General features: G+C 30.9%; 2 protein-coding genes across 10 annotated transcripts; one reads left to right on the plus strand and one right to left on the minus strand.

Annotated features, from left to right (window-relative positions):
• Nucleotides 1-1,817: 1,817 nt before the first annotated feature.
• Nucleotides 1,818-51,769, minus strand: Pabp2 (poly(A) binding protein nuclear 1). 9 transcript variants are annotated; one of them, XR_010881517.1, is made up of 10 exons: nucleotides 51,650-51,769; nucleotides 51,434-51,579; nucleotides 31,015-31,120; nucleotides 21,529-21,596; nucleotides 17,128-17,234; nucleotides 13,377-13,464; nucleotides 3,063-3,196; nucleotides 2,850-2,899; nucleotides 2,659-2,740; nucleotides 1,818-1,944 (listed from the first exon to the last, which is right to left on the minus strand). XR_010881517.1 is itself a non-coding variant. In XM_067276314.1 (9 exons), the coding sequence occupies exons 2-8, from the start codon at nucleotides 51,563-51,565 to the stop codon at nucleotides 2,863-2,865; spliced, it is 669 nt and encodes a 222-aa protein (XP_067132415.1). In that variant the 5' UTR covers nucleotides 51,566-51,579; nucleotides 51,650-51,769; the 3' UTR covers nucleotides 1,818-2,740; nucleotides 2,850-2,862. The 9 variants fall into 9 exon arrangements, 5 of the variants coding, with proteins under 5 accessions (XP_067132415.1, XP_067132414.1, XP_067132417.1 ...); XR_010881516.1 differs by having other exon boundaries at nucleotides 1,818-2,099; nucleotides 2,627-2,740; XR_010881519.1 differs by lacking the exon at nucleotides 2,850-2,899.
• A 5,098-nt stretch (nucleotides 51,770-56,867) lies between these two features.
• LOC136980213 (protein SSXT-like) lies at nucleotides 56,868-120,905 on the plus strand. Its single transcript, XM_067276293.1, has 6 exons — nucleotides 56,868-57,095; nucleotides 76,839-76,915; nucleotides 90,504-90,585; nucleotides 90,999-91,128; nucleotides 102,402-102,677; nucleotides 119,938-120,905. The coding sequence occupies exons 1-6, from the start codon at nucleotides 57,030-57,032 to the stop codon at nucleotides 120,810-120,812; spliced, it is 1,506 nt and encodes a 501-aa protein (XP_067132394.1). The 5' UTR covers nucleotides 56,868-57,029; the 3' UTR covers nucleotides 120,813-120,905.
• The last annotated feature ends 6,739 nt before the right edge of the window (nucleotides 120,906-127,644 follow it).

The following is a 127,644-nucleotide window of genomic DNA, read 5'->3' on the forward strand; positions in this document are numbered from 1 at the left end:
AGTGTACCATGACGAAAAAAGGTTGAGAAGCACTGCCATAGATAGTAGCAGTTCAAATTCGGGGCGCCTGGCACATTTTAATTATGATTAAATCCCTAATTAGAATCTATTCGATTCTATGGTTACAATGGGAAAAACTAAAGCCACTCACAATGAACCATTTGTTATAATTGAAATCGAGATTACCAGTGGTGGAATGGATAACACCACTGAACACTGGTAGTTGGTCGTGGGTTTACGCCTCGCCAACGGTCTGAGCAAGTAGTTTTCATGTTTTCTTCGTTAGTATAACTCTTAATAAGGGGCCACTTTCCCATAAAATATCTCATGGGAGGCACCCCCCTTGGCAGATCGCCCAAATAACGCGTTGCCATGTACGAATAAAACCAAAACAGATTACGGATCAAAAAGTATAACATTATTCTTTTAACGTAAATTACTCAACCGGTAACCCATAAAATTATGAACGTCTTTAAAATCATTATAAAACCCAACAAATCTATTCTAATGTGGGCGAGAACAGTTTTTTTCTCAACCTGTTTATATCACGGCACACTTAACCCTATAATTAAATTTCTGCGGCACACTTAAATTACAATGATCAAAAAAAGATTGTATTGTCAATAATTAATTTATGAAAAATACAACTTATTATAGTTGAACATTTAATGAGATATCCGATCTAAGAAAAATCAATTAACATTAAGTCTATTTTCATTTAAAAGTGGTATGGTAATTATCTCTAGAGACTCGTCCCGCTATTTCTAAGTTAACGTATACATAATGAAAAAAAATCGTATAATCAATTTAAAGAAGTTTTGATTTTGAGCGTACACTTATTGTTCTTTGGGCTTCTTTCGAAAATTATTTATTTAATGACCTTCAAAAATTTTCGCGGCACACACCGATTGAAATTCGCTGGCCTAGAAGCTCATAGCGAACCAACCCGAGTTTTTCTCTTATGTGGCGCGCCATTTGAGCGTTAATATTAAACTGAAAAAAAGCAAAAATTAGAAATGACAGATTAGTTTAATTGATAGTATACTTTAAAAATATGACAATGGTTTATAACAAAAAATTCACACACTGCTTATAAAAATTACGAACTCTACGCTGCGCGCACGGAATGTTTTCCTATGCCAATCGAGGATCCAACTAATCTTTTTCAGTTTTCACTTTTCATCTTGTGGGTCCTAATAAGACTTATAAAATCATTGGCTACAAACGTACGACAATCCAGAACATATTGATAAATTTGCAGGCAGTTAAATTGCGATATTCTTTCAAATATAAAGATTTAAGTTTAAAAAACACTTGACTTGTTAGCAAAAAGTTAAAATTTCATCACAGACGGCGCCAAACACTAGTTTAATAAATTTTATTCTAATAGAGGCAAAAGGCTTAATTTTGAGACTAGTTTTATTTATAATTGTTAACACCACTAGCGAGTAAAATTTACATTAAGTAAGTCTGATCCCATTGGAGATGCGGCACCGCTCAATTGATCTTTAACCGCCCCAATGCCCTAAAATAACCCTGCCAAGCTTAAAATTTTTTGGTTTATCCATTCCCGAGATGTAATGCAAAATACACATCTACACCATATATATTAAAAGGTTATAGATGTATAGTTTGCATTACGTCTCAGGAATGGTTAAACCAAAAATTCTTAAGCTTGACGGTTTTATTTAGGGCATTGGGCTGTTAAATTTTAGCGGTTAATCTCATGCTTAGGCTCTAAGCATTTCGAAGACAATAGTTTAAAGAAAAATAAAATCCAAAATTTTATAATTTTAAATTAAAAATAGACAAAAACATTTCCACATATTTCATATTTTTATTCGACAATTTTTTACATCTTTTTTTATTTTCATTTTTTACATTTATGAAAAAGTAAGGAAGATGGAAAAGCTGCTGGAGAGTTAAGTTCTGCAGCGTGGAGGCCTGGAAAAGAAGATTCTGAAAACCATGAGTAAACACGACTGCAGAGTGGAAAGCAGTTATCACGAAACGAAAAATTTGCCCAGATGTATATTAAGTGTAGACTATACAATGAAATTGAAATTATTGATGTAATGAAAGATGGGCTACTTTACACTCTGCAGACAAAACAAAAATTATATGCTAATTAGATATACATTTTTAAAATTAAACATTTTAAAACGTAAAAAAAAAACAAAACAATAAAAAAAATGCAAATATTTTCTTGTCTAACCAACTTCTGGACAAATTCTTACATTTTTTTTTTTTTAAAATCATCTCGAAATTGAGCAATTATTACTAAACTGACTACACTAATATATATCCAAGCATTACAGCATATTGACGTGCTATCGATCAATTCCCTATTCAATATTACCAGTGTTTGATAATATTAAATTAAGTAAAAATTAAACGAGTACGAATTTAAGAATGAAAAAGATCTTATTAAATTGTTGCAAGTTATTGCAACATGATACCACGCACTCAAACTTATAAAAAAAAATCATTTTCCCCATTTTGCAATAACATGCACACAACCTGGGAAACTGACCCATAACATGCTGATCATATTTCATACTACTACTAAAACGAGTGTAATTCTATGGCATGATATACATTGCCAATAAGATCAAAAAGTTTTTACATGTCAGAAGGATTCCAGGTCTACAAACTCACAATGGAGAAGTTTGAGTTGTCGAAGTTCCTGAATTTATATTTAACCCATTCTCAATAAGGATGATACCATGCTCTCCGACTTCTGCAAAGAGAAAAATACATCTGGTTGCCTTTGATTGAAAATAAATTATGCACATTTATATAAAGCTAAGCTAGAGAAAGAATTATTGGTAGTAATTTTAATTACATACCAGATTAAAGGGATTAAACTTTAAAGAATGCTTGTCCAGAAGTGCTCCTTCTTGGGTACATGTAGCAAATAGATATAAGTTTATAGCAACAAAGTGCAACTCTTTTTTAATATGTACATACCCAGTTGTTTAGTTTTACACTCAAATTTAAGAGGAGATTGAAAGAATAAACTTAAGGATTTAAAAGTTTTAATGAGCAGAAATGATAATTACCTGTATGGCCTTCTGGTTGGACGATATCCAAAATAAGCCCCTCGAGTATATGGTCTCCCACCTCCTCGATAACGTCCTCTTGGTGGTCTATTTGTGGTACTAATTCCCGGTCGATTCGTTCTTTTTGGCATTACCTAATAACATTGTTAAAATATTCTCTGAGCATGCAAGATTTAGAAACTTGTATAAATATTCATAAGTTTTATATACTGAAAGAAATTAAGACAAAGCATTCTGAAAAGTTTCTTTGATTCACATATCAGTCAAAATTGTGAACTGACAACTGGAAAAAAATTAAATCACAATTAAAATGGCAAATCCAATTTATAACTATCAAATGAATTTAGTAGGAAAACAAATGCAACAGTGACCCAGCTTATTTTTTTTTTTAAACTCTTAATTATGCAGTGTTTTTAATTTTCTTAAAACTATAAATACTGGCATTTCTCTCCTATTCTCAGGAGTACTCCTTCTAAATTATTTTTCTATATGAATTACACATGAACTAAAATATTAGAAATTTGCAAGTATTTCTACCTAAGCTTAAATGTCTATTCCTTGAACTAAATAAAAAATGAATATACTAGTACAACAGTGGCGTGCCATCCATGGAAGTTGTGGAAACACCATTTCCCTTGTATTTTCTAAAATATAAATACATATTGTGTGATTATTTTCATGTTTTAACGTACTTTGAATTAATTAAAATTGATATTTTATTATAACTGCATTATGTATCTTATTACATATTTCTATACTACAGGTGAAAAAAAAATGATAAGATGGCTATTGTATATTCGAATATAAATTCGTATATGCATGTTCCCAATGGAAGCGCTGTATTGTCGAATATGAGACAGCTTCCATGGCGAAAATATTTGAATTGTGTAAAGCAGCCAGATTACAGGTATTTGTGCATGCCCTTCACAAGAGCACCAACCTCACGTGGTTTAGCTCGTGGATGCTACACACCAAAATATCCGTATAATGCTTCCAATGATTCTATCCAGGGCTGGCACAGCTTCCCTATCATCAAATGTCACTGCATGCCACTGTAGTACAAATAAAAATATTACAATTATCTTAATAAATATTTATCCCTGACACTGTGAACAAATCTATAACTTGATTAATTAATACAAAAACAACTTTACAGGCTTTTATATTAATTAAAACTTATAACACTATAATATAGAAATAGCCTGTATTTTAATTAAATCAATAAACAATTAATTTAAATGCTTTAATTATTATTTTACCATTATAACCTTATTTTACAAAGTAAAAGTTTGATGATGATCAGGCATATGAACTCTGACTACTGTCATAGCACTTCCATGCATACCTTGAGTTGTCACCCATTAGTTACACATTGAAACTGTTCTTTACTGATTGAACATATGTAGAAAACCAGCAAAGTGATTAACAATTTTATTTTATTGCCTCTTGTAACTTCTATAATTATATTTTGATACATTCAGTACAATTTACTATTTGTTCATCTTAACAAAGTTCCACCTTTACCTCATGAGAAACAATCTAGCAATTTATGTCAATTTTACGATAACCTTCAATCAAATGAGATGATTGCCCCAAGACTTATGAATAAATAACAAACTTATTTTATTGTTTGATGATTCAAATAACATAAAGCATCAAACACCTTTAAATAAGCACTTATCAAACATTTAATGCACAACTAACATTTTCAGTTACTTTTAATAGCCTTCATCAAGTTGTTCCATTTATAGAACATGAATTAAAACTGATAATACTGACAATGATTTTGAATGCAGGATCTTAACAATGATTGGTTGCAAAATTATGATTCTGTGTATGCATTAAATAGTTGATAATTGCTGATTTAAAGTATTTTGATGCTTTGATCATAAAACTTATTGACAAACAAATTACATAGTTGTGTTAGTAAGTTCTTATTGAACAACATAGAGGCATATAAATTAATAGGATGTATTGCACTGGTGTTTTGGCTTTAGCAATCGAGGAAAAACTTATTCAGAGAAAACAAAAAATCTTTATTGATCACCTTGTGTTATACCTGCAAAATATATAACAAATGGTTATTGATCATTTAGTATTCATATCTTTCATCCCTGTATAGACTATATTACTTCTGTTAATTAATAAATTTAAGGATCATGTTGCTTATTTGTCAGAGAATTATGAAAAGTTAATGGACAGGTGTCTTAACATGAGGAGATTGGAGATTTTCAGAATTGTAACTATTATGAGAATTATTTGCTAATCAGACATCAGCATACACTGTATCTAATGATAAGCAGATGAACTCTCAGGGAGTAATTTTCTGGAAACAAATTGGCATTTTGCTTTAAATGGAACTTTTCACCCACACAAACTACTTATATTTCTACAATACATAAATCTGTCAAGGATCAAAATAAGTTAAAAGAGTTCTGTTATGTGTTACTTCTAACCAAATGTTTTTTAACCCCATCTTTTAGGCTTGCCATTTCTTTCAGATCCTTTTTCTATCAGTTTATTCAGAATATGGGCTTTGTGGAACAACTTACAATAAAGAATAAAACTTCTTTTGTAGACAATACATACAATGTGTGTCTTTGCAATCAGTCCTTTCAAACGCAGTTGAGGGATAAGACAATTCCATGGCGAGGTCGACCTTTTATTTGAGGCTACTCGTCCGCTGCTAAATGTAAAACAGTCAAACATTTTTTGTGGAACAACCTTTACGTGAAGATTTCTTACATTTTAAACACATTTGTAAATAGTTACTTTATAATTTATAAATTTTTCTTGTTTGTTAATTATATTTTTATCATCTCTGTTGATTTTTTTGTTGTTTATATTTTAATCCTTTATTATGGGGGTTATTTTCAGGGAGGATATTAATTGCCTTGTGACATTTCCTTTTGTATGTGAAATAAATAAATAATTAATTAATGTCTCATGTGGATCATTGTGTAAGTTTTAAAATATTGGGACCTTGAATAAGTTCTCGCTGTTTTTTCGTAAAAATTAATGCTTTATTTAAAAAAAGTCATAAAAAACATGTCACTGAAAGTATTGTCCATCACTAGCCACTACTTTCTCCCATCGTTCTGGCAGCATTTGAATTCCACGTCGGAAAAATGATACATCTTTTGAGGCTATCCAAGAATCAACCCAATTTTTGGCATCTTCATAAGAATGGAAGTGCTGCTCAGCCAGGCCATGTGCCATTGATCGGAACAAGTGATAATCGGAAGGGGCAATGTCTGGTGAATACGGCGGGTGGGGTAGGACTTCCCATTTAAGTGTTTCCAAGAAGGTTTTCACCGCTTGTGCAACATGTGGCCGAGCATTGTCATGTTGCAAAATCACTTTGTCATGTCTCTGCTCGTACAGTGGCCGTTTTTCTTTTAATGCTTGGCTCAAACACATCAATTGTAGTTGATAGCGATCTCCTGTGATGGTTTCATTCGGTTTGAGCAGCTCATAATAAACTACACCTAGCTGATCCCACCAAATGCAGAGCAGAAGCTTTGAGCCATGGATATTCGGCTTTGCCGATGATGTTGATGCATGGCCAGGCTTACCCCACGATTTTCTACGCTTAGGATTATCGTAGTGAATCCACTTTTCATCCCCAGTCACGATACAATGCAGAAAACCTTTCCTTTTCTGCCGTTGAAGCAGCTGTTCACACGTGAAAAGACGCCGTTCGACGTCTCTCGGCTTCAACTCGTACGGCACCCAATGTCCTTGCTTTTGAATCATTCCTAATCCTTTCAAATGTTTTGATACTGTTGTGTGATCAACTCCTAATGATTCTGCAAGTTCAGCTAGCATCTGACATGAGTCTTCATGAAGTAATGCCTCCAATTCCTCGTCTTCAAACTTTTTCGGTGCGCCAGAACGTTTTTTATCTTCAATGTCAAAATCATTATTTTTGAAGCGTCTAAACCAATCTCTGCATGTTGTTTCCGACAGAGCATGGTCACCGTAAGTCTCAACAAGAATTCTGTATGCTTCAGCTGCAGATTTTTTTTTGAAAAAAATAGTGCAATAAAATTCCCCGCAAATACTCTTTTTTTGGCACAAAATGCAACATTTTTAACACCACGAAAAAAAAGTTGTTTACACTTCGGCGAAATGACATACTGATTTTCAAGGTTGCTTATTGTACTTCCTTACAGATGCGTCACAATCTAAAAATACACGCACACAGTTCTAGTAACGCCACCTGCTGTAAAACAGCGAGAACTTATTCAAGGTCCCAATAACTGATGACTTTTTGCAGATTGTTCTCCTGTAAAAATTAAATTTGATATTAACAAGAACAATGCTATCAAGAATATTGAATATGCCCAGAGGAGGCCATCCATTTTGGCATCCTCTACACTTCAATGCTTTCACAAATAAAATAAAAACTTATAGTTTGTTTAAAGCAAGATGATTTGCAGATTTCAAATTACCAATGCTGAAGAATGTTTAGACTGAAACTGAATGTTTACAATGAGAAATAGCAGTTTTTCAGAAAGATACTGACAATAAAATACTACAAAGTAAAAGTGATTTTGGCAATAAATAAAACATCAAATTTTTTTTAATCAAACCTTTTAAATCTAATTTGTTTTTTGATTTTTTTTTATAAATAATACAAAACAAAGCATAATACAATTTTATGAAAGTTCATGTCTGGTGTGAGTAATGACGTTTCTTACTTTGGAGTATCTGGCTAAAATTTGAAATGTAGTTGATGCAACTGATTCTCAGTAAGCTGAGGCAGCAGACAACTATGAATTGAGATCTCTAAATTTATTCTTTATGAAGTTCATCTTTGAGAATGCCATTTCATATAAATATATTAAGCTCAAAAATGTAATAGTTAATGGTTAATGTTTTAAATTCTATATAAATACCTAATATTTACTATCTCTCAAACACATTTAATCCAGAATTGTTCATATCAAAGATTATTTAAAATTTCAGTACATTTGTCCTTTAAAATAAAGTCTTCCTAAAACTCAATCATTTCCATTTTCAGGGTAACTTTATTACATTTGAAAGCATCTGCCACTTTGATACTACTCTGTACACAGTTAGGTTAAAGAGGAAAAACTGTTCATCAAAATCTGCAAAAAGTTCAACTATTTTTCTTAAATCAGCAAATCTTGCTTTAAATTCAGATTTAAGTTTCATCACAGAATTGGTGAACCAAAACTTCACTATCATCACTGCTGATTGTCCTTTGATACTTCAAGGTCTACATAAAATGTGTTTGCAGAGCATGATTCATCATTTGGTGACCTTGGATTTAGAATTTAAACATCCAATCTTAAAGTTTTATCAAAATGTTAAACTTTTTTCAGAATTAATTCCTAAAAATTAAAATTCTTACTTTACTTGATGATATATATGAGAGGTGATCAGTCAGATCCTCATAACTATAGACAAATAGAGCTTATCAATTTAGAGGAAAATTGTTTGTTGATACCTATTAAAGAATTGGTTAATAGTTTAGAATGTTGAAACAATCTCTCTAGTCTGTACCAGCTTTATCAAAGAATAAGAGAACTTTAAATGCTATATTTGTTCTCTCAAGCTTAATTCAACATCCTCTATCTGTAACATAACTTTTTTTTGACCTATCCAAAGCATTTAATTCAGTAAATTTAAATAAATTAATATTTCTGTTAATGTATGGCAGCTAAAGTAGACTTCCAAAGCATCTATTTGCTAAATTTGATACAGTAATCCTTCAACAAATTTCACATTCTAATACTTTTTAAATTGCAGGGATCTTCAAAAGTCCATATTTATTCAATTTATATGTCTGATTTTTCACAAATATTTTTATAACCTGGAAGATAAAATTACCAATCAATAAATCAAAAGAGAGAAATTAATTGTTTATGCAGATGACAGTTTTTGCTTTCAAAGATGAAGAGTGAACTACAGAGGAAAACTGATAAGCTTCTTGAATATTGCAAATAAAAACCTTAAATATAAATAATGTTATTAATATTTCAATGTAGAGGATATCTGCAAAAATAAGAAATATGGCACTTGAAAGGATCTTTGATAGAGACAGTGATAAATTTAAATACTTACACATGGTTTATGATTCTCAAGTTACTTTTCATTCACATTTTAAATACCGTACATCTTGGCAGATAAAATGACCTTCAGATAAAATGAGGTATAAATTTTCATTGAAGTTTTATAGTTTTAGCTTATATCTGTCCTATAAGACAACCCCCAAACTATCAATGGCCTATGAATTTAGTTTAAATCAGCGATCATCATCTGAATAATAATACTGTATAGCGTATACAGAATTATGTCCTATTTGTAATTTTTCAAATGAACAAATTTATTTTCTTGCATCTGGCAACACTGCCTTGCGATTGTTGCAAGCATTCACACTGATTTGGCATTCGGGTAATGACCTTGACTATTCACAAAAACGTCGTATGGGCTATTCTATTTTATGCACCTACCCTACTCTCCCTAGTAAATAATTACGGTTTGTCCATTTTTTAATAATGGTTTTAATTTATATAAATTTCAATCTAATTTTTTGTATCTGTCCTATAAGATGACCCCAGATTTTGGAGGCCTTTTTTTATGATTCAACTATCGTCTTATCTGCTGAGATATATGGTATATTACATTGTAGGCTATTCAGATAAACAAGGATTTGATTAATTTGTGTGTTAACATGAATGTCAGCTCAATAAAAGTAGCATATTGTTTGTTTTGCTCAATATGTTTGAGCAAATGTCTGTATGCAGCACCAATATATCAACAACTCAAAACCCAATTTAATTGATTATATACATATACAGGTATACTTCGAGTTATGTTGTTCTCGATTTTATGTTGTTTGTGAAAAAAGTATATGGAAAAATAAAAATCAAGTTTAAGTCATTTTATTTGACTTTACATCCGTCTGCCACAAATATTGAAGTCGTAATATCACTAGAAAAGCATTAAAAGCACATAAAATCATATTAAAATATGTACATTTATAGAAATGTTAATATAATCATCATAAATCCTAGAGAACGAAACATGAAAACATCTGTGTTTCTGTGTTGTTGTCTTATTTAGCGGTCTTTAAGTTGTCATTATTGGCATTTTCCACCATAGTTCGACTTACATCGTAACTACACAAGTAAATTTGACTTACATCGCCTCGCCTGGAACCAATTACCGATGTAAGGTGAGGTATACCTGTACTATGTTGAGGTAAAGCATTAGCTGACTGAGTGACAAGGAAATAAAGCCGTGGACACTTAAGGCAGCTCCATCAACCATATGGTTATACCTAAAATTAATTAATAGTTCTGGAAGTGAAGATCAGACAGAGATCCATGATCTGTATGGTAAGTAAAAAGTTGCAGGTTCAAGTCATGCAGTGGGCAAATTCTTTTTCTTTTTCTTCTGGAATATTCTAAATTAAAACTTAATTTATTGCCCTCACTACCATAAAAATTAGAGAGAGACACCAAGAAAGAGTTGTCATATTGCTGTGAAACTAGGCATGCAGATAAGTCTCAGGAGGATATGGAAATGATTACAGTTATAGTGAGATGACTCATTGTGTAATGCCAGCAGACAACATTAAAGTGTGTCTCCCTTAACTTATTAAAAAACGTGTGCAAAAGCATCCTAACTGCAGTTTACCTGTTCAGAGGGATGCTGTATCAGTAGAGATGCCTTTGTCACAATCAAAGACCATATGAACAACTAACCAAGTTTGAGGGGAGAAGGATCATCAGGGTTGAGAGAAGCCAAATGGTCATCTTGCCAAACAGCCCGCCACCTAGGCCATTCTGACAACACTGTGAAGTGGTGTTGGGACCAGTGAACAAGAGAGAGCCTGCACACAGGTGACCAGGTTCAGGATGCCCTCAGCAGACCACTAGCTTAGAGGATTGCCTGGTCATCAGACAAGCAAGCACATAGCCGACCATATTGTTGTCCATCATGTGGTGTCATCATTACAGGTCTGTATCTGTCCATACCATTTTGAGGCACCTGGTAAGGAGCATTTGATATTGAGACAGCCATTACATGTGCTGCCAATGACACCACCCACTGCCTCTGCTTGGAGTGTTGTTGTTCCAGTGAGAATTGGACTGCAACAGCATTGAACTGGTTGTACACAGCATTAAATCCAGATTCAGTTTGGGCACTGATGACACCATGTTTATGCCTGGAGGCCTCTTCATAAATACCTCAATCCTGGCTGCACTTTGGAACAGCTCCCCACCTCCATAGATGATATGACTGTCTAGGTGCCATCACACACAACAGCCAGTCATGTCTAGTAGTGATCCAAGGTACTATGACAGTCCAACAATACATTAGTGACATCCTGAAGCCACATGTGTTACCTCTCATGGCAGGGCTCCCAAGAGCCATTTTCCAACAGGACCATGACTGACCACACAGCAAGGACTGTGTCCACTACATTGCCACACTTCCCTGGCCTGCCCAGTCTCAATTTGTCACTGATTGAATATGTTTGGGATCACCTGGGATGCCAAGTTGGACAGCCTAGGAGTTTGGCTGAACTAGATGACCAGTTCCAGCAATTGTAAATTGAGATGCTGGAGGATACCATACAACACACGTATGCCTCCAAGCCCTCTTGTATCACATTTGTGTTTTCATGCAACCTCCTTTCATTTATATTTTTCCTGCAGTAAATGATCCCTTTGCTTTCATTTTATAATCACTTACTTATATCACCATTACTCTCACACATGCACAGTGTACAATTTCATTTGATTTCAACAACTCCTTAGTGTTCTAATTTTTATGGCAATGAGTGTATAATTATTAAAATCAATATGAGATGACAGCATATCCACCTTCCTCTAGTCAAATTAATTGGTAACTAATTATTAACATAGCTTGATAATTTGGCAGATTGTTTGGCTTTAATCAATTAAATAGGGTTTTGAGTTGATATTATATTACATTGTTTATTCTGCAGAGAAAAAGATTCTATTGGGTCAGTGCAAATATAATGGCTATTTTTTAAAATTTAAACTTTTCTGGCCTTGTAGTTCAACTTTTTCCATGTGAACAGTGCTGTATGTTTGCAATTGGAAGTGCACACACATAATATGTGAATTTAAAAATGCAATCTCATTTACTAGTAGCCTGAGATGCCCCTAGTGGGCATTCTAGCAGCATTACAAATTCCTATGAGGCATGTTTGATGCACTTAAGATATGAAAGTTTTATGCACTTAATTTTTAAAAGTTTGATGCACAATATATATAAATGTATACAATTCTTCATCTTAAAAACTAAACTTTATATTGTTAATTTAAATGTTTGAAATACGACACACGATACAGGCACCTCTATTGTCCGTTTTTGGCATAACGTTACACGGACGGACAGACGGACATGCGTTCAATGGGTTATACATATAGATATTGTGAGTTCCACATGTTTAAGAGTAGTTTTTCTGATGGCATAGAAAAAAGAAAATTATTCAATTTTCTTTTTTGAGTATAAGCAGGGACATAATGAAGCCAAAGCAACCCAAAATACCAATAAAACTTTTGGTGAAGGTTCTGTAAATGAGCAGGCCACCAGGCATTAGTTCAAAAAATTCCATTCATGGAATACAAATCTCAAAGATCAGAATTGAAGATCGTCATCAAATCAGAACATCACTGAACTATCTGGGAAATCACAAAAAGGTTGAACACACTGGACATTATTCAACCATTTCTCAACATCTAAATATGTTAGGGAAAGTCAAGAAGCTTGACAAATAGGTACCACACAAACTCAGTGAGAGATAAGGTGCATCGTTTGAAGGTCTGTATTTCTTTAATTATTTGTCACAAAAATCAAAGTATTCAAATAAAATTCCTCCCCATCAACCTTATTCTCCAGACTTTTTGTCAACAGACTCACTTTTTTTTTTTTAATATACATTTGGAAAGTCTTTGTCAAGGAAAGTCTTCAAGGAAGAGGATGCAATCAAAAGTATCTTTAATGATTTTGGCTTCTCATTCTCATGCTTTCTATCAAATTGGGATTAATGCATTTCAATTGCATTGAGAAAAGTGTATTAATGTTGGTGGAGACAATTTTGATTGAATAGGTAAGTTTTAAATTAAATTAATAAACATTCAAAGTCAGAAGTAAACATTGGCTATTTCACTTGCAACAACTTAATATAAATCATTTTTTATATTGTTCAATGTTCAAAGAACAAAGAAAGGAACTATGATGATAAAAATATACATATATACTTTACTGTATTTAAATTCATACTAATAGATAACTTTTACAAACCTTTATTTGTCTTCCTCTAAAAAGTGATTCATCTAACGCCATAGCAGTCTGAATAGAATCTTTGTCTGCAAATTCAACATAAGCAAACCTGAAAGTTAAGTTAAATTAGAATATCTTTAAAAAAATAATCTAAACTATATGATAAATGAATGCAATTAAAGTTCAAATATAACTAAAAAACAAAAAAAACTGAAATTTTAATATAAATTGCTAAGTACAATAAATACTTTCTTATTATCCACTGTGGCATATATTCCACAGAAAATTGCTGAATAGAAAATGTAGTTTAATCTCAAGAATGGAGTTACATAGTTGAAAGATGCAACCAGATATGGAAACTTAAGGACAGGAGGTCCTGATTAACTATATAAAAACTTCTGATTAAAACAAAGGCATGTTATTTCAATTCAAAAATTTTCCTGAAAGGTGTTAGATAGATGACTGACATGATTCTATTGTTAAAGAAAAAGTATCATGCACAGGGGCAAATCACTACTAATTTGAAGATGGAAAGCGTATACAGTAGACCCCCCCTATAACACAGCGAAAAAATTGTGACCATGTTCATGTAACACGCTAAAAGAGACTCACATAACATGGTAAAACGTCATTGCTGACTCGTGTCGCGACAGGATTGGTCAAATCTGGACCAATAGTGGACACTGCACAAACTGTTGAGTTTAAACGAGCACTGAACCTACTAAAAAACATTTATTATTCAACGGCCATAAAAATTATATTTTTATTAATGATCCAAAGTTCAGCAAATTTTTTGCAGAAAAATAACTTATCAGGAAACACACGCCCGCCGTTCGATGAGCTGCTCTGCGACGAAAGCAAGCTTAAGCAATGGCATCGTCAAATGGTGCACACTTGGTAAGTAATCCTACAAAAATTTTTTGTTTATAGCATAGTTTATATGGATTATTCCCAAAAAATTATATGTGTTTTCAAAATGTTGAGTCAAATTAGTCTAAAATTCATTAATTTTTTGGAAAGGTTTTCACCTTTCAAACAGCCATAGCTGCTAAACTGCACACATGCCAGGCTGTGATTGGCTCATGTATTTAAGTGACTCGTACAACATGGAATTCATATAACACAGAACGTATCTACCGTGTTATAGGGGGGGTCTACTGTATTTTAAATTAAATAAATTAAAAATATGATTAAAAATTACAGCCTGGCGTTGTGAAGATGCCACAATAAATAACTGCTCATTATTACTGAAAACAAATCTTTTGAAAAATTTATAATTTAATTTTCAATGTCTGGTAATTTAAATTACTTAAGACAGTATGTTTTCAATATTCAGATATGTTAATCATTTGGAGTCATTAGTGAAACTTTGTGAAGCAAATATATTTTTAAAAATTGGTTTAATTAAAATCATAAAAATATTTAAACCACAGATACTGGTAGAAGTAGGAAACAATCAATACATTTTCTAAACACATTGTTCTGTTTCCTGTAATCTACTCTACACATATACTGAAAGAAAGATAACATTATCATCATTATTCTTGTTGATGACAAATATATGCTTTGACTACTATAATTAAAAAACTCAGAAGTAAAATAATTAACATATAAAAATAAATTAAATATGGAAATAAACCTAATAATGGAAATTAAGTTATTCTTTTGAGAATGTTTTCCTATGGTTGAAATCAGAAATATATATATATACTAGCTATCTTTTTTCATAAAACTAAATTTTTAACTATCAAGTATTTGAAAACATTCTAAGCATGTTAATTTTCTTGATGCCAAAACATCTTATAATACAGTAAAATCTTGCTAAGTTGAACTGTGTTACTCTAAGCCACTGGTTCTCAAACTTATTTCGACCACCGCCCACTTTGAGATTAAAAAAATCCTAGTGCCCCCATATTTTTTAACTTGCCTTTTTACAATACCATCTGTTGCGTATCTTAAAAACAGTTGCAAATATAATGTTTAAACATGCATTATTATATGGATAGGATAGATAGGGTGTGATCTATATCCTATTTCTGAGATCAAAGAATGTTTCAATGAGAGGAAATAAAACTCATACTTAATCATATTTAAAAGTATTTTTATTAACATAAAAGAAGGCTTTGAATTTAAAACTTATCTAATGTGAAGAATGAATCTGATGTATTTCGACCAGTTTGTTAATATCAGGGTCAAATTCACTTAAAATCAGCTGCAAGTCGTTGCGTTCAGTAACTTGCAGCCGATTTCTGTTTTTAGTTAGCAACATTGCTACAGCACTAAACCCATGTTCACACAAATACGACGATGGAAATGCTATCAGAAATCGCTGAACAACTGACCATAACTCAGGGTACAGTTGAGAGATTTGCTTCTGCAGCCAAAATTCTTGGTAGCCATTCTTGAACTTTCATTTTTAGCATATTTATGCAATAATGTTACTATAATAAGTTCATTCATACCATAATATAAGTCAACGTGTTAGAAATATTCAGGTTGTGATCTTCAATAAAAATTAAAAAATATATAGATTGTCAGCATTTTATATATATTATAGTCAGATTTTTATAGATAGAATTTGTCTGCCATTGCCCCTCTAGATTTCCTTAATGCCCCCTAATTTCCTTTGAGCCTTCTACTGCCCCCCCTGAAAGCCTCCAGTACCCACAACGGGGCGTTATCGCCCACTTTGAGAAACGCTGCTCTAAGCTGTCTACAAGTTCTAGTGTACCAAGCAGTACAAGCACAGCATATAGGGTTTTCATATAATACAGATAATTAAGTTGAAATTGTTGGTACTTTTAACTAACCTATTTTTCCCCATGTACACTCCATTCTTTGAGAGGTCCTTTATCTTCGTTTTCTGTTACATTCGATGTGAATACAGACAATTAAGATAAATAAACACTGCAATTCCATGCCATTACTATCTCATATCAACATTCTTTTACTGATTCAGTATATTACCAGCATTTGACTGGGACACTATAGGGCATCTTGACAACATACTCAAAAGCACCACAAATTGTATTCAACTTTGTAATCAATCATTCTGTGAACAGATTCTCTTGAAAAACAGCTTAATAATGGGAAATATTTGGCCAAAAAACATTTGAGTGTTAAATTCATTAACTTAAAGTTTAATGCTCAACAAACAAACAATACTGTATTTACTTGCATATAATACAACCTTGCATATAGAACGAGGTGTGACTTTAAAGATCAAAATTTAAAAAATTAGATTTATTAATAAAATTTTAATTTTATTTCATCTAATCACAAGTAAAATATCAAATGAACATAAATGCACATGTTGCCCTGCAAAAATTACTGGCATCTGGCATTTTAAACTTTAAGGAAACATCTTATAGCATTGACAGCATAACTGGTTTATGTAAAGCTGGACCATCGGTAACCTTTTTATTATTTAATATTTACATATGAATTTAAGTATTAAATAATACTTTTAAAATTATGTTTATATTTATTTTCCCCCCATTTTTATTATGAATTTGGTCTGTTGTTTGAATACTAGTTAATTTCTGAAAAAGTATATTATTTTTAAATAATTATTATAAACACCAGAAAACAATATCAAAGGTATAAAATCAACAGTATAAAATTTTTTTATTTAAAATTATTTACAACTGGCATTTACTTATCATGAAGTTTTAATTATCTTCATTTTAACAATATATCATCATTTCATTTTAAATAATTAAATAAAAATTTTTTCATTAACCAGAAAATAAATTTAAAAGTAAACATTTACCCTTTAGGATGACCTGAGTACTTGTCACATAAAATTGTCACACGATTTATAGAACCACAGCCATGAAAATGTTGTTCCAATTCTTCAGCAGTTGCTCCATAATCAACCTCAACAAGGACAGAATATTAGAGTATAACTTCAGAATATTCAAAAAAATTTTTAACTTTTACAATTAGGTTAATCCTATAAACTGTCACTATGCTTTCGTATTAAATCTGTAGTTTTGAGGGGGGAATGCGTTCAAACTTAATCGTGTATATGATAAAGTATTGACACACAACAAATTTGAAACGAAATATTGATAAAATTGTTCATTACAGTGAAATGCAAATTTAATGCTCTCTCTCTTCATATAATGATATATATCATTATTTTTCAAAAAACAAATTTTATTTTATAAAACACTCTTTCCATAATATAACAAACAACTATTATTATTAACATTTATTTCCATTGTACATTAATTTATAATTTAGGAAGAAAGTTTCTAAAGCTAAAAATGAAAAATGTTTACTTTTACTATAAAAAGAAGTTTAATTCATGCTGCTGCCTCATTTAATAAAAATTGTCTAGTTCATAAATGGAGAAAATAAAATACAAATATAAATTATTCAGCTTCAATATTCGTACTTTCAAATTTACAATTTTTAAGTCCAACAGATTTTTTATTTATGAAAAGCATTTAAAAACTTTAAATTGTCAATTTTGTTACAATTAATATTATGTAAAATTCAGTTAAGATAAAAAATCAAAATTTACTTCTTGTTAATATATTTTTTTTTCTGGTGTAGTGAGAATTTTCTATTGCATATCTAATTTTTGAATGTGAATAAACAAAGAGAAAGAAATAAATGGTTACATAATACAAAAAATAATTCGTTAATTGTATTATCATTTCACATTAAGTTATCTTTTGGTGTCAATTAAGATACATGTATACCTTATAATTTCTTTATTTAATAAACTTGAATTGTACTTCCAGTAATTACTGTTTCTAATAATTTGATGTTTGTGTTGTTTATTTATTAATAGTTTCGTACTATTTTTGTGTACCCCTGATGATAGAATTTCCTTAAACAGAATTATTATTTGTTACTAACTATTAATATTGACAACTGTATTGAAAAAATATTAATTTACCTATAATGTTAAAGATACCAAGTACCACAAAAACTGAATAATTGAAAAAGTTGAAATTGATTCAGTCCAAATATTTTTTATAAAAAGTAAATAAAAACAAACTGTGTGAAGTTTGTTTGCTAATAAAACAAAAAGTAACTAACTAGATCACCCAGAAATGCTTACAGGTTTAGCCCTGTCAACCTACATTATTTATACATGAAATGTAAAATTAAAAAAATTGATTAAAACACATGTTTGTTGGATTCTCTGACAAAAAAATATCTGCACTTCTATTAATGAAAGGAAAAAAACTAATAACTATATTGGATTTATTACAAGTGAACTCTCAATCTCAAATCTTTGCTGAATATAATAAACTAAAGAATGTATTATTTACCAGAAAAACATTTGTTAAATAATTGTCAAATAAAACCACAAACATTTATTTTGTATTCAGAACTGCACTTATCTACCATTTAGTTTTCTTGTTAACTGATTAGCCTATTATATATCTATATAATAAATAACAGATTCAAATCAAATTAAATTATAAGTAACAAAATAACTTTAAATTTCAAAAATATATTTTTCTTGTATTAAATTAAATACATAATTCCTCAACTATTAACATTATTCAGCAAAATGCAAACTTTAAAAAACTGAAATCAACTTATTAAAAATTATGCATAAATCTAAAACTGGAATAATACATATACTGGATCAATTTGCAATGATAATTGCTTGATAAAATTGACATTATAATAAAAAAAATCTATATACCAGTACTTTTAATATTAAAAAAATCATTACTGTCTAATTTCTATGATATGAAGTCTTCAATAATGTTATTGCATCTCTTCACTTTTACCTATGATAGTTATTTGTTATAGATCTTCAAGTGGATATTTGCTGATTTACAAGGTGTAAATGTATTCTTGTTTATTGTCACTTCTAGTTTAAAACAAACCTATACAATAACAACGAAAAGTGTCAAATCTAAGAAGTGAATTAAGTATCAATTACAAAAAATATCAGTTGATCATAAAAAATAACTAGTGCCAATTTAAAATTTGACAATGGTACAAGTCGATACATTGATCATTACACAACTTTATATAAAAGTTATATAACAGATGGCCCAAAAACCTACCCACAAGTTTAAAATGCTTTGAGACAAACAGAGTAAGATATATAAATCTTATTGAAATACATTCAAATCAAGTTTTGAAGCCATTTATATTACAATGTACTCAATTTACTTGACTACAATGATCTTTACATCATGGAAAACATCACAGGGGGAAAAAAATTCACTGACTTGCAACTTAATAGATATAAATCTTTGAGACTTTTTTTTATGAAAATATCTTGAGGACAATATATGTAGGTAGATTAAAAAAAAAAAAAAAAAAAAGTTAAAAAAAGGTTACAAGTAGCAGCATTTGAAAAGTAATTAATGTGGAGGGAATATTTTTTCCCCAGAGTGGAGACAGATGGTACTAGTTGTCTTACAGTGGTTGTGCGGGTAGTTAGTGTAAGTTTGCTGACACATCAGAGTAATTGAAATGGCAAGACATTTAGAAAAGTGGTCTCACTTGGAGGTGCGAGCTGTGATTCGTTTCTTATGGGCATCTGACACAAACGCCTTGGCATGTTGAGTGATGGTGTCATCCTCCTGCATGACAATGCCAGGCCCCATACTGCTTGCAAAACTCAACAATTGCTGCAAAAGTTCAAGTGGGAAGTCTGGAGCCACCTCCCCATACAGCCCAGATTTGGCACCCAGTGACTATTTCCTTTTTCCGAAAATGAAGGAACACTTATCTGGAACAAGGTTCTCTTCAGTGATGTGAAAACAGCTGCCGAGAACTGACTCAATGCACAGGGACATGATTTCTACCAAGCCGGGTTATACAAGTTGGTCCTGCGTTCAGATAAATACCTAAACAGATTTGGTGATTATGTAGAAAAGTGATTGGCAAGTATGCCTCTTAATTCCCTTTTGTATTTTCTGTCTATTATTAATAAATAATTTTTTTTATTACCCTTGTAATTCTTTGATCCACCCTTTACTAATCAATCCAAAGACAAAAAAATTGAGTTATCTGTTGAGTATAAAATATGCTGTTATGATACTTTTTCAAAATGTCAAATTTTGGGATAAGACTGAAGATGATTGGGGCTGAAGGAAGGCAAACATAAGTAATGCATAATAGTAATAATAATAATAATTTCAAATGCCAATATGAATGATATTTAAATAAGATTTGTATATCTTGTTTAGTTATACTAAAAAGCATTAACTTAGATAATTTTTGACCAGACTGGATAATCATTATTATAATCATCATATAGTATAAATACTATAAATCTCTTACTAAATACTCATACTATAAAGAGAAAAGCAATTTCAAATGACTTAAAAAATTGTGAGAGAAGCAATTAAAACTTAAGAAGTTTTATTGTTTAATATAATTTACTGCATATAACCTGTACAAATTGCAACAACAAATATTTGCCTACATCTTCTTTCAAACTGACTTTAAAAATGTAACCCTTTGGTTATATAATAGGAAATCATAGTTACTTTATATATTATGAAAAGTTCATTAAGTTAAAAAAAACATGTTATTTCTATTCAGATTAAAGATATTTTTATGTAACTATTGTTCGTTACTGAATACATTTTTCATTTTGTTTTCATATTTAAGAAAATAAAAATAGTTTCTTGGCCACAATGATTAAAACAATAATTTTATTTAAAAAGGATATATATATAAATATTGAAATTCAGAAATCCATATGTAAATGAGTTCTACACGAATTTTGCAGAATAACTCCGGATATAAAGAACGGCATTATATTTGGTTTCCACTGTATTTAAACAAACTTTTATCTAATTTAACAGTTATAGTAAAAAGCATTTCACTTGTGTATATAAACTTCAGTTTCATTTTATGAAATGTGAAACAAATTTTCAAATTCTATTAATTTTAGATTTATTTAATAAGTTTAAATAAAAAGGTTTAATACCAAGATCAGATATTATAACTAACATTTTAAATCCAAAAAATTATTAAATGTTTTATATAAAAATATATTCATGTAAAACAAGAAAAAAAAAAATTCTATTAGACTACTGATATATATATATATGCACTTGATCAGAATCTGATTGTAATCAGGTAATCATTAGTCTAACATGTACTTTTAATAAACATCATTTCAAGTGCAAAAATTAATTAATTTGTTCTTCAAATTTCAATATCAAACACTTACATTGCCCACATAAACAGATCTTCCATCAACTTCCATTTTTTCTTCAAGTGATAAACCAAGTAACGCACCTAAGGAAGAAAATAAAAATTTATATACTTCAATTTATTTATTGTAAACTTATTGCTTCATACTATATGTAAAAATGCTATTGGATTAATAAGAGTATTTATTTAAGCAGTGGCTGCATTTCTGTTTCCTGCTTAAGAAAAAAATACTACAAAAGCATATGAATAAATCAGCCACTTTGTTTTTTTAAAAACTAAGTATATTAATCTGATTTGAATTCTTTTTTTTATGGCCATTCACTTATTTAGGAATTTTTATTAATTTTTAATGAATGAAAAATATTTTCACATGTTTATGTGAATATACAGTATATCAAGTTTTAAAAAATACAAACAAAATGTTATGATTTTTTGTTAAAAAACACTTGCCTATTTTATTTAAGGCTTCACAATTCAACAAAATTCAGAAATCGGTAAAACTTTGAGAAACATTTGAGAAATTTATAAAAAGTTACATTCCAAAAGAAAAATTATACATTATGTCAGGATTCCACATATTTACGGTAAGTACGTTTTTAAAAACAAACTTCATTTTTGTTTTTAAAATCAAACTTCATTAAGATATTTACCAGTTTACTTCTTATGAAGTTTATCAGAGATATGTTAAAATAATTTTAGATATATTCATGTAGTGATGTCAGTTGATCTGTTTAAAAGAATACATATTTATATAACTTTTGAATGTGTTCTGGTAAACATACGTTAAAAACTGGGATCAAATTACACTAGAGAAATAAGAAAAAGTCACACTTTTTGTATGGTTTGCAGACTGGAATGAACCTTCCAAAATGTCATTTGGGAAAACCACTCTAATCTGCTGGAAAAGCAAGTAAGAGTGTCTATTCTGTTTGCATTACTAGTTCCAGTTTGGATCCTGCAGTTACTACATATCTTTTGTAAACACATACATACAAACACTTCTCGAAATTTATCAGACAGAAGACAGGAAAATAATCTGGATGAAATGTCTGGGGAGAACAGTGTGCCCTTTTGCAATCTATCGTAGGTGTACCTAAGAAGAAAAAGTTTTATGCTGGAAGGAAACAGAACTTTGAGACTGGACTGTTTCAGCAACTGTACAGGTTTGATGAGGAAACATAGTTTGGATGAGTTCTCTCTTCTTTGATCCCAAGAATTCACACACATAAATACTTTAGAAACCCAAAAAATTCTTTATTAAACATGAAAAAAATATATAAAATGATGATTAAGAAATCACTCCATACCATGCCGCTTGGCAAATGATGCAATAATTGAACAGGATAAAACTTTTAAGTAGAAGAGATAATGTCTTGGAAACAAGCTATTTATTTCATTTTCTTATTACTTATTATTACTAAACAGTTGGTAGTATTTGTTTCTTTACTGCATTTTTATTTAGTATTGCTGTACTGAATAAAATGGTATTGTATTTAGTTAAAATATACAATGCAGCAAAGATGTTGGATATTTCTTTTTCTTAAGGTAAACTCCGGGTTATATGCTGAAAAAAAGTTGGTATGCAATGTGTGGCACATATACCAAAGGTTACCCACATGATATAAACCTTAATGTCACATTTTGCTTCAGGTAATAAATAAGAGGGACCAGTGAATTAAAGTTTCCAAAAATGTCTGAGAAGCAGAGAATTCCTTTAAAATTAGGTTCTACAGTATCTAACTTTGTGTACATTGGGGCCATTTCTAAAATACTTACAAACAGGTTAGCCAAGCATCAAGACAATCTCTCTCATAGTAGATGTACTACAGAACTAGCTAGAAGAGTATTGAAACATGGTTTTGTGGGCAGAAACCAGCTTAATCCAATGTTTTATGGATTGTAACATCTTATTTATTTGGGAGCCAATACACATCCAATTTAATAATACCTGTAACCAGCCCACACTTGAGTTGCCTGACCTATGGTTAACTCTTTTTAAAACAGTAAAGAAAAACTTACAGTAGCAAATGTGGCTGATGCAACAAGCTGCCTACCGAGTTATACTTCACACTTCTCACAAATTGAAAAAATAAAAAATATTTTTATTTAATTAGTTTATGCTCTACATTTTAGTCAAACTTTTTGCATGTTATTTTTTGAAAATTGCCATGTTCCATTTCCACATTACTGTAAAGAAAACACTAAAGACTACGTTCTTCTAATGCAGGGGCTGCTAAACTACAGCCCGCGAGGTCAGCTTGTCCAGCCTGCTGACACACTGTGCTAAAAACGAGCTAAAATATAATTATTTATATGGAAATATCAAACTTACTATGAAGAAAAAATTAAAATAAGTGTAAGTAAAAATGCCAAAATTAGTTCAATCTAATTTTTGAATCTGACAATAATATAATTTTTAGGAAAACCAGGGAAATAAAAAATTCGGTGACTTTTTGCAACTTTGGATATCAAAGCGCTTTTTGTGTAAGTAGTTGCGATGAAGTTTCTAAGAAAAGTGATTACGAGCTCGCTGCAGCAATCATGTTCGTGTATTAGTAAATAAATATGTCGACTGTCTTTATTTTTTGTGTATTCAGTGTACTGTATTGAACAAAATTGTTATGCAGCCCATGCTCGTCATTCTCTCAATGATCCAGCCTGCTGTGAAAAAAGTTTGGTGACCCCTGTTATACAGAAATTTGCTTTCATTAGAACTTGAGGTATTTAACAATAACTTTCCTCAAGTTTGTTTAAATTCAGAAATAGCATGTGGTAAATTGTATTAAACAGCATTTTAAAATTAATTTTAAAGTTTAATTTATTATGTTTATATTTAAATCACTTTATTACTGCTTTTATTTTAATTTAAATATAAATTTAAATAATCAAAAAAGTATATTTACAAGATCAACAAAAAACACATGTTCAATTTGTATATTTATAAATTGATGTTGGCCTAAGATAGGCTAAAAACATATTTCTTGTATACTATAAAAAGCCTTTGGCTTCAAGGAAAAAGGAAATTTTATTTCTAATAGTTGAGTCTAATGCCAGGATTGACTGAATTTAAAGATATTTTTATAATAATTTTAATTGATATGAATGGATTTTTATGCTGTACAGTTAAAAAAAAATGAAGTAAATAAATCAAAATAATAATGACTTCATTCATCTTTTGTTTCAAGTTTGTTAGCAAAATGCCTGAAAATAATGCTGGTGTATGTAAACAAAAAAAAACATTACTTGGTCAAGCTAAAGATATTTTCAAACAATGTATAATTATTTTAGTTGTCAAAACTGACTTTATGATGATAAAAAGCACTAGAGTTACAACCTATTAGTGTTATACTTATGGAATCACATTGTAACTGTCAATGAGACTGACTAACCACATGAAAAAAGCTGGCGATGTTGTTGCTGGACTTTCCTGGCTTTCTTAGTTTTCAACCCTAATAATTGCTACCATTACCTTTTAAGTCTTCAAATTGGTTCAGGAGATATTAAGGGGGTGAGGGTCTTATCTTCTAAACCAATGGTCAATCCTGAAAGTTTCTAGAAACTTTTTCCCCTAATACATAAACCACCCTGCAAGATTTCAGACATTTTTGACAAACAGGTACAAGAGTTATTAAGCTTCAAAGTGGGTAACAAAATCATGTCCCCACCACACACACAGAAAAAACCCCCAACTTTTTTTGCATTTCGATGTTTCAAAGTCCTCTAAGTCTAAAAATGTAGTAAATATTTTGGAAAGTCATTTATTTTTACTGATAAATAGTATTTCAAAGCCCATGCCAAATTAGATATAATGCTAGATGTTTATACTGTCAGATGGCATTAAAACATTTTTTTATAGAGCAAGTATTTTCGATGATACACAATTATTATTGTCAGGCTGACGGATGTAGCATGGAATATCACTATGTGCAGTAGGCTTCTAGTAACTGACCATTAAAACATGAGTTTTTGCAAATATGTACAACTTGGCAAAGCCAATGTCATGAACCCAGCATTTTAAAATTCCAACTGTGGGCTGAGATGTTCAAAGTCAAATTTCTCCGTGTAAACACTATGAGTGAATTGCTGGTTGTAAGCTCATGATGCACTACATGTTCAATTGAGTTTATGATTATTATCAATTTACATTGATCTCTATGATAACTTTCTATTTTGATCTTTACAATGAACATTTAATATGTACAATGGTTTGACAAAATTAACTTCTCTAAACTTGCACGTGTCCAGAGGCCACACGTATGTATTTTAACTGGTTGCTGAAATTGGTAGGCTTGCACATTTCTTGATGTTTTTGTCAGCTATGACAAGAAACATGCATGTCCCTCTTGCAGGTGTAACATTCCATCTACATACCCTTTAAACAGAACATTAAAAGCATATCATCACATTTGTGTTTTTGAGTCAAGCTGAAACAGAAAAATCTACATCATGTAGCTCAGTTTCCCTTTTCTAGAAAATACCTAGTAGGCCTATATAGATATACAAACAAACTTTCCTTACCACTTTTTTTTACAACTTTAAGTTGGCTGAGTGCAATAGTGGACTGTCAGCACAAAGACATTTCCAGTTGGCTTATATGGTCTGAATTAAAAGGTTTGAAAACCAAAATCAGATGGAAGTCAGAGTACATAATTGATAACATTTATATGATATGAAGTTGTGAATCTGAGCCCTATTCTGAGTTTATCTTTTTCATAGGAAATTTAATTATTTTCACAGAAAATATTGACAAAAACTTCTAAACTGTACCTTATCTAATTACAAGAAATTTTTTTCACTTAGAAAATAAAAACAGTACTGAATAAGATATGATAATAGACTGAAAAGTTATGCGACTTGTTGCTGGATTTTTTTAACAAGTGATTATCTAAAAATGGATATAAAAACTACAATGATGATCAATATACAGTAGAGAGTCGTTAATCGGAATCAATTGGGGACTGGGGTTGTTCAGATTAATGATTTGTTCCAATTACCGATTATGTACAAAAAAATGCATTAACCTGTCCGATGTTCAAATTTTTCTTCGTTGCGTGTCGCTTCGTGTTGAATTTTCGTCGATTTTAAGCCTAATGAAAATTTTTATAATAATAATCGAGGCTATTGTATCGTTAAAAATTATTTCTTCATTTTGTACAAACAAAATAAATATATTGAAGAATATAAAAACATGAAAATTATACTTTAGAAGTAAATTTAGTATCAAAAATGTTCAATTCAGCACGACACAGTCCGACTAAAAATCGTTCCGATTACTGGCGATTCCGATTACCGGGGTTCCGATTAACGACTCTCTACTGTAGTTTACATTGTATCCAGAAATTCTCAGGATATAATTCATGGAACATTTCTTGTTCTTGAGTACTGGATACCATAATATAATTAAAGAAAAATGCTTATTTCAGATTTCCTGAATGTGTACTGATATTATGATATTCAGTACACATTTTTATTTTACTTATTCATGGATACGTTTTCAAAATAGTCACAGACTAACTGACTCACAAAGTCCTTAAAACATCGATTGTACATTTCTGAAGTTATGGTCTTTATTTGGCACACCACTCCTTTTTGAATGGATGGAATACCATAAAAAAAATTGCCATTTCAAAGTCCTTTTGATTTTAGGTTTAAGATTTTGATGAAATTTTTGTTTTAAAAGAAATGTAAATAGATTAAACCATTACAGTAAAATTTATCAAAAATTCTATGAAAGACGCATCTAAACAAAAAAGAAGAAAGCTCTTGCACAACGCCTGGCCTCAAAAAAGAGGTTAAAATGGACCAAGAAAGAAGTCCAGAAATTTTCAATGATACAACATAATAATATTTAAATAATAAAAACTTAATAGTAATTTTATCAAACTATAAAAAATTTCTCTATTTTCAAAAAAGAATGAGTTAAAATTAAAAAGTTGTGACTGATACCATCTGTTAGAAATTTTAATAAAAAATAATGTGTATATTATTATTATTATTATTCATCATCATCAAAAGACAAAAAGTCATATTTTAGGGGTAGAGGTGAATTTAACCTTCTGGGAGTTGTGCAGCATTTGTGAAATGCCGTAACACACATTTTTCATTTCTTATATTTAAAATTTTGTATAAAAATGACTACCTTCCTAATTTTTCAAATCAGAGGACATGCACTGTACACATTTTTTAGTGCAAATACTTTGAGAAAAAAATGTTGGCATCTATGAGAAGCTACACAACTCTTTGCATATAGTAAAAGTTGCAGTAAAATTATATGGATGTAACTCTTCCAAGTATTACTTGGAATGGGTGGAATCTGACACAATAGCAAGTTAAAATAAATTTATCCTTACAAAAATATCATTCCTTATATTCTCTGTTCTTTCTCCATAATTACACAAGCAAAACCAGTTTCAATTCATTTTAAGTGAAGTGTTGCATTTGTGTATAACAATGCCACTTTTTACATATTGCACTCTGCATACTACATATGTAACTCTGCATGGCAAAAATGTAAAAAGTAATTTTGACAATGCGATTGTTCAAATTGTAAAATTTTTGTTCATTTTTGAAGGTTATTCGAGAATTTGAAGCAAACAAGAATATTTTTAGGCTCAGGGTTACAATGTGAGAAATGCAAAACACTGGAGGAGTGGAATCAAAATTTTATTGATGATCATTATTTTCCCTAAAACAGCCAGAAAAATGATAAATCTTAGAAGAGAATGACTTCAATCTGTAAAATACTATTTATTATATAAGCAAGAAACCAAAGACTTTTTGACTACCAAGACATAACAACTTGAGTAAAGCAGAATTTTTTGAAATAACAGCTAAATTTTAAAATCATAATTAATGATATAATGTGTAGTCTATCATTTTCGACTCTTTCTATTCTTTGGATACTAAGAGAGCTTTTTTAAAATCATACGTGTCATGGGCTTGGCTATGTACGGTACATAATAAGCCAGCCAGATGAAGAGAAACAGAACCAATATATTCAAGACAACAACCCACAAAAAATTTGAGGATCTTGACCCAAACTCAAACCTCAAAGCAGCAAGCTTATATCATTGAGACCAACCTATGGTCCATTGATGGTGTGGCACTGTTAAGTTCATTATGGACTTTTTTTTAAATGAGTGATTATCTAAAAAGAATATAAAAACTACAGTAATTATATGATCAATATACATTTTATCTGGAAATTCTCAGAATAAAATTCATGGAACATCATCATCTGTCAATCATCAGCTATTTTTTTTTTCTTAAATTAATTACTAGTTAAATAAAATAGTTGCTTTATTGTTTGGCACTAAAAAAATTAACCTTATTCAGATCCACTTTGGATCCAATCTAATTATAGCCACTGAATTATAATAACTACCCTTACTACCTCAGCCATCCAGCTGTCTATGGACTTTACAATCACTTTGTCATCAAAAAGTTATCAGTCTATATTTTTTTCTTTGTTAAAGTTGTGACAAAGTAACATTTCCAGTTTGCTTAGAGGCAAAAGTAGTGTGCCATTAAAAATATGCATTATTATGCACTATTTTTAAGGGAAGAGAAACCATGTGTTAAATAGTTATTAAAAAGAGAATTAATTTGATTTTTGTAAAAATTAAAATTAAGTTATCAAACAATTTCTGAATGAAAGATGTTTTGATGTTTAAAGTCAAAACATCTTTCATTCTTCATATTAACTAGACAAGCGTTTCTCAACCTGGGGGTCGCAGTGATATTAAAAGAGGGTCGCAAGACCATAATGAAATCATTTTATGAGAAAAATCATCTATTATAAACATTTTACTTACAATAAGTACACATATAAAGAAAACAAATTAATGTGATGGTTGCATTTGTTTTTCATTTAAAGTTTTCTCCATATGTGGATCAAATTACAAAGAGCACGTACACATCAAGTTGAAACTTGTAAATTGCCCTGTATGCACAGGTCATACATGCTTGTTCGTACCCATCGCTATAAACGCAGAGACATAAAATAATAGGAATAGTTGTATTACATTTTTTATACTGTTGGTATTTTCTTAATGTATAAAATTAGTGCAATGTGATTATATATTTAAAAAAATTTACATTTATAATTACAGTCAAAATTCAATTAGTAATAGTAAGGATTACTGTTATTATTCCTTTGGGTGGGGGTCGCGAAATATTAGTTTTATTTATATTTACTATTTAGGGGGTTGCGGAACTAAGAAGGTTGAGAATCGCTGAACTAGACAAAAGAAGCAACTAACACAATCTGGCAAGTCTTAAAAATAAAGTCAAAATTCAGTATTCTATTATTATGGAGAACAAGAATTAATTTCTCATAGCAAATTATTTTTATAGACAACATGAGAGTAATTTTTTAATTAAAATTACAAAGTTCTATGAGAGAGTAAGTTGACAATATATTGCAAACATTCCACAGAGTTCTGCATACATTTTGTGATTTTACAGGAAAGCAATCTTTATTGTTTTGTTTAAATTAAGATTTGTATGATTTATATTTTAATTGTTTTTAAGTAGACTAAACTAAATCAATCTATTCCGAAAATATTTATAATAAACAACATTCCCATATTTCAGAACTGAAAAAGTTAGCATCATTTCTAAGATATTAAATATATACTTGGAACCATATAATATATATTTTTAAATAATACATGAATTATATTGCCTTTTAGTTTTTAATTAAATGAGAAAAACAAAGTATAATAATGAACAAAAATCAATAGGTAATTGAAAACAAAACATATCTATATATTAATCATCTTAGAAGAAAAATGTTTGCTTCTTCAGACTGTACTTTATAGTATTCATTTAATAATGCTTTCATGTATTCATCTTCAATATTCATCCATTTACATGAAAATTCAATCTGCTTTAACTTTTTTTCTGCCACAAGATTGTAAACACTGAAAATAATATTGTAAACCTTGTAACTTTTAATATAATCTGCCAGTTTCCTTAGAAATACATCGAATAGGTGTTAATGGTGCCATATGTTGGTCTATAGAAATTTGTTTAACACTGATGGAAAATTGTTTTTCTTTCACTACATGGGATGGCTAAAATACCTCATTTTTGACTAGTGTACTTGGAACTCTGTACAATTCATGCAATGAATAGTTAATAAATGAAAATGCTGACTAGCAAGCAGCATATCTTTGTAATATCTGTGAAATTTTTTAAGCACTATTCTAATTCTTTCAGATTTTTCCTCTCTGTTCTCCATACACACATTTTGATAGTTCTGACTAATTTTTTAAACAAGCATTTTGGAAGGTAATATACATATCTAAATATGTGTATTATCTTCCAAACTACTGCAACCTGAGTTTTAACATTTTTTCAACTTTTCTTTTGCATTATAAAAATAACCTCCATAAAACAAACTTGTCAAAACAGAAAATTCTGGCTGGTACCATTGTGTCTAGTTTTGTACAGGTTTTACTGTATTAATAAATAAGATGAAAAAACATCAATTACAAACCTGGGGGACTCATACTCATTTGTTTCTCAACTTCACTCTGCATTTGTTTTAACTTTTCAGCTTCTTCTTCCATTTCCCTTACTCTGGCTTTTATAGCTTCGAGTTCCTAAAAAATAAAAAGTTCAAATATTCAAAATTATAGTAATTATTTTTAAAGTTTTCAAAAATTAAAGTAGCAATAAAGTAAACTGTGCATGCAACTTTCTGATTTATTATAATCAAACTGTACATTCAAGGATGACGCCAGCCAATGGACCAGGGGGCAAGGTGATGTAAATTGATAGAGGATATGAATTGTATGTAGGTAAAATAAAAACGATTCATAAAGTTTTAATCATTTACTATGTACCGGAAAAGAAATATCTTAATTAAAACATTTTTTTTAATTTACAAGAAGCCTAAGAAGATTATTTTAATTAAAACTTAGCATTTAAATAATTTTTTTGAATTTCTAGGGGAGGGCAGCTTCCCCTCCTGCCCCTCGGCAATGCCCTTGTATACATTCTTCATCTAGAAAGATTTCCAAGACTGTAAAGTCAATTTTACACAATACTATGTTCAAATATCTGATTTGGTCCCTGGTGATGCAAGAGATTCAGTTAATCACATTTTCTTATGCACACTCAGCCAGCTTACATTATTTACAATAACTTCAGCATCAATGAAGTTCAACCACTTAATTTTATTTTAAAAATATAATACAGGATGTTTCACAATGTTTTGATGATTTCAAAGTTGAATAACTCACAAACTAATCGCTAAAAAAGTTGAAAATTTTACACAAGGTACAAAATTTATTCAATTTTACTTATGAAATACTACATCGGACAAATGACGACCATTTGCGGCTACACAAGACTCGAGGACGCTTTCACCCAGCTTTTGAAAACATTTTTCGTAACTGCTGGAGGAATTCTGGAAATTTCATCTTGAATTCAATCTCTTAATTGTTCCAAGCTTCTTGGCCAGTCAGAGTACACTCTCGCCTTCAAATAACCCCATAGGTAAAAGTCACACAGGGTTAAATCAGGTGAGTGAGATGGCCATTTGAAATGAGCATTTGGAAATTATGCAGTTGCCAAAGGCTTAATGGAGAACTTCAAAGGTCTTGTTGGTTGTGTGGCATGTTGCGCAATCTTGTTGGAACCAAGTTGACCGGAGACGTCTACGATGTCAAAGGGTAGGGATTAGGAACATATTCAACATCTCTGTATACCAGGGAGTGTTTATAGTTCCTTCGAAAAAATACAGGCTGACAATGCCCCACCTCCCCATATGGTTACTCACTCATCATATAACAGCTTCTCTTCGATGGCCTTGAAATTATCACATGTAGAAGCCCAGTAGCAATAATTTTGTTTATTCACTGCACCAGTTAAATGGAAGTGCACTTTGTCAGTCATCAAAATTTTATCAGGATCAATTTCTTCATTCTTGATTTTATCGAGCATCTCCTCAGCAAATCTTTTTTTTTTTTTTTTTGGATAATCTCCAGGGTCTAACTTTTGTGTCATGGCTAATTTGTAAGGATGATAATGCAGATCGTACCGTAATATGCGACAAGTGGATGCCGGCAGAATTTTCAGCACTTGGGCACATTTTCTTAAAGAACGATGAGGGCTTTTCTATAAACTGCTATGCACACATTCGATGTTCTCTGGAGTTCATACAGTCTTCCTATGGCTGGTCGACTTTCAATTCGATGCACTGGCAGTTTCACAGAAGTTTTTTTACCCAATTCAATATTGTTCTACAAGCAGGAATTGGATATTGCAGCTGAATGTTTACAAAATTCACGTTGCATGCACACGACAGATTCGCCGATGTAAAAATAGCACTCTACCACGAATGTGCAATGTTGCTTCAACCAGTACGCCATGATACTATGTAGTAACCTATATGAGATGAAAGTTGACAATCTGCATTACTAATAGAGGGTGCCACCATCACTGCATCTCGGTTTTAACGTGAGTTATTCAACTTTGAAATCGTCAAAACATTGTGAAACACCCTGTACAAATGAAGATGCAGACAAACAATTAACAGAAACAAACACAGTTGACGCACTAAAGGAAAAGTGTTTTACTAAGATTTTTGCAAACTGATGCAGAAAATAAATACCAGAAAATTACCAGAAATCCCTAATTTGCATTTCCAACACATTTCATTAGACCAATTACATATTTCATGCATATAAAACTACATCTAAATATGTAAATTTGCACAAAGTTTGCACATTGCCAATTTTCCAGTGTATAAAACAAAACCAGAACATGAAATATAACTCTGCTGCACAAGTGCCAAGAGAAAAGACAATTAGTAAAGATATATAAAAATGTGTACCTCAGAAATTTTAAAGGGGCATCAGAGAGCACTTATTATTGCCAACCTGCATTTTATCCAAGTACACAGCTAATGACATTAACAAGCATTTCAAGAAAACTGGAATTAAGCTTCCAGGCAAATAAATTCTTACTGCATGCAAAATGTGTCAGTTACATTCACTGCTAGGAAACAGTTGTTTAAAAGTTATTTTAGGGAAAGGTTCAAAAAAGATTAATCTTTTCATATTGTGCTTTCTGATGTAAGTTTAGAATTTATAAAGCCAAAAGAAAGCAGTACCTAAACTTCATCAGTAAGCACCACCATTAGGGATTGCAATCCAGCAGTGTTTTCAATCCAGCTGGATTTTTGCTGTACCAACATCATTCCAGCTGGATCCAGCACGAATGTATTTTTGGCACAATAAAGTGTTATCTATCTACCAGCAATTTATGTTTTTTTTTTAAAAGAAATAAAACATTTTTTTAAAAAAATACTTAAGAAACTTTTATTATTTAGACTGGTCACTATAAATCAGTAAAACATCTTACACATTTAGGTAGTAAACTTAACTTTGGTTCAGTTTAACACTTGAGATAGAGATAATTAACTTTAAATATTTAATTTGTAATTTCTTTGTCCAATGGTTCTTTTTTATTTTTTAATTTCTGAAGACAAATTTGCCATTCAGAAATTAAAAAATTGTCGTCATTCGGAAAAGTATCGTCTAGAACGCAAAAGTAATAAATGGTGATCCCTATTTGGGCGAATTTGTCTTCAGAAATTAAAAAATGTAAATGTTTAGTTAGATTATAATTATAATGTAATATTTAAATTAAATAATAGCAAAGGCAATACTACTAATTAATTTATATAAATATATTATAATAATGTAAGGACAGATAATCTGTGGCTAAGTGGCTATCAGTCTTACCAGTTTTCTTATATAGACTCTACATATCAGTCTGTAGTTATAAGTAATTTAATTATTAGTGTTAGTAAAGTAGTAAGTAATTAGTAGTAGTCTAGTAGTTAGTTATTATTAACACAATCATGAATCACATACATTCATATCATCATATATCTAAGATACTGATACTCATTAATTTAATGAACTACTTAACTAACTAGGTAGTCTGTTTCTCACTAATTTTCACAATAAAGTTGCCTTGCCTAGCCTACTAACCACTTATAGAATAAAAGTTAAAAACTCTTACTTAATAGAATTAGAGTAGAAGTTATAAAATATTAGTCTTGTCTTGAATAAAGTATTTTAAAGGATTAAATAAAATTAAATCAATCACTTTGTTATTTTTTTGACTTTTCTGGAAGTAAGATCTCAAGAAACAAATGGTATTGATGGTATTGTCTCCCAACCTACTTCTTAATGAATTGCATATATATCCTGCTGCAGAGAAAGCCCTTTCTGCCTTTATGCTAGTTGGTTTAAGGGTCATCAAATAATCATAAATCATTCCAACACGTGATTCATTGACATCAAAACAGACTGTAAATTAGAATTATGCACCAGGACTAGGAGAGGAGTTACTTATTTTATTTAGTGAGAGCAGAAAGTCAACTGGCAATTAGATCAGCAGAGGTAAAAGGGCAGGCGTGCAGTATAGAGAGGGGGTGTAGCACGTGCCACACTGAATGGCAATGTCACTCTCGCCGCCAAGCAATAGCGCACATAGCAAAGCAGCAATGCCGACAATGTAGACTTTTGCACCATCATTTAGAAAGTTAACTAAATATTTGGAAATCCACAGTGCTGAATCCAGCAGGCCGAAGAATGCGCTGGATCCAGCTGAATTGCAATCCCTAATCACCATGTAAGCCAGAGCCTACTTGAAGTGGACAGCAGAAAAATGGAATCATGAGGTGAAACGAATTATTTTAAAAACGAACGTGCAGAATGTTCTAAGGAGAACAGAATTTTTGAATTCAAAAACAGGCATCCGGTAATTCCGTTACGAACGCGCAAAAAAGATGTTGGCATGTTCGAAAATCATAAATCTACGGTGCGGGCGGCGCATGCGTGGAACTGACACCGCGATGGCGATACGATGTTAGGCGCGTTTCGTTGTTTAAGCGCCGATATAATGCTACCCACACTCCGGGTAGATCTAGAGTGGGGATATTACATGCTTCCGTAGTGGCTGTGAGAAGCGCTTCCCAGATGAGTACAAGCTTTCGATTGCTGCAACACTATTATTTGCAGTTAAAACTTGGCGTGAGTTACCAAATTTAATTTATTTTACAAAATGGAATCATATTTTATATTCAAATGATTCAATGTTTCACATTAAATACAAAAGTAAGTACGAAAAGTCATCCAGATAAAGGGAGTACAGACCTTTCAATGAAAAAATCTTTGGATATACCACAAACATTTTCAGCAAGATAACGCAAAGTCCCATTCAGTAATTATCTACAAAAAAATATCTGACATATCTAAAAAGAGGAGAGCGCTACAATGCAGACCTCAAACCTTCAAAACGATTTAAAGCTTTTAGCTAAAAATAGGGAAATATTCTGATAGCAACTATAGAAAAGTTGTCAGACTATTTTGCCACTACTTTCTTGGAAGAAAGACTGTTTTGAAGAATTTAATGCAGAAACTAAGCTTCCTGGATGAGATACTTTTGTTACTGAAAAATTTGAAGTCATATTTCCAAAGTTTTTATATTATTTGCATTTTATAGAATTGTTCTTATTGTGGATATATGAAACTACATTGATTTGATGTTTTCCAACTGACATAATATAGGGTGTCCCAAATGTTTCTATACATACAAAGGTGAAATGTAACTTTATTCACAAAACATTAAAATGTCAGCATTAAGATTTGTGTCAGTGGACTGACAAAGTAAAGCAATGGAACACATGGGGATCTGCCAGTGGGGTTTCCACATAGGAAGTCATGCTAGCAGGAGTTCCTATATGAAAACTGAATTCTGTTTAGGTGTTAGATGCATGAAGAAAACCCAGAACACTGCATGGATGCTAGCTCATTGGTTAGGCACAAACCAATGACCAACTACCAGTGTTCAATAGTTTTTATTTATTCAGCCACTGGTGGGCTTGATTTGTGTCAATGTATGGAGACTTTTGGGACACCCTGTATTACAATTTCATATCCAGAGAAATGCATTCTTTGCATTTTCTAGCCATCAGTTGTACCCTTTCTTCCTGTCATAATGAATCAAACACACTAAATTATATGACAAATATATATATATAAATACAAAGCCAAACAATCGCCTTAAACAAGTCAAAGTATATAAGACAATCATTTGTATCTATAACTTAAAATTATAACTGATTGTGATGATCTATGAGATACTGAGAGTTAAATTTTTTCTATAACAGAATATAAAATGAATTTTACAAGATTTCAAATTTGTTTGTTAAGTGACTGTCTATTCAATTGTATCATTTTATTTTGATATTTAAAAATAAAGTTTGGCATAAAATATTTGAGTTTAATGTAACAGTGAATCAACAAGACATTGTAGCTTTGATCATAAATATATATACAGTAGAGAGTCGTTAATCCGAATCAATTGGGGACAGGGGTTGTTTCAGATTAGTGATTTGTTCGGATAACCAATTATGTACGAAAAAATATATTAACCTGTCCGATGTTCAAATTTTTCTCCATTGCTGTCACTTCATGTTGAATTTTCGTCGATTTTAAGCCTAACGAAAATTTTTATAATAATAATCGAGGCTATTGTATCGTTAAAAATTATTTCTTTATTTTGTACAAACAAAATAAATATATTGAAAAATATAAAAACATAAAAATTATACTTTAGAAGTAAATCTAGTGTCAAAAATGTTCGATTCGGCATGACACAGTCCAACTGAAAATCGTTCGGATAACTGGTGATTCAGATTAACGACTCTCTACTGTAAAACATAAACACAAAAAGTGAAGGAGGAAAATAAAACAAAATTTAGCAGAATATAACACTAATGATGACTGCTACGTCTTGGTTGTTATTCATTGAAACTATACTTATTCATTATAAAAAGATATTGATAAGTTTTATTTATTTTCCATTCTTTCAATCCTGTAGGCATTAACTTCATACCTATCGTGAGTTTGACCAGGCCCAGAATGGGAACAGCCAGATAGTGAGGGACAGACTATCGATGAAAATTCCTACATCTGCTTGCCCAAATTCAATCCTAGTGTTCTCAAAAAGGGTGGTAGACTAACACCTTAACTGCTCAGTCATCTGAGTGTCTGACAAGTTTTATTAAAATGATTGAAATCATTTCCAAAAGAACAGATATGATGTAAAAAGACATTTCTTTCCAAGAGTATAGTGAAGATATCTTATAGGCTTTATAACAATGGTTCTTAAACATCTTAAAGAAACCACTTTTTTTTTTATTAAAAAATTCTTTCTTCCTATACTTTTTGTAAAAGCATATTAATCTACAGTTTTCTTAGTTTTATTAGAATAAAATATATCTTCAAATTTTTTAAGTTTTTGATAATATGCAATTATACTTCAAACAAATGTATCTAAGATGGAACAATACAAATTGTACCTTATATCCTCCTATTGTCTAGATATCACCTCATCCATAGTGTGTATTGCCAATGTGTTAGAAGAATTTCTTTCTTTCTAGATGGTCTAATGATGTACTCATGCTTTTGATTTTTATTGTCTTTATGTACGATATATATCTGTCTTATATACTCCTGATATTCTTAGGATCTACCTGATCCTTGTTATTGCTGAAGATTTTGTAGATGTTGACATTCATCTGTAAAATAAGCTTGTGCCTATAGTATGGACAATTTCCTTGTAGATTATGTAATTAGAAGCATTGTAATGATCTTGTAACTTACGTCATACTTGAAGTCAATGTTTGCTTTCACTGTCCTACTCCAGTATTTTGTTTACATAACTGTTTTACTATGCTGGAGTTGTAGCCAAAATTCTTGCTCGGGATATTTTAATCTACTAATTTACAAGGTTATTGTGTGTACGTTTAGTATTAATCAGTTTAGATGATGATTCATTCAATGTTTATGATAGCAATGTAGTGTATGATAACACTGATGAATAAGAAGACAGTGGGGATTGAAACAGATAATTTTGATGCTTCTAATATACTATTTTCAATTCCATCTGTTTCTTCTGATATCCACACTCCCAATTTACCATCCCTATCAGGGTTTCTTCCCCATCCACATCTATGGGGCTAGGATGCAATGCTGATCCTCATCCAGCAATCCAGCTGGATCCAGCGCATTCTTCGGCCTGCTGGATCCAGCACTAGTGCTGGATCCAGCGCTGCGGATCCGCAAATACTCAAATGCTGATCTTGCAAATACTCAAATACTTTCTAAATAATGCCGCAAAAGTCTACGTCGTCGCGTTGCCGCTTTGCTAACTACTAGACTGCTACTAATTAGCTTACTCACTACTTTACTAACACTAATAATTAAATTACTTATAAATAAACTATACCTTAATCAATCCAGCAAAATTTAATAAAATAATAACGTATTCAATCGCTTTTAACGATCTTCCTCAGTTACAAAAAAATACAACATTAACTATAGAACATAAAATGTGTTTGGAATAAATATAAAAAGAATAGTGCTTAATTACATCCCATTTTTTTTAAACAAGATACATAGATGTACTGCCAGGTCTGATAATTTTCGTATTGTATACCGACGTAATCCCACTGTTTTCAAACTTTTAAGAAACGATAAAAAGAAAGAGGATCGGAATTCAACAACGGGTATATATTCGGTGCCTTTACAGAACCAACGTTTCAATTCCAAGCTTGTTTATGTGGGTGCAACGATGCGCAGTTTAAAACAAAGGCTCAAGAGCACAAATATACAATCAGTAAGAACCTTGACAACACTGCGCTGGCATCATACGAAAGACAGAAGGATGTTAACGTCCAATGGGATCAAGCGGCAATTATAAAAACGACGACGAATAGGCAAACGGTCAAACATCTTGAGAGATTGGAAATCTGCAAGGCGCACATGACAACTGGTTGTATAAACCATAGAGATGCGGACTCATTGTCTACCATGTGGAGATCCTTTTACATTAATTAATGTTATTAACGGACAATGCTGGTTTCGTTGGATCTTATATACAGGGTGTTTTTTTTTATAAACTGACGGTACTCAGAGACATCTGTAGAGCAATCTAACAGCCGGACTGTCGCCAAATTTGGGAGGGTGACTAAGGACGACATGGGAAAGAGATTCCGCGAAGAAAAAAGTAGTGCCCAAATTTGCCGGTAGGGGTGGATTTGGCGCTGTTGTAGCAAAACAGCTAAGAATCTGCATAAAATCCAGCTGCAATTAACAAACACACGAATAAATAATCAGACAGCGGTTTCAGTGTAATAACGAAAGTTTAATTAATCAGCAAATAACCTTCTCCCTTCTTCAATGTGATCACCGTCCTGCTGGACAACTCATTGCATCCTGAACACCGTGTTCTCTATGGCCGAACGTAACATGTCCGCAGGAATGTTCATCACAGTTTGAGAAATGTTGTCCTTCAAAGTCATCAAGTTTGGGACACTACCAAGATAGACCTTGGACTTTAAGTAACCCCACAGGAAATAGTAACATGGGGTTAGATCCGGGGAGCGAGGCGGCCATGTAAGTGGAAAAAAGCGACTGATGACCCTTTCTTCAGTGAAGTGCTGGTAGCTTTTTCGCTACAACAGCGCCAAATCCTCGCGGAAGATTCCGCGAAGAAAAAAAGTAGTACCTAAATTCTACCTCTTTTCCATGTCATCCTTAGTCACTCTACCAAATTTGGCGACAGTCCGGCTGTTAGATTGCTCTACAGATGTTTCTGAGTACCGTCAGTTTAAAAAAAACACACTGTATATATTTTTTTCTGCTATTTATTTTGTTTATTTATCTATATTTTGTCCGTTTGGGCGTTTTCCGTTAATTTTTATATTTATTCCGAACACATTTTATGTTCTACTGGTATATTTAATGTTCTATTTTTTTTGTAACCGAGGAAGATCGTTAAAAACAATTGGAAACGTTATTATTTTATTAAATTTTGCTGGATTGATAAAGGTGTAGTTTATTTAACTTATTCTACTTCCAGTTCATAGTTTTATATACTTATAAATAACTACAGACTAATATGTAGAGCCTATATATGAAAACTGGTAAGACTGATAGCCACTTAGCCACTGATTATCCGTCCTTACATTATTATAATATATTAATATAAATTAATCAGTAGAATTACCTTTGCTATTATTTAACTTAAAGATTACATTATAATTATAATCTAACTAAACATTTGAAGTTAATTATCTCTATCTCAAGTATTAAACCGAACCAAAGTTAAGTTTACTACCTAAATGTGTAAGTTTTACTGATTTACAGTGACCAGTCTAAATAATAAAAGTTTCTTAAGTATTTTTTTTTAAATGTTTTATTTATTTCATTAAAAAAACATAAATTGCAGGATAGATAGATAGACAGATAACACTTTATTGTACCAAAAATACATCCATGCTGGATCCGCGCTGGATCCAGCTGGATTCAAAACACTGCTGGATTGCAATCCCTAATTGGGGCATCAAGAAAGTATTTTTGGTTTTAACTGTCAACTCTAGAACATCATAACTTCACTATAAAGCAATGTATTTAATCAAAATAAGAAATATTGTGTTCACAGATTTGCCAATATGATACACATGCTTTTATATACTGGATACATAAAAATCTGGTGTTTTATAAACCAAGAAACTCACAGAAAGCATTTTTGACATCCTCTTGTCTGAAAATTTCTCCTTCAGGATACAAAGAAAAAAAGTGACAGTCTGTAGGGGAAAGATTTAGCAAATACAGGGACAAGACAAAACTTCAATGTTCAACTTTTGCAATTTCCGCACTGTTCTCCTTGTGATATGTGATTTGGCATTGTTGTGCAGAAGCATGCCTTTCCTGTTAGCCACTGCCAGCAGCTGACTTCATTCTCACATGAACAATGCCCAGTTCATTGCTGTATGAGTCTGCTGTGATTGTTTCACCTAGTCTAAAAAAGTGGATAATGCAAGCTGATGCTGATGATAACATACTGTAAACATAGTATACTTGGGGTGGGATTAACAATTCTGGGAACCACTGAGAACAAAGAGATGAACGAAGCTCTGATGCTGGTGAAAGAGGAGAAAGGACATTCTTTCCCCAGACCTTGAGATGGACAGACACGAGTTGTGGTGTTCCAGGTCATGTTTGGCAACAACTGGAAAGTGCAAGAGACTTTGATGAAAGGATTGGGTTTTATCGTGGTTACGACGAAACAGTATGGCAATTAAGTGTATATGTTAGGGGGGGCATAAGAATTTTAGAAAGACTTAGGTGAGGCATAGCACGAAAAAGGTTGGGAAACACTGCTATAGAGTGTACTACAGAAATTTGGGCAACTATTTCAATAATAGGAATGATGGAAATTAATAATTTGCTTGCCATACACATGTATTGATTTTCCCATTTAGCATTTGAAAATATAATGATCAAAAGAATTATGTCCACAGATCATTTTTATACAATTTGACAATATATGCATCTCTTACACAGATTATGATCATGATCTTGAGTTCTATTGGGACCTTGAATAAGTTCTTGCTGTTTTACAGCAGGGGGCGTTACTAGAACTGTGTGCGTGTATTTTTAGATGGTGATGCATCTGTAAGGAAGTACAATAAGCGACCTTGAAAATCAGTATATGTCATTTCGCCGAAGTGTTAACAACTTTTTTTCTCGTGGTGTTAAAAATGTCGCATTTTGTGCCAAAAAAAGAGTATTTGCGGGGAATTTTATTGCACTATTTTATTCAAAAAAAATCTGCAGCTGAAGCATACAGAATTCTTGTTGAGACTTATGGTGACCATGCTCTGTCGGAAACAACATGCAGAGATTGGTTTAGACGCTTCAAAAATAATGATTTTGACATTGAAGATAAAAAACGTTCTGGCGCACCGAAAAAGTTTGAAGACGAGGAATTGGAGGCATTACTTCATGAAGACTCATGTCAGACGCTAGCTGAACTTGCAGAATCATTAGGAGTTGATCATACAACAGTTTCAAAACGTTTGAAAGGATTAGGAATGATTCAAAAGCAAGGACATTGGGTGCCGTACGAGTTGAAGCCGAGAGACGTCGAACGGCGTCTTTTCACATGTGAACAGCTGCTTCAACGGCAGAAAAGGAAAGGTTTTCTGCATCGTATCGTGACTGGGGATGAAAAGTGGATTCACTACGATAATCCTAAGCGTAGAAAATCGTGGGGTAAGCCTGGCCATGCATCAACATCATCGGCAAAGCCGAATATCCATGGCTCAAAGCTTCTGCTCTGCATTTGGTGGGATCAGCTAGGTGTAGTTTATTATGAGCTGCTCAAACCGAATGAAACCATCACAGGAGATCGCTATCGACTACAATTGATGTGTTTGAGCCAAGCATTAAAAGAAAAACGGCCATTGTACGAGCAGAGACATGACAAAGTGATTTTGCAACATGACAATGCTCGGCCACATGTTGCACAACCGGTGAAAACCTACTTGGAAACACTTAAATGGGAAGTCCTACCCCACCCGCCGTATTCACCAGACATTGCCCCTTCCGATTATCACTTGTTCCGATCGATGACACATGGCCTGGCTGAGCAGCACTTCCATTCTTATGAAGATGCCAAAAATTGGGTTGATTCTTGGATAGCCTCAAAAGACGTATCATTTTTCCGACGTGGAATTCAAATGCTGCCAGAACGATGGGAGAAAGTAGTGGCTAGTGATGGACAATACTTTCAGTAACATGTTTTGTATGACTTTTTTTAAATAAAGCATTAATTTTTACGAAAAAACAGCGAGAACTTATTCAAGGTCCCAATAATTACATAAAGAAGAAGCTTTCATGAACATATTCAAATTAAATTGTAACAAATGCCTTTCTCTGTACTGCAACTTTTTTTTATCAACGAAACTAACAAAATATAAAGGACTTTTAGCTGTTTTCAATAGCATATATTGCACAATTTCTAAATGGCACATCATTCATAATTTCTAAAATTATGAATGATGTGCCATTCAAATAAGTCTTGCCCAAAACTTTGAAATTTATTGCAAAAAAACATGATAAAGTAGTTCAAAGTGATAAAGGACTTGGTTATGATGTCATAATGCATTTAATGAAATTTTACAAGGACATTACTATCATCTCTGCTTTGATAATTTTTTTACAAGTATACCACTTTGTTGAATCTGTTAGAGAAAAAAAATTTTAGCCATGTAGCACTTTAATGAATAATCACAAATATCTGCCATTGTTTAAAAAATTTTGAATTCAATAAAAACAATATAATTTTTCAACAATGCATAGAACATCTGATTTTATTATCACTTCCACAAATGAAACTGATGTTAACATGTTTCGGTTAAAGTTTACCTAGGGAACCCCAATGGCCGCGCTTCCGGTAATCTCGACGGCAGGTGATGTTAGAAATTCGGTGTAGGTGGCGCAATTTTTAAATAATGCTATCGTATGCAAATTTTTTGTTTTTCGTGACGGCTCGAACTGCTGCGAGTGGTTTTTTTCACCAGTTAAACATTTTTGAAGAAAAAATGCTACTTTCTGCTATTTTTAATAGTAAATAGGTAAGTTTTTATTCCGTCTACTTTTCGTGATGCAACATGCCGGAATCGAGCCGAAATGGAAAGAACTGGAGTCCGTTCCAGCTGCTCCACAAAGCGACGAGTGTAAGAAGGGAAAAAAAGTAAGGCACATTCGTGTGGCGAAACTAAAAAACGTGTAAAAATATCAAGTGAAAAGAGAAACATCAGCGATAGGGATCGCAAATCAAGGAAAAGCGAGAAAAACGGAAAGGAAATGTATGACAGAGCGCCAAACACGTAAGTAACAGTTTATTTTGCAAGTTCAGCTAGCTATGAAATATAAAACAATCTTAAAACATTTATTTTTTACTAATGTAATTATTATTTTTTCAAAAATTATACATACTAACTAATTTGCATAATTTTTTGAACGTAGTACGCGTGCGTAGTACAGCAAACAAAATGGCGACTGGAAGCGCGGCCATTGGGGTTCCCTAGGTAAACTTTAACCCATGTTTCAAAGATAGCATGGTAAATACAAGTGTCCTACTAAATTTGCAATGCACAATAAAAACACAGGCAACACAGATTTAGCCAATCAATATCAAAAATATTATTTCATATCCAGAAAATCTTGCAAACTGTAGTTTCATCTCTTGGTTACTTTTAGATACAGAAACAGATAATGCATGTTCTATATGCACTTACAAAAATGCAAAGAAACAAACTACAGGAGTCACTGTTTCAGTTTAGCCTAATTTGTAGTTCTCTGTAAAAACTTTAGCTATAGGAAAAGGAAAGACAGGATTCTACTTGCTCCAATAAATAAAATGTTTCTTTACAAAAATAAAAATGGGGGAAGGAAAAGGACCAGTGTACAGCATCACAACCATAATGACAAAAAAATAGCTATTGCTATTTTATGATTATGGTGGTGATACTGTCCATAGGCACATAGAAAGCACATGGGAATGTACATTTTGTAATATTTACTTTTGTGGGAGTTGCTTCAGTTCATCCCATGAAGAAACTATGAACCTGGATTTTAAAAATTAATAATGATATAATCCATTGACTCTTGTAAACATGCTATATAGACCAGAATGTTTATGCTTCCTATCAAATAAACATTTAGGCCTTTATTGTTATTTCATTTAAGTATTTAAAATATTTAAATGAAAAATTAATTACAAGAGTTCAAACTGATATAACAAGACAACATTTTCTTTATGGCAGCAAAATATTGATAAATAAAACAAACATTTTTGAGCAGACCGACTGCCTTGCTTCAGATCAATCTCAACTTACAAATATGTTCCATTTGGAATGTTTGTTCTATAACATTCGAACAAAATTTAAATTCTAATTCTAATTTACAATATATAATAATAATAATAATATTATATATATATATATATATATATATATATATATTATTATTATTATTATTATTATTATTATATTATTATGAAAATGTCAATGTTAAATTTAATGTGGTGAATTAAACTAATTATTTCCTGAGCACATATCTGCTTTATGTTAAATTTAAATTAAGTCATTATAATGACCTTTCTTCCAGGGGGTTACCATAATATCAATATAATTTCCATGCCAATGATATATATTCAGAATCACATACATTGATACAATCATTTGTTGTTGCTGCTTTATAGATATTAAAATTTTGTTTCTTTGCTATGGAAGTATATATGGATAGTGCTGTGGACTGCTTTTTCTTCTCAATATCATACTTAAGCTCTAATTCTGTTGAAAAGCAATCTGTTCATGGCTCCTATGTAAACCAAATCATTTTCAACACTATCATCCCTTAATCTCAGTCTTAAATCCAGCATGCACCAAGTGGCATGCTGGCCAACCAGAAGCTGTATTCTGGTCATCACCTCTCATATCTGAGAGACAGTATCTGTCACAAGCCAGTCGGCAAGTGTCTAATCATTTGTTTGCGTCTTAAGAGATCATAGTGTCTCTCCAAACACGATTCTGGACAACCTTTTCTCTTGAAGATTCTCTCGTCTCTCAAAGATAAGCGAATAGTTGTCTTTCATCATTTGCCTCAATTTCATTACATTTAATATGGACGACTGGATGCTACTTGTGCTATACAATTGTATTAGAGAACATTCTCTATCTTGGAAAAAAATATTTTGAGAGAAAATGCTTCTGATTTTTTCTGAGTGCCTACACTGATTATCCTACATAAATTACTAAACTATTAAATATGATGTTAATCTTATCCATCCCTCTAAGTATTTTTCAAAATATAACTATCTAATTTCTCCTTAACTAAGTATGCACACTTTTCTAACTTAGGTTATTAAAATTTTTATTCCTTAAGAGACAATTTGACATTACAATCTGTACTAATGTTATAAAACAAAAAGCATAACTTCGTCAAAATTATGTGCTTTATTTGAACTCGTGCTTTCCTTACCATGTGATCTACAATTACATATTCTGCATTTTCGAAAATTTAACAATTCTATACTGTGTTGCATATGCAGATAAACTAATAAACATGTATAATCAACCTAATAGAATCGTGACGTAAACAACAAAGACAAGATTGCTATGACAACCAGAATCACCTCTGTCAATGAGAGACGAATCTCGTCTCTCGTTTTGACGTCATTTGTCTCTGAAAGTAGGAATGAGAGATAAGTGATCAGACTATGGTATTGGTAAGCATTCCTCCAGCAGATGAAATACATGCCCTGCAAAATGCATTCTACACTCTAACAATGTCCCAGAGTTTGTGTAGGAAACTTCTGAGAATTTCCTCATTTGTGATACGGTCATGATATATATATGTAATTCTAAGTATCCTTCGAACAGAGTTTTGGTGGAATGAGTTGAGTTAGAGTAATTTTCTTTGTCTTTCCATTTTTCATAGATTGCAGTTGGAATGACAATGTTGTTTAGAGTCATACCTTAATCACTGTAATGATTGCTCACATGGACCATATTGAGCATAGTCTCTGAAAGACAGCTGATGCTTTAACACCTCTGTCTGGTGATAAGATACTACAAAAGTAGCAGAACTCTTCCACTTGATTCATTGTTTGATTCCTGATTGTGGTTTTTATTTTTGCTTGCCCATTTATGGACATTATTTGCTTTATCACTGATCTATAATCCCATCTTTCAGCCTCATGTCATACTCTGCATCATTGGATGCATTTCTGATATCAATGCAATATCATCAGCAAAGTCCAGGTCTGTAAGTTGCATTTGTCTTCTCCATGGAATTCCTGCACCAGGGATGGCCATTGCTCACCTCATTATAAAATCTATGACCAAGAGGAACAGTAATGGTGAGAGAGTGCAACCTTGTCTAATACGAGTTTCAATTCTGAAGAAATTAGTGTATCCATCATCTGTCTTTATACAACAGGTAAACTTCAAATACAAGTTTTTAAATATATCACTGCTGTATGCCGTAAGATCTAACAATATTCCACAGCAATTTACAATAGACATTGTCAAAGGCTTTTAAAGTCAACAAAGTTAATTATCAATGGTTTATGGAACTCCAGACATTGCTCTATGACATTCCTCTCACTTTTCAGCATTCTATATCAAACTTCTACAGCAGGTCTACTATAGACAAATATAGAATCTCCTTAACCTAACACAGCCACTGCATTTAGCTGAAAACATACAGTGGCCTGTGTTAGGAAAGTGAAAGGAAGGTGTAACTTTTAGTATTTTAAAAAAATCATAGCACACCAAAATCACATTTTTGTGATATATATATGTTATGGACAAAGTGAATAATATGGGCATTATTCATAATGCTCGGTCATTATGAATAATGACCAACACGAAATCGGGCATTGTAATAAATTTCAATAATTTATCAAATTGACCAGTCATTACAAATACTGCTATCATATAGTCAGGCAAAGTGGTAATAATATGTTGAGGAGTGATCATCCAAAATAGGCTAGACAATCAGCACTCGTATCTGAGTTGCATGTACGTATTGCATTTAGTACCGAATTTGGCGGTGGTCACAACTGTTTGTGCTCCCGACGGATTCCTCCCAGAGGGGAGCCACCAGCAGGCCGCCAATTGTTTAATGTCACTAGTTATTTATTCACGATAGTTCTTGAATACAGGTATCAATAACTAGGATGTATCAATATCTAGTGACGTTAAACAATTGGTGGCCTGCCTGCAGCTCCGTTCTGGGAGGAATCCATCGGGAGCACAAATAGTTGTGACCACTGCCATGATGGCGCATATAGATAAAATTTTACCATTTAATTAATATAGTTAATAGTACTTAGTTTTAAAAGATTACATGTTCTTTTTAAAATACTTTGAAATAATTCACAAAAAATAAATATTTCTAAATGAAATAAGCGGAGTCTTTTTAATCAAATTAAAATTCGGAACTAAACCCAATATGCACTCAACGCGATACAATCGGCAACTCAGAGTGCTGATTGGCTAGCGTATGTTGGATGATCATTCCTCAACATATTTTTATCACTTTGTCCGACTAGGTGATAGCAGTATTCATAATGACCGGTCAATTTGATAAATTAATCAATATTTATCACACTGCGCACCCTTTTTGGTCATTATGAATAATGCCTGATTAATCACTTTGTCCATAACATATACAGTAGAGCGTCGTTAATTGGAACATCGGTAATTGAAATGGCCGGAAATTGGAACGATTTTCAGTCGGACTGTGTCATGCTGAATCGAACGTTTTTGATACTAAATTTAAAGTATAATTTTCATGTTTTTATATTCTTCAATATATTTATTTTGTTTGTACAAAATGCAGAAATAATTTTTAACGATACGATAGCCTCGATTATTATTATAAAAATTTTCGTTAGGCTTAAAATCGACGAAAATTCAACACGAAGTGACACACAACGGAGAAAAATTCAACAGGAAGCAATACGCAACGGAGAAAAATTTGAACATCGAACAGGTTAATATATTTTTTTGTACAAAGTCGGAAATTGGAACAACCCCAGTCCCCAATTGACGCCAATTTTCGACACTCTACTGTATGTATGTATATATATATATACACACACACACAATTTTTCTCTCTGACTGTTCTTTCAAAAACACACAAAAATAATTAAATAAAAATTGATTTACTTCTTTTCAATGTCTTTATTAAAATATATAAGATATAAGAACACACTTAGGCCTTTTATTTTTTAGAAGTTTTTAAAGTTATACTTATTATACTTTTTAGATATTTAATAAATAAATAAATATATATATCTTCTTATATATTTATTTAAAAGTATTCACTCTTCTATTTTGTTATCACCTTAATTTATTCATTTCAAAATAAAATAAATAATGTAAAAACTATTTTTTGATTGGTCTCTTCTGGAAAAACACCTAAGTCTGCAATATGTTTTGGACTGATATAACAACAGCTGCAAACTGTCTTGTGTTTTTTGAAGTGATAAATGATAGGGGAGAGAACTGTTTATAAACATTTTAATATGGATTTTCAAATAAAAAAAACCAGAAAGATTATACTAATACTAACTTAACCTGCAAATAAACAATTACAGAACTGTTGTTTTGCTAGAGATCTAATGCATGATCAAAAAAAAACTTCCAAATCAGTGTCATCACACACAGTTCATTAAGGAATTTCAATATTTCTGCATTTTGAAAGCAAAAGTTTAATGAAGTATTTCATTCAAAATTATTATTTCCAATCATCTATAAAAGGAGGAATAAAAAAAATTGGAATTGAGCCATCCTAAGATTTTATTCTCTTTGATTAATGTTACCTACGGTTCCAAAATGGTGGTTCGTCTCTGATTCCAGCAAATAGAAGAAAGGAAACAGTGGGGACGCACGTTCTAACCTAACCTATTCTAATAATTTTGTTGGTAATAATTATGGTAATTTATTAGAATAGGTTAGAATGTGCATCCCCACTGTTTCCTTTCTTCTATTTGCTGGAATCAGACGAGCCGCCATTTTGGAACCATAGGTAACATTAACCTTTTCTTCTATATCAGCAACATATGATAACTGGATCTTTCCAGTCCAATACTGTTTTCGTATGCTTATTAATAAACAATTTAAATTCATCAATTCTTAAACTTTCTGGTCACAAATCTATGGCTTGGAAGAATAAGGGCCAATGTCATAGACCAATACACTTGACATTGGCACTTATTCTTCCAAGCCACAGAAATATGAAAAAAACATTTATTTAGTTTGTGTAACAAATAATAAAACCAAATAAATACTTATTGCATCATTGCTGAATCTTAAAAAGAAAAAAACTTAAAAAACACACGCAAGTCCTCACTTTACATTGTTTCATTATAACATTGTCGAGGAAAGATGCAAACGATTATAAATGTACTTGTATTTATTGAATTGTTAAATTTTCTTTAAAAATAGTAACTAAAAAAACTGATTCTATGAGGTGGAAAAATAAGTGCTAGAAGTTGCAAACATGGTCCAATTAAAATGAACAAAATATAATTTGTTAATATTATATCAATTAGTCTATAGTAAAATTGGTTTCATCATACGTTATTTTGCTTACTTAACAGTTTCCAAGTACCTATCAATAAAGTGAGGACTTGCTGTATTCTATTTAAAATGGTTTATAAATAGTGTAGAACAGTTCAATTAAAGCAAAATATTAAAGACAAATGATACTACAGGAAACAAAATACCAACATTTTTTTCGGCTTTTCATCAATCAAATACGATATAGTACATTAGATAACGCAACGTTAGATATATTATTTTACACCTAAAAATACAAAATTAACTAATTTTTTCCTCCGTGTCCAATACAAAGAATACGGCTACATTAATCTGATCAGAATTTGATTACTTTAAAACAGAACAGATCAATGAACTACTTGTGAAGAAAAGTCTTCATGTACTATAAAAAAAGTGTTAAAACAAGACATTACGGTTATCGTGTTGATTAGCATTTCTAATAAGTATAACATATATCTCTTAGGGTGCGACTATTAAGACACTAGCAAGCAAGGAGACGCAATAAACGCCAAACCCCGCCGGAAACGTGCACGAACCAGAAATCCACTCACACTGGCGAGATTTCTGCCATCTCGCCCGTGCAAGTCTTTCTTTGAGAGAACTACATCGCTCGCTACTAAATTCGCATCCACACAGTCGCACCCTTAATTATCATAATTCTAAAACTGGATGAGACTTTCTGCAAAAAAAATGTCATTTTTGAAATAATTTTAAATAAATCAAATTCAGTAGTAATACAATAAACTAAAATATATATATGAAATTAACCAATTATAAAGACTTATAATTGATTTTAAAAAAAATTTGGAGCACGTTCTATTTGACTCAATGAATCGTTACGAGGTCATTCGGGTTTGTTTTTATTCGATATTTTCTTGGAAAAGAAACGTTAATATTAACTTACGGGATCTTCGATATTCTGTTCTTCGCCCGTATCGTCAACGGCACCTTCTGGTAATTCCTCGTTATGTTCACCATTCTCTCTTGTTTCAATTTCTTCGCCTAAAGGATCGCCTTCACCATTTATGTCCGCCATTTTGATAAAATATTCTAAAAGAAATCGATTATTTAGAAAATTTCGTATAGTTTTATCCATAAATATCATTTTAAATTTTCTTACAATTTTAAAAAATGTATTTAAAATTGAATAAAAATATTCAACTTTCGGACCTCTTTGTTCTCTTCCCCAACTTGTGGCCGCCGGAACGAAATGCCAGATTCCCGTTTTACTTAAAATGTCCACGACTGAAGAAATGATATAATTTTCCTTAAATCTTAAAATAATTTTAATTAATTATATTCGTAATTAATTTTATCTGTATAATTATAATTATATTATTATTATTGAAAATAGTTTGATTATTTATCTAACGACAAGATTGGCGATTAATATCAGATATTTTTAAACGTTATCGGTTTCATTTGCATTTAGCGATCAACAAATTAATCCTGCAATTTTTCCGATTAATTATTGCAAGTTATTTTTGAATTGTTGCAGTTTATGAAAAGCGGAAAATTAAATTCTATTGAATTCTGTTATTACATCTTTATACTTTTTTTAAAAACTTTTTTCGCCCTGTGGGCACTAAGAGGGCCTCTTTAAGGGGCTCGGCCAGACCAACAATGGGGCGGCCGGGTAGTAAGTGACGGGACCCGACATATCCGACTACTCCCGAAAAATTCCTGGGAATTTTCGTTCCTATCGGATTTCATCCCGAGTCCCCTAGAGCGGTAGGCTGCCACCTTAACAGCTCGGCCATCCGGCCTCTTAACTCTTATACTTGAAGGCCGTTGTTCTAATTGCATATGTTTGATTTAATATTTAAAGAATATGCTAGTTTTTATAGCCTTATCATCTTTCAGTATATAAAAGTATTGTAGGATAGTAACAATTTTTATATAACTTTGAGAAGCCATTTTTTTGAAAAACTTAACGAAAACATCGCAAGGCGATATTTTGATTTAAAAGTCGGGTTTTTTTTCATATTTTACTCTTTCTGCCTTGTAAGTACTAAGAGGGCTTTCTTTTCGAGACCATCAGGAGTTCTGTCAAACCCACAATGAAACGGGCGGGTAGTAAGAAAAGGAAACTCGACGTATCCGATAAATTTCTATAGTTGCTCACCCGGATTCGATCTTGGATTCCCACAATAGTAAACTGAGGCCTTAACCCTCTCAGTTATCAGGCTAACAATTAAGTTGCTATTAGTTAATGATTGCTTTTCTGTATCCGAATTCCTCCGAAAAGTGATGTTACTACTTTTTCCTTATATTTCTAGACGATCAAATTGATCAAAAAAGAGAGATACGGGATGAATGTGAAACAATTGAAAATAAGGTATATCACGACTACAGTAATAAGCGAAACAACATGTTTCAAATTTAAAATGCCATTATTTGAGAAACAACTCATCTCTTTGTTTTACAAGATAATTTACATTTTTCTTTTAGCAACATTAAGTTTTTAAGTAGTTAATTAATCGACGGCCACTGACAACGAGTTGAAAAGTAATTATCATCATATAGGATGTTGTGGATGTGCACAGAATTGCTAAACCCTATTACAACGGATATATGTTAACTGTACCAAAAACATTTGAATATTATATTTTAATTGCAAAATAAGTTAAATACCAAAATAAATATTTATGGTCACCTACAATAGCTCAATATAAATAAAAAATTTAGACAACACACGCAATTTGTTTGTCCTTTATTCTAATTGATCTAAATAAATTCTCTGTAATATATTCAAGAAAACGAACATTACAATCCGATTGCGTGTAGATTGAGAAAATAAATATTGACATTTTAATAGAAGTCGCTTTTGAATTACTAAACAACATAGAGAATTAAAGATGAGAACACACGTGAAAAATCCGTACAGATGAAGCATTAAGTTACATCGAAGTTAGACGTTAAAAATGTTACCTCGTTAACACGAACTGTTTGCGAGTTCGTATGGTATGCCTAACTGTAGAAGATAATGTTCGAAGACATTTCATGTATCTGTTTAGATCTAATTACTTTTTAATTTTTATTTCCAAGTAAAACTTTCATTCTGATTTTTGTAGAGCGAGGTGAGTTTTAAAAATGAAAAGTTAATAGAATAATCTTTCGAATTGTCGATAAAGTACTTTCTTTCTTATACGGTAAATATTTATCAAATTATTCGTAAAAAATGTTATGGCAGATTGTACGGAATTTTATCCTAATGATATTTGTATGTCAGGTCAATTAAATCCTTTTTTCTCTGTATGTGAGATTTTCGGATTGAAGCTTGTAGAACCTTGCGAATGTCGAAAGAATAAGATATATCCCTCTCTTTTTTCAACTTACGAAAGAATAGTTGAAATTTTGCTATGGCTTGCTGTAATATTCATTACAATAATTTTTGTAGTCGATATCCCATGCGCTAGAATATTTCTTGTGTTTGAGGAGTATGCTTTCTACTCTAAACTCTTGCCGTTAACTTCTTCTTTGTATGTTGCATTTCAATTCAGCATTGTGAGAAGGAAAAAGTTCAATTTCCATTATTCCACGCTCAAAAGTAGGTCTGAAAATGAAGAAGAATATATTGAGAAGAAAGTTCAACCATATGCACTGTTTTTCTTTTCGTATATAGTCCTTTTCCTCGCATCGATTGCCATTTTATTACCATTGATTGGTCATTCATATGTTGATACCGGAGAGAAGCACAGAATCAGAGCCGTTGCATGTTTGGTCAGTATTCATATTTGGTTTACGATTATGTTTACTCATATGTCCTCTGTGTTTGTCATAAGCACGGCCGGTTCATTACTCTTATCGAAAAGATTATCTAAAATATCTTTAGAATTACAGACCATAAACAAAGCGACAAAATATTACCTCCAAGATCTATTCGAGAAATTTTTAGAACTATGGGAAATTTTTCAAGAATTGAACGAAAAATGGGAGATTCTTTTACCTCTCATTTACATTCATTTTGTATACCAAACCTGCTTTGTTTTATACGGAGCCATTTTTGTCAATGTGACTCTTGCCATCCGTGTATGTATGGCTATACTTGCGTTACAATTATTAATTGTTAGTTTATTAGTCTGCTGGGGAGTATCAACCTTAGCATCAACCGTAAGTAAAAGTTAACGAAAATCGTTTCGTTTATTTTATTTAAATAAAAATCTATTGGTATTGTTTCAGGTATACGACAATTTCATCTCCGTGGAAAAATATTTCTCTTCTCTTCTGACGTTGACATTTAAGTTAAAGGTAAAATAATATTATAGTTCTAAATTTTAGTTTATTTTCCTCGATAATTCAATCAAAAATATTGTTGATATTAGGTCATTTGCTTCATGAAGATATTCGGAGGACTCCCCATAGGAATATCCATTGGGGGATTTTTCTTCGTGAAAAAGAACTTCTTGATGCGAGTAAGATCCCAGTTGTCTAGGCTTATGTATCAAGCTTTTGCTTGTTACATAAATTATAAAATATCGTAAAGAAATGTTATCAGAACTTAAATAATTATAGAAAATTTACAGTAAAATATTTTTATACTGTTTACAGGCAGCCAGTGGTTTTCATTCGGTCTTCTCAACTTTAATCGAATTAACTGGAGTGCTTACGAGAATAAATGCACTTCGAAACTGTATCCAACTATCCGTAGTAATGACACAATCATTTAGAGATATTTAGACCTATTTCATGGACACTACATCAAATACATACAGGGTGGGCCAGCGAAAACGAAACAGCAGAGTGTTCGTGTTCGTCCAAGCAAAGCGCTCGGACAGGTCGATCTTTTGCTCGAGGGGACATCTTGTGCAATAAAGTTTTTGCGATTCTGAATACAAAAGACAACAAAAAATTTTAAAAACTCATTTATTTTGTATTAACTAAACAAACATTTATTTCGAAAAAAATGTTTGTTTAGTTAATATTCAGAATCGCAAAAACTTTATTGCAAAAGATGTCCCCTCGAGAGTAAAATCGACCTGTCCGAGCGCTTTGCTTGGACGAACACGAACACTCTGCCGTTTCGTTTTCGCTGGCCCACCCTGTATATTCGTATGTCGCGTAAACGCACCAAATTCTCTTATTCATACACACGCTGTTTCAATATGAACAGTCCTTTATGTTGTTTCTTAATTCCTCAAAGTTGGTAATCTTGACATGTAAACTTCAATCAAATGTCACATCGTGGAACAATTAGATCTAGATAAGATCTAGCCACGCGGCCACATAGAGCGCAAAAATGTAAAATGACCTGCAAGTTAATAATGCATTTAGATTATAACCTTTATTACTTATGTTTCACACGAGCAAAAGTAATTGTTATGCATAAACTCTGTATAAAGATAGAAAAAACTTTATTATACTTGATAAACAGTACATAAATTTATAATTCAATGATGTAATAAGCAATACATTTAAATACTTGTTCATAATTTTAAAATTCGACCGAAACAATATTAGAATTAATCTATTACATTTTATCAAAATAACTCAATCAGTTTTTCAAGGGTGTAGAAAAACACTGTAGAATTATTAATTCTAATTAATTGTAGAATTTCGATTACATAAAATAAATCTTAAAAATTCGTTAAATTGTGCAATTGTGTAATTTTCCACAAATTAGAAATTGAAATAAATACTGTATAAACAATTTTAAAGCTTATTGTTCAATATTTACTTAACGATATTACATTTATTAAATAAATATTTTGAAAACAATACAATAGTATTTATACAAGATTTATTCATTATAAATGCGTTTGTGCATTACATAAATATTAGAAAAATAAATATTTAATAGTATATAAAGTATATTTTTGGAGAATATTTAATTATACTTTCTATTTGCAAAATTTCCTCAACCTTAACACAAAATAAGAAAAAAGTGAACTTTTAAGAAATTTGCGGGATATTTCCCGGTTTAAAAAACAACCGGGATCTCGTTTGAGAAACCTTAGCTATGGGGGACCTAGGAACGAATTCGGGTGAGGCTGTGAAACATTCCCGAGGAATATTCTAGGGGTCTGTCCGATGTCTCGACCGTTCCATCGCCATCCAGCAATTTACATTGTGGGCTGGCCCACTGGCCCACGAATGTGTATATAAAAAGACCCTCTTATTGCTCCCAGAGCAAAAGAAGAGGGAAAAAACCCTAAAATGTGCTTAACTGTCAAACTAATTTCTAAAAAGACGGAATTATTATTATAAATTAAAATACTTAAGAGAGCTATTAAAAATATAAACAATAATATTATTTTATTAAATATCTGTCAAATTTTACAGAAATATTTGAAAAAAAAAATGTGTTAAATTAACTAAAAGCAGGTTGAATCTGGCGCTGCAATCGTTTTTCTAGATTAACTTGGAGGCGAAAACGATTTTCTGTTCCATTTACTGTTTACCATTGTTTTTCGTTACAGCGATTGACTCGTATTATATTCGTATTAACGGCAAGAGTAGCATAAAAGGCATCCAGTTCAAGGTCAAGCATAGATAATAATATGTCTGTCGCATTTGTGCCACATCAGAAAGGTCGTCCACCGCCGAGTCCAGCTCAAATACAAAAGGCGAGTTTTCTTGTCTTCGGCATGTTTAATGCCTCTTCATATATTAAGTTTAAATCATAATAATAAAACAATAAAACCTTTTTGAAATGTTTGTTCATTTAAATTGATGAGATTTATCACTATTTACATCATTATTTATATTATATATATGAATTAAAGGAAATAAATATATAAAAATAATTTCTATGACAAAAACACATCAGTTTTTTTCATGTCTTTTGTTAACATTTATCTTTACAGCTGATTTCTGTTTTTTTACCAGTGAATTGGAAATGTAGTAAAAGGAGTTTACGATGATAACGTTTGAATTTTTATTATAACTAAACATTATTTTTCAATAAAATTAATTAATTAAAATAATAAAATTAATTATATGTAATTAATTTTATTATATGATACAATAAGAAAAATTATACTCTGAGCTCTCTCTACAAATTAGCGAGGGTGCGGCTCTAAAATTGTCTCTGAAATGTGAACATCCAATGTCGAGTGCTGCTTACGAGATAGCGGCACTCGACGTTCACATTTTAGAGATGAAAACTTCGGCCAAAACCTCACTAATATCTTGAATAAGTACATTAATTAATACAACTTGTAAAAAAGTGTGAAATATATTGCTCTTTTGTATATCTATACATTGTAGATTTTTGTCTGTAAAACATATCAGAAATGGGCATTTGAATTATTATAATATTACATAAATGTTTTTCTATTTTTAATTTTATTATCAAAATAAAAAATTTTTAGCTGAATCTCTTCAATTTTTAATTACACAATAGATATGATATTTAAGACTGTTATATTGAATAAAATTCTGAGATTTGCCATTTTTTTTCTTTATAATAATGTTTAAATACTATTTTGTAAAATTGAAGATATAATATTAAAACAGAATTTATTAAATCGTTTTTGCTTTCTCTAGCATTCGAAGATTAGTCTGTTAACAGGATGCGGTTCAATTTTATTGGTGAAGTCTTCAATATTAGGGAAAACTAATTAATAATAATTAAATACCGTTATTCCAAAAAGTATTTAAATATTATTGATTAGTTTTGGCAAGGATTAAAGAATTTATTTCTTTCATAATTTGATGTATCACACTAACCTATGTGATTTGATCTAATTTCTGTTATTTATAAAGCTACCCATATTGTTAAGCTTCTATATATAAGTGCTTTATGCAATTATGATCAAAATGCTTTTCTTTATCAATTTTTACAGTTCCATAGTTAATCCTAGATTAAAGTGACCAGATATGTTAGGTTGAAATGCCGGATGCTTCTGTGTCGTGGAGCTAAAAATGGGGTGGACCTCCGACATACATATATATAATAATAATAACTAATTCATTAATAAATAATTTAGTAGAAAAATATATAAATACATAAATAAACTTAAAAATAACTCTTTATAGAAAAAAAAATTGTTTTTTTTTCACAACTTGATGGCGCTGTTTGTATATCTGTCATGGTATGCCTAGAACGGCCACTAGAGGCACCCCTAGATATTATTTAAATTAATAATAAATTCAGTATATTATTATTGCAATAGGAATTTATTTTTGAATTATTGATACAAATTTATTATTTATACCACGGAATGACACCATTGCTGCTAGAATGCCCACTACGGGGTGTCCCGGGCTACTAGTAGTAAAAGAAAACAACAACTTTGTGCTCTTGACAACTTGCAAACATGTTGAAAATGTTACATGACCAAATGCGGGACACTTTCTGGGATGGTGTTTAATGAGGGATTAACAACACAAATCCGGGACGTCTGGTCACCTTATCCTAGATGTAATATATAAACAGAAAAAATGTAAATTATTGTATCACCTCTAAGCCTTTAAATTTTTGGTACCATTCGAATATAATAGTTGAACAAACGTTTTCAATTCTTTCTCCAGAATCTGCTTCAGGTTCACAATTGTTCCAAATGTGGAATTCAAGAATTTCAAACATTTTTGAATGAAAATTGCTTGAACCAGTAATGAATTAATAATAAAGATTTGAATGAATATACCCTAAGACTGTATTTTAATGCTGTGAGGGAATAAAATATACTTAATGAGGCATATGGTCTTCACAGGCTCTGGAACCTATGGTCCCAGAGAAATTTAGTATACATTGGTTTGACCAAGGGGTCTATACAAAAAAAGGATTAAGGAACATAAATATGACATAGCCAAAAAAGATACCCCATCACCCTGGCAACATATGCCACCAACCCTGATGTAATGACTGACTTGGACGACAACAGCATCATAAAGAAATCCTTCCAGACACACCACATCAGGGCCTTAGAAACACTTGAAATTTACAAGGCAAGCAAATTGGGGAATTGTGTAACTGCAAGGAAAGTAATGCGATATCGTATGCATGGAGATATGCCTGTGAAGACCATAACGTTCATTCAACTATTATATTCAAACTGTACCAAAAATCTAAAGGCTTGGAGGTGATACTTATTTGTACCGGTATTTTCTCTAGAAAGTGATGTAAATTATTGAATTACTTTATGTATTAATATAAATTTAACTAGAACTTAAAAAAATTGGAAAATCTAAATGTAATAACTTTTTGTGTGATTAAAGATATAGTTATCTTTTGTGAATATGGATGTTAAAATCAGTTTATTAAGAGATAAATTAAATTAAAATACAAGTCAGTAAAAACTGTGTAAACTGAAGTAATTTATTTTACTTTGTTTCATTTCATTCATTAAGTAATTTTTTTATTGAATCCTTTTAAACCTTTAATTAGTTATCTTTTATATAAATATAGACTTAGAATAGTTCAGAATGTAAATTTTTCAATGCATGATTATGAAACAGTTAATATATGGAAATTTAGGATAGACATTATGCTGAAAAAAATGTTAAAATGTGTTGTCTTTTTGAATTTTAGTATTTTCAATTCATATGTATTGGGTTGTTCAGAAAGTAATTTCAAGACAAACTATACTACTATTTTTTTACCACCAGAGGGATTACAGTAGAGCATTGATTATCCGACTCAATTGGGGATGGGTTGGTTGGATAACTGAAAAAACGGATAATTGAAAAATATGAAAAAATACATTATTAGTATAGTATAGTAGTATATCCCATGTAATTAGTATATTAGTATATTGCTATTAACCTACTTCGCGTTGAATTTTCATCAATGTTAAGCCTAACAAAATTTTTTTTAAAATAATAATCATCGTTAAATTATTTCTTTATTTTGCACAAAATAAATACAGTACTGTACTGTATATTGAAAAATGTATTTGGGTTACATATTTTACATAAAGTAGACCTATACATTAGAAAAAAGAAGTCCAAAATTTTCTTTTTCTTCACAGCTGAAACTCTTTTTTGCCGCTAAATCTCGCACACGTTTTAAAAACAGCAATTGGATAGCGTCGTTAAATAAAATTAAGCCTTGTTTAAATACTGGCCTCCCTTTTGTGGTCGAGCCAGTGTTGCCAGCTAAAACACGTAAAAATTTAACAAAAATAATATTAAAGTAGCCAAGACATAGCCAAATATTGTAGTGCCACATCACTAGTGGACATTTGAATTTGCCGACTAGGACACGGTCAGTTAACTGATGTGACGGTTGATCGGAGGTCGGATAATTGATGCTCTACTGTAGTTGTATTTTTACCTGCCAGTTTCATTCTAAATTGTATTGCCATTATATATTTTGATAGCTGACATTTCAAGGCTTATTTGTAAAAAATTTTGTTTAATTCTTTGCAATTGTTTTCTTTTTCTTTTTTTGGTGTGCCATCAAATATGGAAAATCAAAAGCCACATTTTTGCCATATTTTGCTTTTTTATTAACAAAAAGGTAAGAATGCTGTTTAAGCAAAAAAAAGATTGTGTGACAAGTACAGAGATGTGTTGACAGAATGATAATGCCAAAACTGGTTCGCAAAAGTTTGTTCCAGCAATTTTGATATTGAAGATGCACCATGTTCTGTTGAAGCTGATGAAGACATAATAAAGGTATTGATTGGAGCAAAGTGCCAAATAGCAACACGAGAAATCTCTGAGAGATCAAATTTGTTGAATTCAACTATTTATGATCACTTGAAACAACTGTTTCATTTCAAAGCTTGATATATGGGTTTCACATGTTCTTAAAGAAAGAGATTTGCTCTGTTGCATTGACATCTGTGATTTGCTTCTCAAATGTCAAAAAAAATGACCCATTTTTGAAGCAAATCATAACTGGCGATGAAAAATAAGTTGTTTATAACAATGTCAAATTGGTTTTTATGAGCTTCTATCAGACAATTCCACAATTGATTTGGAAGTGTACTGTCGTCAACTGGACAAATTGAGTGATATCATCAAACAGAAAAGATCAGAATTGATCAATGGAAAAGGTGTAGTGTTTCTAGTGGCGTAGCAAACATAACTGGAGCCCGAGGCACTTTATTGGTGCCCCCTCTCCCCTCCAGAAACGCATATGGTTTGTCTTGGAGACCGTTTGGGTGCCACTCGCAGAGGGGTGCCTGGGGCATGATACACCCCCTTGCCCCCCTTCGCTATGCCACTGAGTGTTTCACCATGATAATGCTAGACCTCACACAAGTTTGGTAACTTGTCAGAAGCTGTTACAGCTTGGATGGGGTGAGCTACCACATCCACCATATTTGTCAGATCTGGCACCCTCAGATTATTACTTGTTCCGGCCTTTACAAAATTTTTTAAATGGTAAAACATTTACTTCAAATGAGGATGTCAATTTGAGGAATTAGGCCTTTACAAAATTTTTTAAATGGTAAAACATTTACTTCAAATGAGGATGTTGGATCATTTTTTGTAAGCAAAGATCAGAACTTTTACAAGCATGGAATCATGCTACTACCAGAAAGATGGCGAAAGGTATTGGACCAAAATGGTCAATATATAATTCAATAAAATATTTATATATTATAATAAATTTTTTTTTTTCATGGAAAAAATGAAATTACTTTCCAAACAACCAAATAATAAAATTCATTATTGTTTATTTTATTATTATTATTTTGTACTACATAAGAGTGAAGGTTTTAAGGAAGTCATTGTGTCATGAAAGATTTTGCAGTTTTGCTGTACTCACAATTGAAAAGGAACACTGTATAAATATTCAGCTTCTAATGAATAAAATTGCTCAAAAATGGTGAACTTGCATTAACTTGTCATGTCAGTAATTTACAGATAAACTGTGCAAATTAGCTGTATTTAGACTGATCCATATGTAATGATGGGATTCCAGAACATCCCATTGTTACACGTAGACTGAATCTGAAGATGGCTAGTTAAATTAGCCAAAAACATGTTTCTCAGAATATTACATCCTGGATTGTAAAGCTTTTTGGTTTTTTCTGGTTATATTGTCAAATTCAATATTGCATTTATTTTTTAAACAAAAAAAAGGCAGTTAAGAGGCTGAATGGAATTACTGAAATGCCAAAATTTAAAAAAAGAAAAAGAAAACATACATATATATAATAATAACACTATAGTGAGAAGTATTCTATTATATGGATCTATAATGTGGAGATTATCAAAAGCACGTAAAAGGATAAATACACTTGAAATTGATGCACTGATATCGTGGAGAATATCACATAAGAACAAAATAAAAAATGAAAAAATTAAAGAAATGATAAACATAAAGGAATTGATTATTGATGAAATAAAAAGAGAGCAATTAATTTACTGTACATGTTATGAACATGTGAGAAGAATTACAGAATAAAAATTGCCATATATAACTGTGGAATAGTAACTACAAATAAAGTTAAAGAAAAGAAAATAGGCCTGAGAAAAAAGTATTAAAAAAATTTGGAGGCGACACACACACACACACACACACACACAAGATTATAATTATTATGTATGAGCAAAAATTCCAAAAGTAAACATCAATCCACAAGTTAGCCTTTGCAAGACACTATCTCTGAAGTTTTCATTTCATTCTTGGTTAGAATTCAAATACACCTAAAAAGAATATCTGAACTTATGATTCTTTTGTTGTTTTGTTCTTACAGACTTGATTTAGAGTCTCAACAAATTGGTGTTACTTTTATTTATTACTGTATTTGTATTAAGTATATATTAACTACTAACTTTGATCTGATGATATTGTGGGGATTCATGGCGAGGTGTAATGGGTTCTGCGAACAGACCAAACACAAAATAAACGAATCAGGTTACTTTTAACAAAAAGTATGATTTTATTCTCGCGAGAAATCACAGAGAAAGATTCTTTATGGATCCCAACTTTACAAAGTTAATCCTTTGTACAGGGCGTTCTGTCTTTAAGTACAAAAAAAAGGGACACATACAAAACAGAACCCAACAATCAGACGTGTGTAGGCCTTAAAACTAAAACTTATTTTACTTATAACTAGAAGGAAAAAACAAAGGTAGATATATAGAAGTAGAAATAGAGGAAGAGTGAAATACTCGGGATTTCCTTTTTGTGTAGATACTTGGGTGGGACACCACTCTTGAGTCCTTCTTGATTTTTTAAACTTCTTGTCTTCTTGGTGAATCTCTCGTTCTCCAGTTCTTTCTTTAGCTCTCTATGTTAGCCTAGAAGATTTCCCTTCTCTCTCTGATCTGATTTTAGGCTCGTAGTATCTTTTTCTTCGCTTCTACTGCTAACCTATGCACCCTGTTTGGGAGTGATTCTTTCTCACATCTTCTCTCTCTGCTGTCCAGTCACAAAGTGAATCTCTTTCTCCATTCAAGACCTCCAGGGTCTTAATCTTCTTTTGTTCTCATTGTTTATTTCTTCGAATCGGTAATCCACTCCTTGTACCCTTTGGAGTGGAAGGGAAAGTTTTAGAGGATAGATAAGACACAGAAACAAAGGAATTGCTAAAATTAACTTATATTACATATGAAAAAATATATAAATATGCAGATAATATGACTGACAGCCACATATGCCCACCCCCCAAAGACTTAACTACCGTAAGTTGCACTACAGAGTTTTACTTTATTTCTTCTTAAATTATATCGGTGTTGAGGTTCCGCATCTCTTACATTAGTGGGACTTTTTTTGTATCATTTCTCTCCTCATTTTTTGGTTGGGGTGAAGTTTGGTTTGGCCCTATATTCCTTTGGGGAATCCAAGTTCTTATGTATTCCTCCGGTTCTCTGTTCTCTAAGTCATCGACTTTTTTCAGCACTTCCTCATCCTTGTGATGGCGCGAGGATATTTTTCTGCTCTCCCTATATATCGGGGAGTAGCATGACTTAATCTGATCAGTGTGCACCACCCATTTCCCTTTCTGCCGGTTGCTCCCCAGTTCCACAGTGATGGGTCCTAAGACACATGAGATCCTATACGGTCCCAGGTATTTGGGGGAAAACTTCCCCAAGCCTTCCCTTTTTTCCTTTGTGCATTAACCACACTCTTTGACCCTCCTTCCACATGTTTTGTCTTCTACCTTCGTTTATTTGCCCTCTATTTCTTGAGTTTCACTTTCTTCCCAGATCATATGCCGTTTCTCTTATTGCATTTAACTTATCTACAAACCCCGGGTCACGCTCTTGGCCCTGTTGATTTCTTCAGGAAAAGCACTTGGAAACTGAGGATCAAAACCATATAATAAGTATGCAGGAGACTTATCAGTAGCAGAATGGGTTGAATTATTATATGCAAATAGGCCCGTATTTATGAATCTGTCCCAATCACGGTTATCATCTCCCGATATTTTCGCAATTATACCACAGATGGTTTTATTAAACTGCTCGCACACCGAATTGGAACACAGTCTATATGCAGTTGTTAAGTTTAATCGTGAGCTCATCGCATGCCTTTTGGAATATACTGGAAGTGAAATTCACTCCCCTGTCAGAGACAATCACCTTGGGGCATCCATACCTACATACAATGTTATTAAAGTTTGCCTCAGCAACAACTTGGGCTGATTGGTTGGGGACAGGCATTGCTTCTCCGTAACATGTATATAAATCGACGATTGTGAGGATATACTTATTTCCCCCATAAGATGTTTGGAGTGGACCAATTATGTCAGTAACTATTTTCTGGAAGGGAAACTTGGCAGTTTTCTGAAACGGCGCACAATCCCCATCTAGATTGTACCTTTGACAAGTCTTGCACCTTTTTATTTTGCACTTAACATGGCTTTTCAGGTCTTTGATGTAGTAATACCTGTCAATTAGATCACACGTTTTTTTAACACTTAGGTGTCCAGACAGTGGTGAACTATGGAATAACCCTATCACCTGGTCAGTCATGTCCTTCCCTACACATATGCGTGTCCACCCGAACCCCATTTTCCCAAACTTTATGTGTACGACCACATCACCTTCTAACTGTAATTCAGGCCTAACCCTTCCGCTTGCCCCCCATTTGCCTTTCTTTTGACTTTGTGGTCTTCCCGTATTTTTTTCAAGAATTTATCTTTCCCTTGAGACTCGACTACCTTCTGCCAAAGTTCTTGATTTTCTACGACACTGTTACATGTGTGAAGTTTAGGGCGACAAGTACAAGGCCCAGCGAGCGGGATAGTACAAATAAATAACTAGATTTTATTCTCATAACAAAGTAATTTATTTTTGCTCTAAACAGGTTCTTTGGATCCCAACAACTACAAGCGATTTCTATACACACACACATTACAATCTATCCTAACAAACAAAAGATCAATGAGTGCGACAACTATACGCAGGCTGAAACTTACAAACTAATTCTTATGCTAATTATAACTAAGGAAAGAAGGGAAGATGGAAAATAGAAGAAGAAAAAAGGTAGAAATACCCGGGACTTTCCTGTTTTTTTAAAGACTTGGGTGAGATACTAGTTTGATGCTTTTCTTGGGATGTTGCTCCTCGTGTTATCTGTCGGCACTCCTTTCAATTTCTTTCACTAGCTTCCTTGGGGTGAACGTAGCCTTCAATCGTCTAAAATTCGATCGGGTGGCTACCCTAATTCCGCCCTTATTCTTCGGAATTCGAGTCCAAGTCTCTTTTTCGAAACCTAGTGGTCTCCGATTGTCGTACTAGCTATCTGGTGCCTTCCTTCTCTCCGTCCGTCCTCGTTGAAAGTTCCGACCAAAAGTGTCTCTTCCCTTTGTTCATCGGCCCCAGGGCCTTGCCTCACCTTTTGTTAACGTACACCTTTCTTGGAATTGGTAATCCCACCCAAGGGATAATGAACCAGAAAGACAAAGCAAGAAAGTTCTAGAAGGAGATGAGACAAAGAATAGAAAAAAAAAGGATACTAAACTAAACTTAAATTTATATTTACAACAAAAATATATAGCGTAGAGCTACACATGCTTCATTCACCTCCCTCGTCCCTGAAGTTGGCCGCAACAAAGCATTGGCTATCCCATTTTGCTTTTCTTTTATGTGATTTATCTTTACGTCGTAATCTGCCAGTTCCATTGACTATCTCATTAGTCTTCTATTATGATTTCTCATATTGCTCATAAACATAAGTGGTTTATTATCAGTGTGTATTTCAATCAGATATCCTAATACAACAGGTTTAAAGTGGCATAGGGACAAGATCATTGCCAGACATTCCTTCTCAATCGTAGAGTACTTTTCTTCGGTATCACTGAACTTCCGGCTAAAGTATCCCACTGGTAGAAATTACTGCCTTCCATTTGCCCCAGTACCGCACCAATGCATTTATCCGATGCATCACTATACAGGTGAAATGGGGAGTTAAAGTTGGGATGTCTTAAGAGAGGAGGTTTTGATAGTATGGTTTTGAATTTATCAAAACTTTTTTGAAAGCTCTCATCCCATAAAAATGTTCTATTCTTTTTAGTCAGATTCATTAAAGGTAATGCCAAATCGGAGAATTTCGGTATGAAGCACCTAAAGAAACTGACCATACCTAGGAAACTCCGGACACTTTTATTCCTTGTGTATATGTACAGTACTTGAACCATTTTGTTAGATATATTTTCAAGTTTTAAAGTTTTTTTATAGGAGTAATTATTCTGAAGTTAACAATAAGTTCTACACATAAAAAACAGGCATAAGCATGGGATCAGTCATAGGCCCGAAACTAGCAGAACTTGTTATGGTAGATATAGATCAAACAATCAATGAAATTACAGGCATAAAGTTTCATAAACGATATGTGGATGACATCTGGAATCTGTAAAGATTATGGATTAAATAGATGAATTTGCCAAGTGTGTATAAATTCACCAAGTCGTGACACCAAACAAAACAAGAAAAAGAAGACATGGTTTTGACAATACAAATAAACAAAATAAACTGTTAGTGTTAAAATTCTCAACTGAATAACAAGGTATACTTTTATTTTTCAAGATTTTATTGCAAGTGCTTTTGATAATTAACACATTATAATCATCCCTACATTATCTAAAATATAATTTTTTACACCAAGTATTAGATTAGTTTTATTTTTAATAACTTAGCAATTTAAGATAATTTTTTTTTTCAAATTTATGATATAGATCAGCGGTTCCCAACCTTTTTTGGCCAGGGACCACTTTGATTTCATTGTTGTTAGCATGGACCACAAGGTTCAAGAAAAATAAACTGTGTCAATCTAAAAATAAACTTTAATCAAAACTTTTAACATAAGTAATCGTTAAACTCAAGAGTAACATGCTTTAACAGTACTATTATAATAGAAAACATAACATTTTTAGTAAAAATTAAATTCAGTTTGTATCAATGTGGGAATAATAATTTAAAATGAATAAAAGTTTTAAATCTTTCGCGGACCATATTTTAGCTCTTGTGGACCACTGGTTGAGAACCACTGATATAGATAGATACTCTTATGGGTATGCATTGTCATTGATACCTGATGTTGAGTGGACTTTGGTAATTCTAAAGCTGGAACTATCTTCAAAATACTAAAATTCACATTTTCCTCTCACTTTCCAGCATTCACTGATTAAAAATGAATGTTTTTGGCTACATTCAGTGGACATCCTGCATCAGGTTATCTCCTTAACTGAATGTAGCCGAAAACGTTCATTTTTAATTCACCGAACATTTTTTAAACGTTCGGTGAATGCTGGAAAATTAGAGAAAGGTGTAAATTTTAGTATTTTGAATGGACTTTGTTTATAAAGTTAGTTTAATTTACTTATTAGAATTTATGTTCTATTAATGTTGAATTTTATTGTATTTTGTAATTGATTTTATATACTTATGAATAATTTTTCTTGAATGAAAGGAATGTGAAGAAGAAGAATTAAACTAAAATTCCCAATGCCCATGTATATTCTCTTATAATGAAGTTTTCTAAATTGTAAGAGAGATGAAGAAGCACATCTGTCAATGAAAGCAATGTTTTCATAGAAAGAATTATCAAATCACATCTAAAAAATCCATAACTATTTGAATTTTCCCTCCTGACCACTCGTGTCAAAAATGATAGAATATGAAAATGTCTAAATTTTGATTTACAGAACTCTGGAAGAATTCTGATCAGATAAAGGTCATTCATTCTAATATTCTGCTTACAACAAATATCATTCAAATGTTCTCTGATTTCGATGATTCTTGTATGTATTATAGAATGTAGAGAACAAAATCCGGCACTTGTGCCCAAAATCTAAGATAGATGCATTTTTTCTATTGGCAGAAAACATTTTTTGGGCATGAAATCATCCTTTAGAGCTGGTTTATAGATCAAACCAGTCAATACAGTCAAACCACTGTAATGTGTAAGATACGCACATGGCGAGTGATTCAACAAGAGAATATAACACATATATGTTCTCGTCACCCGTGTTTATTTTCTTTACAGGATTCTTTTATAATTCTGACACTCCTCGTTCTTCCCGTTAACTTTTTTTTACATATAATTCCTGCAGATACTCGGGTCAAATTGCTAAGCAACCTCTCGACAAAAAAATATCTGCTGCAGTACAAAAATAAGGAACTACGACTAAATACTTAAAACTACTTATACAAATAAAAAAGAGAGAAGAAAAGATAGACAATAGGATAGTTGGATATATGATATTGTATTTTACAGACTATAAGATGCTATGGACTATAAGATGCACCTTAATTTTTAAACAATTTTTAAAAAAAATACCTATAAGATGCTACGGACTATAAGACGCACCTGAATTTTGGAGGCAATTTTTCGAAGACAAAAGTCCGTCTTATAGTTTGTAAAATACAGTAATAGAAAAGAATGGGTACCCAAAGTGTCAACAATCTTGGGGTGATTAGTGGTGCTTGCTAGATTATTAACTTTCCAAATTGTAGAAATTGTTGATTGTAGACATCTGTCCGATTCTCTGAATAAGCTTCTTGAGGTCCCTATATCAGGATATATTTCGGATTCCTCTCGAATGCTAGCTTAAGCTTGTCGTCTCCTTTGTTCTCCAGTTGATGCCAGAACAACCTGGAGGTCTTCACAACATGTCCTATCTCTCCAACGTCCAAGCCAAAAAGTGATGTCTTGTCCTACACTTAGCTCTCAGGCTACCCCTTTTTCTTTGTCTTGTAATTAGGTCACCACCATTTGAACACAGAAGGGTTAGGGAAGAAGTTTCCAGGAAGTGGAAGTAGAAGTTGATAGACAAAAGAACTAACAAAGAGGAAGAAATGGAATAAATACTAAGATAATGTATACAATAATATACAAAATAAGGCATACAACCACAAATGTAGGAACACAAACAATTTGAATGAAACCAAAGCAAAATTACTTCATATAAGGTGTAATCAAAAATACATTTTCAATGACATTTAGAAACATTTTTACAAGTGTGAAACATTCCTGTGAATATAACAAAATACAGAAACTGGAGAAAATGACAGAAAATAAATTCATTTCTTAGTAATCAATTCCAGAAAAAGTTTAATTCAACAAAAATGTTTTCAACCTAAGGCGATAGCTAGTGATTACAATACCAGTATACCGGGATACCGAATACCAGGATTTTGAGTCATTTGCACAGTTTTGTAATACCGGTATTCACAAGTTTAAATACCGTTTTTTGGTATTTACTAGAAATTTTTTAAATTGTCTCCGCTATATGTTTAGGGGTCGCCAATATAGCAAAATAATATACATTTTTGTTTTCATGTCTCCATAACGGGTGAAATGAATTAGACTGTGAACACAAAGTTGCATCGTACAGTCTAGAGAAGTGATCAATATGTAAATCACCCAAGGAGGTGGGCCAAAACTGTCCTATTACAGCTCAGAGCGATACTTCACATGCGCAGGATTCGTAGTCTGATATTCATATCTGTGAAAACAAGGTTGTAATTGTGAAGAAAGTGCATACTACAGTCAAACCTGTTTTTATGCGGTGGATAGGGACCGCATAAAAAAAAAAGTATAAAAAAAATCGCACGAAACTTCACGAGTGGTTATAAAAAATAGTTTTCGCAACACAATTAAAAATTATTTTTTTTTATGCGGTCAATAGGGACCGCATAAAAAAAAGTCTCACATAGAAAATAACTCAAAACCGTATGAAATAGAATATATTGACAACAGATCTCAGCACTTGACTGCATCGTCTCGTCTATCGTCTGTTTTACATATTTTTGTCCAGGTGGTGTTTTGTTGACTTAAAAAATAAATTATTTCATTTTTTGCATATTCATGCAATAATATGATAGCATTTATGCTATAATAAGTTTATTTAGCTATAATAAGTCAACATGAGACATGACAAATCGCATGAGACTAGTTGCCAACTATACCGCACAAAAAAAAATCGCACAAAAAAGACCGCATAAAAACAGGTTTGACTGTATTTCGAAAAATTTCGATATTTTTTTTAAATTGGTGAGTTTGTTATTCACATTGTATTTGCATATCATACTTTAGGGTTCAAAATATTTTTCAGATTTATTATATACTCATAATTAATAAATTCATATTAAATAATGAATAAGAATAACGGGGATACTATAGATTCAACAATACCTTACTTTTGGACTGGAGACGAAAAATAAGAAAGTTATCATAGGTTTTAAGTTATCATACTTTTTAATGCTTTCATGTAGATGGCACCGTAGTTGCTAGTGCTGCCATCTTGCGGTAAAGTCTGCAAACAAATTGAAAAAAAACACTGAAAAACAAGAAATTGCACGAACAGTCGAATGCCACTTCCTTTTTTTTTCTTTTGTTCAAGAATTACCGTGAATCAATAACTAGTGACATTAAACAATCGGCAGCCTGCTGGCAGCTCCCCTCCTGGGTGGAGTCCGTCGGGAGCACGAACAGTCGAACGCCATTTCCTTTTATTTCTTTTGTTCAAGCATTGCGACTTCTGATCGCGATAGCGCGGTCGGCTCGTAGTACTACCCGACCGCAAGCGATAGCAAGACTAAGGGGCCGTAGCCCCCGAGGTCAACAAGTGCGAGGGTGTGCGAAAAGAACTTAACTCGAACTGCAGATGATCAGTGTGCTCGTAGATCAACATCTGCCTCTGTTGAAGGTATATATGGCCGACTTGCCGGACTGCCTGTTAAACACACGATAGGCTCAGCAGAGAGAGCGATGCAACTCCCGATCATCGCGCGATTGCTGAAAGAAGTATGATAACTTTCTTAATTTTTGCCTCCGGCCCAAAAGTAGGGTACTGTTGAACTTGTCTCTGTCCCCTGAGTTCAAATATATACTCAGAGTCCCGAAATTCCATAGGTGGTAATCTATAGTACACCCAGAATAACTTTAAAGAACATAAAAAATCTGTTGATAATACTTCAGTTTGGTTTCATTATTTGTATGATGAAAAGAATATAGTGGCACAATGTAAAAAATATTCAAGAGTTATTAAAGTGAATGGAGGAAGTACAAGAGGACTCCGTACACATTTAAAAACGAAACATGACACAAATTTGTTAAAGAGGAAAGAATCTAATTGCGATGAAGATACAAATTTAAGCACAGTTTCTAAGCCCAAGCCATCAGGGATTTTAGATTATTTTGAAAAAAAAAAAAAGATAATTTGGATGAAATTATAAGTAAAATGACAGCATTAGATGGTTTGCCATTTCAAGTGTTTTGCACTTCTACTGAATTAAGAAAATCACTATCCGCCAGAGGTTTTAAAAATCTACCAACGTTGATTAATACTATAAGAAGAACTGTTATAAACTACAGTAATGGTGTTCGCAATTCTCTGAAACATGAGTTAATGCAATTAAAAGTAAATGGTGAAAAATTCAGTCTTACATTTGATGAATGGACAAGTGTAAGAAATAGACACTATTTAAATATAAATATTCATTCTGAAAAAAAAATTTGGAATATAGGACTTACACCTGTCTCGGGAAGTATGCCAGCCGAAAAATGCGTGGAAGTGCTTAAATCTAAATTAGGGAAGCATGGATTATCCCTGAAAGAAGATATTGTATTCATAACGACTGATGGAGCAACGGTTATGAAAAAAGTTGGAAAGTTGATTGGTGCAAATCAGCAATTGTGCTATGCTCATGGAATTCAATTAGGAGTAATAGAATAGTAATAGGTGTATTATACCAAAAAAATAAAGAACAGAAGAACCCAAATACTGTGGATATAGTAACTTCTGATTCTGACTTTGAAGAGAGTGGGGGTGATACTGACAATGAAGATAATGACAATGTAATTGTTGAAGAAGATATTGCTAATGAGTATGAAATATTAATTCATCAAGAATTGTTACCTATCATTAATAAAGTTCAAAAAATTGTTAAGATATTTAAACGTTCCCTTACAAAAAATGCCTTATTACAAAAATATATACTAACTGAAAATAAAACAGAACATATATTAATATCAGATTCTAAAACACGTTGGAACAGTTTACTCCTAATGATGGAACGATTTTTGAAACTGAAAAATCCAATCCAAAAAGCAATAATCAACTTAAACCTGCAAATTAATTTTTCCAATAGTGAATTCGACTTAATATCCAGAACTGTATCAGCTCCACTTCCAATAAAACTGGCTGTGGAGGCATTATGTCGGAGAAATTCTAATTTATTAACAGCTAACGCAACAATAAATTTCATGTTGCAGTCACTGAAAGAACAGCACACATCACTATATGAAGAAATATATATTACATTGAAAAATCGCACAGAAGAAAGACATACTGAAATAGAAAATGTCTTACGGTATTTACATAATTATAATTATTTTAAAAATGAAAATAAAAAAGAAGAAAAGAGACTAACCAATTCAAATTTGATCAAGTTTATAGTAAATTTTCTTAAAATTTTTTACCTACAAACCTATCCACATTCAGAAGAATTCGGTAGAGTTATCGAAGATGATGATGATGACACTAATGTCGATAGTGAAAAGGAATTGTCTCTTGAACAAAAATTAGAATTAGCGATAACTAAAAAAATTTCAACAAACCAAAATACAATACAGAAATCAGTTATATCCAAAACCATCCGACGAGAAATCGATTTATTTGAAGATGAGGGATTTAGAGGTAAATACTTGGAAAAAGTATATCGCGCATTGCTAACAGTACCACCAACTAGCTGAAAGGGCGTTTTCGACAGCTGGTAATTTTTGCACAAAATTACATTCCAGGCTTAATGACAGTACAATTGATGCATTATGTTTTTTAAGATCACATTTCAAAAATTTGTAATAATACCACAGACTGAATAGTGATATTTACACTTTTTTGTGATTTAAGTAAATAAGATGTTCCTTGTTCTTTTACTTTTTGTGATTCTTTATATACTGTTATAATTTATAAGTTACAAATGATTTTTTGTGATATTTACTCTCTCTAATAAAACTGGCAAATAAAACAAACACCTGTGTTTTCCTTCTTTTTTTTAAAATTCCTACTACCGGTATTAAAACCGATATTCCGGTATTAAGATCTAAAAAATACTGAATACCGGTATTGAACTTTTGGTCCGATATTGCAATCTCTAGCGATAGCTCTACATCAATTGAACATTCCAAAATAGAACAAATGGAATGTTCAATTGATGAAGAGCTATCATCTTAGGTTGAAAACATTTTTGTTTCATTAAACTTTTTTCTGGAATTGATTTCTAAAGTGTGAATTTATATTCACACCTTAGAAATCAATTCCAGAAAAAAGTTTGAACCCCTATGAATTTTTCAAAATTCCATAAAAAGTCTGTAGTGAGAGTGAAGTTTTTGAAGAAAAAAAAAAAACAAACATTACAGAGAAAGTTAAAATTAAGTGTGTCTTTGCATTTTAGTCAAATTTTCCCTTAAAGGAACTAAAATTCTTTAGGGGCAGTCCATAAATTACGTAAGGGCGATTTTGGCCATTCTAGACCCCCATCCACTCCTGTGTAAGAAACCGTAATATTTTCTTTGATCTCCCTCCCCTTCCCTATCTTACGTAATATTTAGGCATAATTTTATAGAAAGATTTTAACAAAAATAAATTTTTTAATGAAACCCTAAAAACTTTAGGTCCAAAATATATAATTATTAATTAGTTAATTAATATGTACTATTATTTATAAAAGGCTATGTTAACAAATTTAAAAATATAAAAATTTAATGAATTCGAATGAACAATTTATTTTAAGAACTTTATTTTTTAATTATTAACAATCTTTTTATTATTATCATTAATCAACATCATAATATTCATTTTTATATTAATTTTAATTTTCACAAAAGGATGCAAAAAGCTTCGACAGATCGACCAGCTAGTGTATGTGTAAACAGAAACTTCATACAAAATAAAACAAGAGAGAATAGAAACCACATTCTCTTGCCATATTGGTTACATCTTGGCTAAGGCCAAGAAAATAAACTACATGTTGCTAAAATGTGCTAGGTGCACTGGGGAACTAAATCATAAAGCTTATAAAACTGTATATAATGGGCCAATACAACCAATGCTACTTTATGTGGCCTCTAGCTGGGATCATGTAACTAGTAAAAATTCAGTAGCAAGTAAATTACTCTCTCTTCAAAGACGGTTTGCCATCAGAATTTCAGTGTTGCAGAACTGTTTCTACTAATGCCTCTCTGATTCTAGCAGAGCTCCTTCCTTTGCCACTATGTGTTGTAGAAAAGGTTCTGAAATACTACATCAGAACTACAAACATCAAAGCTCAACAACAGTCTCTACTCCCATCTACGGCTGTTCAAATGTTACCATGTTGCAAGTACCCTATCTCTGATCATCACCCTGTAAACAAGGTTATTTGGTGTCATCTGCTTCCTCCATGGATAACCATGCAGACATTAATATCTACACAGATGGTCCAAAAGCCCCCTTAATGTCAGCTCATGTATGTGTATCTTCCTCCAAACTGACATATTTTGCTCAAAATACGTTAGAAGGTACAGTACAGATACCCCCACATATCAAGCTAAAGATGCTGTCTACCAAGCTGTTCAGTGGGCCACTTCACTACCAAACAAACCTCTGTCTATCAACATTTACAGTGATTCTCAGTCTGTCTTAAAAGCCCTATTAAATCCCAGTTACAATAGCAATAAAATCACATATTAAAAGTCTTGTAAATAAGATAACTTTTATATTTGTTCCTGGTCATAGTGGCATACTAGGAAATGAAAAAGCCGACTTTGAGGCTAAGTCAGCTGCAAAGGACACTGACTTAGACTACACTCACATCCCTCTCTCATGTAGCAGCCTTAAAAATTATATTTATGACAATGCTATGCAAAAGTGGAATCAACAATAGTTGAGAAGTAAAACTGATAGAATAACAAGACTTTATTTTCCTAGTGTTGAATGCAGGTTCTCATCACCAGTTAGAGATTTAACGTTTGCTACTGCTCTACTACTTACTGAGCATGTATAACCGGACAGAAACTGCCTCTTGCTTTTGCTCTACAGAAAACCTAGACACCGTCGACCATATGATCTATCATTGTCCAATTTACAATCAAGATAGACTTATTCTGAAATTAGAAATCTTAGTTTCAGGTGGCCATATCCACTCGATAAGCTTGTTCAGAAGCCACTGTTTGATGCTTTTACAATTATGTTAAAAAAATATGGAAGATAAGATTATTTATAATTTTTAATTTCTAGTTTTACATTTTAGTTTTCACTAAAAACCAAATACTAATTTATGTTTACTTTGTATCATGTATTTTGGTTTATGTATTCTTAGTGTTATACACCCATAGGAGTGGTGCACTTATTCAAAAAAAAGAAACAGTGAGAAACCCTACACGGCCTTTATCCCATGATAAAAAATGTGTAGAGAGTGAGTCTGCTAGCATTATTATTCTATCACATCACATCTGATGGCGACAGTACAACGAGCATTCTTAATAGAAACCGCCAAATTAAAGCCAAATTCAAAACTCCACCGCTCAACGAGATCAAAAAATAAAAACAATATATTACGTAAGACGAAATCTATTACCCCCTACCCCTGAGTAAGAAATCGTAAGAAATCCTTGACCCCCACCCACCCCAAAATACCTTACGTAATTTATGGACAGCCCCTTATGAAACTATTTGGCATGCAGCCATATTGAAGTGATGATTAGTGACAAACATCACTTCAAATTCCGTACCCTTTCTAGAGTGGTGAACTATCTCTTTGTTTATGACATTTTTTATGGAAGAGTAATATATGTACAGTACTTATACATGTAATAATAGTAAATTTATAATAATGATATGCATATGCTATAAATTTAACAAAATAAATATTAGATTTATATACAATATACATATTCATTCATATTTTAAATATATACATTCTATTTTTGTATCAATAATTTTTAATAATTTATGATGTTTTTTCCCATTTAGATGCTGGATGAAAATAGTCAGTTAATCCAAGCTATTGTGGATTATCAAAATAAAGGCAAAGCATCTGAATGCTTACAGTAAGCCAGTTATTATTATTATTTATTTATTTATGTATTTATTTATTAAAACATAAGATCTTAATTAATGATTCAGTTAAGGATGTTTAGTTACTAATTAAGATTTTACTGTTTCAACAAAGATCTAATATAATTGTTTGTTTTCTCTTTTAATTGTTTGGATTATTTGCTTGCTGAATTGTTTTTTTTTTAATGTTTATGATCACAAAATGCTCATCAGATCTACTTAAAATAACAAACATGTATTGATTACATAATATATGTCTGCAGAAAATTCATCCTTATCTATCTATGTTATAAGAGGAAAAAAAAAAGAATTTTATTATGCCAGATACTTTTTTTTTATTGAATTTATTAAATATATATAATTATCATTTCATGAAAAGTATTTAAAACTTGCATGATGCATAAGTTCATTAATAACACATTGAACAATACAATTTTTTTATATACATTATAATTTGGAAAAATTATTCATAAGAGTTGATTGATAAATATGAAAAGGCATTCTTTATTATGCAGGTACAAGCTATGATTAGGGACAAGTGAAATGTTAATATGTGAAAAAATTTGATAAAGTCTGTGGGCCAATTATCCAATCTGGAAAACTCTGTGTGAGATAAGCAGGGGGCCAGGGGTTAATTCTTTCTATCCACTTAATTTGCACAGGTTGGTAAAACCCAATCTCTGCGTCTGTTGGATGGCTTAGGAGGGCAAAATCGAGTGGGGAGCGCATCAGCACACGGACAGGAGTCTTTCCAGAAAAAGAGATCAACAGGTTGACAGGTTAACAAATACAGGGTTCCTACGCACCTGGAAAGTCAGGGAAAATCAGGGAAAGTCAGGGATTTTCATTAGTTTTGGAAAAAGTCATGTAAAGTCAGGGAATTTGTCGAAAATTGTCAAAAAGTCAGGGAATTTGTCGAAAACCGTCAAAAAGTCAGGGAATTTGTCTCCTTAACTGCCTTGTTGATTTCGTTTGCTGAATATGGCTGACTAAGCGTAGCCATCTGCAGGCGGAAGAAGTAATGCTGCAATCTTTAATAAGAAAATATACTAGAATCCGTTTTGAATCTGAAATGGCTCTTTTCACTGTTCTAAAGCCATATAATTTTACAGTTGTGGATTAATAACAGGATAAACTACTATTATGTAATAGTGTTTAATTTTTAATTTTAATAATTCAACGATTATAAAAAGATGAATTTGTTAATTAGAATAAAAAATAACTAATTAAAAATTAGTTTACAAACTTTTAAAACTTGAAATCGTAATTTATTAGATTGTTCACTTCAAAATAGCTAAACAGATCAGTAAAAATCCGTGATTTAGTTGTTTTTCACGTTTAAAACATTACTATACAACATAAAAAATTATAAATAGCTACCCGACATTTACAGTAAAATGCTGGTGCCGACTAGTAGTTTTTTACATGTGTTGTTATAACTTTCCTCGAAAAGAACTGTACTGCAATCGTATTTTTCCCCCTCTCCCGTTAATTTCCGCAACTTCGATACACAGTTTAATAATTAGTTTAACAGAAATAATGTTGGGTAACAAATATCCACTGATTTTGGCAAATTTAGGCATCATACTTGTAATAGATATATTGTAGTTATCGTTTTGAAAATCATCTAGGTAATCCAATAGTTTAACCAATGTTAACTTGCTTATAATTAATTATAAATTTAAAAAGCTGGTAAATTTTTAAAAAATTAATTAAATTACTAAAAAATTAAAATAAATTTGATTATCTTTTGTGCGAAACAACAACAAAACAATTTTTATAGTTATGTTGCAAAAGAAAAAAATTTGTAGTTACGATTCTATGCGCTGAACTTCTATATTTTATTAACATATAATTGTAATTTCGTTTGATGTTTATTTCTGTACACTCAAACCTGTTTTTGTGCGGTATGTGAAAATTTCAATCAAATTGGAACATAATTGACTTCTGTAAAATTTTTTAACACTCTATTGGATGTTTTCTATGACATAAAGTTTTTTCATTTTTTATTAAGTAAAATTTTTTTCTCTTACCTTTTTTTCGGTCCCCCCTCGTATTTTAATAGCATAAAAATCAGAAGTATTGTGTTAAATGTAGACTGCAGGTGTGAAATTTCACGCCTTGTTAAATGAAAGAATAACACTTCCTGCAGCTATATTTATCAAATTAAAGTAATCATTAAAAAATACTTTTAACTTTTTATATAGTTTTTCTGTAAAACCACTTTTTGCAGGAATTATTTTCCGGCAAATTTTTTTAATGTTAGATTCGTATTTAAGTGGAAATAATTAATATAAGAAATAAACTTCTTAAAGGAATTTTTCCCCCATTAGAGATTGCAGAAAAAGGCCCAAGGAGTTAAAGAAGCAATTCCTAGTTATTTCGTATGATTTGAGTTATTTTTCACGTGAGACTTTTTTTTTATGCGATCCCTATTCACCGCATAAAAAAAAAATACTTTTTGTGTTGCGAAAACTATTTTTTATAGCTACTCGTGCGTTTTTTTAATGCGTTTTCTTTTATGTGGTCCTTATCCATCACACAAAAACAGGTTTGAGTGCATTTATTTTATTTTATTTTATTTAAATTCTATACATTTTAAGAATCCTAATTTTCGTAATACTATGACGTCATAGAAATACAAGTCTCACTAAAATAGAAAAACGTAAAAAAATTAAATTATTAGATGAAAAAAAAGGAATGAGTAAAAATTTTTTTATAGAAACTTGAGAAATAGTCAAGACAGTGCAGCTCTCAAGATTGATCATTTGGATTGGAGTTGGATTTTCCATTGTTTGAAAAGACAATGTATACTTCTGTGAACTCGGATTCTTCGATTGACGTAAGTAAATCGGAGAATCCATTAGATCCCCATCATAAAGTGTGGGTGATGGTCCAAAACCAATCCAGAAAACAATTGAGGGCTACCTTTTCCTTCCACAAATTAACAGTTGCCTTTCAAAAGGAGGACTTTTCTAACTCAGGAAAAACACAAGTGATATATGTTAGTGCTAGACATCAAACAGAAATCAAATGAACTTTCCTTTCCGGATCGTTCACTGAACATTGCTCTGGATTCCACTACTGCCACTATGAACTTAAGACGAGAAACGAAGACAACTTTAGCTATATTGTAAGCATATTTTTACAATAAACGGGTTAAATGGTAAAGAGGTGTCTTCGTCCGTCTGTACCATGTTTCCCACAACTTATTAGTCTCTCGACTTTCCTGACGTTGCGAGAATTAACTTTATCCCTTTTATTTTCCCAAAGGAAAAGAGTCATCATATCTCACAAGTGAAATGTGAAGTTTCAAATCTTATGTTCTAATTGACGTTTGAAATTATGTTAAACCTGAAGAAGGCTATTTAAGATTGCTGGAAACATTAGTTCATTTATTAAAATTTGCTATAAAAGTGAGAAAGATGGTTTGTGATATGCTTTGCAATAATTAGCCTATAAGATTTGTAATTAAGGGCTAAAATAGATAAATTTTGTCTGCATTCTTAAGAAAATTTTATGCGAAGACAAAATTTAATGCGAAATTAAATAATAAATAAAAATTATTTTTAATAATTATTAAAACTCTGGCCTTTACACCAAAACCAAAATCAAAATGGCGGCAACAAAACATTTTTTTCTTTTAATGAGTTGCCAATTCAGCTAATTTTTTGCTAGATTTAGTGGATTTATTAGAGAAGCTATAGTAAAAACTTACACCTATCCCTCTTTATATACAATCTATTTTTACACCATTTTGAAATAATGTGGTTGACAAAAGAAAACTATTTCTTTTTTTACATAATCGAATTTTTTTATGAGGGAACAAATGCTTTATTTGAAAATTTTTAAATTTACTTTTTGTTAAAATTATGTTGCTGTTTAAAAAAAGTTACTCTTTTTGTTGAAAGATTTTAAAATTATGTGTTTCTAAGTCAAAGTTCATTTTAAGTACAGTACAGTACTATTTGTATATCAAAGCATAAAATCAACAAACAGTATTCTATCTTGTATTTACTAGATTTACATACAAATAATATTGATAAATAATGATAAAATAAAAAGCTCATGTTTTATTTGTAAATTGCTTATTTTTTCATTACATTGAAGTTGTGGATTCTATCATACATTTTTCTACAGGATGTATGCATACTGTATTTTTTTAATGTAGCAGTCTTTGAAACATACAACTAGGCAAAAAGAGGGATAGATATACTCAATGTTCGCAGTACATAAAATGCTGTTTTATTATGTCGATATTCCATATCGTAAGAAATGTGAGGGTCAGGGAATTTGGACAAAGTTGGTCAGGGAAAGTCAGGGAATTCAAAACAAAAATTTGAGTAGGAACCCTGTAAATAAAACATTTATTGGTTAGCTAAGGTTATCATACAAGATTGTTACAAGTCTACTCGATTAAATGTGGTTAAATGCAAGTTAAATGCAAATTATACAAAAGGAAGCTTTTAACTCTGTCTAATCTCGCTTCTGGGGAGAGAGAGTTCACAGAGTGCTAACAAACAATACCTCTATGCGAGAATAGACATTATACTCCAAAGTATGGTGGACACCGACGGTATGGAAGAGTCTGCAGCTGTTGAATGTCTTCTCCGACGGGATCCAAATCCTCTGCATGGAGATCGACTGGCACAAGTACAGAAATAACTTCCATGTGCGGACGTGCCCTGAGCTTCTGGTAGCTCACGCTTTTATAGCATTAGTGTGGGAAAGCGATCCACTGTTGACAATGACTTGCAATTCTTGACAACTAACAAGTGTCAACTTTCCCACCTGACTGTTGATAGTTGGGGAGACCTCTGCTCCCATACTCCGCGAGGAGTTTTTCTAAGGGGGGTGTTTACAACAATTTCAAACAACGAAAAAAAAGGAAAGTTTCCTTTCATTTAAAAATTCCCATCTAAAATCCATGGCCTCATAAAATATTAAATTCTACCATTTCTGGTAAAACAGATTTATTTCACTCACATCAATCTTTATTAACATAATACAGTGGTACCTTACATTTTGAATGTTTCAGAATTTAAACTTTAAATTTGACATAGAAATTTGCTTCAAAGTTCCAACTGTGCCAAAAGTAGAAAAATGCACTCAAAGCGTAAACACAATCTGTTGTGCATCAAAGTCCTCATTTGCTCTTACTCAAGCATTATGCTTTTATGTTTTTAGTGCTCTTTTTTAGTTTATTTTTGATACGTTTGGTTATATATACTGTATTCTGTGTTAATTGATTTTAACAAGTTTTTCCTGCAATTTTTCTTTTTTGACTGCTCTTGGGTGCCCCATACATTTTGTATCCTTTCAAAATTTCCAGAAAAACTTTTTAAACCACATTAAAATGTTTAAAGTTTACAAGCATCTTTCCCAGACACATTACATTTTTTTTTTTACTGTTTATACAATGTTACATCTTTCTCAAAACTCATAAAGCATAATATGCCCGATATGCTTTTTATCTGACGACATTACAACTTGATTTTATTTAAACAAAATATGAAGTTTCTAAACAAAAAATAAAATCTCACATTATCTATGATATGTTAAATTTCACAACTGTTATAATTAAATCACACATCTATGAAGATGATGATGTCCATGGTATGTGACCAATAATGATTTTTGTTTTATTATACAATATTTACATATTTTATTTATTGCTTTTGTGTTTTAATTTAATTTCATTATTATTGGAGCATTTAAATGTGTTATTTTTACCTTAAATTATTTTCCTTTTTGAGTTTTTCAAAATGGGTATTGTTCAGGGTCTGAAAATGGATTAATTAGTTTTCCATTATTTATAATGGGAAAAATTGATCAAACTTTGAACAACCTCCTGGAATGAATTAAATTTGAAGTACTTTACTTTGTTTATTTTGGCAATTAACAGAATTTTAATATTTTCTTCTGTTAGTGTCCTTCTTCACTTGGAAAGTAAATTTTTTTATAAGCTGAAGTTCCAGCAGTTTAATTGACTGGGTACAAAGTCAAGGTCCTAAGGTTTAAATAAACTTAATTTTTCTTTGCTAGCCACCATTCTAAAAGATTAAAATCTTTAAGATCTGCAATCTTTGTTCTATAAAGCTCTCACATGCATTCACTAGGAATAGAAATTTGATTTTGGTTTATGTAGTTGCATTCATGTTTTACAGCAGGATACGGCTGAGGGTCAGATGCCCTGAATGTTTTGAAGAAAATCACATTGGAAGTTTCATAATTCCAAGTGTTGCCAAACTGTTTTCTGAAAGACCGAAATAAAATATTTTCAAATGCAAAATAAATTTTCTCAAACTAAAGCAAAATGATCTTTTCTTACTTTAATTGTTTACATGCTTTCATTATTTAATGAACTTTCAAGGTATTCATAATAATCAATAAGCTGAGAGAAGCAATTAAAGAAAATGGTCCTTTGGGCTCTGTTTCAGCTTGGAAAACATCAAGCAGTGTCTACTCTATGTAATAAACTTTCTATCATCTTTAATAATAGTGGAATATGCATTGTCTTTTAACAATTTGTGCAGTTGAATGTAAGAAGAAACACTCCTGGATGATTCAACAAAGTTGTTTGTAAATTCACATAGCATGTTCAGATACTCATGAGGATATCCTACAGCATAAACCCAGGAGATCCATCTAGTACACGCTGTTTTTGACAAATTGGAATTTCCAAGAGATCAACGTGTGTGTTACTTGGTTTGGATTGCATAAATTGGCAACTTGGCAGGTATTTATTTTTTTACTTCTAAGAATTCCTTAAAAGCATGAAAACATTGTGTAGCTTGGGAAAATATTTTCTTTACAAGTGCATCAGTAGAATTAAGTTTTTCAAATGATGGTGGAAATATTTCACAAATATTATGTAGCAGATGTGCATAACATGATACATGGTGCATGTTGGAAAACACAGGTGAAAGTACTGATGAAAAGCTTTTATTATGTAAGAGGCTTACATGGAAAACACACAAATGTATCTAAACCAGTAAAAGGAATAAAATCATTTAATGATACAAATGTTTTTGTTCGTTTCTAATGAACATTGTCAGGTATATCATAAATATTGAACAGAACAATGTTATGCAATTGAATGCATTAAAATATATTTTATTTATTTCCAGTTAAATAATTGTGTTTGTTTTCCAGAGTGAATGAGAGGATTATGTTTTGTCTGTGAAGAATACATGCACCTGATTTAAAATCCACTTTTGTGTATCTAGGATTTTTAATTATTGCTTGAGAACTGGTTGAAAAAGTAACTGCTTCCAAAAACTTTACCCCAACCAAGAAAGGTTTCTGAAAACTACACAATACAATAAATTCAAATTAACAACAAAACAAATTCCTATTAGCTTAGTTTTTCTGAATTGACTTGCATTGGACAACTGCCCAGAATTCCAATCAAGATCAATAACATGCTTTGCCTGTATGCATTCATGGACTCATGCAATTCTACATAAAAAATATTTGTTTGTAAATGGATGACAGTCGATGGTTGATGGACCATAGACTCTCGTCTGTTTACAAGCAAATAGCTAAATATTTGAAAGTTAAACTTTCCTTCCATAAAAACCCCATGGTCTTCAAGTTACTACATAACAGTAAAGATGATATAGATTATAACAATGCACTGGACATCTACTCTATCCCAATTACAAATGAAAGACTTAAATGCCAACTTATGTATATAAGTTCCACAAATAGATTGTTACAATAATCATTCACCACACCACAGTAATTTAAAAAATTATGCACTCGGAACCAATACATGATATGATAACGTTGAAAAATTTTGTAAAACATCAAAAAAACAAATGTTTTCGAACCGCTTCTGGGCTCTGCTTCAGGTTCTTAATGGTTTTTTAGATGGAAATTTGATAAACGAATGCCATTAACTAAGAGTTTGGTCTTGAGTTCGAATGATTTACAAAAATTAGGTCACGCATGCATGATGTGTTGGCCTGCCTGTATACAATGAGTAGCTAGAGCATGCTGTGAATCAACTCCTGCCAGGCCAATGACAAAACCATCTCTTTAAAATTTATGCACGTGCTTGTGATGGAGGATTTAAAGATGTGCATAGCCTCTAACCATTTGAGGTGTTCATTGGGAGGTGCAGCGAGGAGGAGATTGGCCCAGGTAAAATTTTTTTGATGTTCTCACTCCAAATATTGGTTCTGAGTGTGTAATTTTTTAAGATTGTTACAATGTAGGCTCAAGGAACACAAGTATGATATTGATAATGATAATCCAACAACTACTTTGATACATTATGCAACAGAGTCTGAGGTATCTGCATGACTAAATGAAGCTAAGATTATAAAACCAGTCTTTTATGAACATCATTTAAGAACACTTGAAACACTGGAAATCCACAAAGCAATATTTCCAATGTATTATATTTTCATACACTAACCCACAATAGTTTATAACCCAAAAGTTTAAAAAATTGCTAGAACTTAAAATAAAATTTTTGCATAATCCAATCCACATCTGAGAAGTGTTGAAAATAGTGCACTTACTAGTATGCACTTTAGATGGTACTGTCTCAAACATTTTTCTGTTTCTTTTGTTTTACTTTTATTATCAGTTGATAGTAGAAATAATCACATAATAAATAAAATTGAAACAAAACAGGTTATGGAAATTTTTAATAGGAAAAAAATTTTAAAGTCAGTACTATAATAATCAATAATATCAGTTTGAGAATTGATTTTTCCACTCCTTTTTTCCATTTCCATAGCACAAAGAGTCTAGAATATCAAGTTAAGAAATATTTAATTTTTCAGCTGTATACAAAAACAGTGAATGGATCATCACTGAAGACACAAATCGTATGAAATGTTGATTGATGACAACAATGTGTAAGCATACCACTGTATTAGAAGGCTTTTAGGTATATTTTGATATTTAACTTTTGAAAAAGTGCAGAGATAAGATGGAAATGGATATGAAATATTATACAGTACGAAATCTGCTATCTTCATACAATCTTCTGTCTTAGAATTTTGATGTCATTCTACTGACACCAGTAATAGACTTTATTTAAAAATTTGTTTTCAGAAAAGGGACATTCTTCACTTTCAGAAAATGGAATTAATGTGTAAGCAGAATTCCTTTGTTTTTGTTGTTTTTCCATTGCAATTATTTTGCAAATGGAAACTATGGCTTTGATTATTTTGAAAAAAGTGATTTCAGATGTATATGCTTGTGTGAGATAAGCAGAGGGTCAGGGGTTTATCCTCGCTGACCACTTACACTGCACGGGTTGGCAAAACCCGATCTCGTTGTCGTTTCGGATGGCTAGGAGGGCAAGAAAAAAAATGAGTGGGGAGGTGCGTCAGTAAGTCGACAGGCATCTGGGATTGACAGGAGACAGGTTAACAAATAAAACATTTATTGAATAACTAGAATAACATACAAGGCGATTACAAAGTATTCTACGATAGACTGAGATTAAATGCAGTTAACATACGCTTGAATGCAACTACAGTATATGCAAGTTTACAGATTCTAACTAAGACGGCTATGCATTAAGCCTATTGCCATTGCGGGAGAGAGAGTTTACAAAGGTCCTAACAAAATACCTCTTGGGGTGAGATTGGACGATATCTCGAAGTGTGGTGGTCGCTGAAGATATGGAAGAGTCGCTGAAGGTCTTCTCCGATGGGATTCCGGTCTTAGACATGGAGAATGATAGACACAAATATAGAAACAACTTCCTATGCAAGCGCGCAAAGTTCTGGTTGTGCGAGCTTTTAAAGAGTTAGTGTGGGAAGCTGTCGGTTGTTGACGATGACTTGCGAATTCTTGACAGCCAAGTGTCAACTTTCCCACCTAACTGTTGATAGTTACCGGAGACCTCTGCTCTGTTTCTCTTGGGGATTGTTTACACTAATTTGTGAGAAAAAAAATGAAAGTTTTCTTTCATTTACACAAATTTTCCCGCTAAAATCCACGGTCTCACACTTGCACCATGCAAAGCATTATCCACATTTTGAAAGGTACTTTAGTGATTTTTGATTAAGGAAGAACTATTTAATTGCTCCATACTAAATTGTAAGTTGCAAAATTGGAAGATAACTTACTTCATCATATAATGGAAATCTGCTTTTAAATTGATTTTTTTTTTTTTTTTTTTGTTTTATGAATAACCCACAGGTTATCTGCATGAAAGTATGATGTTATTATAATTCTTGTATTGTATTGTGCTATTGTTATATATTATCTAATGTTATCAGAATCAGCATGTATCAAAACATATAAATTAAATAACATTATAAAACTTTTGTTTATTGTAATCAGAAATTCGTTTTTAATTGGGCTGCAAGTTGTAAAAATTGTAAACCTATAAATTCACTCTGTTTTCCGTCTGTCCATCTGTCTGTCTTTCCTTAATCTTGAGAACAGTGTTAGATAAATGAAATTCAAGACCAGATGTGGAAAGCTTAGGACCTAATTAACTGTATATGAACTTCCAATGCAAAGCAGAAATCACATTATTTCAATTCAAAAATTTTTCTCTGAAAAGGAGTTAGACCAGCACAACCAGAACAAAAAAGTATGATGTACAGGGGCAAGACACTACAATACTGATTTGAAGTGGAGAGCATATATTTTAAAATAAATAAATTAAAAATATGATTAAAAATTGCAGCCTAGCATCATGACGATGTCACAATAAATAACACAATAAATGTGTCATTTACCAGAAGCCACAATAAATGTTTGTTGTCATTATATTACTAATGATAAGATTGAATTTATTTAGATTGTTGGCTAATAACAGTCAATTGATAAAACAGATAATAATGCTTACAAGTTGTGTTGTTCTAATAAAAATGTTAACACAATCAATTTAAATTAAATCATTCAGACACACACACACATATATATATATATATATACAGGGTGTTTTGAAACTCATGGGCAAAAATTTAAGGGATGATAGAAAACATCTAATTGCTTGTTTTAGAAAAAAAAATAGAAAAAATTGCTTGTTTAGATGTTTTCTATCACCCCTTAAATTTTTGTTCATGAGTTTCAAAACACCTTGTATATATGCTTGTAATATGCAAAATGTTCATTTTAATTCTGTACTCACTTGTTGGTACTCTATGAAATACTGTAGTTTAAACTCTGATTTCTGGCTTTTGTTACTTCATGTAAAGGCTAGCTGTTTACTGTTGTTGAAGGCTGTTATATTCATTACTGTTTAGTTAAAGTACAGTACTATAAGTAGCTACTAACATAATGGAAAAGCAAGCAAGAAATACCAAAGATTTGTCCGTTAAAGATAAAGTTGAATTGCTATGGTAAGTTGCCAAAAACGAATCAGTGCAATCCTGCTACACATTAAAAAATTTTCACAGTTAATTTTGTGCAAGGTTTTGAAAAACAGAATTAATATTGAAATGTAGGGACTAAGAATATGATTTTCAAGAGAAATCAAACTGAAAAAGTAGTGAAGTTGAGTTTGCTTTAGAGCTTTGGTTTTGTAAATTAATGTTTGTGAAAAAATGCATCTGTTAATGGGCCATTAATGCATCATAAAGCAGAAGTAGCTGAAAATGTGGGAAAGAAAAGATTTTATTCTAACCAACTAGTAGAGAAAACAGAACATTGTGTACAGATGCACATGTGATGGGGAAAAGTTGTGGTGTGTGTCAGCTGAATTCTGGATAAAGACAGAATAGTAAAAAGTTATTGCTGAATATCTACAGTGCAAATGAAACAGCACTTTATTTTTATGCAATGCCTAATCTTGCATAAATATGTTTAAAGAAAATGTTAAAAGATTTAAATCACTGAAGATTCCTTCAATGATTTGAATCAGTACAGTTTTATAGTTCTTTGCTGTGCTAATATGCAAGTCTAGAAACAAAGACTTCTGATGATTGAATAAAGTACTAGATATTTTAAAGGTGTGATACACTGTTCAAATTCAATTGCCTGGATGACAATTGACATTTTTAACAATTGTTTGGTTAAATGAGTTATAAAGTTGAAACAAGATTGTTCTGTTAATACATAGATGTATAGCATATGCATGTTTTAAGTAAATGTGTCATTTAAAAAATATTAAAATGATATACTTTTTTGCAGATGCATTATCTCTGATTCAGTCATGTGATCAAGAAATAGTGTGGTAACTGGCTTTTTATCTGCCCTATGTAAGGCTTTATTTTTGGCCCCTTAGGTTTTTGGGGAAATAGTAATAATAATAAAACAAAAATGATACAACAATTGTTTATAAATAATTTTTCAATGAAAATTTTATTTATTACAGTATATTTGACAGCATTTTGTCAGTTTCATTTTGTTGCCACCCTTCATTGCAGGCCTTGTGTCTGTGAACTTCTATAGTTACATCACTGCCAAAGAATTGTATTTTACTTTATGCAATAATTTCAGAAGAACTAAATCACAGTCAAAAAACTAACTGATATGACTTCTATTGCCAAAAGCTCAATGCACTACATCTTTTGACAATGGCTTGGAATCAAGTATCTAAGAAGACCAATGCTAATTGTTTTTGAAAGGAATTTTAAAATATGCATAAAGATATCTGAAAATGAAGTTGTCTGTGGAAGAGACCATTAATAACACTCCAGATGTTATGTCAAAACAAAAATATAAAAACTGGTTGGCAATTGACAAGGAAATTTCAGTGTATGCTATGATGACTTTATAAGAAATATAACAAATTGTTACTGACGAAGGCTTTGGAATATTATCTGACAAAATTAAAGTAAGTAAACATGGAAGATTATCTATATTCTCCAAAAAATGCTCAGGTGCAGAAGTGCTGCAAGTACTCCATTGTAATATATAGTAAAGATGTATTGAATTTTGAAAACATTATGAATATGAGTGTTTTATTAGTGATATATTGTCAAAATGTAGCTGGAAAATAATTTGGATGAACTACTCAAGTAGTAGTTATTATAATTAATAAATTTTTAAGTTAATTATTAACTTTATTGTTAAACATTTTAATTATTTTAACATGTTAAACTATCTGATTCAGTACAACTAGAATTTCCACTAACTATTGTCTAATTTCCACCAAATAATGCTATTACTTGTTTGTTGCTATCAGTATAAGTTAGTCCCAATATTATTATAGTAGGTGCTACTTAATTAATATTATAAGTAGGTGCTACTTATTAGAAATTGGTAAAAAACTAATATTCTGATAAAATATGGGATATGGAGTAATAAATAATAGAAGTATAATATATTTTTCAGCTGAAACAAAAGTTTTATTCCTCAGTTTTATATATTTTGATAAGCATTTAACTTTTTTAAAAATTTAATTTTGAATATTTATTATAATAAATCATTAAAGTTTTTGAATTTTTGAATTTAAAATATTTTAAAGCTGTTATTTAACTTAGCTAATTTAATAAGCAATAAATTTTCATTTCCCATAAATTTTATTTGCAAAAATTTGAAATATTTTAATAATATTGAAGTAATAGTCTGATTATCATGTGAATTGAACTGTTTAAATTATAAAGAAAATTTGTAGGAAAAATTATAACTATTATATATATTTATTAAATCTAGGTATCAACAAATACTTCATAGGAATTTAGTATATCTAGCTTCTGTAGCTGATGCTGGACCTAATATTCAAGTACATTTACCAGTAAGTTGAAAATTTATTTTACATAAAATGAATTTCAATATGTATGTATTTGACATTTTTTTATATTGAGAATTAATTAAATTAAATTAATTTGATTTATAAAAATTATCAGTATTGAATTGGTTTTAATATTTTGAAATTTGAGTCATGTTATTTCAAAATATTTTACATTCATTTAGTCATTCTTATAAATAAAATGTAGCTAAAGACAAAATATATAACTTAGAATTTTCTATTTTATTTCTATAGACTTTGTGATATTATTGTTACTTTATATTGTTATTGATATTAAATTACATAACTGATTTTTACAAATAAAAAATTGTTATTATCATTATTATCTTTGGGTATATTACAATACAATAAAAACAATTTTTAAGATAAAAAATTAGATTTATTTATTTAATTTGTAGCCTCCACAAAGCTTTGCTCAAGGTCCTTCTCCTCAAAGTCATATTGTGCCATCGGGTCAACAAGGTCCTCCATCTCAAGGAGAAATGACCCAAATGTCACAGAATCCTTCATCAAATACTGTTGGTCAAGGTAACAGATTATTTAGTAATTATATATATCAGTTTGTTTATTATACATTTTTTAAATATATTAGTTTGAGACTTCTCTGAATTATATAAATGGGCATTTGAATAGACAACATTGAATAATAGGTTATAAATTATATTTTGAATGAACATATTGTAACATAAAATGTGATAAGATATTAATAAAAATTAATATATAATAAAATTCTAGATAAATGAAAGAATTGTCAATAACATTTTTTTATTTTTCAAAACTTTGAATTTTGAATGAAAATATTATATGAAAACATTTTCTAAAGCTACATTATAATACAGGGTTATTCAAAAAAGATAGTACAAAAGTAAAGCTGATATATTCATACCTGAAATAACATATGTGTAATGACAGTAACAGTAATGGCATGAAAAGATTGAAAAACTCACCAAGTTTCACATACACATCCAAGTGTTTGATGTGGGTGAGTCCTGTTGGTGACATGGAAAATGTCAAAGACATTTATACTTTATACTTAATAAAAACTTACATAGAGACTAATGCCAGAACTGTTCTGTACAAATGCATCCCAGTATATATCCTCTGAAATCAGTTCCATTGTTCTAGAGATGCGTTGTTTCAGGTTATCCAGGTGCTGTGGCATTAGGAGCAGACACTGTATCACCACTAATGGATGATCTGGAGACACAGGATATATGGTGTAGTGAATTATGCAAAGGTTTTATTTTATTGTAGTAATTTTCTGAGGGTATATACCACAGAAGATTATCCTCATAAAATTATAGTACTTAGTTAAAGTTTATTGTTCACAGAGAAATAATTTGTAAGATTTTAACAAAGTTCTTGCTGCAGTACAACAAGTAACTTTATTCCAAAATAGTGGTTAATACATTTTAGCAAACTGCAAGATTGCAGAACATCCTCTACATGAAAATATTAAAGAAATACTAAATCATTACTCTTATTTTTCCTAATTTATGCATTGATACTGTAGATTGTTTCTTGTTATACAGAAGACATTAAACTGATTTAAAAAAAAAAAGAATTGGTTATAGTGAATTTAGATGAACTTAACTACTGGAAATATTTTTCAAATAATTGCAAAAGAATGTAACTTTTAAAAAATAGTATATTGAACAATATTAAGTTTTTTTAGTTTAAACCTTTAGTTTCTTTTAAATTCACATACTCTATTTGGAAAAAATTTCCAATAATACAGTAGTCGTTAATCGGAATCGCTGGTAATCGGAACGATTTTCAATCGGACTGTGTCGTGCTGAATCAAACGTTTTTGATACTAGATTTACTTCTAAAGTATAATTTTTATGTTTTTATATTCTTCAATATATTTATTTTGTTTGTACAAAATGAAGAAATAATTTTTAACGATATGATAGCCTCGATTATTATTATAAAAATTTTCTTTAGGCTTAAAATCGACGAAAATTCAACACGAAGCGACACGCAATGGAGAAAAATTTGGACATTGGACAGGTTAATATATTTTTTTGTACATAATCGGTAATCTGAACAAATCACTAATCTGAACAACCCCAGTCCCCAATTGATTCCGATTAACGACTCTCTACTGTATGTTACTTAATTTGTAGTTCTCAACTAATTTTATGGTTAATAAGAATGACATTAAAATTTTATGAGTATCATTTTGAATACTTAAAATGATTTTCAATTATTAAATGAATATAGTGTTATCAATACAATCAAACAAAACTGGCACCAGCTAGAATATACACTAAAACTGTTCAGGGAGCCAAATATTTTATTGGAAGTAGTGCTTTCATTTTCATTGCAAAACATCATCAACTTACAAAACTACATTAAAAGAAAGATAAAAAGTTATATAAAATAAAATAAAGTAAAATGTAAATTATTACTTCTAACAAGACAATGGCAAGATTCAACTTATTTATAGGAGGTGTAAATCTTAACTCACATGTAGTAACAACACTATGCATGCTTGAAAGGTAATTTATCAACATTTGAATGCGAAGTGTATGACTTAATGATTGAATTTCAATGAAATCAACGATTTCATGATTTCATTGATCACTATTTAGTTTGCCAAAAGGAGCAATGCTATATACAAGGTAATTGAAATTTGTATACAAAAGAACAATAACCCATACTATTTGGTATGGTCAAAACACTCAAACCTGGATGTCCCTTTAGGCTAGTTTCAAAAAAATCTTCTGTCCTTACATCTTCCAGGGCCACGTGGATAAAACCACTGAATACTGATAGTTCACTGATGATTGTGGGTTTATACCTCACTGTTGGATTGGCTATGTGGAGTTTTTCAAGTTTTCTTCACATGTATAACATTTAAATAGGGGCCAGTTTTCTAAAGAAAGTCTTTCTGGGAGGCATCTTCTCCTTGGCAAGTTGTCCTTGTGTTATGTTACTGTGTTTCATCAAACCTAAATCTTTTGTCCAGCAATCACTTTGGAATGCACTTTACATAAATTCCTTTACAATAAGAAAATTTTAAGCATCATAAACAGTCAGTAATTCCATTGAGGTTATTAAAGCTCTCTCATGAATTACTTTACTGATACAGATGTGCTAACAGTTCTGGACTATGTTAGTTTCTTTTGGTCTATAAAAGCAAACAAGATTGGAGTCCCAATGTGCTCTCCTGCATGGAATCCAATGGGCTCCTGTTGATATAGTTAAAATTGTTACTATTTGGGTTGAGAAACCAATTGTAAATAAATATAGGCACACGATTAAACTTATTTGCCACTATATGGATGACACATTCTTAATATGGAAGAGCAAAGACTTGATATTATTGACAAAGTCATGTATTAACAATTCCATGGGTATTTGACTCAATATAGATCAAATAGACTTTAGAGAGGTGAACTTCTTAGACATTATCATTGCATATTAGGTATTTAACAAAAGTCTATTGGAAGTTTGATAATGTTAATTCTTACATATATTGGCAATCATTTGATCCCATGTCCCATAAATTGGGCCTTCCACATGCTCATAAAAAGGGGCTTTTAGCACACTTTCTTGCAGAAGCATAGTTCACATGAGTTCACATACATCACCCAGATAGCAATTGTGCATGGATTTTCTCCAGTCATAAAAGGTCTTATTAAAGCTGGTCTTGTGGATTTTGTGAGGGGCTAGCCATGGGTAGATAGTCCTGATTAAATTCTCTATCACTTAATAGGCAGCACAGTCAGGTAGACTGGCCTGCTGAGTCGTAGGATGGCTTCCTAAGATGTTGATAGAAGAGCAGAAGTTTGTAAGAACTCCTGCAAGTTTGTTTTTCCTGACACCAGCCTAGTTATAGCATTAGGCACGCTTGTAACCTTGAGAAGAATCTCAATTTACTCAAGTGGGAAGGATGCAAGTAAGTGGATTGGATATAGGCTAAGATTTGAGACAAGGATGAGACCATGTTAAAAACATTAACAAGAACTTAATGAGAACAAAATTGAACTAAATACAAAACAAATTTACCCTATACCTATCTCGCGAGAGAGAGAGAGAGTTTACAATTAGACCAATCATTATATACTACCTCATCCTTTACTGTTATAGATATGTGTCTTCTTAATGATATTGTGGATACAGGTAGATTGAGAATGGTGGATATAACTACAATGTTGGGAGACAACTTGAATTCTTTTCTAAGGCCGTGACTCCACTAGCCGTAAAAGGGTCGTAAAACCCCTCGTCGTAAAAGCTTTTAATCACGTGACCATGATATTTTACACCTGAGCAGGTCGTAAAACCAACGTAAAAGTGAGTTGAGCAGTGTTCAACTTTTGAAGTGAATACGACCGTAAACCGCTACCATCCACCAATCAGAAGTCAGTTAAATCTAGGTCATCGTGACAAAGTGCAAAAATGGCGGAAAACGAGCTTTTGTGTACGTTCTCTCGTGGCTACTCTAGAAGATCTGGAAAGATTTATCGAAAACATTCGAAAGTATTCATGTATCTACGACAAGAGGTATCCTGATTATAATAATGGATGCCTAAAACACGCAATATGAATGGCCAAAGGAAAATCCTTCAATTTAGAGGAGTATTTAATAAAAAAGCTAAGCTTATAAATGCTGTATATTATCTTGATAATATAATAATAAAAGTCAATATATGAAAGTAAAGATATTACTTTTACTATATTTGTAATTATAGTATAGAGAAAACTCATAGAATATAATTATTGTCTTTATATCAATGTATCACATATACACTGTAATAGTACTGTCGCCTTAAAAAGCTTCGCTAGCCAGACCTCCACCGCGATCCGAGCGCAAATGCAAATAGGTCACGTGGTTAAAAGCTTTTACGGCGAGGGGTTTTACGGCTAGTGGAGTCGCGGCCTAACAGTGGACGGAGGATCTCTTAGGCTTGGGAGTGTGGTGAAGAAGGCTTTGGACGGTCGCTGGCTCTCTGGAGTATGGCAATGGAGTTGATCTTAATTCTTTGACGATCCCAGTCAAACTTTTCTTGCGTTGATAGAATACCTACTTCTCCCTTTGGAGGTTTGTGTCTAACTCCTTGATCACAGGATATGGTTCACCATATTCAGAAGAACCCATCCAATCAAAAAGATAGATTTTCTACACATCAACGGGATGTAGGGGGATGTTCGAAAGGGGGTGAACATCCATATGGATGCCTGAGTTTGGCAGTAAGGGGTATGGGAAAAGAAATTCAACTTCCCTTTTTGTTAGAAAAATGACTAATGTTTCCCTTTTCGTAAACAAGTGAGAGGCCTTTGTTACTGGCATTAATTAATTTATTACAATATTTAAAGAAAATTGTAAATTATATATTTTTAAAGAAAATTATAAATTCAAATAACATGGTAACATGGTAACATTCCGTTTTAATCTCATGTAGAAATCAAATTTGCAAGTAATAAAATTTTAATCTCCAGGGCAGATCTCACAATTTCAACTCCCTATCAAAATGATCATAATATAAAGAGAAAACTTGATGATTGTAATGACAGATTCATAGTCACTGGCACATCTATATTATCTATGATAACTCCATAATATAGAATAAATAGCATCTGACTATGTGTCAAATACTTACCAACTTTTACATAAATTCTGAGAACAGATAAAGATAGAGTGAACAAGAGACAAATTAGGAATATATCTGGTCAAGCTCACTAGATGATAAAATGATTTTTATTATGTTGGTTTGACATGCAGGTTGTTGTACCATTGAATGAACATTTTAGTTCTATGTATAAAAACTAGTCTACTAGCACACAGCTTTAATGAAGTGAGCATTGGAATGTGATGTTACAGAGCACTGGAAAAATTATTAAAGATTTAAGACATCTCCTCTTAGATTGTTGGAGTGATGTTCTATTATACACCTTTTGGCAAACTACATACTTGTGATTAACTCCCATGATCCATAACATTGGATAAGGCATGAACTTCACTTATTCATTTCTTCAATATTCATTTACACATTGATAAATTACTTTTCAAATGTGTATAGTGTTGTTAAGATTTACACCAAATGACTGCTGAATTAAATAGGTCTACTTCTCCACTAGTATTGATGACACTATGTCTTGTTTCTAAAATCGCACTGTTGTCAACGGCTACACATCTTACAGGTATGAAGGAGTACATGTCGGGAGTTAAAATTTGGCACTGAGTATTTGGTGCCCAAATTGTGTGCATATAAAATAAACCAGACTTGTAGCTAGTCAGGGGACTGAGAACTGGGTCAAAATAAAATATAAAATGCTGAGACTGTTTCTGCAAACAGGTGCGAGTGTGAGATTTGTGCATGCGTTGCTCATGCTCTCCGAGATAGTCTCATCCCAAGAATGGCTTTGTCGTTTTACTTGTTTTTAATTAATTTCTACATTATTTGTCATTAGAAGCAGGCATTAGGCACGATTTGTGTTTGTGAATCATAGTTTGTTGCTTGGAATTTGTTGATTTATTTTTCACACTGGTTACAGGCTCGAGTGAGAGTTTTATTTATCTGTTAATCATAGAAATTAAGAAAACACGGTTTCAGAAGATTGATAACAAATTATAATTAAATTAATATTAATAAATAATTTAGAATATTCAAAAAATGAACAATATAGATTTTTTAAGTAAAATTACTTTGTTTGTTTGTTTATTTTTTAAATATTAGATTAAATGATTATTCCTCAAAGGGGGGGCGTGTTTGAACATTGACACTGCGAGTGACTTTTCTGTGAACCTTTCATTTGTGCAGCGAAGTGGTGAATTACTGTTTATTTGATTAACTTATTATTAAACAAGTTTAAACTAACACTAACTAAGTGAAGGTAAAGGAAAAAGCAATAATACAAAAAAATAATAATATGCAAAGATCTCCAGTCAGGCGTGGAAGACCTCCACTGACCAGAACGAGGACAGAGAACAAACAAGCTCAACCAAGCACTTCAAGCTTCAAACTCATTACGGATTACGGAACACAACCGAAAAGTGATTCACAAGAAGGAACAAAAGAATTCTCGAATCAAAATATGGAACCTGGTCAGCAGAATTCATTAGGCTCAACAGGTGAGTCACCTAATATTAATTCAAGTCTTCTGACTAATTCGGCAAGTCAACTTGACACCACAACTGCACTTCTATGGACTAAAATATCAGATTTAATAAATGCTTCAAATGATAAATTGTTAGAACAAATGGCCTATATAAAAGGAGACGTAGAACAAATACGTCAAGATATATGTGAGACTAAGGAAAGACAGATATATATGGAGGAAGAAATTAAAAATTTAAAACAACAACTAGAAAATCATAAAAGTGAAAATGAACTAACGCAATTTAAAATAGACTCTTTAATTAATGATTATAATTATAAAAAAATAATTGTATACAAATATCCAAGCTCGAAATCCATATCTACGTTAGAGGTATATAACTTTATGACTAATGTACTCAATATTCATGATATAGCCCAAACTGAGATAACAGAAACAAACTTAATAACAAAGAAACCTAATACAACAGTAAGAATAACATTCAGCAATAAGCAACTTTGTGATAAATTTTTCTATACCTTTATTCAAAAGAAACAACAAAAAAAACACATTAGAAGAATGGGAAGACATGCAAATATCCCCAGATTTGACTAAAAACTCAAGGATAAGAAGGAAAAATTTACTCCCAATACTTCATGAATAGCGAAAACAAAAAGACCAAGTGAAACTCCGTAATGATATATTAACGATAAACCAAGAAGAAATAACATATAGCCTAAAATTGAGCAAATTGGTTTATGTAAATAATTTTCGTCCTTATAGTAATCAAATAAATACAGACAGTTGATATCATGTTAAGCAAAAATATACGCAACATAACAAAGTCATAAAGAATAATCAAATGGTTTCCATTGCTAACTGGAATGGCCAAGAAATAAAAAATAAAACGTCACTAATAAATAACTTTTGCGTTAAATACGAACCGGATATTTTAGCAATTACTGAAACTTGGATTACTTCGAATTTGTATTATAAAACAAAATTTTTCAATAACTTTATAGTGGAATCGATCCAAGCACAAAAACCTACAGGTCCAGGCCGTCCAAGCGGAGGTATATGTATCCTTATAAAAAAGAACCTTGGTAAAATAATTGACATAAAAAAATTCAACAATTATATTCTACTTCTTATCTCATTACAGAAGCCTACTTTGGTAAATAAAACGAATAATTAAATAACATTATTAATTGCTTATATTCTGCCTGATGATCTAAGTACTTTAAAAAATATTTTTAAAACATTAGAAAGTTGGAGTCATATTTCTCCGCTCACTTTGGTAATGGGAGATTTTAATGCAAGGATTGGTGAGTTAATAGATTCAAAATATAAAGGTGCCAATTTTTATATATCTAATAAACGTCTTTCGAAAGATAAACAAACCAACAGATTGGGTAAAAACCTTATCGAGTTGTTAACAGAACACAGATTGTTTCTTCTTAATGGCAGAATTCAACAGGATATTCTAGCTGAACATACTTGCTTGACTAATATGGGTGCTTCGACCATAGATTTCACAATTTGCTCTGAATTATTCTTAGATTGTTGTGTAGAATTTCAGACTACAAATTTCGATATTTCAGATTATTTTCCTACAATAGCAAAATACCATTTATTTCCGTTTGAGAATTCGGATTATACATATAACAATAACTTCAAGATAAAGTACAAATTGGCCAATTATAAGTCCAAAATTGGAAATTGGTTTAAAAATATGCTAGAAGTAACTAACTATAACTGTGAAGAGGCATACAAAATAATGATAAATATCATGAATGATTATATAATATTAAACAAGGACAACAAATACGCACAAAATAAAAATAAAAAAATCTGGTTTGATTTCGATTGTTACAAAGAAAAACTTCAAAAGCAACAAGATTTAAAAATTTATAGGCAAAATCCTAATAAAGAAAATTTGATTAATTATAAAAACTCCAAATGAATTTACAATAACTTAATTAAGACAAAAAAGAAAAACTACCTTTGTAGAATTGAATCAAATTTAATAAATAATAGTAATAATAGCAAAATATTTTGGAATACTATCCGAAAATTTCGACAAAAGCTAATCTAGGAGATATCAACATTTGTATAAGATTCGAAATGTGGAAGAAATTCTATCAAAGCTTCATTATAAATAATTTAAAAATTTCAATGGAAAGAAATATTAATTATTATGATGATTATTTAAACGCTGACTTGATTATGAATGAACTCGACGAAGTAATTCTAAAAACAAAAAACAATACCACCCCTGGGGATGATAACATACCAATCAAATTCTTAAAAATGCTACCAACGGAATCTAAAATAAAATTATTGAAAATATTCAATGCTATGTACAGCACATTGTCCTATCCTGAATCTTGGAATTCCATAATCATGACGACGATCTATAAAAAGGGAGACCAAATGGCTCCAGAAAACTATAGACCTATAGCTTTTTTATCTACGCTTAGAAAATGTTTTACCTCGATACTTGCAAAGAAATTTCAACATTGGATCAAAATCAACGAGTTAGAAGCAGAATTTCAATTTGCTTATACAAAAAATAAAGGCATCGAATTTGCGATATTTACCTTGCTAATGATTATTCAAATATATCTCATAAAAAAACATAGGAAAGTGTATGCTGCTTTTATAGATATTACAAAGGCATTCGATTCAGTTTATGTTTCATTATTACAACAAAAACTTAAGGAGAGTGGTGCTAGTTCTCAATTTACAGGAACAATATCAATATTATTTCAAAATTATAAAATAAAGATTAAGCATGGTAAAAAACATTCTTCCACCATTAACGTATTCATGTGGTATTCTTCAAGGAGATCCATTATCTCCACATTTTTTAACTTTTATTTGAAAGATATAGATCATCTTTTTTCTGAAGTAAACGATGGTATAGTCATAGGCAATAAAGCATTTCATTATATTCTCTTTGCTGATGACTTGGTTGTGGTAGCACCGACAAAAATTTCTCTCCAAAGGAAAATCAATCAATTAAATTCGCATTTTAAGTCTAAATATTTAGCAGTTAATCCAAGTAAAACTAAAATAATTATTTTTTGGAACAACAGTAAAATATCTGTTAACGAAACTAAAATTTATCATGAAAATATCCGGCTACAAACTGTCAATGAGATAAATTACCTAGGAATTAACTTTGACTGGAACTTAACATTTAAATTGCACATTTTTAAACTCAACAATAAAGTCAAACAAGCAATCGATAATCTTTTGTTTTTATGCAGCAAATTGAAAACTTCTGACTTAAGAATACACACGAAACTTTACAATTCGATTATTAATCCAATGATATTTTACGCCAGTCCCATTTGGAGCTTGGATTATCTCTACAAATTAGAACTATTTCATATTTACTATCTATGCAGATTATTTCAGTTAGAACGGACAATACCCGGATATGCACTACGTCATGAAACCAATCGTATATGGTCTTTCTCGTTTATATTAAAACGAATCATTAAATTTTATTACAGACTCAAATTCAATAGTGACAACAATTTGATTGCTCTATATCATGAAAACATCAAGCAAAGTAAACTTCAAAAAAATAAACAGCTATGGCATAACAAATTAAAAACTATCTTCAACTCTTTTGGAGTATCAGAACTACTATTTCAAGATAACATTCAAGATTGGAAAACAGGCTACTCACTACTTTTAAACTCAGCTATGGCACAATCCATAAACAAAAATCAGCTCTCTCTACATAGCAGTAAATATCATTCGTGGTACTTAGATATATTTAAAATACCATCAGTTCAATCATATATGTTGTATTTGGTAAATTTGAATGTAAAACGCCTGATAGCACAACTTTGTTTAAATAAATATTCGCTGTATGTTAACAACACTTACATAAGCTTATCAACAAAATGTTTCTTATGTAACTCCGACGATTTAACACCTTATCATTTAATATTAAAATGTCCAAAATTAAACGATATTCGTGAACACTATGACATAACTCGAACTTATAAATGCAACTCGCTAATAGAATTGTTAAAAAACTTCAACAAAATGAGTAAAAAAGACTTATATAAAATTTATAACTATTTTTGTAAAATAATTGACATTTATAAAAACAAAACAAACTAACACTAATGAAGTATTAAAATATGCTATTATTAATGAAATAGAACAATAATATTGTAAGATTCAAATTAAAATTGTTTGGAATGTATTCACAGAAAAATAAGTATAAATTAATTAAAATCAAAAAGTATTGTAAAGTAAAAAACAAGTAAACAATGTAAATGTAACCCCCTTGTAATAGGGAAGAAATTCCCAATGGACAATAAATGATATTGATTGATAAAAAAAAAAATATTAGATTAAAGTACTATATAACTATTTCAAGAGGTTATACTTATTTCTGAAGTAATCATATGAATATTAGTTTTGTAGATATCAAAATATGCATGTTTATATTTGCATATTCATGTATGTGCAATCTAGTATAAGAAAATTAGAATCAGACTGTGTTAATAATAAGTCAAAAGAATTTTTTTAACAAAGATATGATATTGTTTTATTAAGTTTTCAAAGAAATCACATCCATATTCAGTTATAGGAATATTTCAAGTGATTCTTTAAGTGGAAAATTATTATTATTATTAATTATTTATTATTATAAAAGATTTATCCATGATTTATCATCTGCAAGATATTAAAAAAAATTACATTAATTTTAATTTTTTTTTTGTCAGGAGGAACAATTCAGCCAGGAATGACTGCTACTACACATCCAATGTCTACATCTCCACATCCTGGATATGGTCCTAATTCTGTATCCACTACACAGTCACAGTCTACTCAACCTCAGCAGTCTCCAAACCAGCAACCTATACAACAGCAACAGCAGACACAACAGCAGCAGCAACCACCACAACAGCAACAACAACAGTCACAAGCACAATCACAACAACCAATTGGTAATTATTCAAGATCACCAATGATGCAACAGCAATATACAATTCAGCAAAGTAAGTGTTATAATTTTTAAATTTATGAAAAGTTACATGAAAAATTTACTAAGAATTATTTTATCATATGAATTATAAGTCTTTTTAATTAGATGCAAATATAAAATGATATGAAATGTGATGATAATTAAATAGATGATTTCAGGTTTTTTTCACAATCGTTATGGTTTCTCAAATTTTCTTTGAAAATATTTTCAAGTATAAAGTTTTAGATATCTTGTTAGAATAAAAATGATAATGTAATGCATATGTATAGTTTGCAACAAAAAAAGATAAATGAAATAAATAGGAATAAAATTTTGATATTTATAATACTGAAATACTGAATAATTGCAGAATATGCAGTATAATTAACAAGGTTGTATATTCTATCTCATCTGTGTATTATTAAGGTCTGGATTTTTTGGTGCTCCACCAACCCAATAAAATTGAGTTCATAAGGAAAGAGTCACTTTTGTATGAAAATCATTGTGTTTCAAAGTAGTATATAGTGAATCTCTTCCACCACTTTCATACTGATTTTATCTTTCTCTACTCAAATACTGATATCCACCATTTCCACTAATCTATCATCATAACTGTATATTTTTTTTTACATATTTACAGTGTATTTTTGTCAAAGGCATGCTTATAGTTAAAGCATATTGTTTTAATCTGATAACATTTGAATCTGGCAATACTATCAACCAAGGTTTGTTTTTTTTCTCTACCACCTATTGCACAGCTCACATGGTGAATAAGCAATGAAATGAGCTAACTTCCAACAGAGAAACTATATTTGTTGATGAAAGGATACAAAAAAGAAAGCATAGTAAGTGATGGATATGTCATACATTGTGCTTTTTGTGACAGCAATTAAAATAGATGAAAACCATCAAACATTCTGAACAAAGGGCACATTAACAACACAAAACATGTGACAAACAAGCAACTTCACCAATCATCAATGTTTCAGCAGTCTTTCTTAGTATATTCAATGGAAAGACAAACAGAAAACAGTGCCCAAAACCAAATTTATACAGATCTGACAAGCATATTCCTGCAATCAGGAATCCCATTGAACAAACTTCATCATCCAGCAGTTAAAGAATTTTTGAGAACTATATGAAAAAATCTCTCCCAGATGAGAGTATGCTCCATAAGAATTACATCCTTCCTATACATGAATTTGGAATCTAAAATATTAGATGTAGAATTGAGACAACTATGTATGGTTTTTACTAGATTAAACAATCATTGCATTTTCCAATATGTACTAAATGTTCTAGTGCTATCACTGACTGGATGGTGAACCTGCTATGTTGAAAATTTATAACTTGGTGTCCATGAACAGTTGTAAGTTCTTATTTTCAATACTAGACTGAATGAGCACCCAAAATTACATACAGGTATACATCAACAGTTATTCAACAAAGATAGATTTCCCTTTTCCATTACAAATGATCATTAATCTAGAATAAATAAGACAAATAATAAAGTTACCTTATATTTACAGGGTGGCTAATAAGTATTTTAAATTAGTTTATATATATTTAACATGCCAATCTTGTCGTAATCTAATCATGACAATGTTATATTTGTTGGAACTTGCAATTTATCTTATAAGTAATTTACAATTCTATTAGGCAGATAGAATGAAAGAAAAGAAGGGAATGGGGATACTATTGTGAGAAAGGTACCTTAAGTTTCAATATTAAGGGTCATGATAGATGTCATTTTCATCTGTCTCACATAGGAACAGGAGTTGTACCATATTGTTGGGTGATCTTTTTTTCTCTTCCAACCTTCATCACTGGTCACTGCTATCATCCTTCCACCCTTTCACCCAAGGAAACAAGTTCTTCCTCCCATCCGTACATTATATATATATATATATACCATTTCCCTCTGGGCTTATTGCCCAGAGTATATATATAATTTTCTTCTGGGTAATGCTAGGGGCAATTTCATGTTGGGTTTATTGCTGCTCTAGGCAACATACTATAGAGGAACAAGAGAACAACATGAATGGACAGTGATGGAATATTCTAGAATCACACAAACAAAAAAGTCTAACCAAACACAATTCATACACAACATGACAAGTGATTGTCACACCATAGCATTGTCATAGTCATTTGTTGTTGCTTGTCATATCCTATGGCCAAGTGGCATAAAATGCGATAAAGTCTTGATGTTGGTAACAGATCAAGCTAGGTACAGTAAATGCTATCTGCTGTATCTTCACTAAAGCTTTTTTTTTCTTAAGCTAAAGCATGTAACTTGCTTAGTACACACTTTACGTCCTGAACACAGAACTAAACACATTAAATACAGTAAATCTAATAGGTTTTTAGCAGAAGTGAAGAAAGTTTTATTGAAAGCATTATATCATCATCAGTTTTAAAGAGAAATAACTAACATGTCACTTCCCTGTAATCTGTTGTGACCAGATAGGGAACTTGAATTACTGCTGAAAATTTTGATTTGATTAAACATTTTTTGAATACATTGGAGATACGGATGCTGAAGCCATCAAAACTGCAAAGACTCTAGTGTAAGGGTCGCAAAAACGCGTAGAAGTGGTGAATAATTATAAAGTTCCAAAGTCGGATATTTTGAGAATCAACTCGGGTCAGGAACACGTGTTGGTGATGCAGACCAGACACGAAAGAAACTTTCTTAAAACTTATTCTAAAACAAATGCGACTCGATGACGAATGATCGAGGGGATGTCAACCAAGAGAGGAGCTTTGTCCAGGTGCTCGCAAACAAGTGTCGGGAGTGAGAAACAAAGGGGGGAAATTAGCCGCCAGAACATATGGCAGATTGTTTGGAGCCATAACGGCGTAAAATACGAGCGCAAACTTCAAAGGCTCCGTCAACCCCTCTCGACCAGGATCGGTCTCGGGTTTCGGGAAAATCTTATAAAAACCCCTGGATCTCAGGGTTGAAGGGCGGTTCTCCCCTCCAGACAGAGAGTTTGCTCCTTCTTTGGCCATTCTTGGAAAAGGTGCAGCAGTTCTCCTCTGGACCAGTGTCACCTCTCAGATGCCAGGACCTACGTTCGCCACCTGACCACACCATCCAAGCCTCCCGTCCAGTGCAGCAGACCTTTCGCCATCCAAGCCCCGGGCAGGCATCTTCGAAACACGGACTGCAGCCGACCACAGACAACCCGAAACCATTGTCACCAAGTCGATCTAGATCGCATTGTGTAACAGTATTATGTAAGTTAACTTAGTTGTTAGAATAAACGGTTTTGTGTAAGACACTTGTCATCTTTGTCTCCTACCGCCACCACCCACATACGATTTCGACCCTAGGTTTTCCTGATGCATGATTAACTGTTTTCCCCTGGAAGTCGCCGACCTCACACTAGTTACTGTCAAGGACACACTATTGCAGTTATTCTCAGTACATAATTACAAATTACTTTTGAAAGGTCTAAATTAGCTGGAAGCTCAGATCTTAAAAAAGACTAGTTAAGAGCAGTGGAACAATCTGAATGGTTTTACAAAGACCGCAGTATTGTTGGTTTCTGATCTTTGGAATGTTTTAGATTCTGGAAAGTTTGAGAGTCTCATACTGTTTGTTCAAATTTAGCAATAATGTCATTAATAATGTTAATAGAAAATTTGCTACTATTTTAATAATAAATGGAAATAAATATAAATATTCATCTTTTGTTCAGTTTTATTTATGTGCAGACCAGACCTTTTTCCAGATAATTATATTAATTAAACGTTTGAAATTTTATAGAACATTGTATTTGTATAATATATTTTGTATTTTAATTAGTCAGTACTTTAATTATTATATATTTATAATTTTATGGTGATAGACTTATTTATAATGGTTCATCTTAGATCTTTTTATCCAAAATGTACAATATATTAAAATGAAACAAGTTACTGAAGAACTTTTTCCAAAATAAAATAAATCTTAATACTTATAAATTAGTATTTGACTTGTTTTTGCTTTTGAAAATGAAATAAACTAATAGGTAATTTAAACAAATAAGTAAATCTTATTATTAATTAAGTCATTTTGAAATTATACAAATCCTAAGCTCAACTATATAATATATACAGCTGCATGCATGCACACATGCACTTGTATTATATTTATTATAATAGTAAATATCATAGTAATTTTTTGCAAGTTAATTTTTGTAATTAAATGTTAAATCTCTACTTTCTATAAAAATGTTTTTACATACAAACTTTTTGTTGCTTTATATCATTTTGTATGCTGTACATACAAAAATGATATAAAGTGATTTAAGTTTTAAAATTGTCTTCTCTGTAAACACATTATCAAATCAGAAATAAAAACAGTGAATCTCGAAGAATTTGACAGAGAGCTATCATGTAATTTAATATTTTTTTCTATTACAATAAAAATAAAAATTTAAGTAACTTTGAATCAAAAATATGAATAAGCAGAATAATTATTTTTACTTGATACTATTTAATGCTATTTTATTTAATAACATTTTTAGAAATTTCTATTAAGTATGGGATGAATAATTTTGGAAAATAAAAGGTGTAAACAATATAAGAAATAAATATGTGTAATGAATAAAAGTGTTAAGAAGCAAGTACACCAAAAAATTTATTAGTTACATTTTAATAATGTTTTCATAGTTAAGTAATTTTGTGTGGTCTTTAATTATTACTTCAGTTTTATTCTTCTTTGGGAAACACTTATGTTAATCTTATAAATATAATTATACAATTCTTTATTAAATTTCTGCTGCTTTACGGAATTTCTGTTATGTGAAAAATACACATTTAAATATTTAATGTTTATTTTGATGAATTTATTCATTCTGTCTGATGGAGTCTCACATAAGAGTTTTATGCGAATTCTGCAATATAGTATAAAAAAATAAAAAATAACAGAAAGAAAACTTCGTTGTTTATTTGTAGGGCCATGTCAAGCAGTTCTGGCACCTGATGTGAATCTCATACCTAGTGCCCATGTTACAATGCTATTTACATAAAATATATAATTAAAATATCACTTATGTGACTTTTCAAACAGAGTAAACTACATAAATATTTAGAAGTAATAGCAAAAAACAGAGAAGAAAAAAGTAGTAATTTTTAATAGAAACTTTAAAATCTGGAGTGAACACTCAGAATGCATTTTTTCCAAAAAAAACAAAATCAAATATGATTTAACTGTTGTAAAGTCTACAACTTAATGGTTTACATTGTATAAAACATAAATATATTTTCATAATATACTATACAATAATACTCATGCTAAATATTGTATATTAGGATAGAGAATTCACTGATTTTGACATTATAAATGCTTTTTTATCGCAAGTACTTTCAACAAAATTTATAATCATCATTGTCTTATAATTGTTGGTGTTATAAATGCCAAAATCTGAATTCTCCGTCCTACTAGATATTTTCATTTAAAATGGATTTTCTATCATTAAAAATAGATGTACAATACGAAGGATTCAATCAAATAGTGGTTTGTCCATTCTTCAGATTTGTTCATAATATGTTTATATAATATCATGTAATATATGGTTAAGCCATTCAGAACTGCTTTATTGTAATATGCAGAGTCATATTGCATGTTGTGATTTCTATATCACATTTTACTTGCGTTGTTGTTTAAAAGTAAATATTGAGTTTAATAAGCCTTCCCTGCATTCATATTGAGTGAGATGTTAAGTGAGAGTATTCTTAGACAGAAAATGGAAGATATGGATGAAACAATTAATATAGAAAAAGGAATTGTGAGAAGTTCCAGGAGGACAGAGAAAATGGAAGAAATAGATGATTTGAGTATTACAGAAATGCCTGATAACGTAACTGAAGAGATAGCCAGATGGCCTAACAGTTAAGGTGTCAATCTACTGCTCTGGGAGACATAGGATTGAATTCAAAAAACTCCAGGATTTTTTTTGGGTTGTTTGTCAAGATGTGTTGGGTTCATTACTCATCCCTTGCCAAATCCATAATGGTTTGCTTAAAAAAAGGCTCTCTTATTATTCACAGTATGGAAAATATTTAAAAAGAAAAAAGTGATGAAAAAACCTGAAATTTATTGTGATTGTTTAGAAGAAGAAAGATACAAGTTACACATCTAAACATTTACAAAAAAATTTTCCCCCTATTTCTTTAAAATTGTTAAGAACTGGATGCTGTAATAATAAAATCACAAAAATTCATTTGAAATGTGTTTTGTTTTGACATAAAAAATCATGATGATTAATAGGGTGTTTCCCACAACAAATATTATATTATAAACTGAAGAAAAACACTGAGATTGGCATTATACCTAGTATGTTTTTTTTCCGCAAGCACTTTCGACACACTTATGGACGTCGTCATCAGGCGAAAACGAAACTTAGTGAAAAAATTGAACGGAAAATAATCCGACAAAGAACAGAACGCGTAATAATTTGAATTAAAACTTCTTTCCAAACTGTTAGGAACTCGCATCAAACCTTTAAAATGTTTGAACTAGAACAAACTGCAAGCTCCGTGACTGGCGTAGTGGCACATGCGTGGATCCAGGCTCACGCTACGTGTTTGCTAAGGGATTTTTATCGTTGTTTAATCGCTTGTACAGCATGACCCATATACTGGGTAGGTCAAGTGTGGGAGAGTTGCATGCCTCCAAGGTAAAAATCCCACAGCAAACACATAGTGTGAGCCTGGATCCACGCATGTGCCACTACGCCCATCACGGAGCTTGCAGTTTGTTCTAGTTCAAACATTTTGAATGTTTGATGCGTGTTCCTAACGGTTTGGAAAGAAGTTTTAATTCAAATTATTAAGCATTCTGTTCTTTGTCAGATTATTTTCCGTTCAATTTTTTCACTAAGTTTCGTTTTCGCCTGATGACGACATCCATAAGTGCGTCGAAAGTGCTTGTGGAAAAAGGACATACTAGGTATAACGCTGATCTCAGTGTTTTTCTTCAGTTTATAATAAAAAATCATTTTTTTTAACAGTTTTTCTACCTCAATGTTAAACACTTTTAATAATAATTCAGAAACATTGAGGTAGAAAAACTTAAAAAATGAGTTTTTATATGGGAACAAAACACATTTGAATGAATCTTGGTGTACAAATCTTTTAATAATAATAACAATGTGATTAAAAAGTTCTATTACTGACTTTTAAAGGAAACTTGTAAACAGTTTTTTTTGTATACTGATAAATTTTCAATAACTCTGATAAAACATGTTTTGAATGTTAACTCCTTATTTACATGTTTTATTTATAAAAGAATTTTTATATGTTAACGTAACAGTGTTTTGTGGAGTTTGTTGGTCTTTAAAACCCAGTTTTGAAAAACTGGTTTTTTTGAAGAAATTTGTATAATTTGAAAACTGGGTTTTCCCAAGTAAGAAAACTGGTGGTTAAGTGTAGGCTCAAAAGCCTACACTTAAAACATAAAAATTCATTAATTATTTGATTAAAAACATCAAGATTTTGACACAAAATTGTCTCTGGCATAAAATGGGAATATTGTTAAATACTAAGTTTCATAAAACTAACTACAAAACAAAAAAATCCCCTACACCTAAAAAGCGTCCAATTTGGCTCAATTCAAGCTCTGAATGAGATGGCTGAAATCTTATCAGAGCGGTAAAGCATATCCACAGGAGCAAAAAAGTCAAAGGAACCATACCTCTACAAGCGACCTTTAGCGAGTTACAGCCCCCAAAATCAGGTTGCACGAGATCGTTTACATAAATATCTTCAAGAATTTGAAAAAGTGACTTTGTCCTAAGACACTAAAGAAGAAGCTTTTAGTATTAGAGGGTACAAACAGAAGAACAAAAAATAGATTTATTATTTAATGCTTCAAAGACAATTAAACCTAGTTCAGTAGCAAGTGAGAGGGTTTTTTTCTATTTCTGGCAATTTTGTGTGCAAAATAAGGACACAGTTGAGCAATAGATCTATAGACATTCTTTGCTTTCTAAAATCATATTTTCTTAGGAAAAATAAGAAATGAAATAATATTTTGTAGGCATTCATTTTTAATCGTTTTTCTTTATAGTTTTCTATGGAGTAAATTTTATAGTTTAATGTGATATTCTAGCATTTTTTTCGTTTTGTTTTGTGTAGATGTTGGTCGATTTTATTTTGTTACATTATTGAAATGTTATAAATATTAAATAAATTCAAAAGTTTTAAAATAAACTGTAAATATTCCATATTTCCATTTTTTAGGTAAAAATTCGAAAATCGGTTGAAACCAGTTTCATAGAAAAGTTGAGATTCGAAAATTGGTTTTTTAAAAAGTCAGTTTTTGTATAAACCAATTTTGTTTTTGTAAAGCATTTTGTTTAAAGAATCCTGTGCACTTTTAATTTCACAAAGTGCTCATGGCATCTCTAATATATCTGTGGCTGCACGCCATATTAATGTATATATGTATATAGTAATTTAAGTATAGTTTTATTTCTTTCCTTTGTTTTTTGTTTCTTCCTCCTTCCGGAACTTTCTAATCCTTTATCTAACAATTTTCCCTTGGGTGAAATAACCAATTTTGAGAACATCCTGACCACCCCAACTTCCCCAGGTGTGGGGAATAAAACAATAGAAGCAAGAGGACCTCGGGGCAAATTCCTGATAAGTGAGACACTTTTTGGCAGAGACGCCTAAGAGGAAAGACGTGTGATCGGTGAGCTCCGAGTTGTGAAGGCAGCGTCGAGAACAAAAGGAGTGTGATCATTGGTACATCGGAATAACGGTAGGCCAAGAGAAAAAAGAAAAACCAAGAACGTTTGAAGAAAGTTAAGTAAGAGAAATCTTTGGTGAGAAAAAAAAGTGGGTTATTTTGTTATTTCAAAATCTCAACGTTGAGCCCTTTTGTTGTCATCGAGAACACGTGGAGAGGAGTACCCCTTTCCTAAAAACTTATTCCTTCCTAAGATCTTATTTTTTAGTCTTTTTTTCTCTGTCTTAATATTAAGTAGGTTAAGAATATAGGGCTAAGTTAGTTGTTAAGCGCAATTGAAAATTCGTGAAATCACGTGACGCGAACGTTGAATATGCGAGTTTGTGTAAAAATCGAGCGGGCTCAATTTTCGTGTAATTGTCACTGTATTTTGTTCCTGTACTCGCGATATATAGACGCAATAGAGTTGGGACCTGTGTATTTATGTCTTTTGTGTTCACTTGAAAATAAAGTCTTGTTTTTTACATTATATCGTCGTTGTTCAAGTCGTACAGCACACCACATATCCAATCAAATGGATTGGATATATCATCATACACCAACAACTGCCATAAATGATCGGGCTAAATTTTGGATAAATGATTATAGATTAGAAATAAATTTGGCACTAGAGTTAGGCGTTAGGCACCATCTCTTATTAAAATTAATAATTTTAATAATTTATAATCATTTATCCAAAATTTAGCCCGATCATTTATGGCAGTTGTTGGTATATTTGCTTATATATCGGGTTTCGTTTGATGTATGTTTGGATACATCAGATTATTTCTAAATTGATGAATGTATCCTGTGCAATATTTGTACGTCAATAATTTTTTTTTATATTAATTTCAGTTCGAAAAAAAAACTGTTCAGCTACAGCTACTAGAATTGGTAATATTAAAAGTATACAGAGACTGACTGCAACATTTAGAAATAAACAAATAATCTATTATGTATAAAATTAAGAACACTTTTGGGGCTCTTAATCTGTCATTGCTTTTAGTTTCAGTTATTTAACAATTACTTTCTGCATAATGCACAAAATCAAAAGTTGGTTTACTCCTTTTTTATGCCCCTAAGTTCTGCCTCATCTATTGGTACAGCCCTATCTGTATATTTTGAATAATGTCATTAATAAATTTGCATGCTGTGTTAAATTCTTGACTAGAGTATCTGTTTGTTTTTCTTTGCTAAAATTTAAATAGGATATCCAAAATTTTTTAAAGAACTACTACAGCTTAAAAAAATGATGGAGAGAAGATAAATGAAACAATATTTTATGGAATAAAACTTTTCTCTCTAAGGTACAAAATAATTGTTATAATTTTATTGTAAGTTTGTTTCTAGTTATTTGGGCTTTATATTAAATTTTCTGCAATATAACAATTTAGTTTTATTTATCCTAATAAAATATTTTCATCCTTATTTTGTTTATAAATAGATCATAGGAGATAAAGTTAATAAATAACATACCGTAATATCTGTTTTAAGTATAAATAAATTTCAAAAAATATTTTCTTTAAAGAAATGTTTATAAAGTAATAAACACTATTGAGATTAAAAATATTTTTTAAAGCAGAATAAACAAACAGAATTATACACAGTGTTTCTTTAAATCAGTATTTTTATTTATTTATTTATTTAACATTGTGCATAATCTTGTTTAATCTGCATTAAATAATGACATTCAGACATCCACTTAAACTGTCTTTTAAAATTTGAAAAATTTTTCCATAAAAAAAAGCGAACTTTACCAATAACTACAACTATTTTGAATCAAAAACAATTGAAGTTTATAGGATTTCAGTTATTGTAACTGAGATCTGTTAAAATAGAAACCATTATTTTAGTATGATTTTAGTTTGGCTTTTGATAAAAATGTCAATAACCAATTTTAGTACAACGTATAGAGGTAAAATGGTAGAAAATAGCCGTGTATTATATTCGTCTGAACAGTCTTAACTCTAATTCCAATTATAGTATTTGATTCAGTTTTATATTTGAAGTTTTCTGTTCATTCAACTTTGTAGAAATCATGTCTGAAATAAAATACAAAATGAGTAACAAATTGAGAAGAATTACAATAAGATATATAAAATAGAATTATAATAGTAATTTATTTAAGAAAAAACGGTTGTATTAGAAGAATTAAAATGAGAATGGATAAATCACTTTTAGATTTATTAATATATTAGTAAAAGTAAAAATAGTTAACACAGTTTTCATTCAATATTTCTTTTGTTTGTCTGGAAATAGTTGAGGAATAACAATGCAAAATTTCTCATTAGCTTTTCATCATCATTATTATCTGAAATTTATAAATATTTATTTTATGTTTAAATTTCATTAAAAAAATAATTTTCTTGGTCTGGACATCATCTTGGACATTACACAAATAATTGTTTTCAGTCATCTCATATTCTATATCCATTGATGGACTCAGGAGTAGAGGAAAATTATAGATTTAATTATGGAAGCGCATTGACAAAACAGTAGGTGGTGAGAGTCAAATTCTCACTATTGTCGTTCTTGTTCAAGCTAGTGATGTATTTGAAAATTTGTGTTCTGTATAAAGGCAGCCTTTTGGTTTGTATTGCTTCTTTATTCACAAATGCAATGAATAAATAAAATAAACAGCTAAATTACATACATATTTAAAATAAAACTATATGTATAAATAAATAAAATACAAATCTTATAACTAATTCACAGCTACCAAGTAAAGTAAAAACACTTCAACAACCTTAAAACACAGCAAAAGATTTAATAACAGTGAAGATCCTTATTATCCGTCACGAGATCTTTACGAATGTTCCGTCTCGAGTTGTTCTTTACGACTCGAGAATGTCCGTTAGATGGTTCGAGGAAAGCTACACCTCCACACTCAACAAGTAGTTATATACAGTTTATTTACACTACAAATATTTACAAAGTCTGTACAATGTTCAACAACATTACATACGCTAATGTAACAAAGCTGTGATGTCGCACGTCGGCTTGTCTGTCCGGGGAACTCAAGTCGCTTTTCCGGAGATGGCTCAACCGCGTGGCCGTCTGTCTCTACACTAACCTTTTTCCGGAGGACTTTCCAAGAGGAGAACGCTCTCTCTATACACCTCAAAGGCTTACCTAGTGTCAGAGATCACCAGGTATCCGGTCTCTCGCCCTTTCTCCTCGATTTGCTCGCCACCCTACCAATTTAAGGGATCCCGCTACTACCTCCTGCGACCAATCAGTTCCTTCCCTTTCTTAGAGCTTTCAAAGACGTCCGCCCTATTTCCCGCCGACGTAGCTTACATTTGCGTCCGTGCTTTATTTACATTTTTTTTCCAAGCCGGCCGGCACGTGGCCAACACATGACCCTTAAGCGGTGACGCTACTCCTTTGATCCTTCCGGCCGTTTATGGCCCCAGCTCCAGGTGGGACTAATTATCCTGTCGTGCGGCTTTTCGACTCAGGACGCTAAAAGCGACCTTTACAATAACTATAACGTTTTTGATCATTTTTTAACAATTTTTCTCAAGTAGAATATTCAATGGAATGCCAACATTCTAGAATACAAATTTTTAAACATTTCGACAGGACTGTTAATCAATCATAAAAAAGAACTCTGAACTAATTTTAAAATAATGACTCAAAAATAACATAAAATCGATACTAAACATAAATATATACGGTACAATTACAATAAATACAAGAATAAAGAAAATAAATAAAGTAAAAAGCTAAATGGTCCATGCCATATTTGTCATGGGGCTACAAGTCACTTGCTCATTGGGTATACAAAAAAGGACTTCCATGCATTGTAGTTGTATATATTTATGTTTAGTATTGATTTTACTTTATTTGTTATGTTACTATTTGTTTTATTATTTTTGAGTTATTATTTTAAAATTAGTTTATAGTTGTTCATTCTTTTCTATGATTGGTTAATAGTCCTATTGCAATGTTTAAAAATTTGTATTCTAGAACATTGGCATTCCATTGTATATTCTACTTAAGGAAGATCATTAAAAATAATCAAAAATGTTATAGTTATTAAAATGATAGAAAACTTTTTTGTTGTGTTTTAGGATTGTTGGAGTGTGTCTTTAGCAAGTTCTTTCAAGAAAATGGTGATGAATCTTGCCATTTTCGAAATATGGTGATGAATCTTGCCATTTTCGAAATATGGATGTTCCTTTATATATAAGAATAATGCATTTCCTGCAGTGATATCTAAATTGTTAGAAAATACAGCAAATGACTATTGTCATTTTCTCTCTTACAAGTATAGTTTCCTACCATTTGGTCCATTTAATCACTACCTCCCTTTGATTTATTATAGAATTTTCATTTATTCTAGCTACAAGGTACAGCATGTTTAGTAAAATTAGTGCTTAGCTCTTTTTGAGAACATAATTTACTAAAGTAAAGATAAATATACTTCATCTTTCTGGAATCTTTCTCTTGTATTGATGGCTTGCTTCAACAGCATTAATTCCAATTTTCAGTAATCTCTAAAAAGTTGCACACTAGTAAAGTAATTGTCACATGTTAAATTTCTAGAACTGTTTTTGATGCTACTGATAAGTGTAGTTACTACAGTTTCACCCAAATTATATTGCACAAATTTGTCAAGTTGGTTAACAACATAGACCAGACTCTCAATGGCATACCAGTTTCACTTTTACATAACCAAAACAATTTGATGTTGTATTTTGCCAATTTGTTCAGATTACAGAATAAATGAACAATGTCTGCAAAATCCAAGCAATTATTCATCAATGTCAGATTCACCTTTGGAATAATAACTAACAAGCATTGCACTTGAAATGGATTCCAAATATAGCAAATTGTCAGTTCATCGGTTTCTTGTTCTTTTATCATTGAATCTAATAAACCTTTATATGTTATCAAATTGGTTTACAGACATCATTGCCTACACAGGGAATTTTATCCAAAAATAATTTTTTTACTGTAGTATCTCAGTTTCTCAGCATTAGCAGCAATATAAAAAATGCATTCATTTCATCTGATGCCAGATGAAATGAATGCATTTTTTTATTCTGTTTTGCAGAACATTTTCCCCTTGCTGCTCTGCTTTCTTGCAAATAAGAATTTCTTGCAAACTATCTTTTGATATAAACTTCGTTCATGCATCTACCACAGAAAGAAAACCTCATTGTGGCATTTTGGATCAGATACAAAACAACAATGTTGTGAAATAGAGTTTTGGTTTGTGTCAGAGGCACAAAAAAAAATATTGACATTTATTCACCTAGCATTGCAGCAGAATCACTATCTGTAGCACTTCCTTCTTTGTCAATTTTGGCTTTGCTGTCAGATGAATTTTCATAAACCATTGAATGCACTGGATCTGGAACAAAATCACTACCACCATCGAACTGAGCAACAATCATAACTGGGAATGTTTTACTGCACCTCTTCATATCATTGTGTTAGCACTTCCTGAAAATTGTCATTGCCATGTCTCATTCTTCTTCTGCTATCCAAAGCCATTCTATATTTATCTACTGCAAATAAGATATTTATAATAAATACAAGTATCTGATATTATCTCATTCAGTACCAAAGAAAGAAAAACTGTCTAGTACGCAACTATTTACAAGAAGGCTTCTTATCAAAACTGTATGGCAGCTGTAAGAACAGGTGCATACAGTTATAATGCAAAGACACAACTAAAATTTACTCCTGCAGGTAGCCAGGAAAGTATGAAATCAGTGAGGACAGTGCACAATGAATGTACTCTTGTCCACTTACTACAAGTCTAAAAGATTTTTATTATGAACAGATGCAGTAGCATCACATTTTTTGTTGTTAACTTTGTTATGACAAACATTATATTCACAAAATTGTGCAAACTGAAGTACAAAAGTGTGATGAAGGCATTTCTAGAGTAAAAATAACTCCAACTTACTCCTTTCCATAGATACTAAAGTAAAAAGAAAATGATGAATCTGGTAGACTTGTGGTCTACATCCTAAGCTTAATCAGATTATTTCTTACTGATATTGTCTTTCAAATTTGCTATTTTTACCAAGTTTCAAATATTTAAGAGTAATGCATTATTGTTAATATAGCTTTAATAAAACTTGTGTAATAGTTTTTATTTTAGGAAGCCACACTCCAACTCAAATTCTCTTTCATCTAGGAAAATGCATTTTGGGCATTCTTTGTCACTTTTCAGTCTTTTTACTTTTCTAAAATTAATTTTAATGTCCAAAATAAATACAGCATCATAAGGTAAAATGCAGACAACTGAAGAGGGGCAAAGAATGTTCAAAATGCATCTCCTTAAATAAAAGAGAGAATTTGAGTTGAGTTGAAATATGGCTTTCTACATTTAAAAAAAGAAGTGAATGAGAAAAGTTATCATTAATGTGTGTATTTTCAATCATTATTATTGAAATCTTTTATTAACTGATTTAAGCCATTTATTTATTTGTATTTTATTAAAATTAATTTTTAGTCATAGAGAAACCGTGTTGTGCTAGATTGCTTATTCGAATAAAAATAATATAATCGAATAAAATTAATTTTTTTAAAAATTATTTATTAAAATTTTTATAAAAAAATAAAATATAATAAAAAAAATTATTTAATTCCACATTACAATATAGAAATATTGAATAATTATTATGTTAATGCACTTGTCAGTTTTCTCATTTCATGTTGAAGTAATAATAATACAGTAAATTGAAAAATAATAGTTTACATCTTATCTACCTGCTCTGCAGATCAGATATGATATTTAATAATTAAATTGAATAATGTCAATAATAATAACATGTAATTGTGTACAAATAAGAATTTGATATTACTTTATGATTTTTAGAATTTTAAAAAACTTATTTTTTGCAAACACGAGAAGAGGGAGTTGGGCACCCCAACACTCTTTCTCAAGGGACAAAATCTTATCTCAGTTCCTATGAAAGATAGCAGACATCAGATACAAAGTTGTGGTGTCTCAAAATTAGTACAAAACATTTCTTGTTTGGTTAAAATTCTCAAAGACGTAGTGGCTAGACAGTCAAAAAATGGGTGGGGGAAATTGTTTGAGACTTCTCTGCATGGCCTGGATTGTTTAAGATCATAAAGAAAAGTGAAGTTTGAAGCACTAGTTTTGTTTATGGGCCAAAAACTTTGTCAATCTTTATCAATTTTGGTTGGACACAATGGACATATGCGTTTGAAAGATCACTGAGACTAGGATTATCATTTGGTATTTAAAAGGAAAACATTCTTTTCAGATACCATATGGAAGATATATTATCACTGACCTCAAAAAAATATCTTTCTTCTGTTTTACAAAACAGAAATCCAACAATTAATGTCAAAATTCAAATAAATCCTGAAAAATACAATAATAAATTTGTTTTTTGAAATAATAAATTGATTTTTTAAAAATTATACTGTATTTACTTCAACCATATTCAAGCACACCTGTAATGTTGACTTTTTATGAATGATTTAGCCTCCATTTATAATTTTTTATCTGATAAGCCTGAAATAAAATTCTGTATTAAATGTTTGATTACTTATATTCCTTGTACACTATAGATATCAAAGAAATAGATCATAAGTTTTTAAATTTTTGATTTTGATGTTTGGGTTTTCTGTGGTATTGCTCAACCTTTTCTATTCATTATTTGTTCTGCTTCTTAATCTCAGACCATATTGAAACTGCTAAGTTTTAACTATAACTTTATTGCCTTCTCCCATTTTTGTCTGATTCCACAAGAAATTTGAATGAGTGTCATATCACTCATTTCTTTAATGCACTTAAATCTTATTGCCAAATCTTGTATATGACATGTTATTTGTTATAAAAAAATTTATTTGGTGTTAATACTATCTAACCATTTTATTAATAATACAAACATGCAGAGCATGAATTATTTTTATCATGAACTGCTTCCCAATTTCCTTTCAAATTTCATATGGATTACAATACTTTTTTTTTTACATGAACACATTTAACATGAACTTCTGTTTTAAATAACCTGATGATGTTCACTTACAGGAAAATACTTTTTCTTACAAAAATAAGCTTTAGTTTGCATTAAATTTTCTCAATTATTGTGTGAAGTTGAAGATTTCAATAAAAGTTTTTTACATTTTGTTTTTGCATTGTTTAAAGTGCACAAGTATGGGATGAAGGAAAGTGTATCTTGACTGGAGATAGCTGTTTGTTCAGTAAATAAAAGATTATTAGAGATTGAAAACATGAAGCATTTTTAACATGAACAAGTTCTTAGCTACCGTGACTATCTGTGTTAATGAGTTTCAACTGTATTTATAATTTTTACAACATAATAAAACTTTATTAAGTAATAATTTAACATAATTTTTGTTATAAAACTACTGAAAATGCACCATAAAATATGCAAAATCAATTCAGTTTTTTAAATTTTAACTTGTTTAAAAATTTTTTCTGTATATATTAATGATATTGAGTATTTATAATAATTTTCATGAAGCAATAAAGTATTAAAATAAGAAGAAAAAAATTATTATTATTATATTATATTTATACATATATTTTTTATATTTTAATTTACAGGAAATCAGCAGTTTCAACAAGGCAATTATCCTCCATCTGCAACACCTCAACAACAACCGCATGCTCAATATGGTACTGGTAATCCTCCTTCAGGAACATATACTGCTCAAAATCATCCATCATCAACTTATCAGCCTTCAACACAAAATTATCCTAGTGTACCCACTACTCAAACACAGTCTGCTACACAGGCTCCAGTTCCCCAGACTCAAACACAAAATTATGGATCAACAACTACACCACAAACTCAGACTCAGAATTATCCACCAACAACAACAACTACACAACCTCAAGGTTACGTACAGACAACTGTGCCAAACACCCAACCTCAATCTCAAACTTATAATCCACAAACATCTCAGACACAAACATATTCACAATCAAATCAAACATATGGACCTCCTCAAGCTAATTCTCAAAACCAATGGTATTCTTCTACTAACAATCAACCTTATTCTTCCGCTCCTTCTTCACAACCAAACTATGCTGCTTCTCCTCAGTCTCAAAATTATATGCCTCATTCACAATCTAATTACACTTCACCATCAACTCAGGCAAATTATCCTACAACACAACAAAATTATGGATCTAACACCACACAACAGGCTGGATACGTACATCCTAATGCAAATTCGGCTCCTCAAGGTTCAACACCACCACCTCAACAGTCTCGTTATCCTCCAGGTTACGGACAGCAGGGATATCCACACTATCGACCACCTTCACAAGGAGGACATCCGGGAATATCTCAGACTCATTTAGGCCCACCGTCAGCAGGCGGTCTGCACAGTCAGATGCCTCCTCCATCTTCTGCACAACCGCAGCCTTATGGATACGATCAAAACCAGGGATATTCTAGCTATCAATCTCAATAATTCTCTAGGGTGCTAAAATTTTCATAGATGTGAAAATAGTAACATATGTCAGTGTGATTTTATTTTCATTAAATCTAAATTTCATATTATTCATTGGGAAAATAGTTTCATTATATTTTCTGTAAAAGTACATGTAGCTTACTAGTAATGGTAAAGTAGAAATTTTATATTTAGGATTAAGGTTTGGGTGATTATAGTATGATAATTATCAATTAACATATTTGAGAAATCAAATGTTCCGAAAGAATGACATATGCGTGACAGTATTGAGAAATTTTAAATTTATTCTTCTGAAATTTGACACGTTCAAAGACTGAGTACTTGGATTAAAAAAACAAATTTTTCTCTGACTGTTTTAAAATAATCATTATAGTAAAATGATGTGACATTTTTAAATCTGATTGCTTGATAAGCAATACTCAAATGAATTCAGCAATAATCAAGAACTCAGTTTTTGAATATTGAAATTAATGTATATATTATACATACATATAATTACAAATACGTTTACAAAAGTCTGACGACGATGTTTTTTTTTTTTGTAAAAATATTTTAAAGTAAACTCATCTCGTTGTTGGTTTTATAATAAAGTGAGATTGTGTTCGATTATGATATAATGTTTTTTTTTTTTTTTAAATTTTATTCTACAGAAAATATTTCTTTATTCTACAGTTTATTTTTGCTGTAAATTTCTGTATGACATGTATTAACAGTGTCCTTAAAGTGTATGAGAATGATGCATGAATAAATATAATTGATCTGCATATAAATATATATATATATATCTATGTATGAATTTCAGATTAAATTGTATTTTACAAATTAAAATAAAAAAAACAGTATTTTAAATTCATTTATTATGCATTATCACATTAACAGTTTCATTTATTTTGATGTAATGTGCTTATATGAAAATTAATCTTAATCATTGAAAATTTTAATTATCACTATAAAAATTTTTATTTTATACTAGCAGACTCGGCCACGTGTTGCTGTGGCTTAAAATGTATTTATTATAAATGTATAAAACTTCCCCCGCAGGGGGAATTTCGAAAAATCCCTTCTTAGTGTACATTCTCTTGACGTACCCTATTAAAACGCAAAAAATCGCATCTAAAATAGTATAATACAAGCTGAGTTCTTCACGGTAAGCTTTAATTTTGTCCCTCTCTTTGTGGGGGGAATTCCAACATCTATATTATATAAAAACATGCGCGTATTCAAACGCAACATTGTGTCAAAATTTCAAAGCAATCAGTGAAGAACTTTCGGAGATTTGAGATTAGGAACAAACAAACATTTACATTTTTATTTATATAGATTTTAAGATACATAAATGCAGTTTCTTCAAATTTCATCCAATACATCAGTATTATTCTAAGTTTTAGACTAAGAGAATGGAGGAGGAATTTGATGAGAGACAACATAGAAGATAAATACAAAGTAATTTAAAATTTATTTTGTATACTAGTACTTTTTATATATTAACAGGACTTATTATACTTGAAAATATGGATGCAGATATTTAGTCTTACAGATCAAAAATAATGTTCTTTATTTAGTTCACCCAAATACATACACTTTAAACTTGTGTTAATTGGAAATGTAAAGAAGTTTGGAAATACAGAATTTGTAACAATTTTTAATTTATTATTGGGAAATGATTGTGTTTTAATTAATTTTAGTTATAATTGTACCAAGAAATGTTTTTTATTGTTAATTGTAGAAAGTGTCGTTTAAAGGCCTGCTGAGGAAGGACGAACAAGTCCGAAACACAAGTTTAAAGTGTGTGTGTTCAGGTGAACTAAATAAAGAACATTATTTTTGATCTGTAAGACTAAATACCTGCATCCATATTTTCCAGTATAATAAGTCCTGTTAATATATAAAAAGTACTAGTATACAAAATAAATTTTAAATTAAGATAGAAAGGACACAAAGGCAAAGTAATTTATTATAGATGTTTCAAAACGCTAGCATATAACATCAAAATTTTTCTGAAAAATAAACTGTTTACCTAACTACTGGAGAGAGATTTTACAACCAATTTGTGTGACAATAAATATATTAAATTGTTGACTAGACTTAATCTTTTTTTAGACAAGTTCAGGCATTCTTTTAATTGTTAACTTGATTGGAAATATAGTCCTTGTACTCATTTCTTATAATCCATACAGTCCTTGCAGTTGTTAAATACACTTCTGTAATCTCCATTTGTGGAATGCGGTGTCAATGGATGATTCTTTTGAGGAGGACACACACTATGATACCTTTGGGCCCTGAAGGGAATCTCTCAAGAGGAACTAGAAAGACCATTCAATGAGGAACCTTTCTTTAGGCATTGTTTCTCTTTTTATACCTTTCCTTTCATCAGAAGCATTGACATCTAACCAAATTTGGTCATTTTGATGCAGTTCCTAACAATCATCTAAAGTTTCCTTTGTTTCCTAATTTATTTATATTAATTAGGAAACAAAGATAATTTCATCAGCTTCATAGAAATTTAAAAAACTTAATATTTTAAAATACATCTTTAAATTTTTAAGATATAAATTTACATACTTTACCTAATGCATACTATTATAAATTACGTGCTTTACCTAAGTATAATATAGATTGAAAATTTTATATATAATAAAAATGGATTAAATTGCAAAGTGATTTATATATATGTTTTTAACGTTGACATTTACCAGAGATATATAGGCGTATATATCTATGATCATTTTGAATATTAAATTTTACCTAACAATCAAAATATTCTATAATATAAAAAGTAAATTGGATATATTATAAATGTGATAAAAATAAACCATAATTTTAACTTCTCAGTGTTCTAAGGGGAAAAAATACTTACTTTTAGTCTGAACTTTGATATATAATAACAAAGTTTAACTTGAACTTTATTGTTAAAGTTCTCTCTCTCTCTCTCTGTTATTAAATTACTCTGTTAAAATACTTTGTTATTAAATTTTTATCAAATCAATAAGTATTATATTTGCAGCAAGCTGAAAAACATAAAAGTATTGCCTTTTTATACTATACAAGTTTTATTGAAATTTGAGATAACATACTTTATTAATCGAAACTTTTATTTACGTTTTAAAAGAGCTAAGTGAGAAAAATGCTTCAATTTTTCTATCAAAGTCATTTTATTTTATTACAGAATTTTATTAAAAGACCATCAATTTTTAGGAATATAAATTCCTGTTTAAAGTTTATTACACTATTTAATTTATATTTTTTAAACTGAATTTTCAAGTTTTTAAATTATCACTAATTTTTCTAGTACAGAATTACTTGTCTTATTAAAGTTTATTGGCCGCAAGTTTCAAATTGCAGACCTATAGATTCCCATTGTCATCTATCTATTCTTCCTTAATTGAGGAAATGGAGTTAGATAGATGAAAATGTAAAGCTCGAGCCATGAGCTTAAGGCTTCCGGACCACACCTCTAGGCTCCAATTAACTATATACAAACTTATGGTCTGGACCGGAGGTCGTGATTTTTTAAATTATTATACGATTAAAAATTTTAGCTCGGCATTATGACGGTTGCCACGATAACTAAACAATTTCGTATAAGTTTTAAAAATCTTAAATATTATACCCTACTAACTATAAACGAGTATAAATATTTTGATTCATTATTTAAATTAAAAATATTTATTGTATGTAATTTAGGGTCGTTATAGGTTGTATTCATATGATTAATTCTTAATTTAATCTTCATGGAACATTTTGTCTATGATTATTTTAAAATTGGTATTTTCATTACTGTGTACATTAAAGAGATGTTTACTTTAAAAAATTGAAGCAGTTTTGTTTAACCGTCTGTAATTTCACCTTATGGATCTACAAAATAAAAAAGTTATTTTTTCATTATAATAATCCAATTATCATCATTTGTCAGTAATCGGTTTTTTTCTTCCAACATGTATACGCTTATTGGATTTTGTTGTACAGTACTAGATATAAACAAAGACAAAAGAATACACACCAGACTTTTGACAGAATGTATATGTTTTTATAAATCTCTCTACACATGCCCAGCTTTTACATGGAATTTTTTAAGAAAAACATTTTAATATTGTTAAAGTTTTGGTAGAAAATAACTAGAAATCCTATATTTAAAGAAGTGCCTAAAGAACTTGGCTGCAGATATTTTATAAGTTTTTGCTAATAATATATTTAGAAAAGAGACTGTATTTGAAATATCATTGTACAACATTTAACATAAATTGAAAAAGCACAAATATTGTCTATTTTTGAATGAATTTATCATTTTATCTGTATTATATAGTATTTTTCTTCTTGAATTTTATTTTAGGGATTTATCAAAATCCTTCTATAACTATTTTACAAAAATTATTAATGGAATAACAAATGTTTTAATAATATAAAGTGAAGCGCAAACTGGACAATTGTTCAGCAATAACTGAAAAAATATTGATTTATAAAGTTGCTCATTTTTTAAATATATTTTAAAATATTTTTACACCGAGATCGTTTGATGATTATTTTTAAATGCTGTGCAAATAATTGAAAAATTACTTTGTAACAGAAGAATTATTCAATGGATCAAAGACAAGCCTTACAATGAAGTTTTAGAATTTTATTAAAATATAAATACAAAAAACAAAAAATACTTGAACTACTTTACTTCTAAAGAGCTAAAGACATTGAATTCTTGCCAATTATAAGAAATACTTCATCAGATAACATTTAAATATTCCATACATAAAAAAATGTTTAAATACTATTTATTATTACTATTATATTTATTACTATTATAAACAGTTTTTTTTTGTAATATATTTTATTTGTAATATTTTATACTTTTCACTTAATTATAAATATGATTGATGTTTTATTATTTTAAATTTTCGTTTTATTGTATCATATTTCCGAAACCAGACTGCCGAAAACAAGATCGAAAGGTCATTTAAAATGTCTTACTAATAATGTATGGAACATTATTGGATTTTGCATTACGCAGTTTTATTTGTAAGTCATAATTCTTTTTATTAAACATAACAAATTTTTCTTTTCCTAAATAAATTTCTGGAAGTAATCAAAACATATTTAAAATGCAATTACAATGATACAGTTATTAAAATAATAAAATATAGCATCAGACACACTAAAAGGATCCATATTTTTTACTTACAAAGAAAAAGATTGACAAATATAACTTGGCATTTGTTTTAAATGATTTTAAATGAAATAAAACTTTAAAACTGAAGAATTATTTTAAAAGTAAATAGTACGTATTTCAATTAAGGTTTTTTTTTTAGTTAAAAAGCTGTTTTACAGTGATGACGATTTAACCTTCCTGCCATTTTTACTTATATCAAGCTTCATTTGTTAAACAATTACATTAACAAATTAAAAAAAATTTTCTCCTACTTTATTTATTGACTAAAAAAAGTTTTCTTTTACATGTAAATTGAAGTAATGACAGTGTAGGGTTGGTGTTTTACAACTAGCTAATAAATAATTTAACAGTAACACTTCTCTTATTATTGATTATTTTAAAATTTTATTTATGATTGTGACTGATTTTTTATTTATTTATTTATATTTTACAACTTAAATTTAAAGTAAATATTTATCATCAGAGATGGTATGTAAATAAATGGAGAAAAAGAATCAGAAAATCATACTAATTGACTTTAGTAATGGATTTCTTTTCTTAATACATTTAAATAGTTTAAAATAAATTAATCAATAGTACTTCAAGCTATGAAATTAGCAAAAAATTCTCTTAAACAAAACTAAAAATCAACATGGAAAAGAAAATTATCTAAAAAGTTTTTTATCCTTGAGCGTTCAATTTTTATATATATATATATATAGATTTCTATTTTTCAATAATCAATAGATTTTAAATTTTGGACATTTATTTTTATTTTCTATTTCTTACCAAATACTTATTTTATCTTTTCAAACGAGATTTCTATCACAATATTCTTTCACATTACTGATTGTAAATTCCTGACTGTATTGTGTTTTTGTTTCTCCAAATGTAATTCTCTCTTTCTTGTTTACCATTTTCTTTCGAGAATGAAATTCCAAATACTTTCATCGGCCAACAGATTTACATCAAAAATATTTATAAAATAGCAAAAAGTTTTTAATAAATTGAAATGTCTAATGTTGTTGAATTTTTTTTTTGCGCGCCTATATAATTAATTTAAAATAACATTTAAGACAAAATAATTATGCACTTTGTGATTTTTTTTTTCTTTTTCCCCCATCATAATTTTGCTAAATATATTTTTTTTCTATTTTGTTAATTAAATTAATAATTAATTAATTAAATTTTTAGGAATTTTAATTGTATTTAACTGATTAACACTTATTTTTAACAATTATTAAATTTTCTGTTTCTGTTTTCTTAGTATTTTAATTTATTTCATTTTAACTCTCTTTTTCTTAATTTGAATATGCTTAATAGAAATTTTATTAGTTTAAATTTAGAAATGATCCAAAAATTATTCTCTTATAATTTAAATTTATTATTTTTCATTCTTAAATATTACTCAGCAATTTTTATTATATAAATTTAATATAATTTAAAAAGTATTATTCCAATAAATGTAACATTTACATTTAAAATCATTCTAAAAAATGAAGAATTTCTGTAAATTTTCTCTCATTTGTAGTAATAATAATAATAATTATTATTATTATTATTTCTTCAAGTATGCAATGTAAGATAATTTTACATTTAATAAAAATATATATTTTTAATTGAGTTTATCAAATTCATAATTGATGCAAATTACATACATTCATTTAAACATATTAATTAATATTAAAACATTGT

The sequence above is a fragment of the Centruroides vittatus genome, unplaced genomic scaffold (assembly GCF_030686945.1).
Source record: "Centruroides vittatus isolate TY-2023 unplaced genomic scaffold, ASM3068694v2 contig_680, whole genome shotgun sequence".
In the NCBI taxonomy this organism is placed as follows: Eukaryota; Metazoa; Arthropoda; class Arachnida; order Scorpiones; family Buthidae; genus Centruroides; species Centruroides vittatus.

Coding starts and splice junctions, on each gene's coding strand:
- Pabp2 (XM_067276313.1), bottom strand. CDS start 51,565: ATGGCGGACATAAATGGTGAAGGCGATCCTTTAGGCGAAGAAATTGAA. Junction 17,235..21,528: donor GATCTGTTTATGTGGGCAAT/GTAAGTGTTTGA, acceptor GTCCTTGTTGAG/GTTGATTATGGAGCAACTGC. Junction 3,197..13,376: donor TTAGAGGAAGACAAATAAAG/GTTTGTAAAAGT, acceptor CAATGTTATTAG/GTAATGCCAAAAAGAACGAA.
- LOC136980213 (XM_067276293.1), top strand. CDS start 57,030: ATGTCTGTCGCATTTGTGCCACATCAGAAAGGTCGTCCACCGCCGAGT. Junction 91,129..102,401: donor ATCAAATACTGTTGGTCAAG/GTAACAGATTAT, acceptor TTTTTTTGTCAG/GAGGAACAATTCAGCCAGGA. Junction 102,678..119,937: donor GCAATATACAATTCAGCAAA/GTAAGTGTTATA, acceptor TTTAATTTACAG/GAAATCAGCAGTTTCAACAA.